At 38.1% G+C, this 144,179-nt stretch overlaps 1 protein-coding gene and 1 long non-coding RNA gene across 5 annotated transcripts; both read right to left on the bottom strand.

Moving 5' to 3' along the window:
- Positions 1-33,618: 33,618 nt before the first annotated feature.
- Positions 33,619-81,336, bottom strand: TES (testin LIM domain protein). 3 transcript variants are annotated; one of them, XM_073809858.1, is made up of 8 exons: positions 81,143-81,336; positions 71,089-71,199; positions 55,236-55,321; positions 43,797-44,049; positions 42,287-42,622; positions 41,100-41,315; positions 40,525-40,683; positions 33,619-34,877 (listed from the first exon to the last, which is right to left on the bottom strand). In XM_073809858.1, exons 3-8 carry the CDS (start codon positions 55,319-55,321, stop codon positions 34,689-34,691), a joined length of 1,239 nt encoding a protein of 412 aa, XP_073665959.1. In that variant the 5' UTR covers positions 71,089-71,199; positions 81,143-81,336; the 3' UTR covers positions 33,619-34,688. The 3 variants fall into 3 exon arrangements, with proteins under 3 accessions (XP_073665959.1, XP_004328163.1, XP_019780634.1); XM_004328115.3 differs by lacking the exon at positions 71,089-71,199 and having other exon boundaries at positions 81,143-81,335; XM_019925075.3 differs by lacking the exons at positions 71,089-71,199; positions 81,143-81,336 and adding an exon at positions 80,591-80,741.
- Positions 81,337-95,584: 14,248 nt separating this feature from the next.
- On the bottom strand, positions 95,585-103,010 carry LOC141279564 (uncharacterized). 2 transcript variants are annotated; one of them, XR_012334043.1, is made up of 3 exons: positions 102,945-103,010; positions 97,056-102,483; positions 95,585-96,605 (listed from the first exon to the last, which is right to left on the bottom strand). It is a non-coding gene; the product is annotated as an uncharacterized lncRNA (long non-coding RNA). The 2 variants fall into 2 exon arrangements; XR_012334042.1 differs by lacking the exon at positions 102,945-103,010 and adding an exon at positions 102,600-102,765.
- Between the last annotated feature and the right edge of the window lie 41,169 nt (positions 103,011-144,179).

Here is a 144,179-nt window from a genome sequence, read left to right as displayed (position 1 = left end):
AAGCTTTAACCAAATTGGGTCACCTACTCTTTTTTCCTTTTTACAAATGTAAATGAGTCTTAAAAGATTTTATCTAAAATCAGTTGACAAGGCAAAGTGTGAGAAGAACATATTTTCTGAGTAGGCATTTAGAAAAACAGAGGTTGTACACAATAGAGAAAAAGAATAATGTCATATAATTTAGAAATCCTTACTTTTCCTAAATGCCTAAGGCAGCAATAGCTTAACAAGTAAAAAAATGTATGAAGAGTTGGTGGGCTGTTATCAAATCAGTGATTTAATCTAGCTCAAACAAAGCTTTAACATGGTGATTCTAAGATGCTGAAAAATAGCAAAGAAAGTTTAAAACATCATTAATATTCCTCATGCATCAAAACTTACTTTGCATTTTTCAGTGAAAATGTATGTATAAACACATTTTCTTTATCCACTTCTCTGTCAATGAACATTTTGTTTGTTTTTGTCTTTTGCTAACTTTATTTGGGTAACTCTTTATTGTTTTATGTTTTTCTATTGAGGTATATTTGAGTTATAATATTATATTAGTTTCAGATGTATACCAAAGTGATTCAAAATTTTTATACAGTATACTTCATTTAAAGTAATTATAAGATATTTGCTGTATTCCCTGTACCATACAATATATCCTTGTAGCTTATTTATTTTGTACATAGTAGTTTGTATCTCTTACTCCTCTACCCCTGTCTTGCCCCTCCCTCCCCACTTCCCTATCCCCACTGGTAACCATTAGTTTGTTCTTTATGTGAGTCTGTTTCTGTTTTGTTATATTCACTCATTTATTTTATTTTTTAGATTCCACATATAAGTGATAACATACAATATTTGTCTTATTCTGTCTGACTTACTTCACTAAGCATAATACCCTCCAGGTCCATCCATGTTTATACAAATGGCAGAATTTCATTCTTTTTTATGGCTGAGTAGTATTCCAGTGTGTGTGTGTGTGTGTGTGTGTGTGTGTGTGTGTGTGTGTGTGTGTGTGTGTGTGTGTATACCACATCTTCTTTATCCATTCATCTATTGATTGACACTTAGGTTGCTTCCATATCTTGGCTACTATATATAATGCTGCTATGAACATTGTGGTGCATGTATATTTTCAAATTAATGTTTTTGTTTTCTTCAGATATATACCTAGGAGTGGAATTCCTGGATCATATGGTAGCTCTATTTTTAGTTTTTTTGAGAAACCTCCATATTGTTTTCTACAGTGGCTGCACTAACTTACATTCCCACCAACAGTGTACAAGGATTCTCTTTTCTGCATATCCTTGCCAACATTTGTTATTTGTGGTCCTTTTGGTAATAGTCATTCTGACGTGTGAGGTAATATCTCCTTGTGGTTTTGATTTGCATTTCTCTGATGATTAGCAATGTTGAACATTTTTCATGTGCCTGTTGGCCATCTGTATATCTTCCTTGGAAGATGTCTATTCAGGTCTTTTGCCCATATTTTTTATCAGGTAATTTGTTTTTTTGATATTGAGTTGTATGAGCTGTTTATATATTTTGGCTATTAACCCCTGGTCATATCATTTGCAAATAGTTTCTCCCATTCAGTAGGCTGTCTAAAAGCTTTTAAGTTTAATTAGGTCCCATTTGTTTATTTTTGCTTTTGTTTCCTTTGCCTTAGGAGACAGATCCAAAAAAATATTACTGCGATTTATGTCAGAGTATTCTGCCTGTTTCTTCTGGGAGGTTTATGGTTTCAGGTCTCACATTTAGGTCTTTAATCCATTTTGAGTCAACTTTTGTAAATTTCATCTTTTTTTTTAAAATATGCATATAGCTGTCCAGTTTTCCCAGCACCACTTATTGAAGAGACTGTCTTTTTCTCATTGTATATTCTTGCCTTCTTTAATTGACCATAAGTGTGTGGGTTTATTCTCTTCCATTGATTCTATTCTGTTCCATTGATCTATGTGTCTGTTTTTGTGCCAGTACCATACTATTTTGATGACTGTAGCTTTGTAGTATAGTCTGAAGTCAGGGAGCATGATACCTCCAGCTCTGTTCTTCTTTCTCAAAATTGTTTTGGCTATTTGGGGTCTTCTGAGTTTCCATATAAATTTAAAATTACTTTTTCTAGTTCTGTGAAAAATGTCTTTGGTATTTTGATAGGGATTGCCTTGAATCTGCAGATTACCTTGGGTAGTATTGTTATTTTAAGAGTATTAATTATTCTAATCCAGGAACACGGTATATCTTTCCATCTGTTTGTTTTGTCTTCAGTTTCTTTTATCAGTGTCTTATAGTTTTCTGAGTACAGATCTTTTACCTCCATAGTTAGATTTATTCCTAGGTATTTTATTCTTTTTGATGTGATTGTAAATGGAATTGTTTCCTTAATTTTTCTTCCTGATAGCTCATTGTTACAGTATAGGAATGCAACAGATTTCTGTATATTAATTTTGTATCCTGAAACTTTGCTGAATTCATTGATGGGCTCTAGTAGTTTTTTGGTGGCATCTTAACTGAGTAAGCAAATTGTTAACTACAACACTACTGTACAATAAATAAAATGGAAAAGGCCATATATATACAGCTTGAAATCTAAATTCTGGCACAGTGGAAAAATTTTAGGTAACCACAGTGCCCACAGGGATTAAAATAATTAGAGAAATAATGATAGATATAGAGGGTGAACAAATAAAATTCAATATAAGAATTCTAGGTGTCCCTAAAATAGAAATGCCAACAAAAGACATAAAAAGTTATTTAAAATACATAATAGAGGAAATTTCCTCTGAAATGAAGCATAAAGTCTGCAGATCATGAAAAAATAATAAAGAACAATCAATATTTAGATAAATGGTATTGAAATAATTGAACTTTAAGAAAGAAGAAGATAAGTCTTCACACACTTAGAAAACAAAGGAAGTTACTCATGAGAGCAGGAATTAAGACAGCTTTTGTCTTGTCTCTAGTAGTATTCAACGTCAGGAGACAGAGGAATAATGTCTGCAGAATTTTGAAGTCAGAGATTTTAACCAGAAATATTATACCATGCCAAAATATTCATTTATAAAAGTCACAAGCAAATTTTCAAACATAGGAGAATGCAGGGAATATAGAATCTATGTGTTCTTCTGGAAAACCCTATTTGATAGCAACATTTTTTCAGCCTTATTAAGGTGTAATTGATAAATTAAATAATAAGATATTTAAATAGTATGTCATGATAATTTAATATACAGATATATTGTGAAAGGATTCCTCCCATCTAGTTAATTAACACATCCATAACTTCACATATTTATCTTTGTGGGTGGGGGTGGTGGTGAGGACATTTTAGTTCTACTTTCTTAGCAAATTTCAATTATACAATACATTATTATCAACTGTAGTTACTAGTTATACATTAGATGTTCAGACCTTATTCACCGATATCAACCTTTAATGAAGTTGAAAGTTATTTCTTTCGAAACAATGTAATCTGTTTCTCGAAAGAAAGCTCACAAAGAAGTCTTCTTCAAATCCAGATACCAGGTATCTGTAATTGCAGCATCAATGAAATTGGAATAGCTGGATTCTGTTCTTAGTACCACTATTGATGAGTTGTGTTATCCTGGAAGGTTGTTCAGCTTCTATGTGACTCAAGGGGGGTGGCATGAGTTAGCTGATTTCTACAGATATCTTTAAAACCTAAATTTCTGTGAAATAACTAGAAAGCTTGTTGTTTCATACATTGTAGCAAAAGATTTGCTAATGTAGCAGTCTAAAAACTGGTTGTACTAATTTTGAGGGGTTTTCAACATTATTTGTGGAATCAAGTTTTGAAAAACCATCGAGATTTAAGGTGCTGGGGGCATTCATTACAAGACAGAAGGTACTATACCTTAATTTTAATTTGGATAGCTCTTACTTTCTAAATTTATAAAATACTCATACTGAAGAAACAAAACAAAACAAAAAAACAACTAAAATAACAACAACCTGGAAAATACAAAGCAGTTATTTGGGAGAATGGTTCTCAGACAATTTTATCTGTAACTTTTCTTAAGTATTTGTGTAATTATTTCCCTTTTCCCTACATTTTTGTTTGCCTTTTTTATTCACCTCCCTCCAAGATCACAGCTGGGACTACTCTTATATAAAGAAAGAGAAGGCACAGTTCATGCTTCCATTACCATCTTGACTTTATAGATCTCAACAGAAATGGAGATGGGAGGCCGAAGAGGCCAAGGAGGCTGGTCTGCCCCTCCACCTGACCTCAACGCTGCCACCACCAGCCACACCTTGGAGGTCAGCCCCATGGGTCTCCATCACCCACTCAGAACTAGGCTCTAATCCCCTTATATATCAGAACTCCAGTTGGAGGGACTCGGAATCAGCCTAACTGCAGATCCACAATTAGAGATCTCTTAACTGGGAGGGAAGCGAGAACAAAATCAGTGTCTCCATTCTTCACATGTATTTTACAGGCATCTTATTTACTATAGTGACCATACTCAGTACTGAGATTTTCACCACTTTAAATAACTAACCACTTCTCACCACCTAAAATTAAGCTAACAAAGTGAAAGAAAACAAATCCAACATTTGGTAAATACCTTTTTGAATACCTATTATGTAGCAAATATTTTCAAATATACCTTATTTTGCTTTCTGAATAATTTGTCTCCTTGTTTATAGTTGGAGAAATTGAGACTAAGGAAGGTTTGATGACTTGCCTGAGGACACTCAGCTTGTAAATGAGAGAGCCATAATTTGAACCCCAAACCTCCTCATTTCAATTTCATCTGTTTTCAACTCTATGGAAGCTGCCCTGGAAGGGACCATCAAATGCATGTCTCTCAGCCCTGTCTGCTGAAGAAGCATTGTCACCTGGGAAACTTAGCACATATATCAACACCTTGGCCTCATCACAGAGAACCTAATTTAATTGGTTGGGGCAGTAGGAGACAGACAAAGGTATTCTTAACCTCCCCCCCACACTGCCAAGTGTAATATGTAGCCAGAGTGATCTACTGTTTCTTATATTTACCAAGTTCAGTTGCTTTCAAAAGAAGTAAGTCTTGAATTGTTGGGGGAGGGGTATATAGTTAGATCAGTAGTATGGTAAGCACTGCTATTTCCTAGCCTGGCATGATTTACTCAAGGCCACTACTTGTTAAAACTCTGACATTTCTTTTATAGCTTGCCCAGCATACATTCCTGTATTGCTGTTTTGGAGCTCCCACACAACTCATTAATTGCTGGAATAATGCCCCAGAAACAAACTTGAACACATTATATTAATCATTTCATTTTAATTATTCAGAAATACTTTACTCTCAATTTTTAAGGAACAGAAAATAAAACTGACCATCTAAATCCCAATCCAGCACCAGGGTTCAGCTTTCTACAGCAAACGTGATTAGGCAAATCTCCACAGGTTAGGATCACCAGAGAGTTGGCCAAAGTGAGAAAAAAAATCCCCAGCAATAAGGACGGGGCTGGGGGCATGGGCCCTGTGTTGTAAGGACTATCATCATTATACAAGGAGAGCCTTGGAAGAGGAGTTCACCCAGGCTTCCGGATGCTCCAGAATCAAGAACGAGCCGGAACAAAGCCACACTCTATGAGTCATATTGATTCAGACTTTTGAGCCAATCAGAAAGCTGTGCCTAGAGTGTGTATAGTATTAGATGAGAGAAAGTCTCATGGATCATCTAATAAAAATCTGCCATTTTACTGATGAGGATAATGAAGATCAGACATAAAAAGTGACTCGCACGAGGTGCAAACTAGATAGAATCCAGGATTCTGGTCTCCAAATCTGTTCAACTGTCACCAGCCCATGCCATGCCAACCCCTAGCCTTCTGTATGCACACAAACACGTCTTCCGTTTGCTCCTAGTATTCAAGTTTTCTTTTTTCCGCCTTTTTAAATAGGTTTCTTCATCTCTTGATTCCTTAGGTATGGAATCCTAAGTCCCACACACTGAGGAGTCAGCTACATTGAATAAAAATATGGCCATGGACTGATTGGCCAAATCTACTCTTACCCGAGCTCCCACGGTGAATGACCTTGCTGGGTTTTACTCCCACTATTTTTCCAGGGAGATCAGCATCACCTCAGCTACTTCAAAGCAGATCTAACATTCCAGCCAAGGGAACGACTGTTTCTTCTGGGCGTGTTTCTGTGTGCACGGCTTGTTCTTTTCAGCAACCTCCCTATGACTTTCTGGAGTATGAAGAAAGCTTTCTTCTGAAGAAACCACTGGCCTACATATTTCTATTAAAAAAAAGAGGGGTGCGGGGAATGCTGTAACAAGCAATATAAAGTCTCAGACAGTTTCCTAGTTATCTTTCTGCCTGAACTTTATCTGCCTGTCTGAAAAGGGTGGTGTAATTTTGTGAGCCAGCTAAATAAATTGAAGAAATTAACAAATAAGTATATAAAGGAATAGGCATTAAACTATAAACCCAATGCTTTAGTAATGAGCTCTTTCTGTCATATAATTTTCTTCAAAAATATTTTTTCCTAACCACTTGTACTTCTGCATTTCTAGCACTCCGGCCTCCTCTTCAGCCTAGTCACTCCCTGTTCTTTCTCTCCTTTCCCTCCTCCCTCTCCCCATTGCCCACACTTCCTTCTTTAACCATTCAAATGAAAGAGCAGTTTTAATTATTGAATCATACTGATGTTGGGTTGCTATCAGTTAACAAAGCCATAAGCAACTTTTAGGTCTAAATTTTATTTTGACTTTTTGCTCAAATTTCCTCGTGGTGGTAGAGGATTTTTATAATATTAAGAATAAATGTAGAAAAAGAATGGGTATGTGTGTATATATGTGTGTGTGAGAGAAAGAGAGAGACAGACAGAGGCAGAGAGATGGAGACAGGGGCAGAAACAGAGGTTTCAGATGAATGTTATTTTATATTATTTGGCCGTATTAAAAACAGAATAAAACTCAAAGGACATAAGCAATATCAAAGCTGTGTAATACTTTAAGTGAGGTGTGACGAAAATAGCAAAATATAATGAAAATGAATTTTAAAATCATATAATTACTCTATATCACAGTGATTCTTTTGTTTGTACTAACTTTCTAGTTACATTTTAATGTGAATGATTTACTCCCACCCCATACTCAGTTTCTGTTACATAAAATCTTGTTTCCAATGTGCTAGTAAGAGAGGTAGAAGAGTCAGGCTGGTCTCAAAGTGACATGTGCCATTCCACTCCTACCCATCTGTTATAACTGGTCATGTGGCCCCACTGGAACTCTAAGAGAGGCTGGGGGATGGAGGGCGTGTCCACAGCCCCTGCCACCCTTGGGGTAGTTGAAAACACATGGGTCTTGAAGTACAGAAAAAATCTGGGTTCCAATCTACCTCAAACTCAAAAGAGGAGATAGCACACTTCATCTTTGATCAAAAAGCATGCTCTACTTCCCCATATTTCCAATCACATTTACAGTCATGCTACTACACCTAGCCTTTAAATAGACACTTGTTACTGAAGAACAGAAAAGCCCTTGGTTTATTGTTTTTATTTTCATTGAGAGCAATGGCATTATATTCTAATAAGTGATATTCCAAGAAAATAAATAAATAGAAGGAAGGCTCAGAAAGAAAAGTAGGGGAAAAATTTATTTTACAATTTTTTCTCCTCTGTTTAAATTCTTTTTTTAACATCTTTGTTGGAGTATAATTGCTTTTACAATGGTCTGTGGGTTTCTGCTTTATAACAAAGTGAATCAGCTATACATATACATATAACCCCATATCCCCTCCTATTTGCATCTCCCTCTCACCCTCCCTATCCCACCCCTCTAGGTGGTCACAAAGCACTGAGCTGATCTCCCTGTGCTATGCGCCTGCTTCATACTAGCTGTCTGTTTTACATTTGGTAGTATATATAAGTCCATGCCACTCTCTCACTTCGTCTCAGCTTACCCTTCCCCTCCCGGTGTCCTGAAGTCCATTCTCTACGTCTGTGTCTTTATTCCTGTCCTGCCCCTAGGATCCTCAGAACCATTTTTTTCTTTTTTACATTCCATATCTGTGTGTTAGCATACGGTATTTGTTTTTCTCTTTCTGACTTACTCCACTCTGTATGACAGACTCTAGGTCCATCCACCTCATGACAAATAACTCAATTTCGTTTCTTTCTATGGCTGAATAATATTCCATTGTATATATGTGCCACATCTTCTTTATCCATTCATCTGTCGATGGACACTTAGGTTGCTTCCCTGTCCTGGCTATTGTAAATAGAGCTGCAATGAACATTGTGGTACATGACTCTTTTTGAATTATGGTTTCTCAGAGAATATGCCCATTAGTGGGATTGCTGGGTCGTATGGTTGTTCTATTTTTAGTTTTTTAAGGAACCTCCATACTATTATCCATAGTGGCTGTATCAATTTACATTCCCACCAACAGTGCAAGAGGGTTCCCTTTCTCCACACCCTCTCCAGCATTTATTGTTTGTAGACTTTTTGATGATGTCCATTCTGACTGTTGTGAGGTGATACCTCATTGTAGTTTTGACTTGAACTTCTCTAATGATTAGTGATGTTGAACATTCTTTCATGTGTTTGTTGGCAATCTGTATATTTTCTTTGGAGAAATATCTATTTAGGTCTTCTGCCCATTTTTGGATTTTTTTTTTTTTTTTTTTTGGCAGTACGTGGGCCTCTCATTGTTGTGGCCTCTCCCGTTGCAGAGTATAGGCTCCGGATGCGCAGGCTCAGTGGCCATGGCTCACGGGCCCAGCCGCTCCGTGGCATATGGGATCTTCCCAGACCAGGGAACAAACCCGTGTCCCCTGCATTGGCAGGCGGACTCTCAACCACTGTGCCACCAGGGAAGCCCTGGTTGTTTGGGGTTTTTTTGATATTGAGCTGCATGAGCTGCTTGTAAACTTTGGAGATTAATCCTTTTTCAGTTGCTTCATTTGCAAATATTTTCTCCCATTCGGAGGGTTGTCTTTTTGTCTTCTTTATGGTATCTTTGCTGTGGAAAAGCATTTAAGTTTGATTAGGTGCCATTTGTTTATTTTTGGTTTTATTTTCATTTCTCTAGGAGCTGCGTCAAAAAGGATCTTGCTGTGATTTATGTCATAGCGTGTTCTACCTTTGTGTTCCTCTAAGAGTTTGATAGTGTCTGGCCTTACATGTAGGTCTTTAATCCATTTTGAGTTTATTTTTGTGTAGGGTGTTAGGGAGTGCTCTAATTTCATTCTTTTACATATACCTGCCCAGTTTTCCCAGCACCACTTATTGAAGATGCTATCTTTTCTCCACTGTATATTCTTGCCCCCTTTATCAAAGATAAGGTGACCCTATGTGTGTGGGTTTATCTCTGGGCTTTCTATCCTGTTCCATTGATCTATATTTCTGTTTTTGTGCCAGTACCATACCGTGTTGATGACTGTAGCTTTGTAGTATAGTCTGAAGTCAGGGAACCTGATTCCTCCAGCTCCGTTTTTCTTTCTCAAGATTGCTTTGGCTTATTCGGGGTCTTTTGTGTTTCCATACAAATTGTGAAATTTTTTCTTCTACTTCTGTGAAAAATGTCATTGGTAGTTTGATAGGGATTGCATTGAATTTTTGGGTAGTAGAGTCATTTTCACAATGTTTTGGATAGTAGAGTCATTTTCACAATGTTTGGGTAGTAGATTGCTTTGGGTAGTAGAGTCATTTTCACAATGTTTATTCTTCCAATCTAAGAACATGGTATATCTCTCCATCTGTTTATATCATCTTTAATTTCTTTCATCAGTGTCTTATACTTTTCTGCATATAGGTCTTTTGTCTCCATAGGTAGGTTTATTCCTACGTATTTTAATATTTTGTTGCAGTGGTAAATGGGAGTGTGTCCTTAATTTCTCTTTCAGATTTTTCATCATTAGTGTATAGGAATGCAAGAGATTTCTGTGCATTAATTTTTGTATCCTGCTACATTACCAAATTCATTGATTAGCTCTAGTGGTGTTCTGGTAGTCTTTAGGATTCTCTGTGTATAGTATCATGTCGTCTGCAAACAGTGACAGCTTTACTTCTTTTCCAATTTGGATTCCTTTTATTTCTTTTTCTTCTCTGATTGCTGTGGCTAAAAGTTCCAAAACTATGTTGAATGATAGTGGTGAGAGTGGGCAACCTTGATTTGCTCCTGATCTTAGTGGGAATGGTTTGTTTTTCACCATTGCGAACGATGTTGCTGTGGGTTTGTCATATATGGCCTTTATTATGTTGAGGTAAGTTCCCTCTATGCCTACTTTCTGGAGGGTTTTTATCATAAATGGGTGTTGAATTTTGTCCAAAGCTTTTTCTGCATGTATTGAGATGATCATATGGTTTTTCTCCTTCAATTTGTTAATATGGTGTATCACATTGATTGATTTGCATATATTGAAGAATCCTTACATTCCTGGGATAAACCCCACTTGGTCATGGTGTATGATCCTGTTAATGTGCTGTTGCATTCTCTTTGCTAGTATTCTGTTGAGGATTTTTGCATCTATGTTCATCAGTGATATTGGACTGTAATTTTTTCTGTGTGTGTGACATCTTTGTCTGGTTTTGGTATCAGGATGATGGTGGCCTCGTAGAATGAGTTTGGGAGTGTTCCTCCCTCTGCTATATTTTGGAAGAGTTTGAGAAGGATAGGTGTTAGCTCTTCTCTAAATGTTTGATAGAATTCGCCTGTGAAGCCATCTGGTCCTGGGCTTCTGTTTGTTGTAAGATTTTTTAATCACAGTTTCAATTTCAGTTCTTGTGATTGGCCTGTTTATATTTTCTATTTGTTCCTGGTTCAGTCTCAGCAGGTTGTGCTTTTCTAAGAATTTGTCCATTTCTTCCAGGTTGTCCATTTTATTGGCATACAGTTGCTTGTAGTAATCTCTCATGATCCTTTGCATTTCTGCAGTGTCAGTTGTTACTTCTCCTTTTTCATTTCTAATTCTATTGATTTGAGTCTTCTCCCTTTTTTTCTCGTTGAGTCTGGCTAATGGTTTATCAGTTTTGTTTATCTTCTCAAAGAACCAGCTTTTACTTTTATTGATCTTTGCTATCGTTTCCTTCATTTGTTTTTCATTTATTTCTGATCTGATCTTTATGATTTCTTTCCTTCTGCTAACTTTGGGGTTTTTTTGTTCTTCTTTCTCTAATTGCTTTAGGTGTAAGTTTAGGTTGTTTATTTGAGGTGATTCTTGTTTCTTGAGGTAGGATTGTATTGCTATAACCTTCCCTCTTAGAACTGCTTTTGCTGCATCCCATAGGTTTTGGGTCGTTGTGTTTTCATTGTCATTTGTTTCTAGGTACTTCTTGATCTCCTCTTTGATTTCATCAATGATCTCTTGGTTATTAAGTAGTGTATTGTTTAGCCTCCATTTGTTTGTATTTTTTACAAATTTTTTCCCATAATTGATATCTAGTCTCATAGCGTTGTGCTCTGAAAAGATACTTGATATGTTTTCAATTTTCTTAAATTTACCAAGACTTGATTTGTGACCTAAGATATGATCTATCCTGGAGAATGTTCCATGAGCACTTGAGAAGAAAGTGCAGTCTGTTGTTTTTGGATGGAATGTGCTATAAATATCACTTAAGTCCATATTGTTTAATACATTATTTAAAGCTTGTTTCCTTATTTCTTTTCATTTTGGTAGATCTGTCCATTGTTGAAATTCCCCTACTATGACTGTGATACTGTCGATTTCCCCTTTTATGGTTGTTAGCATTTGCCTTACATATTTAGGTGCTCCTATGTTGACTGCATAAATATTTACAATTGTTATATCTTCTTGGATTGATCACTTGATCATTACAGAGTGCTCTTCTTTGTCTCTTGTAATAGTCTTTATTTTAAACTCTGTTTTGTTTGATATGAGAATTGCTACTGCAGCTTTCTTTTGATTTCCATTTTCATGGAATATCTTTTTCCATCCCCTCACTTTCAGTCTGTATGTGTCCCTAGTTCTGAAGTGGGTCTCTTGTAGACAGCATATATTTAGGTCTTGTTTGTGTACCCATTCAACCAGGCTGTGTGCTTTGGTTGAAGCATTTAATCCATTTACTTTAAAGGTAATTATTGATATGAATATTCTTATTACCATTTCCTTAATTGTTTTGGGTTTGTTATTGTAGGTCTTTTCCTTCTCTTGTGTTTCCTGCCTAGAGAAGTTCCTTTAGCATTTGTTGTAAAACTGGTTTGGTGGTGCTGAATTCTCTTAGCTTTTTCTTGTCTGTAAAGGTTTTCATTTCTCTGTCAAATTTGAATGAGACCCTTGCTGGGTACAGTAATTTTGGTTGTAGGTTTTTCCCTTTCATCACTTTAAATATGTCCTTCCACTCCCTTCTGTCTTGCAGAGTTTCTGCTGAAAGGCCAGCTCTTAACTTTATGGGGATTCCCTTGTTTCTGATTTGTTGCTTGCCCCTTGCTGCTTTCAATATTTTTTCTTTGTATTTAATTTTTGATAGTTTGATTAATATATGTCTTTGTGTGTTTCTCCTTGTATTTTTCCTGTATGGGACTCTCTGCACTTCTTGGACTTGATTGACTATTTCCTTTCCCATATTAGGGAAGTTTTCAACTATAATCTCTTCAAATATTTTCTCAGTCCCCTTCTTTTTCTCTTCTTCTTCTGGGACCCCTAAATTCGAATATTGGTGTGTTTAATGTTGTCCCAAAGGTCTCTGAGACTGTCCTCAATTCTTTTCATTCTTTTTTCTTTATTCTGCTCTGTGGTATTTATTTCCACAATTTTATATTCCAGGTCACTTATCCATTCTTCTGCCTCACTTATTCTACTAATGATTCCTTCTAGAGAATTTTTAATTTCATTTATTGTGTTGTTCAGCCTTGTTTGTTTGCTCTTAGTTCTTCTAGGTCCTTGTTAAATGTTTCTTGTATTTTCTCCATTGTATTTCCAAGGTTTTGGATCATCTTTACTATCATTACTCTGAATTCTTTTTCAGGTAACCTGCCTATTTCCTCTTCCTTTGTTTGGTCTGCGTTTTTACCTTGCTCCTTTATCTGCTGTGTGTTTCTTTGTCTCCTAATTTTGCTTAACTTTCTGTATTTGGGGTTTCCTTTTCACAGGCTGCAGGTTCATAGTTCCTGTTGTTTTTCGTTTCTGCCCCCAGTGGGTAAAGTTGGTTCAGTGGCTTTTGTAGGCTTCCTGTTGCAGGGGACTGGTGCCTGTGTTCTGATGGATGAGGTTGGATCTCATCTTTCTGCTGGGCAGGACTGCATCCGGTGGTGTCTTTTGGGGTGTCTGTGACATTATTATTTTAGGCAGCCTCTGTGCTAATGGGTGGTGTTGTGTTCCCGTCTTGCTAGTTGTTTGGCATAGGGTGTCCAACACTGGAGTTTGCTGGTCCTTGAGTGGAGCTGGGTCTTAGCGTTGAGATGGAGATCTCTGGGAGTGCTCTTCCCAGTTGATATTACAAGGGGCTGGAAGGTCTCTGGTGGACCAAAGTCCTGAACTTGGCTCTCGCACCTCAGAGGCTCAGGCTTGACTCCTGGCCAGAGCACCAAGACCCTGTCAGCCCCAAAGCTCAGAAGAAAAGGGAGAAAAGAAAAAGAAAGAAAGAAAAAATGCAGTAAAGTTTTTAAGGTAAAAAATGTCATTAAAATGAAAAAGTAATTAAAATAAAAAGAAGATAGCAACCAAACCAATAAACAAATCACCAGTGATAACAAGCACTAAAAACTATACTAAAGAAAAAACGGGCTTCCCTGGTGGCGCAGTAGTGGAGAGTCTGCCTGCCGATGCAGGCGACACGGGTTCGTGCCCCAGTCTGGGAAGATCCCACGTGCTGTGGAGCATCTGGGCCCGTGAGCCATGGCCGCTGGGCCTGCGTGTCCGGAGCCTGTGTTCCGCAACGGGAGAGGCCACAACAGTGAGAGGCCCGCGTACTGCAAAAAAAAACAAAAAAAAAAAAACGGACAGACAGAACCCTAAGACAAATGGTAAAAGCAAACCTATATAGACAAAATCACAGAAAGAAGCATACACATACACACTCACAAAAAGAGAAAAAGGAAAAAAAAAATATATGTGTATATATATATATAAAAAGGAAGAGAGCAACCAAATCAATAAACAAATCTACCAATGATAATACACTCTAAATACTAAACTAAGGTAAACATAAAACTAGAAACAAATTAGACAGAGAAAGCAAACCCCAAGTCTACAGTTGCTCCCAAAGTCCACCACCTTAGTTTTGGGATGATTTGTTGTCTATTCAGTTATTCTGCAGATGCAGGGTACATCAAGTTGATTGTGGAGATTTAATCCGCTTCTCCTGAGGCTGCAGGGAGAGATTCTCCTTTGTCTTCTTTGTTCGCACAGCTCCTGGGGGTCAGCTTTGGATTTGGCCCCGTCTCTGCGTGTAGGTCTCCCTCTGGCTTCTGTTCTTCACCCAGACAGAAGGGGGTCAAAGGAGCAGATGATTCGGGGGCTCTGGCTCAGGCCAGTGTGAGAGAGGGGTACAGAATGCAGAGAGAACCTGTGGCAGCAGAGACTGGCGTGATGTTGCAACAGCCTGAGGCATGCCCTGTGTTCTCCCGGGGAAGTTGTCCCTCGACCACGGAACCCTGGTAGTGGGGGGCTGCGCAGGCTCCCAGGAGGGGAGGTGTGGATAGTGACCTGTGCTTGCACACAGGCTTCTTGGTGGCAGCAGCAGCAGCCTTAGCATTTCATTCCTGTCTCTGGTGTCCACACTGATAGCCATGGCTTGTGCCCATCTCTGAATCTCATTTAGGCCGTGCTCTGAATCCCCTCTCCTTGCGCCCCCCCGAAACAGTGTTCTCTTGACTCTTTGGCAGGTCCAGACTTTTTCCCTTACTCCCTCCCGGCTAGCTGTGGCACACTAGCCCCCTTCAGTCTGTGTTCACGCAGCCAACCCCAGTCCTCTCCCTGGGATCTGACCTCCGAAGCCCGAGCCTCAGCTCCCAGCCCCCACCTGTCCCAGTGGGTGAGCAGACTAGCCTCTCAGGCTGGTGAGTGCTGGTCAGCACTGATCCTCTGTGCAGGATTCTCTCTGCTTTGCCCTCTGCACCCCTGTTGCTGCGCTCTGCTCCATGGCTCCGAAGCTTCCCCACCACCCACTCCCCATCTCCGCCAGTAAAGGGGCCTCCTGGTGTGTGGAAACTTTTCCTCCTTCACAGCTCCCTCCCGGATGTGCAGGTCCCGTCCCTATTTTTTCTCTGTTTTTTCTTTTTTCTTTTGCCCTACCCAGGTACATGGGGAGTTTCTTGCCTTTTGGGGAGTCTGAGGTCTTCTGCCAGCATTCAGTAGGTGTTCTGTAGGAGTTGTTCCACATGTAGATGTATTTTTGACGTATTTATGGGGAGGAAGGTGATCTCCACGTCTTAGTCCTCTGCCATCTTGAAGGTCCTCCCTGACACATTACTTTTTGAGAGGTAACAAATGCTTTGAGTAATTTTCTTCAACTCACTTCAGGTCACAATGTGCTCTCCAGTTCCTTTGCATAGACCTTCTGTCTGCCCTCCTTAAGTAATACTTTTCCTGCCTCTTCTAATGGCCTTTGTGCTGGCTTTCCTGAACATAGCATTGGGATAAAGATATTTTTCCAAGATGGGAAATTTATTGAATTTATATAAATTGATGAGTACAGTTTATTGAAGAAGTTATTTTAAAAACTTTTTTGGCTGCATTTGGTCTTTGTTGCTGTATGCAGGCTTTCTGTAGTTGCAGTGGACGGGGGCTACTCTTCGCTGCAGTGCACGGGCTTCTCATTGCGGTGGCTTCTCTTGTTGCAGAGCATGGGCTCTAGGCATAGGGGCTTCAGTATTTGCAGCACGCAGGCTTAGTAGTTGCGGCACGCGGGCCCTAGAGTGTGCGGGCTTCAGTAGTTGTGGTGCACAAGCTTAGTTGCTCCGTGGCATGTGGGATCTTCCTGTACCAGGGATCCAACCCATGTCCCCTGCATTGGCAGGCAGATTCTTAACCACTGTGCCACCAGGGAAGTCCCTGAAGAATTTTATTTAAAAAAAATACCAAAATAGACTGCTCAATAATTTAAAATTAGTTATTGATTAGTTTTTGGAGTTCTTGAATTGCAGTGATAGGCTTATAGAATTACAGTTCTTGGGGCAGATGGGTAAAGAGGAAAGTTGGTTTCTCTTCTTTTAGATCAGAGCATGGTAATGTTAACAAACACAAGCAGAGCATGAGCAGTTGCCATAGTTACTTCTAGAAGCATCCATAGGTCATGGTAGAAGTGACAGCGGTCACAACAGCAGGACAGAGGGCATTTGTTTCTGGAATTGCCATCATATAAATAGTGTTGGTGGAGTCCTCTTGTCCCAGCATTTTTTTTTTTTTGAGTATTTGTTGTCTTTAATATGGTTTCTTTATTTTTTTTAATTGGGGTATAGTTACTTTACAATGTTGTACTAGCTCCTGCTGCACAGTGAAGTGAACAAGCCATATGTATACACATACCCCCTCCTTTTTGGACTTCCTTTCCATTTAGGTCACCACAGAGCACTGAGTAGAGTTCCCTGTGCTATACAGCAGGTCCTCATTAGTTATCTATTTTATACCTAGTAATGTATATATGTCAGTCCCAATCTCCCAATTCATCCCACCCTTCCCCTTTCCCCCGCTGGTGTCCACACGTTTGTTCTCTACATCTATGTCTCTATTTCTGCTTTGCAAATAGGTTCATCTGTACCATTTTTCTAGATTCCACATACATGTGTTAATATATTATATTTGTTTTTCTCTTTCTGGCTTACTTCACACTGTATGACAGTCTCTGTAGCTTCTTGATGAGATACTAGGGATTGGCCCCTGGAGGAAGCTGGAACTTCTATTCATCTAGGCAGGTGGGATTAATTTTACTTTGGCTAATTGATATGGCACATACTGTGACCAAAGCTCTAAGTACTGTCATTGCTCCATTTATAGATGGGAAAACAAGGCACAAAGAGATTCAACATCTTGTTCAAGGTCACAGTTAATAAGGGGCAAAGACAGAATTAAACCCAGGCAGTCTGGCTAGACATTGTTTGACATGCTTTAAACAGCATTTAGTTCCAGTAAAGAGAGTGGAAGGATTACTCTGCTGTTATTCAAATAATTGATCCAAAAGATGGAAGGAAATCATGCATGAGCTATTTATATGTTAGGGTGAGTTGGTGTCCCAGCATGACAGGAGGGTATCTATGGCATTTTGCAACAGGCAAGAGTCATCAAAAATATTTTGCATTTAGTCTTGGAAAAGTTGAAACTGCCTTACGTACACAAAATTGAGATAATATTTATTTCGGCAAAATATTTTGAGCCTGTTCATTTTTATACGCTGAGGTTTGGAAAAGCTGACATTTTTTTAGTCTGGCCAGTTGAATCTACTTTAGTGTTAGTGTTCTCCATTTTCTAATGAAATTAGAGGTTTAGGTTAAACGGAAGTCTTTATTAAAATAAATGTTTTCACTGTAATGTTGTTTAACTTAACGAAACCAATATTCAAGTTGCTCCTGAAATGCAAGCTCTGTAGATCATGAAGTTTAGGAAGGTTAAAAACACCACTGGTATTTTTGAGTCAACTCAACTCAATCTCAACTAATATGTTATTATTTTCAATCAACTTTTGGAGCACATGTACAGAATCTTAATCGCTGTTAATGTCTAGGAAGCCAGGTTATGGCTGTTGATCCCTAATATTCATTGAGAATCAATTATTTAATATAATATACCTGAATTTTCTTCTAAACTTAATTGTAACTAAGTCATTTATGTCAGTATCCTTTTTGGGAGTGTCTAGCTCATCCAAAAGGTGGTAAAATTTCATATGTCATATTCAGAGATTAAAAATTAAGCCCAAGTTAAAGTTGTAAATTTGCTCTGGCTCAACTAAAGTTGTTTGAATGAAAAGGGAAACTGTCATTTAATTAAAAATACCAGCAGGTGGAGACTATCATATGTAAAGGTGTCCTCAAAATCTTTGGCTCCAGTGTCCTCTCTTTCCAGAACTTCAGGTGCATCTTACCAGCTGTGTTCCCCTGGACATGATACTGGCATTTTAATGAAACATGCCCCAAACAAAACTCCACCTTCTTCTCTCAAACCTGCTCCTCCCTAGTCTGTATGCTCAATCCATCACTGAAGCTAGAAACTGCAAAACCATCATTAACTTGTATTTTGTACCTATTGGCTTTGCAAGTGAAATGGCTGAGTTTTTTTTTAACATTTTAGTTTGAAATAGTTTCCAAAGTTGCCAAAAATATCCAAAAGTTTCCAAATGCCCTTCAACTAGATTGGTCACCAATTTTTAACATTTTCTCATATTTTCTTTCTTTCTTCCTCTTTCTCTTTCTTTCTTTCCTTCTTTCTTTTTCTTTTTTTCTTTCTTTTTCTTTACTTCTTTCTTTCTTTCCTTCTTTCTTTTTCTTTCTTTCTCTTTCTTTCCTTCCTTCCTTCCTTCCTTCTTTCTTTCTTTCTTTCTTTCTTTCTTTCTTTCTTTCTTTCTTTCTTTCTTTCTTTCTTTCTTTCTTTCTTTCTTTCTTTCCTCCCTCTCCCTCTCTCTCTCTCTCCATATACCTATATGCATACATATAGTCATATAAATTTTTCTATTCTGTTTGAGAGTAAGTTACAGACCTCATGCACCTTTCCCCCTAAATATTCATTGTTATTTTCTAAGTATAAGAACATTCTCCTACATAATCACAGTAAAATTTTTAGAATAAAAAATTAATATTGGGGCTTCCCTGGTGGCACAGTGGTTGGGAGTTTGCCTGCCGATGCAGGGGACACAGGTTCGTGCCCCGGTCCAGGGGTATCCCATGTGCCGTGGAGCGGCTGGGCTCGTGGGCCATCGCCGCTGAGCCTGCGTGCCTGGAGCCTGTGCTTCACAGCGGAGAGGCCACAACAGTGAGAGGCCCGCGTACCGCCAAAAAAAAAAAATATATATATATATAGATATAGATATAGATACAATGCTATTATCTAATCCATAAGACCTACTCAAATTATTCCAATTGTCTCTTTTTTGTTGTTGTTGTTTTGTTTGTTTGTTTTGTTTTTTTGTTTTGAGTCCCCTCGCATTGGCAGGCGGACTCTCAACCACTGCGCCACCAGGGAAGCCCTCAATTGTCTCTTTAATGTCTTTTTTATCATATTTTTAGCTGGTCCAGGATGGAATTAAGAATCACACTCACACTTAGTTTTCATATCTCTTTAGTCTCTCTTGATCTGATGTGGTTCTTCAGCTTTTCTTTGTCTTTTGTGACATAGATATTTTTGGAGAATACATTCTGTTGATTTTACATCTATCAATTTGGGTTTATCTGATATTTTTAAGATTAGTTTCAGATTATATATTGTTTGGAATATAATGTAGGTGATAGTGTGTCTTTCTCAGTGTATCACATCAGGAAGCACATGGTGTCAATCTGTCTCATTATGGATGACGTTACCTTGGATTACTTGGTTAAGTTATTATTTACTTTTTCCTTCTCATTCACTTCTTTACTCTCCATGTCCAACTAGCCTTTTGGAGCTGTCAATTCTGAAAATTTCCCAAATTCAGACTTTTTCCTCCATTTTCATGGCCTTTGCTTAGATTGTTTTCTTAGCTTCCCCATTCATCTTCCAACTCTGACTCACTTCCAACCCCCCTTCCCTAATCTTGCCAAAGTTGCATTTCTGAAATACAGATTTGGCCACAAATCTCCCTGACCTTTAACAATTAAGACTTTTAATTCCACTCAACTCCTTATAGTAGCATTTCCAAATTACCTTATGTGGAACACTATTTCTTTGAAATAACCTGTGCAAAACAGGGTTCTTTGGTCAAATAAGTGTGGGAAATTCAGTCTTTATTACCTTGTCTTGTATAGCCATGTGGATTAGTGTACTGAGGACTCTGAGAACTTCTGCAGAAAAGAAATCCAGCATTCCTCAAACTTACTTGAATAAGAATCCTTTTGTTTACCTCAGTTCACTATAAATAACCCAAGAAACAAGTGGTCTATGAAATTAAGAGTTCATAAAACACCTTTTGGAAAATATTGCTGTGTAGTCCATTCTCCTTAGCAAGCTTTACAGTGAAACTCACCTTGCATCTCTGCTTGGCCAGCCCAAAATCTATCACTCTCTCCACCAATATTCCCTTTCTTTTATTAATCAAAAGCTACCGCTACCTCATTTCACTCCATACTCACATGTCTTGTTACTGCACAAACAGTGTCTTCTTTTTATAAAAATTTTTATTGGGGTATAGTTGATTTACAGTGTTGTGTTAATTTCAGGTATACAGCAAAGTGAATCTGTTATATATATATATCTCCACTCTTTTTAAAATTCTTTTCCCATGTAGGCCATTACAGAGTATTGAGTAGAATTCCCTGTGCTATACAGTAGGTCCTTATTAGTTATCTATCTTACATATAGTAGTGTGTATATGTCAATCCCAATCTCCCAATTTATCCCTACCCCATCTTATCCCCTGATAACCATAAGTTTGTTTTCTACATCTGTAACTCTGTTTCTGTTTGTGGATAAGTTAATTTGTACCCTTTTTTTAGATTCCACATATAAGTGATATCATGATATTTGTCTTTCTCTGTCTGACTTACTTCACTCAGTATGACAATCTCTAGGTCCATCCATCTTGCTGCAAATGCCATTGTCTGAAATGCCCTTTACTGCTCCATGTCTCTTCTGAAAACAAAACAAAAAAACGAACAGAAAGACCACATTCCTGTGTGTTCCTTTTCTTGCTTACAGAGAACACTTCAGTGGCCAGATGTGTGTTTCCTTGCTCTCACACTGCACTACTTTACTTCTGGTATTTCTGATCACCAAATGTGTGGTAGTTTTCCCACACCAGACAATTCTGTGACACCAGTTGGGTACCCTACAATTTACCTCAATTCTGACACTATCTACCTGGAGATTGCAGATCCCACAAGTTAAGCGCCCAGTCCCACAAGACTGCTTCTCCACGTCCCCCACTTCAGATGCCAGTCACACATCTGGGTTGCTACCTGTGTTCTGACCACTGGCTGTAAACTGGGGGGTCTCTACAACCTACTCCTCAGGTCAATTAATTTGCTAGAGAGGCTCATGGAACTCAGGAACATAGTTTACTTATGAGATTACTGGTTTATTATAAAAGTCTATAACTCAGGAATGACCAGCTGGAAGAGATGAATGGGGCAAGGTATGTGAGGAGGGGCACAGAGCTTCCATGTTCTCTCTGGGCACAGCACCCTCCCTGTATCTCCAAGTGTTCAGCAACCTGGAAGCTCTTAGAACCCCATCCTTCTGAGTTTTTATGGAAGCCTCATTACCTAGGCATGATTGATTAAATCATCGGCCATTGGTGACTGATCTCAATCTCCAACCCCTCTGTCCTCCCCAGAGGTCAGGCAGTGGGGCTGAAAGTTCCAACCCTCTAATCACGTGGTTGGTTCCCCTGGCAGACTAAAGTGTGGTTGAAAAAGGCTTGTTATGAATAACTAAAGACATTTTTACCTCTATTATCACTTAGGGAATTTCAAGGATTTTGGGAGCCCTGTGCCAGGAACTGGACAAAGACCAAGTACATATTTCTTACTATAAATCACATTATCAAAACCTCCCACCCGTTCTCCTGGGTCACTTACACTCCTGTTCACGACCCAGTTCAACTATTGCCTTTCTCCCGAAGTCTGCCCTGGTCTTCTTCCCTCTGCTCCCTTCATGTTCCACTCTGTTGAGGGCTTTTTTTTTTTTTTTTTTAGAAACTGAAAAAGAATTTATTTATATCTCTGTGTAAGTGACTCAGGTGGATGTACAGCAAGAAACACAGCATTGAAAATCAGCTATACCCCATTATAAAAATAAATTTAGAAAAAAAGAGCAAAGACTGAGAGAGAAATTCTTTTTTTTTTTTTTTTATAGCAGTTTCTTATTAGTCCTCAATTGTTGAGGGCTTAACATGCTCATGCTAATTACTTGTTGGCATGTCTGCCTCTCTCCCCAAATGGTGAGCTTCCTGAGCTTATGGGCTCCTTGTACACCTTGTAAACATCACAAAATTTGGTAAGCCCTGAGTGATTGATTGTTGAATAAATGAGCGAACACAGGCTTGATATTTTCTACATACTGATGAGACTGCTGACATCAGCCATATCCAGTGATTGTATTAGATGATTGACACTGAAGGGACTTCTGTATCAAGCCAAAATTATGAGTATCCAAAATAGATTACTTATTATTATTATTCATTCCTCTTTTCTTACATCACTTACCTTTACTTGGAAATATATGTTACAAGGTATATAAGCAAAATAACTTGACTTATTTCTTTGAATATTAATCAAAGTCAGCAGGTATCAGACTTATTTCCATTTATAAGATTTGTGAATTAAGAAGGTATAATCATTTTATTGCCTAGTAACCAGAGAAAACTTTATGACATATGTGCATTTTACATTTCTGAAACATGATTTATTCTCTGTAGTTTGGGAGAATATGTGAGTTTGATACATTTAGCTTTTAGGGCAAATTCTAAGCTTATAGCCACACATTTCCCAGTTTTTCTGTTCATTCAAAATGCCTTTATCAGTCTTTTTTTTTTCATTCAAGATATTTGCGTACTTAGTGCAATCTAAGAAGAAAATAAAAGATTTGGTTAGTACAGTGTATCTAGTTTCTTTGAAATGAAATTTAGAACTGGATAGCTAGTTGCAATTCATTTTGCCAGGTAAGTGCATGTTGCTGATAAGTAAACCCCTTTTCTTTAACATAACGTAAACAGGTGATGACAGGTGATGGGAAAGTGTTCTCACATTTATTCTGACTTTTATAAACACACCTATCTTATAATATTCTTAGCCTTCGTCTTGCAGTTATAGATGTGATCCATCAGACTTTACATTTGTTCAATAGAATTGATGAAAACTGTTGTCTATGGCAACTGTGTATTCTTAACCACACGCCTTTCCAGTTCAGCCCACCAAAGGATGTAATAAAAGTATATTAACTGAACAGGAAAGTTGGGTCATCTAAAAGCGTCGAGAAATGGACTCCTTCCTAATCAGAGACCTCAGAGCCTGAAAGTGCGCAACTTAGTTCCTGTCCCTTTGGAGACAATGTTAATGGGAATAAACTTTTCCACAGCAGTAGAGACACAGTGTTTTTTCCACATCGCACTCCAATTTTTTGAGAATGTGCTTGAAGTCAGATGTTGAACTAAACTCTAGATTTCTGTCTTCTATTTCAAATACATTCCACACAGATTATGGCACAAGTGAGGGGTATACCACTCAGCCTCCCCACGCACTATGATTCATAAGGAAACCCCTTTTACTGGCTGCCAACAAATCAAGAGCTTGGGAGAGCAGGGTTTGAGAGCGGGCGGATTCAGAGTGAGCTTGGGCTGGGCAGGAACACAGTGTGCATTCCAAGTTGGCAAAAGTGTGCAGTTTACAATTACAAGGCAAGGAGGAGCTGCTGTTGCTGAAGAACAGTCAAAGAGGCTAATAAATACTTAGTAAATGAAGCCAAAAATTGAACAGTTCTCTCTGTTTCTCTCTCTCTCTCTTTCTCCCTCTCTCTCTCTCTCTCATTTCTCCAGTGTGTTTTCAAAACTGAGACATTAATTGTAAAATTTCCAAAGTCCCTTATTAATTGTTAATGGGCAAACCACTGTGTTATACTTAGTAATCTCTGCAGCTACACACTGATCCATCCTTAAAATTACAGCTAAACTTACAATGCTGAGCTATGTGGTGGTTTGAATCAGCATTACCATACAAGGCAGCTTTGAATTCCTCATGGTAATCTTTTGTTACTCTTTTTAAGTTTCCCTAGCAGTGCCAGATGTCTTGAACTTTGTGGAATGAATATAAACTTTATAAACATAAACGTTTGATTCCACTTTGAAATCTGTTAAATAATGCCAAAATTATATTAATAATGTACATTTCAAAATCAAAGGCCTAGATTACTTTGTTTACTTTAACCTTAGAAAACATTTGTTGTTATCTTTGGACGACTGATAATTGGGCATCGCAACAGCTGCTTTCAGGAAGAAGATTATACAACCCAGAAGCGATACTTGGGCTGCAAAGCTGGCCTGTGTTTCTGGGTTGTTTGCAAATGTCTCAAATATTTAGAAAGTTGTCCCTTTAAAGTCTCCAAAACATTTGTTAGAAACAGTTCATAATGTAAGTATGTTTCCCTTGGCACCTCAGCAGGGCAGTTCTTGTTTTCTGCTCAAAATATGAGGGATTTGGTTGAGAAACAGAAAGGGTTTTGTCTTTAGAAGGCTGACATGGGGCTGCTGCTGGCTGCATGGCCCAGAATCAATGTGATGTGGAGCAACTTCTTAAGGAGAGAAGACCTTTCTTTAAAGGATGCGCTAATAAAGCTTTTAGAAGATGCAGAGGTGCATGGGAGAAATTCCTGTACAGGGCAAACAAGCCAAAGAAAACTATTTTTATGTGGTCCTGACATAGTTTATATGAAAGGGAAGAGACATGTACTCACTATGGCAGTATAGTGAGGTGAGTAAGAATTCAGACTTTGGGGCCAGATTGCCAGAGTTCGAATTTCAGTTCTTCCCCTTCCTAACTCTGTGACTTGTGCCAAATTACATAATTGCACTGTCCTCAGTTTCCTTATCTGTCAAATGATATAGTAAAAAATACCTACCTGAAAGGTTTGTTGTAAGGATTGAGTGTATATGTATAAAACACTTAGAACAGTGACTAGCTTTGCTGTTCAAAAGAATGTTAAGGTGGGGCTTCCCTGGTGGCACAGTGGTTGAGAGTCTGCCTGCCGATGCAGGGGACACGGGTTTGTGCCCCGGTCCAGGAAGATCCCACGTGCTGTGGAGCGGCTGGGCCCGTGAGCCATGGCCACTGAGCCTGTGCGTCCGGAGGCTGTGCTCCGCAATGGGGGAGGCCACAACAGTGAGAGGCCCGTGTACCGCAAAAAAAAAAAAAAAAAAAAAAAAAAAAAAGAATGTTAAGGCAATTTTAAAAAGGAGAAAGTGACTATGAATGAAATTTGTTTTAAAACAAAATGTTCCAGCCCAAATTTGCTCTCATTTAATAATGCTTGCCCCAACACACACAAATAAGAAATGTCATTTTAAAGCTTTAAACTCTTCCTTTGGTAAAATCCTTATTAAGTTCTCCGAACAAGGCTCTGTGATTATCCCGCAATGAGTTTTTTGCTGGAGATAAGTAATGGAAATTCCTATGTTCATTTTATAAGTGAAGAAGCAAGAATTATTCTCAGTCTTCGATGGGAATACTGAACTCTCCCTCTAAGATAAAACACTTTATGTCAGCAGCTCCGCCTGTAGTGCTTTCTCTGCTTTATGCTGCCATCAGTAGGAATGGGCAGAGAAGAATCCTTAACAAATATTAAATGGTGATGATGATGATTTCACAATAATTCCCTACAGTTACTTCAAAGATTTTGCAAAACTGCAAAGGGATTTCCTGATATTGGAAAATGCTGGGTGCAGTGCCATTTGGTGGAAAATAGAGTGAGGCATGGAAAATCGATTCAGAATGAAAGTCTTGTATGTTGCTATGGTCCTATGTTGTCCTCTAGCTTCTCTTCCCCGCACCTCCCCCTGCTCCATTTCAAGTCTATTAGCAGAACTTCGTTTGGAACAAGAAAAAAAAGAGAAAATGTGTGTGGAAATAAAATAATGTACTGTATGCCTTTGTTAAGCAGGACTGTCAAAATTCACATACTCCCTTACATATGCTTCAATACTTTGAAGGTATTATATAAACTGCAATTAAAGGGAAGTAATGCATCTTAAATTTGAGAAAGAAATTATAAGAAATCGAGTAAATCACTGATTGTGATAGTATTATTTGTTGATAAACTGTAAGTTTTGATAAACTCCTGAGCTAATTTCCAGATTTTATCTCTACTCTTCTATCACAATGGATTGCTATTTGTTTAAGTGTCTGTCTCCTTTATGCGATTGTGGACTTCTTGAGGGCAAGGCCTATATTGTATATAGTTTTATACCTACAGTACTTGGGAACTTGTGGGTTATTAATAAATTCCCCCTCAGTCTTCCCTAAATAAGTGACTTTTATTTCATAGGATTTGGAGAATAAACAAGGCCCTGTATTCTGTATTCTAAGTTCTTTCCCTGAATCTTCAGCAGCATTGAAGGTGTTTCTCACCTTGGCAACTGGAGTGCTGAGGATTTCATTTGTCCAGTAGGAATCAAGACCTGAAGACTCCTCATAGGGATATAGGCCTTCCACTTGCTCCAGGACCATGATCCTAACCCATGGAATGTACTGTCTTGAAATACTGATCACCAGGTTTTCTGAATCCAGATTATTATAACTGTTTCTGATGTTTATAAACTCTGCAGATGGAGTTTATGGATTTACATTTATTGACTGTATGTCTGCAGAAATCCTTAAGCAAAGGGAGAGGAAAGGTAGATAAAAGGATGAAAGTTAATATCCCAAGTAGTACATTTATATAAGTAACATTTTGTAGTATCTGGAGCAAATTTACATGTTTTGTAGAAATGCTTCTTTATGTATAATGTTATGTATTATGTATAATAATGCAGAAAGGAGAATTCTTGCAAAACATGCATATAATAATTCTGTTCAATAAGTGTTACAGATATCATGGCTGCATAGCAAATTACCCCAAAATTTTGTGACGTCAAACAGCCGTTCATTGTGCTCATGGGTTCTATGGTTCCAGAATTTGGTCAGGACACATGGGTTTAACTTTTCTCTGCTGATGTCAGGGTTTCAGCTGGAAGACTCAAGCTGGGGACTGGAATTATTTGAAGAATCATTCACTCATGTTTCTGGTAGTTGATGTTGGCATTGGGCTGGGAGCCTTAGTTCCTCTCCACATGGGCCTCTCCACATGGACTGGGTGGGCTATTTTTGGTTTCCTCACACTATGGTGACTAGGCATAACCCTTGAGACAGAGAGCCTGGAGAGGTCATATCACTTGTTATGACCTAGCCTAGGAAGGCACGCATGCCACATTTTCTTCATCTACGTAGTCACAAGGTCCTGCTCAGGTTCAAGGGGAGGGAGGATAGACTCCAGATGGTGAGTGGCAAGGTTCTGGAAGAGCATATGGGACCAGAATTATTACCACAGCTATTTTTCAAAATGCAGTCTGCCACATAGGGATTGATATTCTCATTTTATAGAGGAGAAACTGAGACAAAGTTTAAGTGGTTGTTCAGAACTTGCAATGCCTATTGTGGAAGTACCAAAACTGTTTGTATAATTTTTATTTTTTCAAGAGAAAATATACTAAACTTGTCATAATTTTACCCTGGAAAAAATAGAGTAACATGGAAATCATTTCAAAAGTATCTTTGACATATAGTCATATTTCATAAGGAAACTCGGGCTCCTTTTTGAAAGTTAATATGAGATGCTAATGTAACTTTTATCCATTGACTTCTTTTTTTTTTTTTTTTTTGTGGTACGTGGGCGTCTCACTGTTGTGGCCTCTCCTGTTGCGGAGCACAGGACGTGCAGGCTCAGTGGCCATGGCTTACGGGCCCAGCTCTGCGGCATGTGGGATCTTCCCAAACCGGGGCATGAACCCACGTCGCCTGCATCAGCAGGCAGACTCTCAACCACTGTGCCACCAGGGAAGCCCCTCCATTGACTTCTTTATCTACATGTGCAGCCACAGGTTTTCCTTGAGCATCAGATTTCAGGTTCTAAACTGTACCCTTCCACCTGCCTCAAGTTCAACATGTTCCAAAGCTAGCCCATCATTTTTTTCTCAACCTAGCTCCTCCACAAGTGGATTTCCCATCTCTGTGGTTGTTACCATCATCCTTCCAGTTGGCGGGGCTGGGGCTTCGGAGCTGTCCTTGACTCCTCCCTGTCCTTCTATCCCACTGTGATAGGTCTTTTAGACTCTGTATTTGCAGTGTTTCTTCTATTTATCCATCCACTCACCTAAGAAAACAGTGAAAATAACTTCTGCTATCAGAGAAGACATTTCAATATCACAGTCACTCTGGGATCATTTCCATTGTCTTCTCTTGGGGACAGGTCTTCATTATTTTATTTTATTTTTAAAGATTTAATTTTATTTATTTTGGGCTGCATTGTGTCTTCGTTGCTGCATGCGGGCTTTCTCTAGTTGCGGTGAGCGGGGGCTACTCTTCATTGCAGTGCATGGGCTTCTCATCGCGGTGGCTTCTCTTGTGGAGCATAGGCTCTAGGCACACGGGCTTCAGTAGTTGTAGCACACGGGCTCAGTAGTTGTGGTGTGCGGGCTCTAGAGCATAGGCTCAGTTGTTGTGGCTCATGGGCTTTGTTGCTCTGTGCCGTGTGGGATCTTCCCAGACCGGGGAATGAACCCATGTCCCCTGCATTGGCAGGCGGATTCTTAACCACTGCGCCATCAGGGAAGTCCCCTTCATTACTTTAATTTCTGTTTACTTATCTATCTCTTCCATGAGACTATGGAGAATTGAGAGCAGAAGTCTTGCCTTGTTCACCCCCAGTTCCCCAGCATCCCAATATAACACATGACCTAGTCAAGGGATGTTTGTAAAATGAGTAAAAAGTCTGCTTTATTTATCTGTATTAGTTAGGAAAGGTTAACTCCTATGACAAACAAACCTAATCTCAGTGGCTTAAAACAGTAAAAGCTTGTTTCTTGCTCACATATGTTCCAGTATGCATGTCCAAGGGCCTTCTTTGTTTCTTGGCTCCACCATCTTCTAGGGGATCTTGAGTTTTAATGGCCAAGCCTAGAAGGGGACTGCTTTACTTTTGTTCATGTTCTATTGGACAAAACTGCATACTAAAGCTTGTGAGCCACTGAGTTAGAATGAGGGTGAGAGGGTGAGACTATCAACAGGAGGGCTTGAAAGGAACTTACAATATCCCTGATGAGAAACAATGAGGTTATCCACTAAAGTGTTGGTTATGGTCTTGGAGAGACAGGCACAGACAGACTGAAATGTGTTTCAGATGGCCAGATAAGTCAGCATGGTAGGGGCACCAAGGAACAAGTTATAGGTTGAGAGAGAGAGAGAAATCAAGAGAGTGTGAGGGAGCTTGACAGGGGAAGTAACAATGTCCTGCAGCTTGAAAATGGATTGGGTAGAGTGAGCTGGTGGGGGGAGCAAGCCAAGCAAAATCTAGTAATGTCACCCCAAGGACTTCACAGTGTCTCTGACTCCATGTCATCTCTCGCCACGTAAGTGGCATCCTGCCTAAGAAAGGTGCCCCCAAATGATGCCCCTGGCTCATCTCACAGGCCAACAGAAACCCCAAGCTTCAGAACTAAACAGCTGCCTGGGCATCTCATACCTTCCAGCTAAAGACTCTGAACTCTAAACCATCATTCACCTTACTGGTTTTTGTCATTCGCCTACTCAACGGCCATTTCTTCTCTTCCTCTATCAGAACATTAATTTTCTTCTGGGTGGCCATATGCCCAGCTCTCATGGTATGAATTATGACTGGATAACTCAACCATAGCTACTATTTTCCTTTTCTTCAGATGGGGACGAGCATGTGAACTAGTTTTAGCCAATGAAATGGAGAAGTTATGTAGGTCTGCTGGTGCCTCCTGGGAAAGATTTATCTCCTTGTTAAGAAAGTAAAACCTTTTGCCGTTGCTCTGCTTTGTATCTTGGATGCTGTTATGTGAGGGAGTGGTGCTTGAATGAAAGGACAAACCTGAGAATGGAATGCAACACATAGAGGATAGCAGAGCACAGAGATTAAAAAGAGCTTGTTCTGAGCCAAATTTGGGCTAGCCTATGTCTTTAAGCTACTCTTAACTGTGTTACTTACAACCAAAAGCATTCCTAATTGATTACTTCTCCTCCTCTAGCAAACTAGCCTTGGTATGCCCCTCAGTCCCGTTTGCCCCAGGTATCTAGATTTTTTTTGGCCTCGTTTGGAAACCTGATATCCATTCTACTTTGCAAATCCCCTAATTTGGCTCTATCCCTTCCTATACTCCCTAAATTTACCTCTATGCTCAACTTCTGTGAACTGCAAACTCCCTTGTACTCTCAACAGCTTCATCTTGCTCCAACTGACTCCTGGTTTTCCTTCCAGACCTTTCAAGTAGAGGCCAGTTACTTTTCCTCCCATATGGGCATTCCACAATGCCAGTGGGGTAGGTATCGTCCTCGTTCTCCATTGTTATTTCCACTAATTCCTTTTTGTTTCCTCACAATCACAGCTCTTTGAGGCATATCTAGTATGTGGCCACAGACTTTACCACCCATTTCTACCCTTAGATGCCATCTTCTATCAAATTCCAGGACACTCCTTCATGGGTTTTTTGTTTTTTGTTTTAAATGACTTTAGCCTCTGGCTCACTCTTCTCTCCACTGATTTCCCTGTTTTTATTCTTGGTGACTTCAATATATTCATAGATGTCCAACCCACACTTGGGCCTATTATTTCCTAGACTCCTCAAATCCAACAATCTTGTCCTCTGTCCTACTCAGTGTAACTGTGAGGAGGAGAGGATCAGTGGGACTTAGCCAGAAGGTCTCTAGACTCCTGACCCCAGCCCGCCTTTGAACTATACCATGTTGCCTTCACAGTTAGTCACTACTTATGGGGACATCAACTCGAATGTCTCTGCATTCAATAATGGCTGGCTCTAGTAAAGGTACCCCAGGGTATAGGTTGGTTTTGCTATTTGTCTGAAGGTCGAGATATCCTGGGGGGAAGTATCATTGAAGAAAAATCAATAGCATCCTTCAAAAATGTCAGCATAAAATGCCATTGAAAACAATATAAAAGGTTAATGATACCTTGCTTTGAGGGTTTCAAAATACATTATCAGATTAAATAGAAGCTACAATGACATGTTGTCCCCGTGAAGAGACAAAATAATTAGCTAAAGCTATTTAAACATGTAGTAAATATATGAAAAAAAATCTATTAATCAAGCCAGAATGTGTTTCAGGTTGTTTGATCAAAACACACCCATGTACCCCTTTCATATATGTGAATATTCAGTACAGTCGTCAGAGTTGTCATTGAACACTTCAATCGGGAGACGTCAGGGAGGGGCAGGGCATATCTAGTAAGAATTTGTGGTAAAGTGCTATTTTATGGAGACATTGATGGAGTCATAAGTTTTCCAAGGAATTAAGTGAATAGCCAGAAGACAAGTTCAGATATGCCAGGGCATCTTGAGACAGAGGCTTAATGCTGATCTTGGGCTGTGGTGTCTCTTTGGTAACCATGGTGAAGCTGGATGAGCTTAAACACTGCATGTTGAAAATTCCTTAAGAATGAGTCAATAATGAATTTCTTGCCTTTGGTGAAATTGGGCTGAAATACTTCAAAGTCAGATTTGGAAACCTGTGCTTGAAGACTTCAGAGTCACAGAAGTTTCAGATAGAGTTCATTAAAGGAAAAACAACCCTCATCCCCTCATTTCCAAAAAAATTTTTAAAAAATAAAAAAAGATACCATACCAAAAAGTATGATGACTAGAGTCTCTTTGAGTAACTTGTATTTCTTAAAGGGATTGGATAACCAAATCCACTGATTTCTCAAAATTACAACTGTATTCAAAGGTTAAGAGCAAAATCCTTCTGCTTAGAGATGAATAGGCTATGTGCAGATTCTGTGAATGAGTTCATGATTAGTCATTCTAACATGTCTGATTCTTCCAATAAGGATGATAAATGTATTACTTCAATATACTTTAGCAACTGATGTGTCAAAATCTTCTTTTGAACTTCCTGAGTCTCAGGAAAGAAATATCTCCCTTCTCTTTCCTCATCCAACATTGTTATTCTCAAGTACCCACGGCTGAACAGGGGAATAAGAGAATCAGAAGTCATCATTATACCTTTTAATATCCAAGATGTTGGCTTCTGCAGAAGGGAAAAAGGCATTTCTTTTCTTACTGTCTGTGGTGCCTTTATCGTGGTTCATATTCTGGTATTCTTTTCCTCCCTGTCTAGTCCCTTTCAGGGTAAGGGTCTCTCAACTGCTAACTACATAGACATGTTAGTCAAATGCCTGCTATATTGAGTACAAAAAATGGATAAGCTATATGTATCTGAAAAATAGAACGTAAATGAGATTTGGATGATAGAAATTTCTATTTATTGACCCCATAAGAAATAAGTAGACCAAAAGTTTATTCTTCATTATCTATTTTTGAAGAAAAAAATGCACACATTCAGATAGAAATATTTATTACTTTCCTATCTTTTCCCCATTGCAAAGGAAGGATTTAACTCTGGCGCCAGTACCAAGTAAGCCATTATCTAGAATTGAGGTCAATGCAGAATATAAAATGATGGTGGAACGTGAGGCGGTGAACATATCCTAAGGGCTAGAGGAAAAATAAAAATTATAGAATCTAGTAACCATCTTACACTCTTGTTAAGTGCTTATAGGACAAAGTATTTGAAAAACCCCTTTAAAAAAAAATCTGATTAACAATTAAAAATGGTGCACATTCTCTTGCATTACATTTCATTACAGTTCATTCTGTTGTATTAGAAAGCCAAACTAAAACTTAGTCAGGGTAATGAGTCAAAACAAGTGGTTCTGTATTTCTCAGGCAAAGTAGTTTATTCTTTTAGGAAATGCCTAATAGACACGCAATCAGTGTCTCAGGTAGTAAGTGATGGATTTAGTCAAATTTCTTGAGCCTCTACATCTCCAAAACAGCCTGATTCAATCTCAGCCGCAGGAGAGTGCAGGCTGCGCAGGCAGACATGTGGAGTAGGCCTGTTAGCATGCAAAGAAATTTTTTCAATTTATTCCCACTTAGCCATGTGTGGGAAAATTAAGTTGTTCAACTTCATGGAAAAGATGGAAATATATCTGTTGCCATTTGAGATAAGGGTAAAAGAGAGAAAGCATAAAGTGATATTTATAGACAATGATGGATATCTGTGATATCTGTGATTGTATGCAGGATTAGAGTACTTCTTAGATAAGGTGATGTGTTCAAGACACTCTTTTCATGGCTGGGGAAGGCATAGTGCAGAGGGAATAAGTGCAGATATCTGTATGTTAGTGAGTGTGGGGTAGGGTGGGCCGGGGGAGCTGGCTGTGGAATTTAGGAGAAGCGCTATTAGCCAAACAGACATGAGCTGAAAAAAATAAAAATCAAATTATTCTGGGTATGTATCAGAGAAAAGTGCTACTCCTGCTATGACAAATGCTTCAGACTAAGAAGAAAAGAAATCTCATGACCTGCTAATATTAGGAAGAATGAAGTTAAAACTATTCCACATTTGCTTCCCTTTTCACAATAGGCTGCCATGAAAAAATTCTTAGAAAACCAGAGTTGCAATTTGAGTATAAGAGTAATACTTGTTAGACTTACCTCAAGAAAATACAGCTTTCCCAAACTTCAATTAAAATGACATTTTTTTTCCTGAAAGAAAAAACTCGTGCATGACTTGAAAACCAACAATTTAAATGCTTTCATTTATTATAAAGTTTCATAAAATTTATCCCTTCACCATAATGAAAAGCCTAGTTTCTGTCCTGTTTTGTCAGAAGTAGCCTTTATGTGGGGGATTATTTTTTTATGCTTGGAAACACCGCCCCCTGCTGTAACAAATGCTTAATTGCAGAAGGATTTTTTTGCTCTGAAATGAAAAGGATATGAAGAATAAAGATACAAGTACTAAAGTGAAAGAGACTTTATTTTGAATAATAATATACATATCATTCATTCCATTTAATTTTCATAGTGCATAGCTATGTATGGAAGTAGATAAGGCAGAATTAACATTAGAAATATCTAAGGATGGAAGTATACAGGCAAAGAAGGCATTTGATATATACCCATGAAAAGGCATCATAGGACAGTATCCATTAGAAAAGAAAGAAAACCATGCAAAAAGTCTATCCAAACCACAGCAGGCAAGTGCAAACAATACAAGTTATAGTTTCTTGGATACAAAAAGTATGCATGTTCTTTGGATTGAAAGCATAATATAAAGGAGTGGCTTGGCTTTTACGTCCAAGCCAAAAATCATCTATAGAATTAAAAAGTGTGGATGCCACATGTGACAATAAAATATTCAAGGCCACAGATGGAGGTCATCAGCTTACAAAGAGAATACTGAGAGGCAGAGCAAATAAAAAAAATAGAGATATGCGATAAAGCCACCTCTGCCTAAGTTAGGAAATAGCAAATGCATAGGCATTAAAATGATAACGGCTCTTCATACTATGCTGCATTTCTATTTTCTCTGTCAAAAGAATTCATTGTGTATCGCTACAAAATTCAGTGAATATGATGAGGCAATAAACGTAGAACCTTGGCATTAGGGCAAGTTTAATTTCCTTTTCATTTTATACAAGAAGTGAAAAAGAATATAGAACATGAAATGCTCATCTTTCCATTCAAATACTAACTTTTAAATGTTTCATATATGCTGTGTTTGGCACAAAAGGGGCAGGAATATGAAGAATGATTAAACCCAAGCTTCCAACTCAAAAGATTTTACATCTGGAAAGCCAAGAAAAGGTAAAACTCTTTACCATTTTTAAAATCAAATGCTTAAAGCAGGTTTTAAAAATTGATATGAAAAATTTGATAAGGAAAAACATCAAAGAAAGATACTGAACAAAATCTCCTGGTTTCCTTTATAGTTTCTTTTCTTCCTTTTGTTTTTCTAAATTGCATTTTACAGTAGAAATGCAGACCACTCTGGTTAGCTATGGCTCAATATTGCTTGGTACCCTCCTCTTAAGACATCATCTTCTTACACTCCACTGAACAGAAAACCATCCCTTCTACTGGCATGAACTTCTGCCCAATGAGACACTTGCTGCAGCAGGAGCACAGAAAGCACTCTGTGGACGCGTGCCAGCTGAAGTTGTTATAGGTCACCCGCTGCACTTCAGGATCAATGGCATTGTGGCATCCTTGACATACCTGTTAAGTCAATTATACAAAGAAGAGAAGAAGATGAGAGATCGAACTGTGATGGTAACATTTTCATGTTAGAACAAACTCAGCGCATTGCTTCAGATGGCAGATTAAACTGAGAATGACAACCTCAGAGATACACAACTGAGAATGACCTTCTTCTCGTTCACCTTCATAGCCAACAATTGTTAATGGGGGTCTATATGTGGAACACTGTGAGAAATAACAGTTGAAGTCCAAACAGGACTCAGTGCTTGTAAGATATCCCCACGGCAAAAAGTCTTGACAGCAAGTTCCAAAGCAGTGTGTTTGGTTCTAGTGTATTCTATTAGATTGTACATTAGCAATTATAAAAAAAAGTTTTATGATTTTTCCTATACTACCAAATGCTGACAAGGATGTGGAACAATAAGAACTCTCATTCATTGCTGGTGGAAATGCAAAATGGTTCAGCTAATTTGGATGACAGTTTGGCAGTTTCTTAAAATTAAACTTACTCTTATCATACAATCCAACAATCATGCTCCTTGGTATTTACCCAAATGAGTTGAAAACTTACGTCCACACGAAAAACTGCACCTGGATGCTTTATTTGTAATTGCCACAACTTGGAAGATGTCCATCAGTGGGTAAATGGATAAATAAACTATGGTACATTCATACGATTCAGAGCTAAAAAGAAATGAACTGTCAAGCCTTGGAGGAACCTTAAATGCACATTACTAAGTTAAAGAAGCCAATCTGGGAAGGCTACATACTGTATGATTCCAACTATATGACACTCTAGCAAAGGCAAAACTATGGAGAAAATAAAAAGATCAGTGGTTGCCAGGGGTAGGGAGTAGGGGACAGGGAGGTAGGAGAGATGAACAGGCAAAGCACAGAGGGCTTATAGGCCAGTGAAAATATTCTGTATGATACTGCAATGATGGATATATGTCATCTGTCCATTCTATACATTTGTCCAAACCCATGGAATACACATCAACAGTGAACCCTAAGGTAAACTGTGGACTTTGGGTGATTATGATTTATGTCCATGTAGATTCACCCTTGTTAAAAAACGTACCACTCTGGTGAGTGATGTGGATAATGCTCAAGGCGATGCATGTGAGGGGAGTAGGGGGGATATGGGAAATCTCTGTATCTCCTTCACAATTTTGTTGTAAACCTAAAACTGCTCTAAAATATAGGCTTAAAAAAAAGAGATTTTTCGTCACTCACTAAAGCTTTGAAGTGGTAATTTTACCAGTCTTACCTATGACAAATGAGATTATTAATACCACTAATTTCTACACAGTAGTAGATGAAAATCATGTTCAAAGTAATTAAGGACTCAGTCAAAAAATACTGACAGTGTTTGAGAATAATTAGTTTGCACTAAAAATATAACTTGTAGTTAACTGGCTTCTGTCATGTCATAATTTATGTATAATCTAATATCATGGAACATTAACACTTACATTCCATATACCATTCAGTGTACATGTATGTTATGTACAAATAAACATGACATACACACATCCACAAACACACATAATTTTCTTCTTTAGTTGGACATGTATAGAAAGAAAATGAATGAGTAACTGGCAATATTACAGCAGAAAACAAAACTACCCAGTTGAGAGCTCCAAAACACTAGATAGTTCATATGCCTTCTTGTTTATATATATTATAAATCAATGTGTCTAAAGTTTTTGTTTTAAATATTTTATAACAAATGAAGAAACCCACAAGATTGTCCAGCATTACATCAAAGTGACTAATCTTCCACACCCTTGGTCTCTTAATGTGATTGTCAGGAATTCCTGAGAGATGCGGGTGGGTGGGTTGAGGAAGGTCATTTAGCCTAAGCCTTCTTACTTGAAAAGACCTGAAAGTGTGGCTGCCACTCAGTGGGTGAACTGGCTTAGGGTGTGAAGTGAGGCCTTGTTATAAATATTCACTTCAGACCCGCAATATACTTTCCATATTTTTTAGAACTACAAGACTTCTAATTACAGAGATTGTAGCTCCTTAATTCACAGGTTATTTCAACCCAATCTTCCCTGAGAAGCAAGGGAGATACTCTCTTTGCATTATCAATCCACTATTCCTGAATACAACAAAAATGAGTGTTTTGATTACAAACATACTCCTAATTTGTAGCTGCACCATCAAGCAATTGCTTTTGTGTATATTCATTTTTTATAGCTTTGTAATTTATTTAGAATGTTGCCCTTTGTTGTTTTCTATATTTCATATTATTTTTTCAATATTTTAAAACTTGTTTGTGTACAATAGAAGCATTTCACACTCAAGTTTTTATTCCCTTGATCTTAGACCATGATCTACCTTCTTTATCTCAGCCCTCTCATGTTTGTAGATCTTTTTATAATTTTTCAAAACTCACATTTTCATTTGTAATTAAAAAAAAGTGATAACTACTGTTCAACTGCACATAAAACTAAGGAAATTGTTTTGGTAAAAAAAAAATAATTAGCACACTGAATGGTATAGGAATTTAGGGTTTGTTGTGGTCTTCATGAAATTTAGTTTTATTAATAATTTGATTGCCGTTCATCCCAAAGTCTGACATGATCCCAGGTAAAAACTACCAATCCCTCATTCTTCATAGATCTGAAAGCTGCCCAGGTCCCAACCAAAGGTCTGGAGACTCCAGGACCAGTCAGGGAGATGATGTACTTCACCACTTTCTGCTTGGCATTAGATTTTTCCTGCATTCTTTTTTTTTTTTTTTTTTTTTTTGCGGTACGTGGGCCTCTTAACTGTTGTGCCCTCTCCCGTTGCGGAGCACAGGCTCCAGACGCGCAGGCTCAGTGGCCATGGTTCGTGGGCCTAGCCGCTCCGCAGCATGTGGGATCTTCCCGGACCGGGGCACAAACCCGTGTCCCCTGCATCGGCAGGCGGACTCTCAACCACTGCGCCACCACGGAAGCCCTTTCCTGGATTCTTAATTAAACCACTAATAATTCAATAAGTTCTTATTTCCTTCAATCCCTCCTACTTTTTATTTATTTGTATACACAATATAAAATTAATAATGACACTTGTAATGTGCTCTCTAGCAGGAGGATCCTGTGAAATCTCAGAGATGTGAATTCTGGGGGTGGCCATTTGAGACTAGAATTCCAGAGACTATGAAGAGACAAACTAAGTTATTTCTCATTTTCCTCCTTCCACGTTAATTTTTTCCTCAGAAAAGCCCTGTTTTGAATTGGGTTCTTGGCTTCAGGTCTAAAAATAATTTGTATACTCACTCCTTTTTTTTTTTCTTTTTAAGATTAAAAGATCTAAGCAGATCAATTCCCTGAACTAGATAATCTTCCAATTTTTATATCATTTAGCATGTTGCATGGGTACCTCTCTTTGCTATCAGCTAAGGTTTATTCAGGTGATGGATAGATATGTTCATTTTAATATTAAGCAAATGGCAATAGTGTATCTTACTGAGAAAGTAAACCTTCTAAAAGAAATCATGCCATATTATAAAGCTAAATAATTTAGAGATTCTCATTCTCTTTTTAATCATATCTGTGGTTATTCCTCTCCAATGATTATTGCAATGCAATGGAAAGAAGCTTGTAACAATAAAGGAGCTTCATCTGTTTACAGCTTTGTTCTATAAATATCTGAGTACCTACTGTGTTGTTCTAGTGTTGGAAATAGAACAGGAAAAAAGCAGACAAAATCCCTGCCCTCATGGAGTTTACATTCTATTCCTTGAAACCAAGGTAACATACCTGTAATGTGTAAAATGCACATTATGATAATCTTCTTCTGTAGAGAAATTGTTGCAACAACATTTAGAGAAGCGTTTTTTTTTTAGCTAAATGACGTATCAGGCCATATGATGATTCAACATCTTATCCTCAGGTATAAGGAAGGTCCATGTTGACCCCCAAAGCAAATGAGAAATGTTAAAACACAAGTCAGTCACTCAAACATTTCCTAAGTACGAACACTGAGGGTGTGAAAATAAAGAGGCAAGCTCTATCCTCCAGCTGTTTACAGTCTGGTGGAAGAGACAGATGAATGATATTAACAATTACACACACGTGGGCAAGCATACACAGAGTCCTGTGGGAAGAGAGGCATCCAGCCTAGCCAGAGAGAAAGGGGTGGAGCTTGGGGTAGGGAATCAGGAAAGGTGTTCTGGAAAAAAGTTAAGCCTAAACTGCGTCTGGAGGAATGTGCAGGCACAGTCAAGTAAAACAGGGAGGGAATTCCCTGGCGGTCTAGTGATTAGGACCCAGCGCTTTCACTGCCGCCGGGGATCTGGGTTTGATTCCTGGTTGGGGAACTAAGATCCGACAAGCTGTGTGGCGTGGCCAAAAAAAAAAATTATAAATAAATAAGTTAAAAAAACAACAGGGACTAGGAGGACATATCAGACAAAGGAATTAGTGTGAGCAGAAGACAAAGCACAGTGTATAAACTATGAAATGCAGGTAACTTGGGAAATGTATGATTTGGGTTAGATAACTAGTAGAAATGGCTGGACAGATAAGAAGGGGCTGGATCTATTAAGCAAAGGCTTAATGATCAGATTTTCATTTTAGAAAGATTATCTTCCATCTTTATGGAAGGTGGCTTTGAACAAGAAGAATGGAAGTGGGGAGGCCAAATTTGAGGTCACTACAATAATCCAAACAACAAAAAAATAAAGATCTGAAGTAGAGTAGTTGTAACTGTGAGAGTCTGAGATATATCGATGAGGCAGAGTTGATAGAAGATGACAGCTGATAGATTATATCTGGGGGCAGTGGGTAAAGGTTGAAAACTGGCACTGACACCAAAACTTCTTACCGTATTTTTATTGTATCATACTCCGAGAACTATACATAATAAATATGTCATTTTATTCCTTAGCTAGGAGTCTCCTCTACTTGATAGCTCAGGGAGATCTTTAACTAGTACTTATTTATCTGCATATAAAGTAAACATCTATCCTTTTAATACCCCCTGGGTTATAAGCTTTACCACATATGGCCAACTCTTTCTTTATCTACTCTTTATTTAATTTATCTATCTCTGGGCAATCATTCAACAGAAGCTCTGTGTAAGCAGGGTGTGTGTGTGTGTGTGTGTGTGTGTGTGTATATATATATATATATATATATATATATATATATGTACTTTCACATTAAATATTTGAATGTTTGGCTCATGCAAATAAATATAAATATGCAAGTCAAATTTTGTTATATATATAAATTCAATGAGAGTTTAAGAAATAGGCACTGTACAATCTACAGGTAGCAAAAACAAAGCCACAGTGGGTGATCTGGTAACAAGAACAGAAATATAAACATTAAAATAGAACTAAAGCAATATGAAAAGCCCCTAAATACCTTAATTTAAGTGAAATCTGATCTGTATGATGAGAATCAATCAATCTCACTCCCATTAAGGAACTTTTTTTTGGCGGGGATTTGATTATCAAGTAGCAGTTTATAGTGTAAACTGCACAGGTAGAATCTTGAGGTGGTTCATCCTAGTCAGTGCATGTATTGTTTTGAATTACCTGGATTTTAACACCCTACGGTAGGAATCACGTGTTTCCTACTTAAGAGTAGTGCTTTCTGTTTCTCCTTTGTAGGAGGCTTAAATAAGGCAGGTCAAGGCTACCACATCCCAAGATGTCTCTTACCACAGCATGGTTCTTCACATAGCAGGGCTTGCACACGGGCTTGTCATTGACCATCACGTATATTTCCCCAGCTAGGATGTTGTCACAGTCAAAGCAGCAGAAGTGTTTCAGATGCCAGTTCTGGTTTTCTGCCTGGGTATACTCATTGCTGAATATTAGCTGGGAAGAGGATAAAAATAAGATCAATCATGTTTTTTCCTTTTTACTACAAATAACCAAGCTAGGTTCTTTAGATCAATAAGGGATTTAGATCCACAAGGAATATCAGTCAACTTTTTGGGGTGTGAAGTCTGAAAACAACCGAAAGCTTGAACTTGGGTGATTATTTAGTTTAGTTCAAATCAATCTTTTACGTTTCTGGACAGTATTTCATTAGGTAACTCAGTTAACATGGACACTCAGAATGACTGAAATTAAAAGTTTTTTTCATTCAACTTCTTTGGATATAAATAAAGCAACTAATGCTTGGTTAATTCATCTTACCTTCTCGCTAAGGGTGGCCTGGTTACCATGGTGGAGAAACCATAGATGGGTGCAAAAAGGAGCCTGCATTTAGGTGGCCCCAGAGAACATACCTCATCACAGCCAGCACACCGGGGTTTCTCACTGTCACAGTAATGTCTGCCACAGTACAGCTTGCCATTCTTCCAGAAATAAATCATGTCAACCAGGAGTTCATGGCACGTACTGCAGACGAAACAAGCTGGGTGCCACAGTTTATCGTAGCCGGCCCTTTCAGCATAGATGGCTGGGTCTCCTTCCTTCATACTCAGTTTGCAGCAGTAGCAGGACTGAAAGCGAAACCAGCCAAAACAATCTAGTCATCCTAAGACTGGCATTTCTCATCAACAGTTTTAGTAGGAATTCAGAGAAACCACTTTCAAGAGAAATAATTTCTACTGAAATCAGTAATTTGTCCATGTAGGCAATATGGTGTTAGTATTTGTGAAAAGGAATCTCTAGGCTTTCTCCAGCTTCCCCAAACCTAATTCTTGCACCCTATGTGTAACAGAGCACTGTTTTCTGAATTAAAGCTGCTTATGGAAAAAGGCTAATAGTAATTTTCACTTCAATTTTAGTAGTTCTCTCAAAAATGACTACTTTAGAAATTATTGTACTTTCTTCTTCTTTTTTTTAACACAGGACTAAGCCTTGTTGGTTGATGTGCTAACGGGATCTGTGAGAAACACATTACAGTAAGTTTAGTTCTTATTTTTTGTTCATCTGTGTCACAATTTGCTTTTACTTTCAAGGCATTAAAAAAAAGACTTCAATATCCCTCTCTAGAGAGACTTTTTAAACGTATGATTGACCATATATCCACATAAATTTAAGTTTGAATTTTAGGCATGTTCTCACAAGCAAAACTGAATTAACCTAAGCATGTATTATTCTTATTTATGGGAAGAGATAGACAATTAACATCAAAATTATGTTTAGAAACAGACTCTAGATTGTATGTTGTATTCCAGCACGACACCAATGCTAACTGCTATGTATACATAAAACTCACAATTATCTTCGGCAACAGATAATCAGAAAACCTGGCTTTAGACCAAGGCTTCAAACATGGTAGATAATTCTCTAAAATAAGCCTAAACTGAATTATAATTCAATTTATTTCCCTCATCTACTCCCTTTTGGAAACAGAGTAACTGTATTCCTCCCCGTCGGCCCCGCCCCCCCCACCAGCCATTCAAAGAAATGGAATGAACCTGTAAAATATACCAATTGGCCCAACATGGTGACTGTTATCACTTACATACTGAGTTCTTTTGTGTTCGGCTGATTTGTCCTCCATGGCCCCTACCGCTGTCGTGGTGCTTCTATCCCCTCCAGGAATGTATGTTTTATTGGGCCCTTGAGCGTTCATGTCACAGGGTAGTTTGACATCTCCTACTCCCAGAGCCTCGCTCTTATATTTCTTCACAAACTGCTCCATCTCCTTCACCTCTTTGGGAGACAACTCATGGCACTTTGAAGGGTCCTGGTCATGAGCAGGGAGTTGCTTTGCCAACTGCTTCTTCCGGTACTGCGCCCCCTCTGAGCCTGCCACTGGCTGCTTCTCTTTGGGCAGCATCTGCATGTACTGCCTGGCCTAGACCACAAGGAGACCGGTGTTAACTGGGAGATGCCTTGGCCATCATATAAATGATATTTTACAACACTCATTAGAATCAAAATACTGAAGAAAGAAGTCAGTTTTATCCATTACTAACAATTGATCTTCATAATATTAATATCTTGAGATGTTAAGACGTTAAAAATGGTACAATAAATAGATTGAGGTCAGTAAAAATGAACACATTTTTCTTCATGAAATTAAAGCTTTTCTCTTTTCCAGTTTCTTTTAATGTTTACATGTGCTAAAATCACTTTGCTGTACACCTGAAACTAACACAACATTGTAAATCAACTATACTCCAATAAAAATTTTAAAAAACAAACCAAAAGGGCTTCCCTGGTGGCGCAGTGGTTGAGAGTCCGCCTGCCAATGCAGGGCACTCGGGTTCGTGCCCCAGTCCAGGAAGATCCCACATGCCGCGGAGCGGCTGGACCCGTGAGCCATGGCCGCTGAGCCTGCGCGTCCGGAGCCTGTGCTCCGCAACGGGAGAGGCCACAACAGTGAGAGGCCCGCGTACCACAAAAAAAACCCCAAAAAAACCAAAAAAACACAACTGTATAGTTGCAAGAGAATACAGTTTTTTAGGCAGCATGTTTAGAATGGTCTAAGGATCATCAGTATTTTCATCACTATAAGAAAATGATATCACAAGATTCACTCTTATGATTTAACTAACCTTCTTAAAAGATTTCCAAATGTCTCCTCTAGTTGTTGTATTAGTGGAAGTACCTTGACACAAAATTGCATTTTTTTGCCTTACATAGTAAAAGAAATATAGTGTTGAACATCTTTTGAATTATAAAAAATGAAAGAAAATTCTATTCTTTATTCTTAACTATCTTAAGAGAAATCTTCTCAAGAGTAACATAGAAGTTACTAGATTTATACAAAACATCTGTTTTTCATTTAATTATTGAAAATGTCAGACCATTTCTTTGAATAAGTTAACACAGATTATCTAGGTAGTCAAAAATTCTATGAGGTATCTAATCTTACTTTCAAAAGACCAATAGGAGTTGTAAGTCAAAGTAATGGGGACCCCAGAAAAATAATAGACCTGAGGTCGATTAGGGTCACTAAAGGAATTGCCCTAAATAAGTAGCCCATGAACTTTAATACCAGGACTTCCCATCCCCTTATTATTTACCAATGCCTGATTCTGGACAGGAGGAGCCCATTCATAGGTAACTGTGTTGATGGAGACATTCTTCTTGGCAGCAACTGGATTGGTCAGTATCATAACATTGCGTTTATACATGGGAATTCCATCTGATTTTAGCTTTGCAATCAGGGTGGTATACTTGGTGTCTTCAAAAAGTTTCCCCACTTTTCGATCCTCTTCATTGCTCAAGAGGACATCATGCTCTTCTTGGCCACACTTGCAGTTACGACATATTTTTCTATAATTTTGGAGATAAGTAGGCAATGATTAATTAGATCTAATCAGTCATACATATATAGTTCAAAATATAATTTTACAAATATTCCACATAATGGTATGCAAAGTCAAGTCTTGGGGAGGGTGAGGAGATTACAAGTAGCCATCCATAAATTTAAACAAGGAAACATATAAATGCATCTTCGCTTTATAAGACTTTGAAAAAAGTTAGGTTTTGATTAAAAAGTGCATGCTCAAGGGGGCATGTCTGAGGATAACCCCATCTGGTATTCCTCATTCTCTCAACCAGATATATAAATAAAACAAAATCACCAAAAAACTATCAGAGTAAGCAGTTTCATATTTTACTGCATGATAACAGCCATTGCCCATGGGTTTTTGTTTTTGTTTTTGTCCCTAAGTGAGAGAGAAGGAGGTTGATATATCCTTTTCTGATCAAGGATGGTAATCCAAGATTTAGGTTTAGCTTTTATCATTTCCTTTCTGTCCCCTTTCCAATTTCCTTTCCTCTCTTTTCTCATGTTCTATTTCCTTTCTCCTTTCTCTTTCCTTCCCTTTCCTTCCCCCTTCTTTTATTTCTTCAAACACGTAGTGATCACCTATCATGCGCTCCCTCATGTATAAGAAGACAGATAAAGTCTCTGGCCTTCTTATAGTTGAAGGACACCAACTCCCTTCCCCAGACTGGTCTGGCATGTAATCTTTCATTCATGCAATGTATATGAGTGTCCATGTGCCAAGCAATGAACTTGATAGTAGGACATAATAGTGAAAAAATTAGGCCCAGTCTCTGACATTCTAGAACTTGCCACCTGGTGGGGAGACAGATATTAAACAAATACACACACATACACACACACACACACACACACACACACACACACACACACACACACACACACACACACACACACACACACACCCTATAATTGCATTTGTGATAAGAAAGAAAAGTACAGGATACTTTGAGAGGGTATAATTTTTTTATTTTTTTAATTTTAATTTATTTATTTATTTTTTTGCGGTACGCGGGCCTCTCACTGTTGTGGCCTCTCCCGTTGAGGAGCACAGGCTCTGGACATGCAGGCTCAGCAGCCATGGCTCACAGGCCCAGCCGCTCCGCGGCATGTGGGATCTTCCCATGCAGGGCATGAGCCCGTGTGCCCTGCATCGGCAGGCGGACTCAACCACTGAGCCACCAGAGAAGCCCGAGAGGGTATAATTTTGACTTAGAACTGGTAAGGAGAGGACTTCATAAGAACGTTACTCCATAAGAAAGTGACATTTACGTTGAGATCTGAAGGATGTGTAAAACAGGTGTGAATTGTGTATGTGTGTGTATTTGAGAAGAGGTAATGAAAGGAGAAGAAAAGCCTCCAGACATTCTGGGTAGAAAGAGTATTTGTGGTGGTCCTGAATTAGGAAAGAGATTGTGCCCTTAGGTCCCATGATCAGATAAGTCTGGTATGACTATAGTGAGGTAAGTAAATGGGGTGGTGACAAGGTTGGAGAGGTAGGCAAGCCTGAGATCATGCAGGGGCTTGTAGGGCACATTAAGAAATTTGGCTTTCATTATAAGAGCAATCAGGAAGCACAGAAGGCTTTTAAGTAATGGAATAACATGATTAGATCATTTTCAAAAATTGTAATACTTGTCACATGGAGAATGAATTAGGGGTAGACATAATTGATAGGGAGACCAGTTAACATGTCAATGGTGCATCCAATTTGCAATGGCAAGGTTCTAAATAACAGAGATTCTACTGCTTCTTCGCAAGTGGAATTTACAACTTGGATGGTTATTGTTTTGGCCTGGGTAAGATGTGTAATAGCTTGGACTAGATTATTTGATGTTGGAGATAAAAAGAAAGGAACAAATTTAAGATATCCTTGAATGTGAAACCGACTAAACTTTGTGCATATAGTGATGGTGAAGGGAAGGTCCAGTCTGTTAAAAAATGAACCCAGGTTTCCAGGATGAGTAAGTTGGTGAAAGGAATTAATTTCTTAGATCGTAAAAGCAAAAGAACAGATCTGAGGTATGGGGCAAAAGGTTGGTGAAAGTTATCCAAAACTGAAATAATAAGTTTGAAATGCCTATGAGACAGGGTAAAGATATCAAGTAGATTATAGGATATATAGATCTAGTGTTAAAAACTGTAGCCTGATAGAAAATATAAGTTCGGAAGTCAGGGAGTTAATTGAACAGGTCACTTTCACTTCCTGGGGGAAGAGCAGAGGAAGAAGATGAGGACTCAGGAAGGAGTCTGGTAAAGGAGCAGAAGCTGGAAAAGGTGACAGAGGAAAACAGAGGAGTAGAGAGACTTTGTGGGGTTAAAAACATATACTGGTACTAAAATACAGGGCAATGATAGCATATAAGTTAGAGGGAGGAATCTGAGTTTTAAAAAAACATTCTAATATCCTTATATTGTTCAGGAAGATACTGAAGATATAGATTAACATTAGAGGTTAAACATGTATGTTAAAATATCTAGATAACTAAAGAAAGAAATGTAATTTCTAAACTAAAAGAAAAAGGAATGAAAGTATAACGATGTAATTAGTCAAATAAGAGAGGAGAAAAAAATAAACGGAGGCAATTAGGACATGCAGAAAGCAAAAATTAGATGGTTGATATAACCCAAGTATATCAACAGTCACAATAAATGGACCCATTTCTCCAGCTGAAAGATGAAGGCTTTCAGAAGGATAATACAACAAAATTAAGCAATATGCTGTCTGTAAGAAATGCTTAAAGTTTAAACACACAGAAGGATGAAAGTATAAAGATGCAAAAAGATTAACCAGGTAAATGCCAACAAAATGTAAGTTAGATACCTATACGAATATCATACAATTAATGCTTTTTCCTTTAATGACTAATAAAGAGAGTCACTTCATTGTAACAAACATTTAAAAACACTTCTATGATATAACAATTCTGAACTTAATACAACCTAATAACCTAACTTCAACATATATAAGCAAAAGTAACAGAACTATAAGAAATAAATGAACAAACCCATCATTATGGTGAGACTAAAAAAATTAGAAATGAATATTTGAATAACACAATTATCAAGCTTGATCTAACAGACACATAAAAATATCATATCCAGTGATTGGAGAACATATATTCTTTTAATAAGTATTTGAAACACTTTGAAAATCTAAAAGTCTACTATGCCATAGAGCAAGGCTCAAGAAATGCCCAAGGACACATCATCAACCACATTATCTGAACAGAATGCAATTATGTTAGAAATCATCAGCAAAAATGTAACTACAAAGTACTTTTTTTAAAAAGCCTCTTAAAAAATTCAATGTTGAAAGAAAAAATCACAATAGAAATTAAAACCAAAATCATTTTAGGAAAAAAGAAAGCAAAAATATTACTTCCTGAAACTTGTAGAACACAACTAAAGGGATGCTGAGGAGGAAATTTATAGTTAAGGTATGCTCAAATTAGAAAGAAGAATAAAAATTAATAAGCTAAGTGTTTAATTCAGGAAGTTAGGAAAAATTCAGACTAAACCTAAAGTAAAAAAGAAGGAAAATAAAGATAACAGCGGAAACTGATAAGGTAAATGTTTGCTTCCCGTCAGATATAGGAAAAGGATTCAATACATTTCAACATTTCTTCTGATTACATTTTAAAGTAATTTTAGCTGTAGAAGGGAATTAGGATTTTAGAAAGGGTTTCTGGAAAAAAAACCCACAAGACTCAGCATCCATCACACTTAGTGCATTCATTTTAGGATCTGAAGCAAGAAAGCAACCTTGCCATCGTGACTTCATTCATTTTGTCCTGTGGTTACTAACCAGAGCAGTAAGAAAGTTCGAAGAAATACAAGTCATAAGGATTCATCAGAAAGGAAGAAACTAAACTGTTGTTAACCACACATGCTATGACTGATCATATAAAAATGTATCACCATCATTAAGAGTTTAATAAGTCTTATGGATTTAAAATTAATATAAATCATTGGATTTCTCTACATCAGAAAATTAGCAAAAAACAAAACAACTAAAAAACTCTTTGCCAAATAACACATTATTATATAATTATTGATTTTTGTGTCCTGTTTTCTTAAGGTGAGGTATGCAAACTGAAAACATTAGATCTGATTTATACAGTCCCAGAAAGAGAGAGAAAGAAAGAGACAGAATGTCAGAGATATGAAGGTAGAGAGGCTAAATACTTCCCGTGTGCACACACTGGTCAGAATTCTTTATTTGGTAAGAATTCGCTGAAGAGTTTGCATATTCCAGTTCAGCTATAAAAGACTCTTACATCTGGTTATCTCATACTTCCATCTAGTGGAAAGGAGCATACTATTCTACTACAGTATGTTCTTCATTCTTGTTCTTCAGTTAACAAAAACAATATAATTATACATAAAACTATCACATTGCTTTTGGATCAAGTTTTAAATCACACCTTCCTGAGGGTAAAGAGGTGGGTTGGGAATTTAGTTCTTAATATAGATAAATAGATCCTTATATGGCTGTGAACTATGGCATGCATCCTAATATTAGCAAAGTGGTTCACTAAAGAAGGAAGTAATAATTTTACAAGGATGTGATGAATACTGGAGTTCCTTTGGAAATGTTTATTATCCAGTTCTACACCAGTACAACATGTATGCTATGAAATGAGGGGAGTTAGATTCTAGAATCTGAAAGACAAATAGTAAAAGAGTAAGTGAAATAAAGCCTGCGGGCTTTCTAAAGCATGAACTATACTACGACAAGCTGTAGCATGGTTAAATAAATTATATTTACTGTGAAAATGTTATATAAAAGAGGTATATTAACCAGTGATATAATAGCCATCTCTATATTTTTTCTTATTTTTCATCTTGGCTATTCTTGGAATATTTACATTCTGAGAAAATCTATATTCCCTGTCCACCCCTTCACCCACCTGAAATACCTTTATTAAAGCAAGAAAAATCAGGTTAAAACACTACACCAATAGCAGCAGTGATGAGGGAAAAAGAAGTAGCTAAAGAAGTCAGACTATGCCTGATTATCAGTTTTCTAAGTGGGGAAAACCTATGATTGACTCATGATAGTTTTGAAAATCCCAATATATTATTAGCCTCATCTGCATCCTTACGCCAGCATGGTAACCTGCAGTAACAGAGCACTTGGCAGGAATGTGACTCAAGAAGGGTAGGATGGTTCTTTTAGTCAGAGTTGTCATCACTGAAGGAGCTGGAATGACCACATCCCTTCCAGACTCCTAATACCAGAGCTCCATTTCTACAATAAAAAGGGACAGCTACAAACCACTAGGCAAGAAATAAACCCATAAAATCTGGGCCAGGTGCCAAGGGCTAGCCATGTGGAAACGTGTGCCATCTACTACTTATCTAGGTTTAAAAAAATGTTTTAAATCCTTTTCTTGGGATTTTAGTCTATAGTGTTTTATATTTGAATCTCCCATATTTAAGTTAAAATTATTTTATTTTTAGAAATATCATTTAAGAACTTTCAAAGTCATCTGGAAACTAGCCAATACATTTATTAAAAGGAGAATTTTGTTAAGGAATTAGGGAAGAAAGAGATACCATTATCTTTGTATCTAAGAGAAGGCGTGAGGATGAGTGGGACATTTATAATATATTTAATTTCAGTCTAAAATAACCCAGATTCCATCCCTTTTAAGAAAACAAGGAACTTTAAAAAATTGGTTTTATGCCAACCGGAAACAAAACAAAAACAGGGCTTAGGTGAGCTCAGTATCCATGTGCTAGGGGCTATGTTTGTAAGGTTTGTAGAGTATCTTTCCTCAGATGATTCACACATAACTTCTGATGATATATGTAGACTTAAATAGTTTATTTTTATTAAATTTATTTGAGCTATTCCAATTCAATAGCAGTTTGGGGGAGTATATAACTCAGTTCCCATACTTAGCACAGTTGTCTTACCTCTACATCTTCTAAACTGCCCTAAAGCAATTCTCCCCAAGCTCTCCATGGGATGTTAATTAAAGTTGTGTGAAGGGAAAAAAGGGTGGGGGGGATTCTGAGTTAAGTTAGTTTAAAACAGTCTTTTTTATGACTTTCTAAAAAAGATGTGAGGGTAGACTGGTAGACTGGGAAGCTCTAAGATGTGGGAGGAGGAGGGTTATTTGTACTAAAAAGTTTTTGTACAAAAATGTTTAATGCTGTTAACACATACACATGCAAAGATTAATATGCATGACAAATCAGAACTGTGTTCTCAAAATTTTACATTACAACTTCAGAGTTCTTGAGTTAAGTCCATGAGAGAGTACCAAAATTTACCAAAAGCATTGCCTCAGAAAAGTAGATAGATTTACAATTTCAGGCTGAAAGCAGTCAAGAAACTATCCCTCATCTCCTCAATAGAGAAATTATTTTTGTAGTACTATTTGTAAAAATTATTATTTTTCCAAGGCAAGTAGTAGCAACTGGAGTGCTTTGACATGCTGCCAGCAGTCACAGTGATTTAAAGGAATGGTCATGGCACTGCTATAAACCAATAATTTAAAAGAGTTGGAAGCTGCCCTTTTACAACAGGGATATACATATATGGACTTAAGCGTGGGCCTCTGTTATAGAATTCAGCACAAGCATTAATCCATTTATGGTGGGGAATTTTCAGTTTTCAGCCAGCTCTAACCCAATCAGAAATTCTCCGGAGAGATGTATGCTATATTCAAGTAACACTTTTCTTGTAAAATGTAACTCTTTTATTGGAAGGATTTATCAAGGATAAGACAAACAATTATATTACTTATATGATAAAGAACCTGTGGTTCCAATGATATGAAATAATTGGCTATAAACTCTTTGATATCTTAGGTTTCTGCCTTGCATTTCATAAATATTTGTTATCTCTAAATATTACTTAAAAGTGTGCCCAGAAGATAGTAGCTCTTATGTGATAAGTATCAGGTCTCCTCAACCTTTTATTTTTCTCTGGTCTTGTAATTACTGGTGCACTGAAAAAAAAGGAGAGCTCACAGTTAAAATATTATTGTCCACCAAAATATGCCGCAAAAGTGCCACACGTAGGGTGGATAGTCTGGTGCAGTCCACAGTTCACTGGGCAGGAGAGTGTAAAGATGGTTCTGAGTTTCTGTTCTATCCTGTAGAAAGGCGGTGATAAGGAAGGTTTTGGCAAGTTTTGGGTCCAAATTCCAGCTCTGCCATCGATAAGCCTTGCTTAGTAAGTTATTTAACTTTCTTAGTCTTTGACTTCTTGTATATAAAACAGGAATACTACCAGTTATCTCAAAAGGTATTATGAGGATTAGGTACAATCAGGTAAATAAAGCGATAAGCAGAATTTTAAGTCGTCCCATGACCTTCACCCCTGGTGTTATTCCTATTATTATGTTACTTTATATGGCAAAGGGGAGATTATCCAGGTGTGCCTAATCTAATCACAAGAGCCCTTAAAAAATATTGTTTTCTCTGGCTGGGCGCATGAGAGGAATTCAGAGAGATCGAAGGTGCAGAAAGGATTCTAAGCAATGTTGGTGGCTTAGAAGATGGAGGTTGCCAAGTACTAAGGAATGTGAGTGGCTTCTAGAAGCTGAGAGCAGCCACTGGATGACAGCCAGCAAGGAAACAGGGACCTCAGGCCTACAACCACAAGGAAATGAATTCTACCAACCTGAGGAATGAGCCTGGAGGCAGATTCTGACCCCAGAGTTTCCAGATTAGAGCTCAACCTACCCAACCCTCTGATTTCAGCCTTTTGGGACCCTAAGCAGAGACTCCAGCTAAGCTGCCTAGACTTCTGATCTAAAGCATAAATGGATATTGAGTTAATTAACAGGTGTTATTTTAGCCTGCTAAATTTGTAGCAATTTGTTATGCAGCAACAGAAAACTATTATGAGTGCTTATTGGTGTGTGACACAGAAGATGTTCATGTATTATATTTCTTATAATAACTAAAAGGCTCAAACAAGTCATTTTTAACTCCCTTGGGTTTTAGTTCTTTGATCTGTAAAATGAGGTTTGGCTAGCTAAGTTACTAGTCCCACTCTAAACTTCCATACATCTAACAGTTCATTTTCAGCTTTTTACAACTTTCGAGACACACCTTGAATAGACAGTCATGCCTGTTGGATCTCTTCCACTCACTCTCTAGATCCATTCTGCACAGTACCCTGTGTTGTGCCCTAGGAGGCTGACCCCTAAGGACTGAAGCAGTGTGTTACCCTGTCCCCAGCAATGGAAAGCACCAGCAGGAAGTCTAAGTGATGAAGAAAATGAGGTCTGAGTATTTATTTCCTGGCTTCCTACAAGTGTACAAGGTGCTAAGGGGGGAAATGATTTACTTTACTTGGGAGTGTGTGGAAGCAGGGACAGAGGGTGCTATGGACTGAACTGTGTCCCTCCCCAAATTCCTATGTTGAAGCTGTAACCCCCAATGTGACTGTATTGGGAGACAGAGCTTTTAGGAAGTAAAGTTAAATGAGATCATAAGGGTGGGGTCCTAATCTGATACAATTGGTGGCCATATAACAAGAGGAAGAGAGAGATCTTTCTCTCTCTCTATGTACACACACAGAGAAAAGGACATGTGAGGACACAGTCACAAGGTGGTCATCTACAAACCAGGAAGTGGTTCTGGTGAGGATGCTTTGATCAACCATGCTGATGCTTTGATATTGGACTTCTAGCCTCCAGAACTGTAAGACAATAAACTCCTGCTGTTTAAGCCACCAGTCTATGGTATTTTGCTATAGAAGCCTGAGCTGACTAATACAGGGAGCAAAGAACTTCTCAGAGATAGTGCTTGGGCTAAGACTTGAAGAGAACAGGAAGGACTTTTTGTTTCCAGGTGGTGAGATGTAGGGTCTTTCCAGGCAAAGGGAACATGAGGCAAGGCACAGAAATTTCAGGAAACAGCATGTGTCTAAGTAGTTGAAGCACAGATGCCTGAAATGGGAGGGGAGGCTGGAACAGTAGCAGAGGCCAGATATTGAGGTTTAACATCAAAGGCCAAAGACTTCGCTTAAAGGATCAACTCCAGTGGGAAAACACTGAAGGTTCTTAAGCTATTGGGAAGTACATAATAGTATCCATTTTCAAAAGGCCATTCTTGTGGCTGCATAGAAGGCCAGACTAATAACAGTGAAGAATAATTAGGCTCTGATTTTCACAATGTGCTCCATGAGGCCCTAAGGGTCTCAGAAGTCCAGGGTCACCGTGAAGATGGAGGAGGAAGCTAAGTGGACAGGATCCTGAGACCCCATGTCCACTTCAGTCCCAGCCCTGAAGTTCTGTGGCCCTGGACCAGACCTGGAATCTTTGTTACACTCAGGACAACCAGCCTTAGAAAGTCTGTAAAAGGTCTTCAAAGACTGTACTGAAAATGGCTCATCTGGAGGTAAAGGCACTTACCCTCAAGCCTTCCAGTTGTGGTGAAAAGGTCAAGGAATTATCAAAAATTCTGAGAAATGTGTCTGGAATGCCAGGAATAAGACAGCACTACTAAGTAACACCATTTGGACAGACTATATAAACCCAAGTTAGATTAGAGGCCATGACAAAGCCCTAGTCTTTTATGGCTCTTAGCAGATTCTCAGACAATACCCAGGTAAGGAGATGAGATTGTGTGGAAAAATTAAAATAAATAAGTGATTTTCATGCCATAGATATCTGTTCTTATCTGACATTTTTATCTGAAAATATCAGATGATAGTTATCTACAATACAAAAATAACACAGAGCAAATAAGAACTACTATAAACTAACCTGCTTTAGAGAAAAGACGCCATCACTTAGGAATGAGCTTTAAAAATCTCATCAGCAGTTTTTGGCAAATGTATAGTCAAACTAAAAAGAGTATATTTTAAGACTGTGAAGCAAGCACTGTGCCCAGCAGAGGGCAGTGCAGCTCTCCACAAAACTCAGTACAAATGAGAGTCGCGCTCACATTAGGAGCTGAAATATTCTAATCCATGAAAACTATTTTGTGTCTAGTGACTTTACCTTTCTAAAACGTGACAGACATATTGACCAACTGCTATGTCGCTTGAAGAGGCAGCACAGGAACAGCTATTAAAGTCCTGTAAATTTGAAATTCCCTGGAACATATTAGCTCCTTCCAGATAAAGAACTGTATCATCATTTGGGGAGGGCTAAGGTTTTCCTTTGCCTTCACTATTTAAAACAACTGTCTTTGTTTCCTAAAACTTACTAAATAAATGAGCTTTTAAAAGAGGCTAATATCCCAAATTTTATTTTACATTCTCCTTTAACTTGCACTGTATACAACCTCAATAGCTGAGGACATTTTTTATTCTAGAGCATTTCCTATGGAAATACGCAGTACAAAAGTGGCTCTCAAGTAAGATTCATTCCAACAGGCAGCTTCCATCCTAATAATGTACGGTTGATCGTTTTAATATTTTTCTTCTAGCAATATTGTGCTAATTCTAACTTTGAACAGACTTATAAACTACTATTACGGTCTTGACAGCCGCTGATGAACATTTATGTTCTTCAAAAGAACAGGTTTAAAATACCAATTTTAGGTTTATATGATGTATGATAATTTTTTTTAAAAACATGCAAATAAGAGCTATACAAAATACACATTTTTGATCCACTAACATTCATCCTCCACATATAGGCACTTGATTCAAACAAAAACAATGGCGATGAATTATTTTTTTAAACTCAAGTGTTTCAAAGTTTTTCAGTAGTAAATTTACAGCTGAAAATTTTGGAAAGACCTAGATTCAAGTCAATTTCCTGAGAACTAGGACATGACTGCTCAATTCATCATATTTATTGTTTATCGCAAATGTACAGGTGAGATGTGCAGTTATACGTTTTTAACAAAAGAATAACTAATAAATAGTCCTTCAAGATTACCACAAAATAGTCCTTCAAGATTACCACAAACTTATTTGCCACTCAGAAAAGAGACGTATTCAGTATTTCAGTCTCATAGGGAAACTGAAGAACAGCAAATAAATCAAACAATTCTAAATATAGTTACTATGGCCCAATTAGCTCGAATAATGATGGGAAGTCAGAATAGCTTTACTTCTTAGAAAAGAATATAACAGAGCCACAACTTAGCAACCATGCTGGGTAGCCTGTAAGCGATCTCTGCTGTCTGAGGAAGCAGTGACAAAAAGCAGGAATTACTATTGTGGTTGTGGTTTTCAAAACATTACCTCCAGAAGTGCAGTTCGAACCCCTCACATTTTCCTTTGCATTTTAAACAGGGGGCTCCAAATCCTTGCTCATGTCCTAAGCCCATCTGTTAAAGAGAAAACAACGTGAACCTGTTATTACATTTTTTAAAAAAAAATCTTAAAAAAATCAATAAATTATACCTTTAATTCCATTTACCACTCCTGTTGATATAACTTGCAAATAAATCTTTTATGAGTGTCACATTGTTTAGTCAGTGATGACACCCAGGTACACTAAATGGCGATTCCAAGTACACACACAACATACTTTGTATTCTTATTGCTTTTTTTCATGAATAGAAAAGCATTAGAATACAACTACATAGAAGACTACAAATATTGCAAGTGACAAAAAGTCATGAATTCATCTCTTTGGCCACTTCATGCCCTGTATACAATAGATACAGGGAGCAGTCAGAGGAGCCAGAGCTCGGAAAGCAAGCCTAGCCCCAAATGACATATTTTTTGGCAAACATGGAATATGCAAATGATTTAGGGAAATACAATTTAATATTATTTTATTTTTTGATAAATATAATAATAATAGCAACAACAAACATATTGAATGCCAGGAATAGAGATAAAGTACTTATCTCATTGAAATCTTACAGAACCTCATAAAATGCTTATAAAGTAGGCAATATTGTTCTCCACCTTAGAGATGACAACTGAAATTCAGAGAGGCTGTAGAGCTTGCTTAAGATCAAAATGTTAATAAATGGTAGAGAAGAGATCTGACTCCAGGTCTACCTGACTCCAAGGTCTGTGCTCTTATGCCTGAGGTAGGGGTGGAGGGGTTGTACTACTGTCCTCATTATAGCAGACTATTTCCCTTTCCCGTATTGAACAATAACCCTCTGGAACTCCTGAGACATGACTTAATAAGCAGAAGAGGGGGGTGCAGATGAGGGAAGGACACAAGAAGGCAATGGAACCTCTTTTACCCAACTATTGATACTAGAGTAAAAAAGATTGACTGGCTTTGCTTCAGCACATTGGCAAATCACCAGTGCCTCAATTATTCTGTAGCTTAAATGTCACATCAGTGACTGCTGACAAATTTGTTACTGCCTAGTGTCTGGAGTAAGAGTTCAAGCCAGATGAGAGATTTTTTTCAGTGGCTCCCTGTTGTAGCTTGACCAAGTTGTGTTTCTCCTGTGCAGTCAAAACCACATTGTAACTTGTTCCTTGAAAGATCAGCTTGACCATGCCCTGAAATTTAAATGAAGCCCTTCCATTTTTCCCTGAAGAAAATGACCACATCCTCTTATGATAACTAACGGCATATTCAAAACCAGCTGGTCCACCCAGCTGCTTAGGAGAACCTACAATATTTTAAAGGTATACCCTCTCAAGAATACTTTCTAAAGGGGATAAAAATCTGTCCAGCATTAACTAAACTTTGTCACCTTTGCCATGTCTCCATTACCAATTTTCAAAGATTTAAAATTCTCTAAATTGTATACTTTAAAACTAGACACTTTTTTTTGAAAGAATCAAATTATTTCCTTGTCACTGATCATTATAGTTCACAGTACGGAAATAAAGTGGGTTACGCAAAAGACAGAGAGAATCTAGCTATTTTAGTTTTCTGGTCTTTTGCAAGGAACATAATTAAAGAGTTTTCTCCATTACGATATCCACAGTAAAATGAACAGCAAATCTAAAAAGAGGTCTATTCTTTTTCAAGCCCTTTCCAGTTTTCCATTACAGGAGAGGTAACAATCCTGAATCCTCCTGGTATATGGATTTGCCTCATACTGTGTTTCATGCATCTCCTGCTAAACTCTGATCCCAAATGAAAATTAAGATTACATTATTAAGGCTTAATCACATAGCTTAGCTTAAATCAGCTGCTTCAAACTCTCTTGTATATAATTCATAGTAAGAAATACATCTTATCCCATGAAAGAAAACATGCAGACATACACAAACTTATATGTAAGTGTGTATAAAATCCTGAAACAAAGATTTACTGGCTTATATAATAATGGAGAACTAAGTATGCTTCTGCCTCTAAGTTAAATGGCCACCTAAACAAATTCTTGCCTGCCTTCCAATCTAAATCATCTGGTCTGAGCAACACTGGCCTTAATAAAATACCAGAAACATACTGGACCAATACCATCTCATTCTGTATTTCTGAATGAAACTTGGAAGCTCAGCTAATGTAACTAGAACCTCAATTAGTCACCAGAGATTTTACACTAAGGCCTCAGTGTAGCTCATTGCTGATTTACAAAGTCAGCCTTGGAAAGGGGCAAGTTGTTTCTTTCCTACCTGCTTTTCAATCTTCTTAAAATGGTTATCAGTTTATTTATTAGAATTATTAGAACTGGTGGTGTCTCATGAACATCTACTCTTTTAAAGTGCCCCACATATTCTTAGTGCGGGACAGGCCTAGGCATCCCCCTGGTGTAAGAGATCAGGAAACTAAAATTCAGAGGAGAGTTGATTTGCTCCTGGTCATACAGCTAGTCGACAGCAAGCTAACCTAAAACCCAGTCTGACTTGTGCTGCACTGTGCTAGTGCTTCTGGGGCAGACTCTATAGGGTGTCCAGTGGGACCCCTTCCGTTTTCTAAAAAGATTCCCTGCCTCATTTCTGCTTCAAGGAAAAGAACTACAGGCCCCAAGCCTCCTGCAACATGTCTCAGTGGAGATGAGTTTGAGGCCTCTATAAAGAGAAGCCTTGAATCAGGCAGGGAGGTTGGGAAAGCTCTTTTGAACAAGTGATAGCTGAACTGAGCTGGAAAGGATGAGCAACATCTAACTCAGTAAAGAGGAGGAGGAAGTACATTCAAGGCAGAGGGGACACCATATTTGAAGCCTGTGACAGAAGAGGGATGGTTAAAGCTGAGGACATCTTAGAGTACTTGAGAGGTGATACAGCCAGTCTTGCAGCAGGCCAGGTGGGGTTCTCTCTCTTTTTTTCCTTTTCCTGAGGAAGAAATATATCTCCTGAACAATTTGGTACGGTGTCTTAGGCCACCAGATTTAACAGAGAAGACATTCCCAGAGAAAGGATGATACTCTAAGGAGGAAGCTTTAGAGAAAAGCCATGCAGGCAATGGGGGTGGGGTGGAGAATGGGGGGAGGGGGGCAAGAGCCCCTCTTAAGTTCTGCTGGCCAAACCTCAGGGTTAGGGAGACCCACGGAAATAAAGTGCGTTATGCAAAAGACAAAAGAATCTAGCTATTTTAGTTTTCAGGAGACCCGACTCTGAGAAAAGCAGTAATTTGAGAAAACGGCTCTGCAGTCTGCCCTGGAAAGCTCAGAAAGCACTGCTCCAATGTTCTTCCACCCCTGCCGGCCGGCCTGCCTGGAAGGTCACCTTAATTCCATACAGGCTGTTTCCTGCAATTTGGGTTTGTGACCACCTTAAGAACATGTCCCTTCCCACCTTCCCAAACACACACACTTTCCTCTTCCCCCAGGGCCCAGACATAAGGAGTGAGGGGACTCTCAAAAATCACAAAGAGACAACAAGTAAATGAAAGAGAGTGGAATGAGGTCATGGCAATATGATACACTCTCTCCTGCTATAACCCAAAGGAAGCAGTTCTAATTAAAAAACAACACTCAAACCAAAAAAGCACCTAGTTTTCAAAACCACTGTTAGCAGCTAAAGTGATTAGAGAGTTTCAGACTGGCAATGAATTTACTCTCTTTAAGGGAATTTCATTAAATTTCCCCTGTAAATGAAGCTATAAAAAGTCAACCTCCTTGACACCCAGCATTGAAGATCTCTAACTTATGCCACTTACTGGGTGGATACGTCTTCCATAATCTTACCCTTTTTATCAACCTCAGTTAGGATACAAAAGCACAAAGCCACTCAGACAACAAAGATCTGTGGGTCACACTCCAGCATTTTCCCTGTTTTGTCGATGTGCCTAGTTCCAGGCTAAGTTATAATCCAGAGTGCAGTGTGTTCTCTAATCCTGTTCAATCCAATTTAGATGATAAAATTGCACCCCCAGCAGACATATCCCTACTGGTGTGAGGCAACTTTCTTCTGCTTTTGTTCCCACGCCAATTTAGGCATCCAGGAATCTGCTACTCTCCCTTTAACAAGTCAAACATATATCAAATGAAGTAAAATGTACGGATTTTACTCTGTAGTAAAATGAGTTTCAGAGCCAGAGCTGCCCTAGGCACAGTTTCTCAAGACCTATTCCGAGACCTTTTGGGCAGAGGTCACAGGAGCTGGGATTCCCCAACTCTTCTTAGTCTCAGTTTGAGGGTCTGGAACCCCATCTGTCCTAAGGGCTCAGCCAATTTCTCTTCCTCCTTACTCTGTTCAGGATTCCCTTAAGTCCAGGATCCAGAATTCTTCTCACTATACCTTGTCCCTCCCCCTACCCGCAGCACAGACTGCATTCTTTGGTCAAGGTCCTTCTCCTTTCCTCAAGGGCCATGGCTGTTACTCTTAGACATCCGGATCTTACCGGTTAGTTTCTGCCCAGGTTTCTGGGCTGGAGAATTCTTGGTGAGGGATGAGAACAGGGAAGGTGTTATTTAATGATACCCATGGTGTGTGGGAGGGGGTGGTAGAGAGGAAGGGAAGTCCAGAAAGTATTAGCCTCAGCTAAGATAGCCTAGCTGCTTAGAACGTGAAGTTCAGATCCTTGGAGTAATATAAACACCAATATATGTGTGCTCATATGTCGTATGTCACGAGAATTAGCTACACCAGGTATTAAGGAAATGATCAAGAATTACATGGCTAAACAGTGAAAATGTAGAAAGAGCACTGGAAGAGAGTCAGGAAAACTGTGATCTGGCCCCAAGGTATTATATCACTGCCAAGTCCAGTGATTTTAGAAGTCATTTTTCTTCTTTAGGCTTCATCTAGGTAATGAAGGAATTGAACTAGATCAATTCCAAGACACCTTTTAATTCTAAAATTATGACTGAAAATCATGTTTCAGATTAACTTCATCTTAGTTGTTATTCAGCATGGTCATCTGCTCAACATTTAAACACTAAATAGAAAATAATTATTTGAGAAAGCTAATATATTATTGGCTCTTACAGGTCAGAATCATTTGGAATTCAGCTTGGAATAGTAGTTTATAAAGTACACATAGGAAACAAAAAATTTACGTTCTGAGGGATAAGACACAGTTCTGTTGCACATAATTATTTCAACAGCAAATGTGATACAGTATTCCCTGCAGAGTCAATGCTTGGTGCCTGAAAACACATGCTTTTTCATAAGCACACAAGTCCCAAAGCTGTCTTCTTCATATAATTTTAGTAACGCATTCTGGTCAGCATCAATACAAGGTTATGACAGATTAATTTTTCTTCTTCGGTGTCCAAGAAAACAGGTTCTTTGGATTGACTATATTTGGAAAAACTACAGTCACGCTTTAGGAATACCTATCAAGGTCCTTTGAAAAAATAAAAATGACGTATAATATTTATTCTGAAACACTAGTCATAGACAAATAAGACTTTTAAAATATCCTTAATTATAGGATCCAGATACTGAGCTTATAGCACTATGATCTGTGCCTCCAAACATCCATCATCTCCTGCTTATTTTAGAGTAAGAAACGGGAATGGGTTCAATTTCTCCATATTCATAATTTCAGGCAACCAGATAGGTTGGCAACATTTCAAGTGACCCTTATGACCCAGGAAAGGGTACTGCATGTCAGATACTTTAAAGAAAGAGGAAAGAAGAGTAGAGAACATCTGGTATTTCAAACACAGTCTGAGTTGATTTGGATACAATTTGGGTCTGGAAGATATTATTCAGTATTCATGGTGAGATCATCTGATTCATGCTGTTTTCATAACCAAATTTCCCTCTGGAGCAAAAAATCATATGTGGTTACTAAACAAGCAAGTGTTACTAAGACTTCTTTAATCATCTTGGAATGAAGCTGACCAAGGTAGATTATATGAAATACACATATATTCTCTCTCTCTGTATATGTGTATCTGTATTCATCTACCTATACATATATATGTATACATACATGCATTCATATTACACTCTTAGGTATTTTAGATCTTGTTCACACGAATGAATATTCTGGACAAAGGAACTGCATTTCTATGTAAATAATTCCTCTCAGCACGTGGCTCTTTTAGAAACCTGGTATAATCTGTGAAGTTCCCCCCACCCAAACCCAAATCGATATGTTTTCATTAATCTCTCTGACAGATTTTAAACAGTTTTAGATTTTTAGCTCAATGCCTGTTTCACATTATCTACTAAGATTTTCAGTAACCACCCCCCATAGAAAAAAAAAAAAAAAAGGTTAGGTTGCATAGAAAACCAGACTTAAAAGTAAAAAGAGAGGCATCCTTTAACTTCTATAGTTTGCCAAGTGTTTTAGGTGAGAACACTTTATAGGTGAGAATAATTTATTGTGATTAAGAGCCACGATTAATCATTCCTACTAAAATTGCTGTTATCTTTTCCTTTAATCATAAGAACGAAAACTTCCCATCTCTCACTTACTCAAGTCTGAAATACATGAGAACAAGAATGAAGAAAAAGTCATTACTTAGTCAGTCACTTAGTCACGAGGCCTTCTTTATCCTCGTCTAAGCCATGCTTTTTAGGTCCCTGTCTTTTCTGGTCTCTTCTCTAAAACCTACAGTTTCCTCCTTCATCTCCACTCCACAGTTCGTGTTCAAACTTCTATCACATCAACCTGGGAACATACTCTCCAAACTAATCACTCCTTTCATATAATGTCATAGTGCTGCTCCCAAAGTTATTTTAATAAAACCCAAAGATGATCATAACATTCCCCTTGTTAGATGTTTTTAATGAGTGCAGTGAATTTCACATGTCTTAGCCTGGCAGAGAGAAAAAAGCCTTTTCAACCTGGCACCACCCTTGCTCCTACAGCTCCCTTCCTCACACCCCTCCCCTCCAGCCATGCTCTGCTTCTAGACGAGCTTTCTCCTTGCCTGGATCTCATTCCTCTTCTCCATCTGGTAAAATGCTACTCTCTATACACCCAGTTCAAACAGCAGTTACTTGGTGATACCTTCCTTGAACTATCCTCAGCAAAGTTCTTCTGAATTCCTATTGGTCTTGGTTCAAATTCTATTATTTAGTCCCTTTTTTCTATACTATGACATCCATTTACCCCACTAGACTGTGAGTTTCTTGTTCATATTTGAATTCCTGACGCCTGCTACACAGCCTGAGATTTATAGAAATGCCAAAAAGTGTTATCTATTTATTTAATACTTGTTTTAATTATCAAATGATTTATGACATAGCACCTTTACCCCAAGGAATTCCCATTGCTTTTCACAAGAAAATTAAAAAATAAAAAAATTTTTTAAAAAACGGCTCTAGGGCTTCCCTGGTGGCGCAGTGGTTGAAAGTCCGCCTGCCGATGCAGGGGACAGGGGTTCGTGCCCTGGTCCGGGAAGATCCCACATGCCGTAGAGCGGCTGGGCCTGTGAGCCATGGCAGCTGAGCCTGCGCGTCCAGAGCCTGTGCTCTGCAACGGGAGAGGCCACAACAGTGAGAGACCCACGTATCGCAAAATAAATAAATAAAATAAAATAAAATAAAATGGCTCTGGCAGGGGTGATGGTGATAATAAAAGCAATGTCAAATATTTATTGAGCAATTATATTATCAGGCATGGTTATGAGATTTTTACATGGATCATCTCATTTTATACTCATAACAATTCTATGAAAACTATTCATTATTATCTGCATTTTCATCCAGATGAAGAAACTAAAGCAGAAAATTGTTAACGGACCCAATGTCAGTTGCATTGCCGAATGCCTGTTCTTAACCTCCAGTGCCTAAACATAGGTCATGAACATGGAAAGACCCTGGGTTAGATAAATATTTAGTAACTAAATTTTTTAAATAGAAAGAAATATAATTTTAACTTGAGATCAAAATATTATAGCCAAGAATAAAATAATCAATGAAGGGTCTTTAGTTTTCAAGACCACTTATTCAGAAGTAAGTGGGAATAAAACTCTTCATAGCAGATTCTAGGATTCATTTCCACATCCCTTCAGCTTTTCAGCACATGAAGTACAAAGCCAGAGCCCTACATGATGAATTTGTATCATAAAATCCACTGTGAGACAAATGGACTGACACCTTTTTGTTCACACATAGTAGTAAATCATCACTAACAAATCATTGTGGTAGGAAAGAAAAGGAAACAAGTGATCTTTCAGTCTAAGTAGTTTATAATAAGTTCTATTCTGGAGGTACTGGGTCAATCTTCCTGGAACTTTAACAAATTAAATAGATAACTCCCACCCAGTCTTCCCCTACATTTCTTAGGTCAGTACCAGTATTAGGTAAGTGATACAAGGACTGTAACCAAGGCAACCTGTCTACTTCGATCTGGGATGTAATCAAATTGCAGCAGATTACCTAAGACATCCATACAACTTCAATAAATATGGTAACGTTTTTGATGAAGATCAGAGGTAGATCCCGCTGCTTTTTTCTAGGAAACAATAATGAATTTTAGTTTTGGTAGGTTACCTTGAAGCGATTCTAATTATTCTTTTTCTTAATGAGCACTGGTAGTTGTGAAGGTGGAAGTGGTAGTAAAAATACCTCAACCACCATTTGTTAAGATGTTAATACCTACCAGGCACAATACATACATCACTTTATGAAACTCTCAAGACGACCTGTGGGAAAGTGTTATCACTCCTATTTCACAAATAAAGACACTGAGACTTGGAGAGATTAAGAAATTTGTCTAAGATTGCCCAGCTATCTTGTTGGCAATATGCCAAGTGCAGAGCTGAGATTTGAATCTTGGCATTTCTAACTCTAAATCCTGAGCTCTTGACTATAAAGTCACCACTTTTTTTCTCCAAAATGAGACTCTGAAGATAAGTAATAATTTAAATGAGTAATATGCCTCATCTGTAACTTCTGTAGAACAATAGATTTTGATCTGAAAGACTGCTTATTTGTCACCAGCCAGGAGCGCTCCTTCCTAGACAAACCTGAGACTGATTATAAGAAACCTGTGTCAGCTGCACTAACACTGAATGCCCTGAGGTGATTAATCACGCACACAAGAGGGCCCTCAAAAGAATGGGTCAGGAGTCAAGGAAAATATCCAGGGTCCCGATGCAAAATAGGTCTCTTCCAATGTTATAGCAAGAGAAAAAACGTTTTAAAAGAAACAACAAAATACAAACGAACAAATTGAATCTCACAGTTGAAAGATCTTTATTCAAAACATGGAGACATCACTAGTACTCAAAATTACTTACTACATTATAGAAACGAATCCGTACATTTATGCAGTGTCCAGGCGTTACATAATGAGGCAAAAACTGCAATAATTCTTTTCATTTTTTTTTCAAATCATTAAATTCCTAGATTTATAATGGAAAACCTCTGTATTAATTGCAAATTACCCTAAAACTTAGGGGCTGAAAATAACAAATATTTGTCATCTCATAGCTTTCTGTGGGTCAGGCAGGTGGGAGTGCCTTACCTAGGTGGGCAGGCTCAGAGCCTCTTGCAAGGTTGCAATCAGGGGTCAGCTAGGGCTGCAGTCATCTCAAGGCTCGACTGGAAGGAGATCCACTTTTAAGCTCTCTCACATTGGCACCTGTGACATGGCAGCTGGTTTTCCCAGGGGCAAGTGATCCCACAGAGAGTGAGAGTACCCAAGACAGAAGCTGCAGTCTTTAATCTTGAAAGGGATATACATCACATCTGCCATGTTATATTCCTTGGCAGCAACTGACCAGGTCCAGCCCACACTCAAGGGAAGGGGAATATACAGGAGTATGAATTCTAGGAGGTGGGGATCAATGGGGGCCACCTTAGAGACTGTCTACCACGGCCTCTATTCTGTTTTGATTTTAAATACTAAGCGATTTGTGATGACAGACTTTACAAAGGGAGAGGATATAGGGTGTGCTTATCTACAACCCCTGACTTTATTTTTTTCCATTTCAAATATTTAAATGTGTCTTCACCCCAACGGGCATAGTAAAACAAAACTTTGCTCATTCCTTTATAAATGCTCTTATTCACCTCAATTTAACTGTTCACTCAGTCAAGATCAGGGAACAGTCTTCCAGGAGACAGGGTAGAATATGATTTTTAGTCTCTAAGTCTTATTCTCTAACCATCTCAATGTATATACATACACACTTGTGTGCACACATACTTGTGTTTTAGAACACAGCCACAAACCAGAATACAAAATATCAGGTTTGACTAGCAAGAAATTTCTAGAAATATATTTAAGAGAAAATTTTCACAATTTTTATATGTCATAGTCCTCCTTAATGAATAGAGAATAAAACTGGAAAAAGATTGATATAAACCTTATTCTATTACATAACTCTTCTGGTGATGGAAAGTAAAGGAAAAAATATATAGCACTTCTTTGTGATATCAGAATGTAAATTACTTGATTCAAATTAGGTAGTATTTATAGTCACCAGTCCATAACCAACTTGTCAGTACTGTATACTTTTTCGAAACCTAATGTATCCTCACCGTATTATTAGGGACAAAATAATTTAGATTTTTTTTAAGAGACTGCACTTATTTTAGGTAGCAAATTATAAAAAGAAATGTATTGTGTCTGTTCAGTTTATGCTGGCTCCTTATAAACGTTTTTCAAACTTACTATCAAATTATTTTTAAACTCTTACCTAAAGGCAGTCACTTGAGATGTTCACCAATAGAATACCTCTTCTGCGAATTCTACTCAAAAAGGGCCTCCTCCTTACTCTGTTACTTTGAGAAAGACAATGCAGGCTATAAAAATGTCACAGGCTACAATTGCTGATGAAATGGCTTCTTAATTAGGATAGGCTGAGCTCTGGCTCAGTGGAAAGACTCCGTAATGCGTTTGCTTTTATACACAGGTCTCAGAGACTCCCAATTATTAGCTATAAAAGGGATTTTAAAAACTTGATTCCAAAAGCCATCTGTAGGAGTCTCTTAAAAGAATTTAGATCATGACAAACAGTTCTAATTTGGTCTTGTCACTACCTCCACAGCTGGCTCTAAAGAGTGGATTCCACAGATAGTGCTGTGTATTGAGAAGCCTTTAATAAGACTGCATATCCCAAAACTTGAATATTACCATCATTGTTTACCAGGCCTAAGGACTACAGAATTATTTCTTTAGGAGTAACCTGTTATAGGAGTGGGGTGAGGATAACTATACAATTAAATGATTATTGCCACTAATTGCCTATCTAATCAGAGCACACGCAGGAAAAGAGGACAGTACAGGCATGTTTTCAGAGCCAGAATGAAGGGAAAGGCCTGTGGCACTGGCTGAGAGAGCTGTTAGAGAAGGATGCCCAGGGAATCATGATCATCCAAAGGACCTGGAGAGAAAAGCCCAACGGAGAGAAGGCTTTCACAGAAAATTGGGGGTAAAAGGCACAAAAAGACAATCTTCTCATTTTCCACTTTTGCCCAGGATTGGCATTCAGGTGTATTTAGAGCAAAAACAAAGTCTTATAGCACAGATAGGGGTCTTGGAAACTGGGAAAGGAAGGGAGAGATACAGAAACCCTACTGCCAGATGCCTTATGCTTATTTACTTATTGTTCAGCCTTTTCACACCATCCCTTACTCTGGAAAAAATGAATTATGTTTATATGATGTGTTGTGTAAACATAAGTGCCTTAACTAATTTTTGATCCATCTTCTGATTTTTGATCTATTAGAGAAATGGTTTAGAGTCACATGCTTTTTGTTCTATATTTAAACTATAGCCCAAGGACTTTGTCACTACAAAAGGTACACAGACATCATCTTAGATTTGTCTAGGGTTCAGGGGAAATAGACAACTTTCAAAATCAAAATTAGATTTGACTAGGTTAGAAAGGGGGCCCATTCTCAAGTGACCAATGATGTCAGGGAAGCTACAGTGTCCTGATTCTTTACTCTTTCTTATGTACAGAGGGCTATGAGGGTAATTCTGAATGAGAAAAGCCTTCTCTAAGACCTTTTCCATAGCTTTCACTGTGGGAGGCTGAGAAGACTTACATCCTAGCAATAGAGGGGGTATAAGTTACGATCTGTTGCCTAACAAACCACCCTTAAACATCGTGGCTTAAAATAACAATCATTTATTCTGTAGTTTCCGGTCATGATATTCTGCTCATGCTTCTGCAGTTTAACACCTTGGACTGGGTTCAGCTGGATAGTTCTTCTGGTCTGAGCTGGGCTCACTACATACGTAGTCACCTTTCAGGTGAGCTAGGGACAGCTAATATAGGGGAACCTCAGCTGAGATGTTTCATCTTTTCTATGTCATCTTTCATCCTCCAGTGGGCTGGACTAGGCTAGTTCACATGATAGTAGCAGGGTTCCAATAAAGTAGTTAGAAGCAAACAAGCCCTCGTGAGGGCCAAGCCTGCAGCACACACAACATCAGTTCTACCACTGTCTACCAGCAGCCCAGATTCAAAGGGTAGGAAAATAGACTCCATTTCTTAATGGAAGGTGCTGCAAAGAATTGCAGCCATTTTTGCAATTTACCCCAAAAACTCTGAGGAAGATTCTATTCAGGAAAACATACCTATTTCCTATACTGGACCAAAGTACCTGGTAATGTTAAATCAAGTGCCCCTGCTAGGGAACCTAATTAATATAGCTTTGAAATCTTTCCCATAATGACTAGCACATGGCATGTACTCAAACAAGTACTAGAAACACTTATAAATTTTTATCATAAAAAATTAAAATCAAAATAATTTGCAAATTATAAAAAGGAAAAAATGAAATCTAGTAATTTAATAAATTCCAGTTATTGAATTTTAAATATTTCTTTGTGTCCAACAAAGCATCAAGTATCAATAATTTTCTGAAAGCGTGTTGTCATAAAATTCTTGATGATAGATTCAGGTGCTTGTTAAATGGTTTGAAGATCTATGCAGGATTTTCTTCCCTCTAAATTGGATTTCTTGATAACGATTATGATACATCTATTTATTGTATGTGCAGGCACCATACTTTGTGCTTTAAAATGTTCATGTCAATTATTCTTATACCCCTGTGAGACAGATGGCTGCAATACATTTTCAGATAAAGATCCTGAGGATTAGAGGGTTAAATAATTTTGCCAAATTCACATAGCCAGTAAGTGCCAAGGCTAAGACTGAACCCAGAATTCTAAAGCTGATAACCTTCCTGCAATTCTGGTTCTCCAAACATTTACTTATTGATACTAAGGTCTCGATAACTAAACAAAACCGATCAGAGAACATTAATAATAACACTGATCAAGTACTCTCTATATGTCAGGCACTGTTCTAAGTGTTTACAAGCATTACTTTATTTAATCTCACAATAACCCAATAAGGAGGTATTATCGATGTTTTACCGATAAGTCCCCTAAAGCCAAGGAGGCTAAGAAACTTGTCCAAATTTCTAGAGGAGTGTCAAACTGGGATTCAAACCTATGAAAGTTCTGTTCTTCTCCCTCTAAACTCCCTGTGTTCCAGAGGAGTGGGCAACAGTGGTCCACTGGATGATTCCATCCTCTGGCTTGATTTCATCTGGTCCATGAGAAAAGTGCCAACAAATAACATCTCAATTGTTTTCACCTGTGACATCTTAAAAGAAATATGGATATTAAGCCACTCAAATCTGTCTTGCCTCCCTCTACCATTAATTTCTGCCTATTTCTCTTGGGATAATTTTCTATTCTGCTACCACTGGCAGAGTCTAACACATGGCATCATTTGAATATCTGTAGAATCTATTTCCAATTTGTTGTAGTATTTCAAAGGTCAGATTTTTTAACTCCTCTTAAAAACCTTTGGCAACTTGACATTTTCCAAAGAAATGAGTTCTACATTTCTTCACATGGAGATCATATGACCTAGCTGGGATGAATTTGGAGAAGTCTGTTAGTCTCAAAACTAACAGAAGACTGACTAAATGAAAAAAAGAACCCTCTAAAAATCAAGTAAAGGATACCCCAAGGTCAATTTTCCTTTATAATTTTTCAGAAGGGTCAAAAACTACCCTGCTTTGAAATACCAGCTGTCTATGAAACTGTGCAGAGTATCTTCTCAGAATGGACTCCTGATACATGAGAGAACTTCAGAAAAGTATACTTACACCCCCAAATTTAAAAAAAAAAATCCCACTGTAGAATATGTGATAGGCTGAAGTAATGATCCCAATTCTTCATTCCCAAGTAGTTATTAAACATCCATACCCTTGCCTCATAGTCATTAAACTGGACTTTTCCTCCCCTTGAGTTTGAACTTGGACATGTGACTGCTGTGACACAAGCAGAGGCTTAAAATGTGCTCCTGCAGTTGGACATGCCCGCTATTGCTCCAAACTTTTGCTTAAGATATCCAATGATCTAAGGAAGATGAAAGATACGGGGAGCCAACGTAGTCCCAACCCACAGCTTGGAACCAAGCCCAGACTATATCAGCTAGACGCCAGTGAAATTTCCTCCTCTACCTCAAGAGATGACAAAGTGTATTAAATAAGAATCAAGATTAGGATAAAGATATAGATCCTCAGCAGTAGGTTAGGTTCCTGTACAAGCTCAGTGGCACACTTCCTAAATTCAAACCTGAAATCTAGGAAAGTCACAAATCACTACAGATCATGTACCTTGGCTTTGTTTTAGAAGCGTCAACACTGAAACTGTTATGGTGTGAATACCAAGGGTTTACCGACTTTTTGCAGCCTTGTTTCTTTGGTTCATTTATTTATTCTTCCTGGAATTCCTTCTTTGCCTACTGAAACCTTATTTATCCTACAGAAGTTAGTTTGAATGTTGTTTCCTCCATAATGTTGTTCCCAATCTACCCAATTAAATTACTTCTGCTTCTGAAACTTCATAATACAGTAGCCACCCCATATCCACATTTTTGCTTTCTATGGTTTCAGTTATACACGGTCAACCATGATACAAAAATATTAAATGGAGGGCTTCCCTGGTGGCACAGTGGTTGGGGGTCCGCCTGCCGGTGTGGGGGGCGCGGGTTCGTGCCCCGGTCCAGGAGGATCCCGCGTGCCGTGGAGCGGCTGGGCCCGTGGGCCGTGGCCGCTGGGCCTGCGTGTCCGGAGCCTGTGCTCCACGGGGCGGGGAGACACCGGCGGTGAGAGGCCCGCGTACCGCAAAAAAAAAAAAAAATATATATATATATATATATATATATATAAAATGGAAAATTTCAGAATTAAACAATTCCTAAGTTTTAAATTGCATTCTGAGTAGCGTGATGAAATCTCCAGCCTTTGCTCAGTCCTGCCTTGGATACGAATCATCCCTTTGTCCAGTTTATCCAGCTAGGTAGTCACTTAGTAGCCAACTTGGTTATCAGACTGACTGTTGCAGTACATTGCAGTGCTTGTGTTCAAGTAACCCTTATTTTTACTTAAACACATTATTGACTGGAGACGTATTAATTCGTCTTTTGTTACCGGAACGTTATTGACCGAAGACGTATCAATACGTTTTTAGACAGTGGTACAATTAACATAACATGAGAAGTTGTTAGAGCTTAAAATTGATCAAGGGTTCATTATACAACTTATGATTGTCATTATCATTCACATTTTGCTCCGTTAGGTTTTTGTTCCAATCTTGTGTATATTATAAACGTAAAACTTTCAAAAATGATGCATTGCGAAATGTTGAGTGAAGAATTTTTCGGTGAATTTTATGCAGATACTTTCTCTGACTGTCTGAGCGACATATATACTAGTGTCTCAGAAAATGATAGTTCTTCAGAATATAGTTCTGATTCAGATGATGTGAATATTAGACCAACAAAAAGACAAAAAAACCTTAGTGATCTATTCTGATACGGAAAGTGAAAATGAAACTCACAGTGCTAGAGAATGCTCCTTTGCTTCTACAGAAGAGTGGATTGAAGACAGCACTTCATGAAAACTGGAAGAATTTACAGCTGTGTCACGTGTAACTATAGACTGTAATAACCTGCAAAGTGTTAGTGAAATAACAGAATTAATTTTTGGCCAGCCAAAATAAAAATCGCTGGCCAAGTGCAGAAGCAGCGATGCTAGCAATTCGGATCTGCCAAACAGGAGCCTTAAAGTGCTTCCTTTAGGTGAAAAGGTGAAAGTTCTCCACTTAACAAACAAACAAACAAAAATTGTATGCTGATGCTGCTAAGATCTATGGTAAGAAGGAATCTTCTATCCATGAAATTGTGAAGAAGGAAAAAGAAATTCATGTTAGTGTTGCTGTCGCACCTCAAACTGCAGAAGTTATGGCCACACAGTGCATGCTAATTGCTTATTTAAGATGGAAAAGACATTAAATTTGTGGGTGGGACACACAAACAGAAAACATGTTCCAGTTGGTAGTAACATGTGGCACCAGAAAGCAATAGAGCCCACATGAAGACTTCAGCAAGGGATCCCCTAAAATGTGTTAACAGCATTTACTGCAAGTAAGGGATGGTTATAAAGATTCAGGAATAGGTTTGGAAAGAAAAATATAAAAATTACTGGAGAGGCTGCGTCTGCCAATAAAGAAGCCACTGCTGAATTTGTGGCAGCGTTGAAGAAGTTAATTAAGGAGAGAGGCCACATCCACAAAACTTCTATTACTACAGCATATGGCTATAATTTTTCTATTTTATCATTATTGTTGTTCATCTCTTACTGTTGCCTAATTTATAAATTAAACTTTATCAAAGGTATGTATGTATAGGAAAAAGCAGTATATATAGGGTTTGGTACTATCTGGGGTTTCAGGAATCCACTGCAGGTCTTGGAACATATTCCCCGCAGATAAGGGGGGGGGGGATACTGTAGTTGTCTATTCCTATTATTGCACTGCTACAAAGTGTGGCTGTCTGCAAACTGTTGGTTACCAGTCTGTGATCAGACATAGAAAGAAACTGAGAGAAAGCAATTAGGAATTGTTAAGCAATTTGACAGTAGTTTTATGTCTGATATACTTATTTTTTTAAAAATTGGCCTCGTATTTGTCTTTTTTTCCTTTTAGTAATTCATTTTTTTTGTTTTAAAAGTATCGGCCCATGACAGATTCAGAGTTTTGAAAAAATGGTTCTTCAACATAGATATTTTGAGCAACACTGTATTACAGCATACAGCACTTATTTCATTCTATCTAGCACTGTAGTTAACGTACATGTCTTGCCCACTAGCTAGCTTGCCTACCTTCCTTCTTTTATCCACCAAAGCTGACATCACAGTATTTTGGGGGATACAAGCTCCACAGGTAATATTGATAGAAAAGGAGTTGAGATTCTGTAGTCTTACATTTAAACTAAACTTTTAATATTCTCTATGAAAAACAGAGGGTGACTTTGTTTTGTTTAACCCCCGATTATTTTTATTGTAGCCAGTACCCCATGAAGGAAATACATTCTTTACCTTTACTTTGTGACTCATTCTATCAAGACTTCTATGATGTTACACTTACAGAAATAAAAATCCACCTAACATTTGCATAATCATTTTGCAATGAAACATGATATCATTTCATCTTCAAACAAAGCACAGGCAAGTTCATGGTGGCGGCAGACTTATTAATGGACTCAGCACCAAGGCATTGGTGCTAGGCTTTCAGCCTCCTTTTTGCTAGGCTCACTGTTCAGATAAGAACCTTTATAACCAACAGACAACCTGAAACCCCTTTTTAAAATCTGTATGGTGGTCAGAATGTCACCGTAATAAACACAGGCTGAATCACTTGTGATTTGAGGATGATCCAGCCTCATTCAGAGATTAATTATATTTATATACTGGGAGCCTGGCTGTCATTTGGCAGATAAACTCTCAGCAATGCTCAATGCCTGGCTTCTCCTACAGTTCCCCGCCTCAAGCCGTGCTCAAACCCAAGCAGTCCTGCTTTCTTGGCAGACTAGCCAAGGGTAAGAGAAATTGGCAATCCTGAGCTATGCTCTTCTCCTTTGTTGAATATGACCGAAATAAAAGTAACGATACCTAGAATCAACCAGTTTTTATAGCTAAATACTCATTGTGATAGAAACATGAAACACTTTCATAGCACTGTTCCCAAATTATACCAAGTTTCTTTTCGTTCTTTCCTCTATCACCTTCTGTTCTTTCTTAATGTTCTTGTCACTAGCAATGAACAGTGATTAAAGTGGTTGAGAAGAAAGAAAGAAAAGTAATTAAAAAGTCATTTTAGGGTCACAGCATGAACTTTCATTAGAAAATTACAGTCAGGCATATTATTATCTAATTTCCTATTATTCAAGTAGGGAGTTAGGTAGATCAGGTACTTAGAAAAATAAGTGAAACCAAATATGACTTGAGCTCTTTTATAGGAAAATCAAAGATTGGAGCTAGACAGCTGAAAAGCATAACCTCTAAATTTAATCCTCTAATAACAGTGCTTAAGGCAAGTTTTAATATATGGATTTTACTCAAAGACTAGGGGTGAATTTATCAATTATCAAACTATTTTTCCTTAAGATCTTGAAAATTTATGAGGTTTTAAAACCCATTTTGATTTTGGTTAGTCTTTTCTCTATTTTCCTCTCCTTGAAAAAGTTGATTTCATAATTCATAATTTATATAATGCTCCCTGAACATCACCACTTTGTAAAAAGCAAAATAATTTCCTAAATGTACTATATATTAATGATCTAATAAACAGATTTTTAAAAGTCATTCTTTCAGGTACCATGACAGTAGTTACCAAACAAAAATTAGTAATGACTGTAAACAGTAAACGCAATACAGGAATGACTCTTGCAGAGCATTTGTAATCAGGCAAAAGACAGTTTGTGTATTTTATAGGTGTAAGATTGTAAATATTTTAGCTTTATCTAATTATGAGCTTTTTTATATTCTAATACATAAAAGCTACCTTCTCATCTCTTTTTCATTTGCCATTACTTAAGATAAATAATAACCCCTAATTACAAAGTTTGCAAAACCGGGAACCAATACCAAGAATCACCACTAAATTAGGATATTCTGGGACTTCCCTCGTGGCGCAGTGGTTAAGAATCTGCCTGCCAATGCAGGGGACATGGGTTCAAGCCTTGGTCCAGGAAGATCCCACATGCCACAGCCTGTGCGCCACAACTACTGAGCCTGTGCTCTAGAGCCCACACACCACAACTACTGAAGCCAGCACACCTAGAGCCCGTGCTCAGCAACAAGAGAAGGCACCACAATGAGAAGCCCACACACCACAACGAAGAGTAGCCCCTGCTCGCTGCATCTAGAGAAAGCCCGCATGCAGCAATGAAGACCCAACACAGCCAAAAATAAAAAAGTAAATTTATTAAAAAAAAAAAAAAAAAGGACATTCTGTGTTGGAAATCTAATGTACTCCTGACCTGTAAAGAGTTCACTAAGGGGTATAATCCCATTTGCGCTTACTTTCTATCATTTATTTTGTCATTTACTTTCATTTACTTTTTTTTGCTCTATCATTCCTCTCAACAGTGTAAGTTCTATAATACAAGGTACCTTGCCTTTTTGTTCACACTATACCCCCAGAGTTTAGAACAGTGCTTTGCACATAAACTACTCACATAGTTTTTAAATGACTCATCTTATTTGGGGAGAGATAACTTTTAAAGACAATAAAAGCTCCATTATTTTTCACTTTCCTGTAATTAAGTACCAAGGAAAGTGATACATCATGCCTAGGCTTATTTGACTCATGCTAACAGAGCAGTTTATATGCCTTTGAAGCTTTATACTACAGATTTAAATTAATTAAACTTAATGTCTTCAAATCCCCACAAATATTTAAAAGGCAAACTAATTAAGTAAAAACAAGTTGAAAAACAGCTAAGATCTATGAAAAAAAATTATTTCATTTTTCTCATGGACTTCACAGGAGTACATACATGCCATTTCATTAAAATCACATATATTTATATATTCTTGGCTTGTATGATTTTTAAGCACTGTGGAACACTATTATACTTGGTAAACTATAATGTTTTCCATAGTCAAAAAGAGTAACAGCGTTTTAAGAAATCTTAGAAATCACTTCGTTCCCCTATTGATTTTTTTTTTTTTTTTTTTTGCGGTACGCGGGCCTCTCACTATCGTGGCCTCTCCCGTTGCGGAGCACAGGCTCCAGACGCGCAGGCTCAGTGGCCATGGCTCACGGGCCCAGCCGCTTCGCGGCATGTGGGATCTGCCCGGACCGGGGCATGAACCCGTGCTCCCTGCATCGGCAGGCGGACTCTCAACCACTGCTCCACCAGGGAAGCCCCCCTATTGATTTTTATAGATATGAAAACTGAAATCCAAAGTAGCCAAGATCACAAAAACTAGAGTGGACCCAGATCTACTAACTCTCAGCCCAGAGTGAATTTAATGATATCATACTGATAAACAGGAGTGAGAAAGCTGATATAGTACAGAAGATCTTTCTGTATACTACTACAGCTCTTTACCTATACTGGCACTTACTGACCTTTTCTAATTTCTGAACACATTGTAGTGATCTGGTTTGTAAAAAACATATTCAGATTAGCATGGGGCAAACTACTTCTGGTTCTCAGAAAAAGAACATAGGAAGTAGTACTCTTTTACCAATTTATCATTCTCTTTCTACTAAATAGGCCCCTCAGAGTAACCCTGATGGTCCATGATGTTAATTTCGTGCTCACAATGCTGGTATCATCCTAGAGCTCAGTGAGAGCCTCACAAAACAGTTCAACATTTTGGTGTTTCCTACTGCTTCTCGGTAGCTCTTTAATGAACAGTTCTCTTCCTAGCATTGAACTTTTTTTGTTTTTAACTGCTCTATTCTAAGCTGCCTGGTCTGCCATTCCAGTGGCACTTTGAGCACTTTGCTGCTAGGAGAAAGAGAGGTTTAGCCTACCATGCTATGTGTAAGGCTTTCTATCAAGTCTGGGCTTCAGCAGGTAGAACAGATTCTTGAACAGGCCAACCATGAGTGCCTCTATACAATTCCAGATGTCACTGGTTGAAATCCCAAAGCAGAGAGCCAAAAGCAGGGTCGCTATTGTTCAGAACCATATTAAGTAGCTAGGAGGCAGCATTATCATTGCTCCCAACAAAAGCTGGGAAGTTGGAAGAATCCAGAAGATACGTTCCAGAATATTATTGGAGCTTATGGAATTTCTTTGACTGTAAAAGTCTCGCAGAAGTTCCTTTTCATGATATTTTTACTTATTTAGACTTGTTTCCGTGCAAAGAAGGTCAAAGGCAACTTACACTAAAGGGCATACATATAACCATGGATAAAGTATAAATAAAATGTAGAAAACCAGTAGGGTGGTAATTTTATTGGAATAGAAACCATTTCTTCCAATATAATTCCTTTAAACAAACCAATAAAAAATGTTGAAACAGACCTCAGGTTATTTCTCTTTTTATATTAGGGTACTTCATTCAAACATACATGTAGTGATCAAGGCAAAGGATATCAGAGGACTCAGGCCAGGTGGCATGATGGGAGTTGCATGGATTCTGAAAACTATGGTTCAAGATCACAGTTAGGTTCTGCCAGTTTCAGATTAATGTATCTAAGCCTTAGTTTCTTTATCCTTAAAGTGAGGCTAAGATCTACTTCATAAATTGCTTTGAACAGCAAACAAAATAACTATACAAGTATAAATAGGATATGAATTTCACTCTCAAGAAGCTTGCAATCTAGGTAAGAAGAAGACTATAATCTAGAGGGAGAAAGTGATGAATGTCCTAAGAGTTATGATGCCATACTTTGGGAATACAGAAGAAAGAGATTTTCCATCCAGATAGGAACAAGAAGAAAGATCACCTGGAGGGTGATGTGTGGTGTGGGTAGGGTAAGGAGTGTGTCTTTAAAGATGAGTAATATTTAGTATTGAAGGTGAGCAAGCAAAGTCAAGGAGAGAGATGATGGTACACAGCTAACAGCCAGCAGAGACATAAATCACTAATTCTACTTCATAGGATAAAGTTAAGGAACAAAATCAATAGATAACCTACTACAGTTCTATTCAAACCAATATTCAGACCAAGTTAGAGAAAGTGACTTTTCATATCCAATTAATGTAATGACTGATACTATGGGTTGGAAGAGATAAAAGCCCCACTGAGGACCACTTTATTCTATACTTGTTCTGAGAGAGTAACTGCCTCTAAGGTAAAGCCCTGGAAGTACGCTGCCCTCCCATTACCCCAAGCCTTGCCAATGATTCTCGCAGAAAGAATGGCTTCAAGCAGAGAATTCAACTGTAGATTTCTGCCTCCAGGTCACCATTTACTTGCCTTTTCCATTCAATCAGGGGCCACCTTAGAGAAAAGGCTCATTCTAATTTCTAATGGAAACAATCTTTGTGGTTCAGTACTCTTTCCAAGCGCAATCACTTGGTTTCATTTTGTTTTTTTGGCAAATGACAGAAGCTTTCAAAACATGTTTGGATGCTGAGAAAGGGGGTTTTTAGTGACTTGTAATCTTTAAAGTACATCTCATCTTTTTAAAATTAAATTAAAGAAACAAAGAAAAGAGTCCTAAGAAAAAAAATGCAAGACATCAGGAAGGATCAAAAGATGGAGGTTAGAATGGAGACAAACAATGAATAAGGTGTAAAATTTAAAGCTCTGCAGCAATTCCAGGCAGCATAAGGGAAATTACTAGAGTTCTCTTTCTCTCTGGTATGTTTTTAAAGGGAAAAAAAGTGATTCTCATGGAAGAGTAACACAGAAAGGAAAGAAGAAAACATCTGGCTGTGGGCCATGATCTACCAGTCACCACCAAAATGAGACTCTCTTTCTGCTTCTCAAAGTCCATTGCTTTTTCCAAGCAAACATAGGGTCTACTTACACGAAGTCAATTATAATGAAGAGATCTAGACAAATAACTCAGACGACAGGGCCAATACGTAAAAGTCAAATTCTACTCTAAAATATTATTGAAACAAAAACTCTGTATAACCAAACTAGCTCTCACATCCTAGCAACAGCTCACTTACCTCAAACAAAACAAAATATAGTAAAATCTAATTATAAAAATTCCTTGCCTTTGTGACTGTGTGTTTTAACTGGTAATGAATCCAAATTTATGCCAATGATATGGACACCCAAGTTCTCATTTTATAAACAAAGAATCTTATAATAGTATCATCCACCTAGGTGGTTGTGAAATAAAGACAACCCTTTTTAATTCTTTTTACACAAAATGTTAATGAGAAAGGAAAGTAACATTTATCATCTGCCTGGAGAAAATTTCTTATGAAAACAACAGTACAAGGGTTTTAGCAGGAAAAAATGCCATGTATCTTAAACCAGAAGTCAAATTTAGTTTTACTTAAATGGTTGTGTCTTTGTTCCAACTTCCAACCACACTTTTTAAAAGGTACATTCAAACTATTAGTTTTCTTGTATACCCAAGTCAAAAAGAAGGGACACCTGAAAACTATCTAGGTACCAAAATAGGGTAAGAAGGCTCTGATCATAGATCAGAGATGATCTTGTAATGTTTCCTTCTTCTGGTGTCTTAGAAAGCAATTTCTAAAGGGAATGCAAGTTTCTTTTTGAGATTATGAAATGTGTTCCTGGTACCTCTAAATTCTTTGTGCTGGGAAACATTTTGTTGAATTCACAGAACATTAAGTCTGTCAAGGGTCCTGCACAGACACAGAGGGTATGGTTGGCAGTCAAATTGGACAACTTTGGGATCTTTTAGTACTTTGCAATTTACTAGTTAAGGACTCTGTCCTGAGAATCACCAGTGATGACAAAGTAGTGAAACAAGGATTTGTTACAGTCATGGTATTGTCTGTAAAAGCTTTAAACTTATGGAATCCTTTTTCTTGAGGGTGGGGGAAGGGGAGAAGGAGGATTAGAGAGGAGGATAAGATTCTTGGTTGAAAAGATAACCTTTTAAAGTAAAGGGGAGATGGAGGAGAAAAATTACACCATATATCAAGAGCATTACTTATTATAATCCACATTCTAAAACTAAGTAAATTGTTTATAAATAATGTCTGGATTTTTCCCTTCCTAGCACATGTAATTCTTAACTCTGTACTTTCTCCCTCAGAATTACTTGTTCTTTGTCTCAAATAATTTCAAAATCACTTTTGGATGTTGATTTTTTTTTTCTTATAAGTAGATGTTATTTTTCAGAGCAGTTTTAGGTTCTCAGCAAAATTTAGCAGAAGGGACAGCATTCCCATATATCTCCCTACTCCCTTTCGAAGCTTCCTCCAGTGTCAATATCCCACATCCGAGTGGTACATTTGTTACAAATGATGAACCTACACTGGCACATCATCATCCCCCAACGTCCATAGTTTATTTTAGGGTCCACTCTTGGTGTTGTTCATTCTGTGGGTTTTGAAAAATATATAATGACATGTAACCACCATTATAGTAGCATACAGAGTAGTTTCACTGCCCTAAAAAAATCCTCTGTGCTTCACGCATTCATTCCTCCCCTCCCAAAGGATGTTGACATTTAAAAAGTAATTTTTGAAGCAATATATGTTTAAGCATAGACAAGACCTCCCAAATTTTTGACAAGTACTAAATTACCCATTCTTTCCCACTTGAAAAACAAAATAAGAAGTGTTCATCAACAGAAGACTAATTAGCGGCAAACAAAATGCTTTCCTAGTAGCAAGCAAAATTAACAAAAAAATTTAGTGTCATCTAAAAGCAAAGAAAATAAGAAACCAAACTGGAAGATAACAGAATGCAATCAGGACTGTCAGAATTTACACTATGTTTTCCCGTCCTTGGATTCCGTTTTGAGTGCCGGTTCTAGCCATAAGGGGCAAACTTTTTTTCCCACCGCAGGTTTTCATTTTTCAACAGCCTCCTGACCTACTATTTTGCACTTGCATACATTTTCAAAAATCCAGTTCTGGGCATGAAACAGAATTAATGCTCAGGTCAGGAACTTTGTCTTTAGAAGATGAAATAATGGCAATGTTGGCAACCCACAGTGGGCAAGAGAAGAAAATTAGGTTCTATTTTTTCCCCTTTTTCTCTCTGCAAAACTTCCTTCCTTATTTGATAAGAAGCAGCTAGCTTAAATTTACCGCAAAGTAAATATGAGCAATTCCCTGGAATGAGACCTTTCACACCGAACGTTACACTGGAATGTGACATCAGCATTCCTTTTCAGACACAGTGTGGTCCCCCACCCCTTTCTGCCAAGAAACGTAAGGCTCCCCAAATCAGGGAGCGGCTCAGGTAGGGCCGTGGGTACTGACGCCCGGAGGGCAGCCAGGCAGGAAACGTCTCCTGGAGCTAAACCACTGGTGACAATCGTCCTTTGGGGATGGCTGCCAAACAGGGAGAACATTTTCTTTGGAAGAGGGAGGCAGTGCTTTGGAAGTCAAGTAATGAATGACCAAAAAAAATATAAAAAACATCATCACCTTTCACGTTATCACCAGCCGCGGGTGCGAAGGAAGCGCATTCAATCAACGCTCACTCTAGAGAGCCTCGGACAGCCGAGCTGGGCGGGGAGGAGGTCTGAGCTGTCAAAGTCACATCAGTGACCCCAAACCACAAAGGCTTAATAAAGTTGAACTTCCTGAGGCAGGAAGAAGTAGTGTCACAGCCTCGCCTTAACGCGCCCTAACCTCATCCTTTTCTTTTAGGGAGGCACAAGCGCAGCTGAAACATCTTAAGGAAAGTTTCTAACACTTCCAACCGTTGGACGTGGTTAGACGGGGAGAAATGTCCCGTGCCACCCTCGCGCGCGCGCGCGCGCGCGCACGACTCTCCGTCGCTCCCAGGTTTCAGGAGTTTGCGAGGCCGCCGGGGATCCCCTCTACCGGGAGGGTCGGGCACCTGGGCTCCGGGTTCCGGAGACCCAGAGCTGGCTCGGGCCCGGTGGCCCGTGCGCCCCACCCGCCAATGGCAGCCAGAGGGCGGCGCCCCGCGCAGGTGAAGCGGCCGCTGCCCCGCTGCCCGCGCCGCCCTACCTTCTTTACTTTGGCCTCCAAGTCCATATCTGTGTGTCAGAGGGGTTTCTCCTGCTGTCCGGGATCTAACACCCAGGCTCGCCTGGCCTCCGGCACCGCTGCAGGTACTAGGGGAGAACTGCTGGGTCTCCGCCGCCGCTGCCGCAGCCACTCGCCCGGCGCCGTCAAACTTCCGCCGCCCAGTCCGCTACAGACGGCCTGAGGCGGGGACCGGGAACAAAGAGGCCCAGGCAGCCAATGGCAGCCTGGCCCCGCCGGGCAGCCGCCAATCACCGAGCGCCGCACGCACCTTCGCGGCCGGAGCGCGGCGAAGGCAAGGTGAGGGGCGGGGCCCCGTCCGGGGCGGCGCCCTGCAGAGCGCAATTCAGTATCCCTGACCTGGTGTCTGAGGCTGCCCTGGCCTTCAGCCGGCCTGCTGGTAAAGAATTGGAACCCAGCCTACCTCCAACTGAAGAAGAGCCCTTCCATTCAGTAAGCTTGTACCTGTTTTTGCTTGGGACCTTGGATATGTGTCCAGCGGAGTAGTATACCACTACTGGCTTCTTGGTTTCTTTTCCTAGCAAAGAAATCGTGGAGGTTGTTAGGGATCCTTGTGATGGGTGTTGCACCCTAATTTCACTATTAAGTTGTGGAGATGGCCTTTTCTTAAATGCTTTTCTCCAAGTCCCAAGCACTGACTGGGAATCTCCTCTCACAGCCTTAATGTCAATGAAGATGGTTATGTGTTTTCTGAGCACTTGTTAGTTCAAAGATGAGGATGATGTGAACCACTTCAGAGACAGCTTATGTCATTCCTTTGGAAGTAGAGGTTTGCCCTTTGTCCTTGTTGTGTGAAATGGTGTGAGGGTGCTCATGTGCGTCATGTTTTGATGAAGCAGTTTCATAGACATAACAAGCAACACTGAAGCACTAGAGCTGGATACAAATCATGGCCTCATTCAGGAGCAGTTGCAATGAATATACCATTAGCTTGGTGGATCTGAAAGGGATCCTAAGGATTATTGAGTCTAGCTTTCTCATTTTGCAGGGAACTGAGGACCCCAGAGGTATAGGGACCTGCCCAATTTCATAGTCTCCTGGGGGCAGAGCTAGTGCTCATGAGTCTTTAAGCAGTGTCTCCAGCATGTTTGGGACAGCAAACACAGAATTTTGACTAATTAAAAGAAAAGAATCCTTTTTTTTTTCCCCCCAGTTCACGGTAATGACAGAAAATTATAATGGTCAGGTAGCAGGTGACCTCTTAATCTGGCATCTAAATTTAAAAAGGAAAAAGTCCCAAATCATGTAGATATATAGGTCCAGATTTCTCTCCCCCTTACCTCTGGAAATTTGGTAACTGAAAACACCCCAAATTCATTTTAGCTAACACTTTTAACCTTTTGCTTACTTGGCTGTTTATTAATGTTGTTCAACATGAAACCAAGCAAGACCCTGCAGGACCTTCCCAGGGACAGACCCCTGGTGTCCTCTGCTCCTTGTCTGTAGAAGAGCTTTAGCCACCTAGGCCTTTCCCAAGTTCCAAAGAGCAGATTTAAACAGAGAACTGAGAAAATGCAGAAACAAAGGAAAACAGTCAAGCAAGGCTAAATAATAATAGTTTAACCATAAAATAAAGTCAAGGACCTTTAGTTCCTCCTTAAGGGCTATAGATAATATCCTGAACCATATCCTTGAGTTGATTTTGCAGAAAGCAGACCCTCCCCCCCAAGATGAAAACTGCTGACCACCAGAGTGTAGACCCCAGTCCAGTTGGAATGAATGAATCTTCAGGGATTCCTGAAACAGCACCCTGTTAATTCACCATTGACCAATCAGAGAATTGTGCACAAGCTGGTCAGGCACCCTGCAGCCCACACCCCTGATGTTGCCTTTAAAAACCCTTCTGTAAAAGCCATTGGGGAGTTCCAGTCTTTTGAGCATTAGCTTCCTGTTCTCCTTGCTTGGTGCCTTGCGATAAACACTATACTTTACTTCACCACCATCTCATGTCAGTAGATTAGCTTTACTGTGCATTGGATGAGCAGACCCAAGTTCAGTTCAGTAACAGAACATTGATTTATAATGTGATGTTTTCCTTATCCTATTAATAAACTAAAAATGGAATGACCAAAATGGTCATGAATTTTTCTTCTCACTCAGTTTAAGCAAAACTTTCCCATCCCATTTTCCCAAGTCATCCTACAATGTTTGGGCCCCTGCAAAGTTTACCCAGTGTAAGCTCCAATGAGCCTGAGGTTTAGTTATGACAAGGCAACTTGATCTCTTTCAGAGAGCTTAAAATGTCTAGTGAAACAGTTTAAATAAGGCATCAAACAAATGTTGTAACATAAATTTTGGGCTTATTTGGTGAGATTTCAGAGACAACACTAAGAAAGATATCTGGAAACATTTTATTACCATCATATTTTGCCCTTCTCTCTCTCTTCCCTCTCAACCCTCCCAGCATCACTTTGTGTATCATTGGCAAGGTGAAATGCAGTGATTTCTACCTGGAATCATTACTATGCCAATTATGTAGAAGGTAACTTTGAGGTAGATAAATATTAAGTTAGGAGGATTAGATTTCAATTTCTTATTTAGCTATTCAAGTGTTAAGCTAAAGAGATATTGAGGAGTTAGAACTGGCATTGTTTGGTGACAAGATGTAGTTGATAACAGAAAAATGAGTAGAAGATGACACATGTTTCTGGCTTGATCATTTATATAGCTGGTTCAGGAAAAGGGAAAATACATGATAGGCAGTGTTTTTTTAGTTGTGTTTTCTTGGGGGTGAGGTGGGGACAAAGGGTACAGTTTTGTTTTTTAACATCTTTATTGGAGTATAATTGCTTTACAGTGTTGTGTTAGTTTCTGCTGTATAACAAAGTGAATCAGCTATATGCATACGTATATCCCCATATCCCTTCCCTGTTGCGTCTCCCTCCCACCCTCCTTATCCCACCCTTCTAGGAGGTCGCAAAGCACGGAGCTGATCTCCCTAAGGGTACAGTTTTTAATATATTGGGTTTGAGGTTGGGGTATTGAAGTAAGGTATCCAAATATAAATCTTAGAGATGAGACTTGGACTGCTATGGTAATTTAGGAGTCAACATCTTACATAGACAAATAATTGAAAGCCATGGATGGAGTAAGATCAGCATGGGATATTGCAAAATAAAAGAATATCAAAGACTACAATTGAGCAAAGCTGAGCAAGAAAAGCACAGGGCTTCCCTGGTGGCGCAGTGGTTGAGAGTCCGTCTGCCGATGCAGGGGACACGGGTTCGTGCCCCAGTCTGGGAGGATCCCACATGCTGCGGAGCAGCTGGGCCCGTGAGCCATGGCCGCTGAGCCTGCGCCTCTGGAGCCTGTGCTCTGCAACGGGAGAGGCCACAACAGTGAGAGGCCCGTTTACCGCAAAAAAAAAAAAAAAAAAAAAAAAAGCACAGAAAGGAGTTGAGGGTTAGTCAGATGGTAAGAAAAAAAAATTAGAGTCCCAACAACTAAGAGAAGAAATTCAAGAAGGAATTCATCAACAATGTCAAATTGTGGAGAAGTGTCAAATTCTCATTGGGTTTAACAAAAAGGAAGTCATTGGTAAACTTGGGAAGTGATAGCTATATCCCATGTGAAATAGGCTGTGGGCCAAACTGAGGCAGCAACAATTATGGAGAGTTAGAAGGAGTAACCAATGATTTTAAGGCAGTAGAAAATTGGAATTGACTGGTTGAAATGAAGGGAGGGAGGATGAGCATAGAGTGACTCTTAGGAATCTATTTTGGTAACTGGTATGATGGCTGTAAATCACTCAAGATAGGAAACAGGAGGAGGAAGTTTGATTGAGAAAGATGAGGGGTTTCATTTGTATGTAATGATTTTGCAAGGCCAATTGGATCTGAGTTTGGCAGTCAAAAGAAACATCTGGGCTGGAGATACAGATGACTGATTATACATATGCAGGCACACACATCTACATATACACATGTGCATATAAACACACACACATGGTCAACATACTGTAAACACGAGGAAAAGGAAACACCAATTGGAACGTTTTCTATACCAGGTAAGGTAAATTTTCAAGGTAAAGATGACTGTACCTGTCTCCTCAATTATTAATGTGGTCCAAGGTGGCCTCTTTAGTGAATATTAATCATTTATTAACACCTGTTAGAGGAACTCCTGTGCTACTGACATAGCTATTATTGCTCATTAGCAGCTTGTATAGGATTACACATTGTTCTATAGGGATATACCAACATTTCTCAGAGCAAACTATTACCTGTAAAAATTTTTTTAATTGACTAGGCATTGGGGATTGGCTAAGCAAATAATGGATGATTCACATGATAGGTTTATGTTAAATTGTTTTGTAACAGTAAACAATTATAATGTTATAGGAACAAAATAGAATTTATATAGATTGTGCTCACAACTATGCAAAAACATCATGCACAGGAAAGAAACATGAGGAAAATTCACTAAAATGTCAGCAGTGGTTTGTCTGTGATTGGTGGGTCCATAGGGATTCCTTCCTTCCTTTAAAAAATATTCCATGATGATCATGGCATATTTCTTAATGGAAAAACCTTATTTAAAAATATAATATAGTGAGTCCCCTACATACGAATGAGTTCCATTCCCAGAGCGCATTTGTAAGTCCAACAAAGTTAGCCTAGGTACCCAACTAACACAATCAGCTGTATAGTACTGTACTGTAATAGGTTTATAAAACTTTTCACACAAATAATACATAAAAAACAAATACAAAAAATAAAGAAAACATTTTTAATCTTACAGTACAGTACCTTGAAAAGTGCAGTAGTATAGTACAACAGCTGGCATACAGAGTCTGGCATCAAGTGACAGGCAGGAAGAGTTACTGACTGGAGGAGGGAGACTAGGTGGCGGATAGTAGAGCTGAAGGGTCATCAGCAATAGGAGACGGAGGGCAAGCTGCAATTTCACTCACCTGACATTGATGGCACAGGTTCTGGTTCCTTGCTGTATTCAGTTCTACCCTCTTGAAAAAATGATCCAGTGTTTCTGGATAGTAGCTCTTTTCTTCTCGTCATAGATGATACGGTAGCCCTGGATTGCATACTGAACGGCTGCTGCAACCTTCGTGTACAATTCTACATTCGGTTCCTGTGCCTCAGAAGCTAACAGTGCCTCCTCAAATAAAGTAAATCCCCTTGCTATTTCCTGCATCGTGAATCTCTTAGTTCTTCAGTTACTTCTTCTTCCTCTTGTCTCTCTTCGTCCTTTCTATGGACCTCCAATTCCATCAGGTCTTCATTAGTAAGCTCCTTGTATTGCACAGCAAGGACGCATCTTTGAAATTTCCCAACTTGAAGGTTCCTATGTAGGGGACTTACTGTATTCAAAGCATTCTAGGAAGATAGGGCAATGGCAGCATAATTTTTCAATCTGCCTGAAAATCTACATTTAAAAAAAAAACTGGTTAGCAAAACTGAAAGCTGTGGACAACCTTTACAATAAAACTGGGTGACAAGGTATGTCCATAAATCCCCAAACACAAGAGGTAAGGACAAACCACCAAGAGCCACAAGACATGCATGTATAAAAAATTCTGTCGGGGAGGGAGGGAAGCAATAAGTTGGTGTCGGATGGACAGGAAAATTCAAGATGTTCTCCTCCAGTTACTCATTTTAAAACATTGCAGGCCAATTTTCTAACAGCAACTGAAACAGTGAAAAGTGACTGAAGAGGCTGAAGCAATCTCACCCTATGATATCTGAAAACTAACCCACCAGGACTCCTTTCTAGGAGAGGATCCCACAACAAGAAACTTTGTCGAAGGAAATCAAAATCAAGTAGGATGGGGCAGAAGAGACAGTGTAAAGTGAAAGGCTAGAGAAGTTCTCTCCATTAGAGTAGCCAGTAATCACATGTAGTTGTTTAAAATTTAATTAGATTAACTAAAATTAATTAAAATTTAAAATTTAGACATATTTCAAGTGCTCAGCAGCCAGAAAGGGGAACAGAGTCAGGAAATCCTAAAAGTCCTGCTGTATTTTTAAACACTCCATAAAAACAAGGGAAGATGGAGCTCTCTCAAGTTGGACACGGTTTTCTGAACGCTGCGTCATTGTAAAAGTTTAGGAAAATTAATATCACATAAAAATAGGTAACAGTAAATGTTATATTAAGGTCAAATCCAATACAAGGTTATAAGAAAAGAGAGAAAACAGCAGAATAACTTCCCTACAGATAAAGAAAGAACATCAGAAAGATGTGTCCACAAAACAGAACAAAACTATAAGCTATTACTTTAAAACAAGTTAAAGACATTACAAAGTTAATGCATGTCATGAAAGAACCACACAAATCAGAGTTAGAAAAACTCAGAAGTGAGGTGATAGAACTCAGGAAAGAATTAGAAATGAAGAAAATAATATTACATAGATGAAAACTAAAGTAAAAAGAATACCAGGCCAAAAAACTGATAATGCCTACAAACAATGGATAGTAAAAATTCTTTTTTCTAACAAAATAAAAAAATAATGAAGACAGAAATATAAAGTTTTCTAAAGAATGTAACAAATATTGAAAATAAGATAAAGAGATCAAACATATGGATGATAGGAGTCTCTGAAGAAGCAAACCAAACCAAAGGAACAAACACTAAAAAACTGTGATTCAGGAAAATTTTCCTGAATTAAAAAAAAATGATATGAAACTAGACATTGAAAGATCATACTGCATACTTGAGAATATATTGACTCAAAATAACCAGCACAAGACATATTCTAGTGAAGCTACTGGACTTTGAACAATAGGAAAAAAATCCTTTGGGTATCCAGCTTTAGGAAGGGGTGTGACTTACAAGGGGAAGACAATTATATTAACATCACACTTTTTCTACAGCAATGCTCTAAATCAGAAGAAAGTAGAGTAACATATTTAAGCTATTCAAGAAAGATAGTGTAAACCAAGGATTTTGTATGAAGTGACTTTCAAGTATAAAGGGCACAAACTTTTATAAACATAGAACTTAGGAAATACAATTCACATGAGCCCTTCCTGAGGAATCTTCACGTGGCTGTTTTCTCTGTGTCTGAGTCTAAATCTCTCCTGTCTCTCATGAAGACACCAGTCATTTGATTTAGGGCCAACCCTAACCTGGTGTGACTTCATCTTAACTAATTACATCTATAAAAACGCTATTTCCAAATAAAGTTGTATTCTGAGGTTCTGGGTGGATATGAATTTTGGGGGGACACAGTATGACCCATTACAGTGGGGGAACAAAAGTAACATACCCACAATAAAACTGCTACTTGGAAAAAGCAGAAGCAATCAGTGGCCATTGTTCCACAGCAAACACTATATCTTGCAGAATTGAGAATATAAGAACTAAATTTACTGTCAGTGGGGCTAGTTCCTTTGTCTTCCACTATAGATGCACTGGATTATTACTTCTGGAAAACTCTTCCTTATCCAGTGTTCCCTAAGGTGAATTTCTAGAAAGGCATTGATTGAGGTTTTCCTTCTGGAGAGCTGTGCTAGCATACACACCTTTTTGGAGGACTGAGGTATTTGGGGTAACATAACACCTTTTGCCAGGCTTGAGACTTAAGGTAACTATATGCCTGTCATTTTTATTTCAGGGGAACTTTAATTCGGCATTTCTCAAGCATGAGACCAATGACATTTTGAGCCAGATAATTATTGATATTTGTTGCAGGGGGCTGTCCTGTGTATTGTAGACTGTTTAATAGCATTCCTGGCTTTAACCCACTAGATGCCAGTAGCATCCCTCCCCAGTTGTGACAACCAAAAATATCTCCAGACATTGCCAGATGTCTTCTGTGGAGCAAAATCATCCTCGGTTGAGAACCACTCAGCTTTAAATGATTCCAGAAATCTATTATCTATTGTTGTGTAACAAACCACCCTAAAACTTAATGGCTTTACACAATAAGAACAACAAATTTATTTTGCTCACAAATCAGCAGTTTGAGCAGGAAAGGCCAGAATCCCTTGTCTCTGCTGCATGGATTATCAGCTGAGATGGCTGAACTGGAGTACTGCAAAATGGTTTTACATGACTGGCATGTTGGTGCTGGACCTCAGTGATGTTTGTAGGGGGGCGCCTCAGATCCTCTCCAGCTAGGGCCTCTGTGAGCTGATTGGACTTCTTTACAACTTGGTGGCTGAGTTTCAAAAGCAAGTGTTCTAAGAGAGTTAGGTGGAATTTATGGCATTTTTATGATCTGGCTATGGAAGTCACATAGTGCCACTTATATAGTGCTCTGTTGTTTGAGATAATCATAAAGATCTGCTCAAGTTTTAGTGGAGGAGACATAGACCCCCACCTTGATGGGAGGGGTATCCAAATCACAATTTAAGAAGAGTATAGAGGATGGGAGATATTGTTGCAATCTTCTTTGGAAAATATCATCTTCTACCTTCTGCCCTATTGTCAAAAAAACTCACATCCCTTCCACATGCCAAATATAATTATTTCATTCTCCAAGATCTTCAGGTCTTCTCAGTACAAAGTCATCTAAATCAAGTCTAGATGTGGATGATACTCAGGTGTGGTTAATTGGTTACAGCTCTTTGAATACCATTCCTCTTGATCTGAAAAACTCTGAACTAAAGAAACAAGATATCTGTACCTCACACACACTTAATATATAGTGGGCCAGTCCTAGAATACCTGCTGTAAACCATCCCTTTCAAAAATGGGTAAAACAGGAGGCATATAACAATTACTGTTCCATAGCAGTTCTGAAATCCAGCCAGGACCATGTTGTGACTTTCTTGATTAGGACTCATTTCTACTCCCTGGCAATTGTTCTTCATGGATCTTGGCTCCACTCTTTGGAATCTTGGCTCTGCTCTCTGAGGCATTCTTCCTTTTCCATCAAAAGTACTCCATGTTTGCTTTTGAGTCATTGTCTCAATCTGCCTCCTGAATGCAAAAGTTAGGAATCCAAAACCCTTTGCATTTTGTACTGACTCTCTCCCTTTCAGTCCAAGCTGGTATAATTATTTGAAAAATCATGTGTGTTTTCTTATGTGTCAATGTATAATCTATTTTATTAAGCCAAAGTCGTATCCACAAACCTCTCTGATACTATCCTTTCTTTATCTTGTCCTACCAGTGTGAAATTTCCATGAGATATCACATTTAGTATTCTTAGAAACTCTCTGTTTTAAATGCAGAAGATTTCTGAGGCACACCCTTAAGATCCTTAGGGGGCCTTCCATCTGTCTAAAAGTTTATATATGAGTCACTCTGTTAAACCTTTCTGATGTCTTAACAAAGGCTGTTACACACCAGCCTGGATTTGATCTTTTCCCAGAAGTCATTTCTCAATTCTTAATTTAAAAATTATTTGACATATGGAAATGTTGGGTACGGGAAACAGTTTTACTTTTGAACGCAGACAGTACCAGTCCCTTTTTGTTTAACAGTGCATTTCAGTCTTTAGTTCATCTCTCTTCTCACATTTTATCATAGATGGTAAAAAGAAGCCAGATGGCACTTTCAATATTCTTCGGTCATCAAGTTCTAGGTATTTTCTGTTTTCTACATTATTGCAGACAACAGTCTTGGCAAACTTTCTGCCACTACATAACAACTGCTTTCTTTCTTCCAGCTTCTAGTAACACTTTCATACTTTCCTTTAAGCCCTCACTGACAGCTTCCTTTAGCTTCAGATAACTGTTGCCTAGAAGCCCATTAGACTTTCAGATAGTATCCTTAAGGCCCCTTAAGTTTCTTCTCACTTCTTCCCAAACCCAGTGCCACCTGTTTTATATTTTTTGGGGGGGCTGGGGTGGGGCAGGACCCTACTTCCAGTGCTCAAAAGCTGTTGTTGTATTTATTGCTTTGTAACAAAGCATCCCAAAGTTAGCTGCATAAAACAGCAATTTTAGTAGGGTTAAAAATTATGTGGGCCAAGAATTTGGAGAGAGCATAGTGGGAAAGTATTGTTCCATGATGTTTGGGACTTTAGCTGGAAGTCTTAAAGGCTAAGGATGACAAAATGGTTGGGGAACAAAATTCTCTGGAGATGTCTTCACATGTCTGATTAATGATCGATATTGACCAGTACTATCAGCAAGAACATCTAAATATGACCTCTCTATGTGTTTTTTCTGCATAGGCTAGTTTGAACTTCCTCACAGCATGGTAGCTGAATTCCAAGATCCCAGACAGCAAGGTGGAAGTGCATGGCATCTTTCTGAACTAGCCTTGTGCTCAGTAGAGGGTTAACTCAGCAGATCTGGGTTGTTCAAACCCTGCACATTCCACATATAAGATTGGCTTTAATTGTCACCTAGGAGATAACCTCTAAACCTTTGGAATATCCTTCCTGAGAACAAAGTCTTTGTATATCTGGAGACTTAGGCTATACTAGATGGTTTATATTAAAAACGTGACTCATGGTAAGGGCCTTGGACTGTGCTGTATCAATTTGACCTCTTGAGGGACTGTAGACTGAGTAACTAAGATCCATGCCTATGTGAATGACTACTAATAGTAACGGTGGACACTAAGGCTCAGGAGAGCTTCCTTGGTTGGCAATACTTCATGAATATTGTCACACATCATTACTGGGAGAATTCAGTGCTGTCCTTATAACTCCACTGGGAGAAGACAACTAGAATCTCATGTCTCTCCTGGATTCTGCCCTATGTGCCTTTTTCCTTTGCTGAAATTAATCTGCATCTTTTCATTGTAATAAAACATAACCATGAGTATAACAGCTTTTCTGAGTTCTGTGAGTCTTTCTACTGAATCATTGAATCTGAGAGTGGTCTTGGGGACCACAGACATAGGAAAAGGCTTGTTTCTGTTACATCATGTTTGACACTTTTGCTGGAAGACTTGAAAGCTGAGGTTGTCTCAATGGTTAGGGTTAGAATTATCGGATGGTGTTTCATGTGTCTAGCTGATGATGGCTGGTGATTAGGACTATCAACAAGAACATCTATAAATGGTCTCTCCATGTGTTCTTTCAGCATGAGCTAGTTTGAACTTCTTCACATATGGTAGCTGAGTTCCAGATTAAACATCAGAGAGCAAGGTGGAAGTGATTGACCTTTTTCTGAACTAGCCTCATAAGTCTCATGGCATCGCTTTCACTAAATTCTGTTGGTCAAAGTAGTCACAACGGTCCACTCAGGATCACGGGGTCATAGACTTTACTGTGCAATAGGAAGGATGTCAATATCACATAGTAAGAATATAGCATGGAAGATATTTTTGTGGCCATCTTTGGAAAATACAGTCTGCCACTCTTGTCAAGTAAAATCTTTGTATCTCTAGCCTATAGCCATAGATTTGATCTCTTAGCAGCAAGTTTGGGTTTCTATCTACCCCCTCTAACCTCAATTTAATTGCCTGCTCTAGGCCACTGTCCTCAAACAGAGATAATAGAAAGCTTCACCTTGCCACAGGGCTAATCCCAGGTTACTGTGGCTTGAAATGAGGGTTTTGGAGAGTACTGTAGTAGGGAGTACACAGGAGATAATTTGGTGAATCATGGGAGATTAAATGTTCCCCATTTCCTTCCTATGATTCCTTCTGAAAGCACCACTCTAAGCCAACACACTACATTTAGTATGGGACAAAGTGTTCAGTCTTTGTAATGAGCAGAACACCTGATTTTTTGACCTTCTGCTATTTTGGATTTCTGGCAACAGGTGGAAAGTGCTTCTCTTAAAAACACTGTTGATTGATCCCAAGGGATCCTTTCTTCTTTCTGATGAGCCAGCCTGGATCCTAGCTTATCTCTGTCTTGTAACTTATGAAGACTTCAAGATGTCACCCATACCCTCCAATACCCTGACATTTGCTATGGAATTCTTTTAAGTGACAGCCTTGATGTGTATGGCCTGTGTCCTAACAGAAAACTGGAAAGAAATTTGACCAACTTTCTTAATATCATTTTCAAAGAATTGTATCTCATTGTCACCTCCCTCCACCAACAGAATCACATATTAAAGCCTTTCCTTTGCAATACCCCATTTTCAGATAGTAATTTCTCAATGTCTTGCCATTATCTAGTTGCATAGGACAGAAACATAATTTGAAATAGTTTAAGCCAATTAGGTTTATTGACTTCATTATAATTCTCACTCTCTCTCTCTCTCTCTTTCTCTCTCCCCCCCCGCCCCTTGCAGTATTTCAGGTTCATTCTCTCAGACAAGCTTCTCCATGTCATGGGTGACAAGGCTACGGATAGTTCAAGCTCACATCTTTCATAACCAAATAAAATAAGGCTCTTCTTTACAAGTTCAATTTTGAAAAATTCTGGGAATGATCTATGATCAGTCAAGCTTTCTTTTCTTATTATACTAAGGAGTCACAAGGTGTTATCATTTATTTAAGTCCCTTATAATCTTAAGGAAGATACTGGCACAAAATACTCATTTTTCTATTCTAGGAAAAAAAACATTTTTCTTCTGTTATTTTGGTTGAGAAAACTCCATACAATTGCACCAAAATTTAGTAATATTTATTTTTACCCTAAACCTAGAGCACTGAATAATCCCTCTTGAATTGCTGGATGAATTTAGAAATGATGTAAAAAGCAGAAATTATCTGTTTCTCCCACAAGTCATTGTTAAATGTTAATAATAATGCTAAGTATATGCTCACTACTTTCCTAGGCAAACAAGGAAAATGTGATATAAAAGGGTTGTAAAATAAAAGGATGAGACATTATAGCATTGGAGTTTATTGAGGTAATTGGCAAGGAATCCCTGTGTGTCTTGTAATGGAGAATTTCACATCATTTTTAGAATAAATATTTTCTTGTGGGCAAATGCAGTGAGTGCTGAATGGTATTTGTGGAATTATTGTCTAAGGCAGCATGCTCCCTGGGTAGAATAATACCTTTTAGGAATAAGCAATGTGGGCTTCTTTAGTTTTGCTCAGTAATTAAAACAGCTGTGGAAAAGAACCATGAGCACTGCCATAGACTAAATGTTTGAGTCCCCCCAAAATTCATGCTGAAACCTAACCCCGATGTGGTAGTATTAAGAGGTGGGCCTTTGGGAAGTGATTAGGTCATGAGGGCAAAACTCTCATGAACGGGATTAATGCTCTTATAAAAGAGACCCCAAGGAATTCCCTTGCCCCTTCAACAATGTGAAGACACAGGGAGAAGCAGGCTTTCACCTAATCTGCTAGTGCCTTGAACTCAGAATTCCCAGTCTCCAGAGCTATGAGAAATAAATATTTGTTGTTTACGCCACCCAGTCTATGGTATTTTCATTATACCAGCCCAAAAGGACTAAGACAAGTAACATGCAAAATTAAACAAATATTATTGTCTTACATTCTTTTAACTATTTTAGCAGTTTATATTCTAAACAATGTAATTATGGTTTTTCTAGTACAGTGTTTTAGTACAGAAAAAGACAAGTTGGCTTGTACATAAGACACAGTACTATGTGCAATTCCTATACAGCTCAAAGCTCACAGATATTTTAATTCTACATTAATTATAACACAATACCTTGCCTTAAAGGAGTATTATTACTTAATAGTAAAATCATAATTTTACTTTATAGGAAAATATTCTTCTATCTAATATATTGTCATTTAATAAATTTTCTTACCTTAAAAGTTTACACAGATCTCATTTTTTTTTAAACTGATTTTCCTTGCATATACCATTTCCTGAGAGCTCAATATGATATGGCTAATGGAAATGTTGTACTTTTAAGACTGCCTCTTAACCATAGTATAAATATGAGTCTCTGGTAAGCCTAAGTGTGAACACAAGCTACTAATTTATTTTTCATAAGTTGAATCAGTCCTAAAAAGGGATGACAACAGCCTATTGGTGAATATTTTAGTGTCATGCTTGCAGTAATAGCTGGATAAGGAGGAAAATCAATTATAGTTCTGAAAGAGATGTAGATTTTGTTCACTTAAAACTCAGGCTTTTAATCCCTGGACAAAAACCTAGCCTGGAATGCATTCTAAAAGGCTTTTCTTCTACCATAAGAGGATGTAGTAACTCCTAGAAGCCTATCATTTAAACAAAAGGATTAGTCAAAATAATGATGTGAGAGGTATGCCAAATAAGGCCAGCATGTTCTTTTTGAATACGTGAAAAGGAAATTGCTCAATAAAATTTCCATCGTATCTCATCTGTTTTTGATAGGTCATAGAAGCTGTATCAGTATTCATATGCGCACAAGACATTCCAAGAGTATCAAAGGTGAATGAATTAATTGACTGGTATGCTTCTCCTTAAGACTCAAGTTCTCTGTAACCTTAAAAAATAAACACCTATACATATTCAAAATAGGTATACAGTTAATTTTGTCCTGGTGCTTTTGCTTTTGGTGAATAAAAGGAAAGAATGTTACGTTTCACTGCCTACAGCAGGCTACTAATTCCATTCAATTTAATTCAACTCATTTCAATTTATTTACTTTTTTTTTTTACATCTTTATTGGAGTATAATTGCTTTACAGTGGTGTGTTAGTTTCTGCTTTATAACAAAGTGAAGCAGTTATACATATACATATGTTCCCATATCTCTTCCTTCTTGCGTCTCCCTCACTCCCACCCTCCCTATCCCACCCCTCTAGGTGGTCACAAAGCACTGAGCTGATCTCCCTGTGCTATGCGGCTGCTTCCCACTAGCTACCTATTTTACGTTTGGTAGTGTATATATGTCCATGCCACTCTCTCGCTTTGTCACAGCTTACCCTTCCCCCTCCCCATATCCTCAAGTCCATTCTCTAGTAGGTCTGTGTCTTTATTCCTGTCTTACCCCTAGGTTCTTCATGACTTTTTTTTTTCTTAAATTCCATATATATGTGTTAGCATACGGTATTTGTTTTTCTCTTTCTGACTTACTTCACTCTGTATGACAGACTCTAGGTCCATCCACCTCATTAAAATAGCTCAATTTTGTTTCTTTTTATGGCTGCGTAATATTCCATTGTATATATGTGCCACATCTTCTTTATCCATTCATCTGATGATGGACACTTAGGTTGTTCCCATCTCCGGGCTATTGTAAATAGAGCTGCAATGAACATTTTGGTACATGACTCTTTTTGAATTATGGTTTTCTCAGGGTATATGCCCAGTAGTGGGATTGCTGGATCACATGGTAGTTCTATTTGTAGTTTTTTAAGGAACCTCCATACTGTTCTCCATAGTGGCTGTAGCAATTCACATTCCCACCAGCAGTGCAAGAGTGTTCCCTTTTCTCCACACCCTCTCCAGCATTTATTGTTTCTAGATGTTTTGGTGATGGCCATTCTGACTGGTGTGAGATGATATCTCTTTGTAGTTTTGATTTGAATTTCTCTAATGATTAATGATGTTGAGCATTCTTTCATGTGTTTGTTGGCAGTCTGTATATCTTCTTTGGAGAAATGTCTATATTTACTACTGAGAGCACATTCCTCTCCTAGTCGATATGGTATATAGCCCAAAGATGTAAGACTATCCTCTTTTTCTCAAGTCCTAGAGTGAAAGGAGTGAATGCATAGTAAGAAATAGTTAAATATCAGTTCATTTATTCAATTAATGCAAGTTATAAGTGATAGAAAGTGCTACAGACTTTAGAAATAAGATGTTATAAGCACATTTACAAAGCTCTGCTTATAACTGCAAACTTCTGGAGATAACCAACATGTTCATTATCATTGGAGAAGATAAGTTGTTTATATTCACACAGTGGAATTCAACATTTAGAATGAATGAACTGTGGCTACATGCATCAACACTAGTGAATCTTATACATAATATTGGGGTCGAGCAACCAGGCAGCTCCATTTAGGAAAAGATGCAGTTAGAGTGAGTCCTTGTACTACGCACTGATATAAACTCAAAGATTTAAATGAAATTATGTAAATACTGGAAGAAGACATAGGAGAAGTCTTGATAAAATTAAATTAGGAAAGTACTTTGTACCTTTGATTAAAAATCCAGGGCTTCCCTGGTGGCGCAGTGGTTGAGAGTCCGCCTGCCGATGCAGGGGACACGGGTTCGTGCCCCGGTCCGGGAAGATCTCACATGCCGCGGAGCGGCTGGGCCCGTGAGCCATGGCCGCTGAGCCTGTGCGTCCGGAGCTTGTGTTCCACAACGGGAGAGGCCACGACAGTGAGAGGCCCGCATACCGTAAAAATAAAAAAATAAAAAATATCCAGAGCTATGTTAAAACTGTCAAAACTAGTTACATTTAAAAAAATTTCTTGGTGACAAAACTACAATACCCAAGGTGAAAACACAAATGACAAATCAGAGAAAAATCGCTACTCATGTAAGTCTAAGAATTAATATGCTAGGAATTAATTTGAAAAAGTATCAATAATTTAAGGGAAAAATGTGCAAAAGACATGAAAAGCTATCTCACAGAAAAGACAGACAAATGGCTTTAAACATAAGAAAAACATACGCAACTTTAATTATAATACAATAGCTGCATTTTACACCTATTAAATTAGCAAAAATCTAAGTTTAATGAGATAGTGGGAAACAGGCACTTATATATCATTGGATAAGCATAAAATAGCACACCCTTTCTGAAGGGCAATTTGGTAATGCCTGTCAAAATTATAAATGTATTTCCCCTTCGACCCAGGAGTCCTACTCACAGGAATTTATCCTACAGAAATATATGCACACAGAAAAAACATGGCATATGTTATTATCTGCAACATTGTACTAGTAAAAGATTAGAGAATATCCAAGTGTCCATTAGTAGAGGACTAGCTATAAAACTATGGTAGATGGACACCATGGAATGTTATGAAGTTATAAAAAAGAATAAGAAAGTGCTCCAAGATTTATATGGAAAGATTTATATGTGATGTCAGGTCCTTTATAAATTAAAAAGGTTGGGGGGGGGCGAGTAAGAATACGATTGTGTTTGCTTTTATTGGAAAGATTCAAAAGAAGCTGATAGGAGTGATTACCTATGGGGACAACGTAGAGGGGGACATAGGTTGGCTGCAGCAGGGGAGGAAGTCAGGCTTTCAGTATTTTGTATTGTATTGTTTTGCTTTTTGAACCACGTATGTAAAACCTACTCAAGTTAACTGACAGACCCATGATGATAAGAAGGAACAAGGTACAGAAGAATAAATACATTATGATTGCTTTTATGTGAAGTTAAAAAAAGACAAAATGTAGCAGTTTATTATTTCAGGAAATATACATGAATGATAAATTCTGTGAAACAAGCCAGGAAGTAATAAACGTAGAATTCAAAATAGTGTTTACCAGGTTTGGGGAGGGGGGGATAGAGGTATAGAACAAGGAGAATACAGTTTTAGAAGGGAAAAAGGAAGGAAGGAAAGAAGGAAGGAAGGGAGGGAGGGAGGGAAGGAAATATAGAAAAGAAAAAGAAATAAGAGATCAGTGAGGACTATAGGAGTTTAGAAGAAGAGGAGACTTAAACTGGTTCTTGAAGAGCGTGAATTCCAATAAATGTAATTTACATTAATGTATTATTATGGTTTACAAAACTTTGCATACACATGATGTCATATTGAGTCTCATACTGAGGCAGAGAGGCGAGAGCAGGCATTCAATAACATAGCCAAGGCACAGAGGATGTGAAGGCATAAAACCTTGAGGAATTAACCTAGCTGGGCAGTTGGACTGGCAGTAATGAGTAATAGTCTAATAGATTCACAAGGTTTGATTATAATGGGATTGAGAGCTTATCTCAGAAGCCATTAAATGTATGTTTGTTTGCAGACAAAGACAAATCCAAGAAATTTTTCAGAGTTGAACACAGCAGCATTTCTTAGGCCTTACTTAACACTGCCTCTAGCCTTAAGGCTTATCACCAATAATCATCTACAGGAGTAACATCTCCCAATCCAGCTGTCCAGCCAGGTAGATCCATTGATTATTTAGGAGTGTGTTGTTTAACTTCTGTATGTTTGTGAATTTCTCAAATTTCCTTCTGTTATTGTGATTTTCTAACTTTGTTTCATTGGAGTTGGAGAGCACACTTTGTATGATTTCAATTCTTTTAAACCTGAGACCTAACATATGATCTCTCCTGGAGAAGGTCCCATGTACATTTGAGAAGAATATATATTCTGATGTTGAGGGAGTGTTTTATAGATGTTCTGTGTCTGTTACTATGTTTATAATTTAATCAAGTTTCTATATCCATGTTGATCTGTCTAGTTGTTATGTCCATTATTGAAAATGGGATATTGAAGTGTCCAACAATTATTGTTGAATTATCTATTTCTCCCTTCAGTTCTGTCAGTTTTTCTTCATGTATTTTGAAGCTCTGTTGTTAGGTGTATACATATTATTGCTGTTTTATCTTCTTAATGAATTGACCCTTTCATCATTATGAAATGCCCTTTTTGTCTCTAGTAACAATTTTTATCTTAAAATCCATTTTGTCTGATAACAGTACAACCACTCCAGCTCTCTTTAGTTACTATTAGCATTTGTCTTCTGGGACAAAGTAGTGTATAGGAAAGAGGAGGAAACTAATGTTTATAAAGCTTCTAAAACTTCCTGAACTATGCAGGAAAATTCCCGTATAAGCAATATTCTTTAACTGAGGATGATAATGCTTGCCAGGAATGAATACTTTCTGGCTTACCTCAGTGTTGTTATTATATAATAAAGGCCTAAGTTTTGATAGAGAAGGTATAGAGTTTTTGAAAAACCAGGAAAATCTCATTCTATGACATGAAAATTAGTAAAAATCATTCAATTGCATAACTACTTAAATACTGATGGGCCATGATTGTGTTTATAGTTCAATACAATAGACCAGGTATAACCTTTAGGAACATATTATTTGAAATATGACTGATGTAGAAAACACATACACACTTTCACTCACATCCCTCAATAAATAATTGATTTAGGTATGTATACAGATGGTCCCCTACTTACAATGGTTTAACTTATGATTTTCAACTTTATGATGGTGCAAAAGCGATATGCATTTCAAACCATACTTTGAATCTTGAATTTTGATCTTTTCTCTGGCTAGTGATATGCATTAGATCTTCTCTTGAGATTCTGGGCAGTGGTGAGCCGCAACTTCCAGCCAGTCATGTGATCACAAGGGTAAACAACTGATAAACTTACAACCATTCTGTACCTGTACAACAATTCTGGTTTTTTACTTTCAATACAGTATTCAAAAAACTACGTGAGATATTCAGCACTTTATTATAAAATAAGCTTTGATGACTTTCCCAACTGCAGGTTAATGTAAATGTTCTAGGCAGGTTTAAGGTAGGCTAAGCTATGATGTTCAGAAGGTCAGGTTCATTAAGTGTATTTTTGACTTGATATTTTCAGCCTACAATGGATTTATTGGGTGGTAACCCCATTGTAAGTTGAGGAAGATCTGTGTTAGTTTTCTATTGCTGCTGTAACAAATTGCCACAAATTTAGTGGCTTAAAAAATACAAATGTATCATGTTACAATTCTGTAGGTCAGAAGTCCTACAGGGGTCTCACTGGACTAAAATCTAAGCTGTCAGCTGGGTGCATTCCTTTTTGGAAAGTCTAGGGGAGAATTTATTTCTTTGCCTTTTTCAGTTCCTAGAGGCTTCCTGAATTCCTTGGCTCATGGATCCCTTACTCCATCTCCTGACCCTGCTTAGGAGAGCAACTTAGCATCTCTCTGACCCTGGTCTCATCACATCACTTTCTCAGACTACATGTGGGAAAGGTTCTTTGCTCTACTGGGAAAGGTGATTAGACTGGATTCATCTCGATATTCCAGGATAATTTCCCTATCTCAAGGTCCTTAACCTTAATCACATCTGAAACTTCTCTCTTTTTTTTTTCATGTAATGTAACATATTCATAGGTTCTGAGGATTATGGCATGAATATCTTTGGGGACCTTATTGTGCCTATCACAGTAGGGAAAATTAATGAATTCTAAAACCATTAAATAAATGGTTGATGGGGAATACAGATTATATGCAGGTCCCAAAAGAAAATAATTTAACTTTAAAACCGAGAGATTAGCTCGTCTCCCCTTTAACTCAGTAATCCCATTTACTGTCACTAATAGTGGGACATCAGACATGATGTGCCTTTCTATGTGATGCACAATGTTGTCCACAGTATCACCTAGGAAGAATTCTTGTTAAGAGTATAAACCTGAACATAATTCAGGAGGTCCAGTTTTAACCTCCAGTATATAGGAAATACAGGAGATAGAGTGTTAATTTAAAGGATACCGCAAGGAAATGAACAAAGCAAGGATATGTAATATTCTACAAGACAACTTGTCTCAAGTCTGTATTGTAGAGGAAAAAGGAAGAGTGAGTTGTAATTGTTTTAGATTAAGGGAGACAACAACTAAAGACAATGCATGGTTCTTGCTTAGCTCTTGGTTTGAAAATAAAAACAGTTATAAAATATGCTTTGGAAATAAGTAGCAGTATTAAAATACAGACTGGGAAATAGATGACATTAGGAAGTTTTCTAAATTTATTAGATGTGATGACAGTACTGTCAACAGGTAGGAGAATGCTCTTATTTTCTATAAATGCATGCTAAAGCAGTTAGGTTGAAGCATCCGAATATTTATAATTTATTTTATAATGGTTCAAGAAGAAAACATATATAGAAGAAAGAAATACGGCAAAGTGTTAACGATATAGGGAGTCTCTGGGTGATATTTTGGTATTTCTACTTTTCTATATTATTAAATATTTTCATGTTAGTAAAACTTTAAATATCTAATATAAAAGTACATATACACATAACTTAATTGCATTATAACCTGTTGGAGATAATGAGGTTGTCATTACAGAAATAATGTCATCTGCAGGAATAATTAGAAAAAGGAAAAAGTTTAAGAAATAAATGTTCGTCAGCTTTGTCTAGTCTCATCTTTTCTCATTGTTCTAGGGGGACAGACTATTTTTCCTCTCATCTTTTTTTTAGAAGAGAGAGAGAGAGTTTCTAGAGTCAGTATAACATGATGAATTTTTTAGAACATTCAGTTGTTTTTTTCAGTATGCTTAGAGGGCTCACCAAACCTTATACAATCTATATGTTGGGCTCCAGTGTGTCCTAGGCAGATAACCAGCCCCAATTCTTGAAATGGGAAGAGGATGTATCATTCATTTATCATGTGATAAAGCTGCCAGTTCAAGAGACTACAGGGAGGTCAGTAAACCACAGACCACTGACTCACTTGAAGGACGCATCTGAACTTACCTCAGTCGAGGGTCAGGCATCCAATAAACTTCTACTGCCGTGAGGTACATGGTCTTCTTGATGAGTGAATGACACTGCTGGAAAAGCCCTTGTAATGATGTAGTGACAGCTAAAAGATACTTGTTGAGGGCTTGCCAGACAGATATTGCAGGAGTTGTTGGAGACCCCTGGTGGCAACATAAAGGAAAAACAGATAACCACAAAATTCCAGACTTTTTAGTTTGCAAATCAGAGTAAATGGAAACTGAAACCAACTTCTCTAAGTCTCATTTACTTCTCTGACCTTTCCATTTCATTTTTCTTTCTCCCATTCTTTAAAAACTTTGTCATTCTTTAAAGGTTTTTTCATGACATTCTTCTCATTTATATGTTCTTTAATGATCACATCCATTCACCAAATCATAATTTTAGCATGGTTTTCTTTATTGAGCTTGTGCTCGTACTTCTCACTCCCTGCTAGATATTTCCATTTAGATAGCTCTTAAACTCAGCATGCCAAAAGAAAGGTCCTTGGGCAAACTTGCTAATCCTTTATTTCCTATCTCAGGAAATGCTGTCATAATACAGCCAAGCCAGAGGGCTTATACTTCAATAAAGCATAAAGCTACAAAGAGTCTGGCACACTTACCATGTACCAAGCACAGGGATAGTTGCTGGGATGAAGAAAATTAAGACATATCTTAAAGTGGAGTAAAGAAAACAGCCCCTTTAATGTGACAGAGGAATGTGTATCCTGCTTTGGGAGTTCTGAGGAAGGAAACCTAACCCAGCCTGAGATGGAAAGATTCAAGATGAAGGATTCCTAGAAGAAATTACGAGCAAGCTATACACTGTACACAGTAAGAATTTGTATTATGGGCTGAACTGTGTCTCCCCCCACACACACACTCCACAGTTGAAGTCCTAACCTCCAGTACTTCAGAATGTGATGGTATTTGGAGATAGAGACTTTAAAGAGGTAATTAATTTAAAATGAGGTTATTAGGGTAAGCTCTAATCCAATATGACTTCTGTCCTTGTAAGAAGAGGAAATTTGGACAAGATGGAAGACAATATGAAGACATGGGGGAGAAGACAGCCATCTACAAACCACTGACCTTGTCAACACTTTGATCTCGGATTTCCAGCCTCCAGGAAGTAAATTTGTGTTGTTTAATCCATGTAGTCAGTGGTATTTTGTTTTGATAGCTCTAGCAAACTGACATATTCTGACTTCTTTTTCAAAATAAAGGCAAGACTTTTCTAAGCAGAGGGAAGAGAATATGCAAAACAAGTAACCATGAACGATAATATCTTACTTGTGAAACTAGAGTAGTTCAGTATGACCAGATTACTGGGTATGCAATGGTGACCAGTTGTGGGGAATTGGGGGGGATGAGGCTAGAAAGAGAGGGGGAGGCCAGATTATGGGAGGCCTCATGTGCCAAATTAAAACAGTGGAAATTGAGGGTGAAGATGCTATGGAATTAAAGAAGGTAGTATTAAAGAACATCTCATATTATAGTTAGTTCCCTCTAATTAAAGTTTATTACTGGTGTGCAACTCTTAGGGCTTTGTCTAATCCAGTTTTCCATGTTAATACTATTATTTCATGATGGCAGTTGCCAGGTGTTCACTAGATAAAGGACTGCTTTTAAAGAACTACATTAATCCTTATGTCTCACAAGATCTTTATCCCCTGCTGAGCGATCTAAATATTTTTTTTACTGAATTTTATGTCAATATTCTTTCCTTCACTTTTTATTCCCGCTTCAAAAATTTCTTCTTTCCAGTGTTTATATTTTAACAATATCTGGAATTGTTACAGCAAGGCTGTCAGGCTGATGCTTATATAAACTGTATCTAGCTAGAATATCATTACCTTTAAAAGTCAGTATTTTTATTTCTCAAGTCTTAGTATTTATTTTGCTTCTTTTTAATTATGATTAATTTTCCTAATATCTCAGGTATGGATAATTTAGCTTTGTTGCCCTTTCTGCAATCTCTCTACTATCTTTCAATGCTTGGATAGGACAGAATTGTTATGCCTAATAAAAAAAGGTATAAGCTCTCTGAAGGCAGTGGTCCTGACCCACCTGTTTATCAGTATGTTCCCAGTGCCTGATATAGTGCCTGACATATGATTGATAATAAATATATTTTATTTTATTTTTATTTTTTAAAAATTTTTATTGGAGTATAGTTGATTTACAATGTTGTGTTACTTTCTGCTGTGCAACAAAGTGAATCAGTTATACATATATCCACTCTTTTTTAGATTCTTTTCCCATATAGGTCATTACAGAGTACTGAGTAGAGTTCCCTGTGCTATACAGTAGGTCCTTATTAGTTATCTATTTTATATATAGTAGTGTGTATATGTCAATCCCAGTCTCCCATTTATCCATCCCCCCCACTTCCCCCTGGCAACCATAAGATTGTTTTCTACATCTGTAACTCTATTTGTGTTTTGCAAATAAGTTCATTTGTACCATTTTTGTTAGATTCCACATATAAGGGATAATTGATAATAAATATATTTTAAAGGAAAAATACTGTTTGCTCACAGCCATCTATCAACAAATCCTTATAAGACAGTTGTTCTTAAATTAGAGAAGTACTTCAGAATCCCCTGGATTTTCAGTATACATATGTGCTAGTCCCTCCCTATACCAAATACGAATTTGGGAGGAGGGGATAGAGGGTTCTAGGCATAAGTACTGTACAGTGAAAAATCTTCCAACATTATTTTGATATTTATTACTAACTGATAAGGGCAGAAATTGTTACTACTTTCATCTCAGTTAAATTCCTCCTGACCTGGGTACAAGGATGAGGAAATAGTGAGTGAGTGAAATGTTTTGGAGGAGGGGATTTTACCTAGAGCTTCTCAACACACTCGTTAGCTGCTTGTACTATTCATAAGGCTGGTCTCCATTGAGATCAATATCCTGTGTAGTCTCATCTTAAACAAATGGTGGCTCTGGAAAGATGGGTAGTCCAATAGACTTAGAATCAGGGTTTTATGGCTAGCTTTTGCACTTATTAGGTTTGAGATCTCAAGCAAAGTGGTTAGCTCTCTGAGATTCAGTTAACCTCATCTGTAGAAAGGGTGTAATAAGGTCTACAGTTGACCTGTGAACAACGTGGGTGTTAGGGCCGCCAACCCTCCAAGGAGTCCCCAGGACCCATATAATTTTAGTCAGCCCTCCATATCCGAGGTTCCTCTTTATCCTCTGTTCTGCATCTGTGGATTCAACCAATTGCTGATTGTGTAGTACTGTAGTATTTACTGTATATAAAGTCATGAATATTTGACTATCAAGCTATAAACACTGATATGCTCCACATTTTTGTTTTAAGATTTACTTTGAATTTTTTGTTTATTTTAAAATTAATAGGACTACTTTACTCAAATACTGGTAAATGGGAAAAAATAAATACAATCCCCCGTATCCCTACCATCGTAGCACAATAACTGTTTGTCATTTAGAGTACGTTTTCTTATGCATTTTCCCCCTACGGTTACAAACATGAAGGTAGGTAAGCTTGGTCAGAGGTTGGAGTCAGGGCACCCATAGGAATTCCTTTCTTTGTGACATTTAAGGGAAGCTGTTAGAATTTAAATTCGTAATTTCTTTCTGAGATTGCTCTGATCTGCCAGTGAACCAGCCATTCATGTTTGGCTGATGTGCTGTGAATTCTTACGAAGGTTCATGAAGGGAATGGTCTCTCAGGATCCAGTGCAGAAACCATGTCAGCCTGTTGGGACACCTACTCCAGGATCCCAGATGGCACTGGGCAGTGCCAGAGAGTGTCCACAGGGTAGCTGGCAGTGGAATTTCCGAGGGCCTTAGAGAAATGTGCAGAGGAGACAGCGCCACTGTCAGCTATTGAAGACACATGGAGTATACTCTTTGGACAGATATTTGTGTAAAAAATCAGAGAGAAAAAAGTGAGATATAAAGGGTAAATCCAGCAGACCCAGTATATGGTAGAAGTTCTATAAAAAAGAAGAGGTATGGCAGGAAGAAAATTACCAAAGACATAAAGGAAACATCTCAAATTAGAAGAAGACAAAAGTATGGAGATAGAAAGAGCATATAGAGTTCAAAACAGAGTATAAGAAAAAAATGACTCATACCTACACATATTTCCATGGAATTTAGTTAATCCCAGGAAATAAATTCCAATATCAATAGCTTTCTTAAAATATAGGTAACACCTGAGCAATTCAAATCATAAAAAATAATTTATCTGAGTTTCAATAATAGATAAAAACAAAATTAAGGGATGTTTTACTATATCTTGAAATCTTATTTTGTGTGCTAAAAAACTATTTATGCTTGCCTCTCTATAATATAATAGATGAACCTCTGTCTCTTTGTCTGCCTCTCCTAAAACCAGTGGTAAGGGATGTGAGAGGTAGGGTGCTTTTAATTTTCTATAATTGAAACAAAATATAGACCCTCACCATCAAAATAGAAAGTAAAGAGGACTTCATTGAAAACAAACAAACAAACCCTTTTGACTAATATTTCTCTCTTAGAGCTCTAGATCTTTCTTCACACTCTCCTACAAAAAAAGAACTAGTTAATTAAGAGCCCAATAAAGAGAAGGGAGTCCCCCTGCTAGTTGGCCAAGAAGTTCCCTAAAATATTTTTATATCTTTCTTGGTTTTTATTCCCCTTCCTAGTGGCTAGTCCCATTTTTTCAAGTTCCAGTTAAGATAGTCTTCTATCAGTCATATTCTTCTGTTTCTCACAGCTCATCTCTCTCAGATACAAGATCAGAATGATATTTATGATACCCATGAGTCACACTCCTGATGCCTCAGAATAATTGCTGTAGGAATCCTTCCCTCACAGGCTTCCTGTGAGACTCAAGTCAGGTTAAGTATTTGATATCACCTTCAAAATGTACTTTTTTGTTATTTTTTAAATATGTGAGCAACTATGCCTTTATTTATAGAAATCTACACTGTACATATAAATCTACATTTATAAACACATCAGTGAAATACAAAGCTGGAGTTTTGACCACATAAAATGGATTATCTTCCAAACCACAAATTATCCTTGTATTGCAGCAGGTTTTTTTTTTTTTTTTGCGATACGCGGGCCTGTCACTGTTGTGGCCTCTCCCTTTGCGGAGCAACAGGCTCTGGACGCGCAGGCTCAGCGGCCATGGCTCACGGGCGCAGCCACTCAGCGGCATGTGGGATCTTTGCGGAACGGGGCACGAACCCGTGTCCCCTGCATCGGCAGGCGGACTCTCAATCACTGCGCCACCAGGGAAGCCCTGTAGCAGTTTTACATTTAATAGTAGTGTGTGGCATTTTTCTATTTAATCGAGAGGTGTACTGACTAGGCATATAATAGATTTTAACTGAGTTATTTTTATTCATGATATTTAAAAATGATAAGTACTTATAAAACACCCAAAGACATCTAAAATAAAATTCTAGTCATTTCTGTAAATCAAATTTGACCAAAAAAATTCTTTATATGTTGGCAGACAGGATATACTCTGGAAAGGTGAATTTATGAGTAGCCTCCTACCTATTTCAATTACCCTGTTGATGCAGACCACGACAAGAACTTCTAAATACACATTGAGTAGATTTGCATGCCCTTAAAAACAGATCTTTGAGATATCAGCAAAATGGCAGAGCAGGCAGCTCTAAGCTCCTGTCTCTCTACAGAAACACTGAAAAGAAACAAACATTGGCAGAATCAACTTTGTCAGACATCTGGAAAACAGTCAAAGGTTTACAGCAGCCAGGTGAATGCTGAATCAAAAACAAACAAGCAAACAAAAAGCAACTTAGCAATGACAGAAAAGCTCTGTGGCATTTTTTACTTCCCCTTGCCCCACCCCCTCCCCAGCTTGGTAGTGTTCTTGAAGGTGGTAGCCCACCTACCCAGTGTAAGACTCTGACCCCCAGTTCCATAGGGAGCAGAGCAGATCTAATTGGCAAAATATTATGTTTGTCTGTTCTAAGCTCTCTGGGGACTGCCTGAGACACTTATGCAAGGTCTCTGGTTTGCCTAACTTGGAACTCACTCAGGGTGGAAAAGTGGCCAGCATTGCTCAGAAACATTGTAAGGTGAGGAAAAACCCACAGCCAGCTAGGGTTAAAGATTACAGCTGAGACACAACAGACTGCCCAAAGGTTGGGAAGAAAAGCTGGGGAGAATTGTTTTGAGAAATAAACATGGAAAAGTATCCATGTATATTGGGGAATTTAGAAAACCACACATTTGCTCAAGGAAGGTCAGATGCTCAGAAAAGACCATAGAATGCCCTAAGATTTTACCTCTGGCTGACCTCTAGTCTCAGTGTAAGCAGAAAGTAAAGTTTAAGTCAGAGTTGTAAACATCCTGGCTAAGTGTTGAGGGAGTGACTCATCACAGAGCCAATCTATGAAAACTGGGAGAGGATTTTTTTTTTTTTAAGTTCCTAGTGTACAAGGAAATTGCTGTCAAAATACTAGCTGAACACAAGAAAAAGGAACAAAGACTTCAGTGGCAACACACAGAAATGGAATAGTTTATATTCATTTGGAATTGTAAGGGGCCCTGAATAGCCAAAACAATCTCAAAAAAGAGGGCAAAGTTAGGCAACTCACATTTCCCAATTTAAAAACTTACTATAAAGCTACCATAATCAAAACAATATGGTATTAGCATAAGGCTAGACATATAGAACAATGGAACAGAATTGAGTGTTTAGAAACTAAACCCATACATCTATGGCTAATAGATTTTCAACAGAGGTGCCAAGACCATTCAATGGGTGAAGACTTATCTCTTTAATATATGGTATGCAGAAAACTGCATATCCACATTCAAAACATGAAGTTGTAACCCTACCTCACACTATAAACACAAGTTAACTCAACATGGGTCAATGACCTAAATATATGAGTTAAAAAAATAAAACTATGAGAGGAAAACATAGGGGTAAGTCTTTTTGACTTTGGATTTGTCAATGGATTCTTAGGTATGACACCAAAAGAAAGACTGACAGAAGAAAAAAATAGATACATTGGAATTCATCTGAAACTTTTGTGTATCAAAGGATATTATCCAAAGAAGTGAAAAGATAATCTACAGAATGAGAGAAAATATTTGCAAATCATAATCTGACAAGGGACTAGTATCCAGAATATATAAAGAACTGTTACAACTCCACAATAAAAAGAAAAACAACCCAATTAAAAAATGAGCTATGGATATAAATAGACATTTCTTCAAAGAAGATATACAAATGGCCAAAAAAGCACATGAAGAATGTTCAACATCGTTAGTCATCAGGAGAATATAAACCAAAACCACAGTGAGGTACCACTATACATCTCTTGGGATGACTATAGTAATAATAATAAAACGGAAACTAAGTGTTGGCAAGGATGTGGAGGAATTGGAACCCTCTTACAGTGCTGATGGGAATGAGAAATGATTTGGCCATTGTGGAAAGCAGTTTAGAAGTTCTCAAAAAGTTAAACATAGAATTACCTTATGACCCTGCAATTAAACTCCTAGGTATACACCTGAAAAAATGGAAAACAGGCACTAAAATAAGTACTTGGACACATATGTTCATAGCAGCACTATTTGTAATAGTCAAAAAGTAGAAACAGTCCAAATGTTCAATCAACAGATAAATGGATAAACAAACTATGATTAAAAATGTACATTTCAGGGACTTCCCTGGCAGTTCAGTGGTTAAGACTGCACTTCCACCGCAGGGGGCGTGGGTTCAATCCCTGGTGGGGGAACTAAGATCCCACATGCTGTGCCACACAGCCAAAAAATTTAAAAAACCTGTCTTGTTGTCATTAACACACACACACATACACACATACACACACATATATATATTTCAGCCATAAAAAGAATGAAGTACTTATACATGGTACAGTGTGGATGAAGTGGATGAACCTTGAAAACAGTATTCTAAGTGAAAATCAGATATGAAAAGTCAAATATTGTATGATTCTATTTATATGAAATATCCAGAATGAATAAATCCATAGAGAATTCAGATGTCCAGGGGCTAGGGAGAGGTGGAAATGGGAAGAAATGGCTTAATGGATACAGGGTTTTACTTTGAAGTGATGGAAATGTTTTAGAACTAGACTGAAGAGGTGGTTGCATAACATTGTGAAAGTACTAGATATGTCACCAAATTATCACTTTAAAAATGCTGAATTTTATGTTACATGAATTTTATTTCAATAAGTTATTAAGAAAACAAATAAATCCAGGAAACACTTAAGACTGGCTTGAGGAAAATTTTCTTATCTCCAGAAGCTATATCTCAACAGACAATTTCGTAGGAACATCCAGTCTGTTCTTCCCTGATGTTTCATGATAATGAAACTTCTTTCTCCAGGAACAAATGCATCACCCGTTCTAATCATTTTACACCAAACATGGTCTCTAGCAGTGGCACAAGGAGTGTGAGGCAGGTTGTTACAAGGTGATTGTTGATCCAGTGTTGCCAGAGTGGGTTTATAAACATCAAAGATAAGAAAAGGGCCCAGAATGAAATGCTTCCAAAGAAGCTTCCCCCCAAACACAGTGAGCTAGAGTCAATCCCTTCCCATGACACCATGATTCTGTAACTGGTAAGTGACAACACGTGGTGGAGGCGGGTTTTGAGGGGTATATGAGTGAGCTTAGGAAGCCACAGGGGCACATCCTCCCTAAATGTGTGCTTCATAGAATATTTATAAAATAGAAATGGAAGGAACGAGTTTCTCTAAATCGACCACTTTATGGACCTTCTTGTGAACAGTGATGTAGGGCTGATTTATTCACGTGAAAAGTTACATAACTTTTGCCAGATTTCTAATTTTACACCACAGGTGAGTCCTGTGCTTAATGACAGGATCTCAGGATGTAGTAGACCCATTTCAGAAGTGTTTTCTAAGTCCACTACTGAATCTTCTCTGAAACTGCTTGCTCCACCGGGGCCTTCAACCCCTCCCTTGCTCCCAGAATAAAGAGAGAAGAGTAATACAAATGAGGGGATGCTGGTTACTAATTAGGTGCCAAAAGATTCTGACTGAAACTGACACAACAGGACAAGAAGTAGAGGCTTAAGTATATGTCTTAAAAAGCTTCCCAGGCTGTTTCGCGTGGCATATACTGAAAATGCTGTTTGTATGGCACTTGGAGGTAAATGGATGAGGCCCTTTGATCTGGAAGTGAGCATCCTGGGACATCTGGTAGTCCTAGGCCTGGAGACCCTGAGAGCCAAGGAGATAAAGTTATCTGTACATCTGTTATACGTACGTGGTACAACCACCATGCCTCAGCTCACCTATTTATAAGTTCTTATTAAAATTATGTGGAGAACTAAGGGGAGCCTTAAAAATAGTAGCATTAGAAGATATACAGATGGCCAATAAACACATGAAAGAATGCTCAACATCACTAATCATTAGAGAAATGCAAATCAAAACTACAATGAGGTATCACCTCACACCAGTCAGAATAGCCATCATCAAAAAATCTACAAACAATAAATGCTGGAGAGGGGTGGAGAAAAGGGAACCCTCTTGCACTGTTGGTGGGAATGTAAATTGGTACAGCCACTATGGAGAACAGTATGGAGGTTCCTTAAAAAACTACAAATAGAACTACCATACGACCCAGCAATCCCTCTACTGGGCATATACCCTGAGAAAACCGTAATTCAAAAAGAGTCATGTACCACAATGTTTACTGCAGCTCTATTTACAATAGCCAGGACATGGAAGCAACCTAAGTGTGCATCGACAGATGAATGGATAAAGAAGATGTGGCACATATATACAATGGAGTATTACTCAGCCATAGAAAGAAACGAAATTGAGTTATTTGTAGTGAGGTGGATGGACCTAGAGTCTGTCATAGAGAGTGAAGTAAGTCAGAAAGAGAAAAACAAATACCGTATGCTAACACATATATATGGAATCTAAAAAAAAAAGGTTATGAAGAACCTAGGGGCAGCACAGGAATAAAGATGCAGAAGTAGAGAATGGACTTGAGGACACGGGGAGGGGGAAGGGTAAGCTGAGATGAAGTGAGAGAGTGGCATGGACTTATATACACTACCAAGTGTGAAATAGATAGCTAGAGGGAAGCAGCTGCATAGTACAGGGAGATCAGCTTGGTGCTTTGTGACCACCTGGAGGGGTGGGATAAGGAGGGTGGGAGGGAGATGCAAGAGGGAGGAGATATGGGTACATATGTATATGTATAGCTGATTCCCTTTGTTATAAAGCAGAAACTAACACACCGTTGTAAAGCAATTATACTCCAATAAAGATGTTAAAAAAAAAATAGCATTAGAGGGCTTCCCTGGTGGCGCAGTGGTTGAGAGTCCACCTGCTGATGCAGGGGACACGGGTTCGTGCCCCGGTCTGGGAAGATCCCACATGCCGCGGAGCGGCTGGGCCCGTGGGCCATGGCTGCTGAGCCGGCGAGTCCAGAGCATGTGCTCCGCAAAGGGAGAGGCCACAACAGTGAGAGGCCCGCGTACCGCAAAGAAAAAAAAGAAAAAAAAGAATATTTATATGTATATATATATATATATAGCATTAGAAAACTTAGGATGATACCACTTTATACACATTAGAATGGGCAAAATGAGAAATACTGACAATATTAAATGTTGGTGAGGCTGTAGAATGACTGGAACCCTCACGTATTGCTCACTAGTGTGTAAAAGTACATAACTCTGGAAAACAGTTTGGCAGTTCCTTAAGGAATTAAGTCTTTCACTCTGTAGGTACTTTGAGTCCTTGTACTTGGTATATTTCTGACCCTATTTGGACCTTTTTCTGCTATACCCCAAGATATTAATGTAGGCAGGGGCAAGACCGGCATCCCATACCAGAACTTCAGGGATGGACGTGGGCCCTATAGAACAGCTGAATTTGGGGATGAAGGAAGTGGATATCTTTATTTTATTCAGGAAATCTTAGACAAGCAATTTTGACAACGTGTGTTATAATGATTCAAGCTTGAATTTCTAGTTAAGAAGTACCTTTTTAGAAAGAGGGTAATTTCACTCAGATGACACAGGACTGGTGATAGAGGAGATGAAGGTTGCAGCCTAATATTTTTGATGTTGCTGGTATTTATCGATTCCATGTTGAGTTCTTCCCACTGGAACCAACTTCATAAAAATAGAAAACTCCTAGAGTATTATTGGCACATATCATCGACAAATTCTTTGGATTGAATTGAAAAAGAAACTCTGAATTTTTTTAAATTTGAAAGGTAATTTTCTCTAACCATTAAGCCTTTAAATTCAATACACTGTTAATCTTGATGTTTATGGAGCCCCTTCTGCTGAGAGGTAACAATTGAATATGTTTATTTCTGTGTGCAGTCTAACCTGTCAAACCTGCTATGAAGGCACTTAAAGACAAAGGCTTTTGAAGTGTTTTGCTGCCACCTAATGGAATAAGTGGAATATTTTTCATTATTCTGCAATAGACAATTTCCCTTTTACCTCATTGAACGTTCATATAAACCTCTAATAATTATTTTAACAAATATACTTGAATTGCAAATAATTTTTTAAATTTATATTAATTTTAACATTATTGGTGTATGTGTGTATTCTGGTGGTGGTAATGCAGTGCGTATGGTAGAATGTGAAAATAAGTTTGATTAACCAGGTTTTAATCTAAGCATCATGACTCATTTTCTACAATTTTATTTGAATTAAATTTACCAAAGGCTTAAGGATCTGATAGATTGTTTATGAATACTGATCTTTTTTTTGCTCAATGAACTTTAAGCAATTCAGATAAACCTATGAGTGAAATGAAGAGTTAGTCATAATGTGAAAGACCCTGGGGGAATAAATAGGAAAAGCATATATATATATAAATATGTGAGAGGGAGAGGGAGAGATATCTGCCTGCTGAGCTTGAAAATATTCAGAGTTGTCTTTTTCTATTTATAATCTAATCTCACATTGTATTTATTTTTTAAAAAGGCAGGGATTGATTTTTGCCTCTTTTGCTCACTGATGAAGAATGCCTGGTATGTTCTAAGCATTGGATAAATAGTATTTATGTGAGTATGTAAACTCTAGAAAATAAAGGAAAGAAAGCAAAATCATCCATAATCCCTCTTGTAACATAAACCACATTAGTCTTCTGATGATACATAACTATGTAACTTGCAGTTCACTAGGCCCCTTCTGTCCCTTAAGTAACCTGAGGGTTGCTAGAGGATTTGACTGCAAAGTTTTTCATCTGCATGTCCTTCTGGAGTATTTTTCAAATCCCAGGGGTCCTCCTCCATTGCCAGTTTCCCTTTGGACTCTGGTATTTCTCTTCCCCCTTTGGGATTCTGAGGTATATTTACCCCAATATATTAACACTCTTTCCATTGGATCCATGGAACCTCTTGGCTGTCCTATTCCTTTATCTTCCACAAAACCATCACATACGGTTTTCTAAGAGTATGTGACTTCTTTAGGATAAAGGCAATTTTAGAAAGGAATTACAAGGTTGAAAGGACCAAGCTTAAAGTCTTAGTTAACTTGAAGTTTCTCTTGAATCCCACATGTTAAGGAACCTAAATACTTAGGGCTTCACGGGGATGGGACTTTATGGATGACTTCTGTTCCACTTTCTAAAGATTACCGGCCAGTTGTGTCTCCCTTCTAGCTTCACACGCTCCTTCTTTGACACTCTTCATTCATAACTCTACTATTTTCTCTTGGAAAAACCACCACTTTCCACAGGAATGGCCATCACTCCCTGGATTCACCTGGGTCTGATACTCTGGGCTTCAGTCTAATGGACATTGACATTCATCACTGCCCAGACTCTAGGGGGACTGGCTGCAGTCATAAGAGACAATGAATGCAGATCCTTCAATTAGAATTTCCTTTTTAACACTTTCACAGCAAGAACTGTGTTTGCTGGTCCCTTTATTAGATGACCTATTACCCAAAGTACCTTTCCTCAAAGTAATGACTAGGAATGATTATGGGAAGTTAAAATGTATGCTTTGCCATTCAGATGTGCAAGAAAAACCAAGTAACCTTTCTTTACTTTCTTTATTTTTATGTTGTCTTGCTTACAAACCCCCATCTTTGCTACTGGGAGACTTGGGGGATAGGCATAAATATAAATTAAACAGCTCATGCTCTTTTGTTTTAAAATAGTCTCTTTTGGTTAAATTCAGTGTCTCTTTTGTTAATCTCAGTCTTTTATATATTATCTTCTACTTTGTTTTACAAAACTCACATCAGAGCCAAGGAAGAATATTTGCTTTGTACTTTGTCTCAATCTGTGGCTCCCATGGACCTTGGGTTGGGTTCTTTGGGCATCAAATTACACTCTCATAACTTAAATCACATCAGTCTTTTGTTGACACATAACTATGTAACTTAGGGTTCACTAGAGCCTTCACTGGGCTCTCCACATCCACTACCTCTTCTTATGTGTCCTCAGGTGGTGTAACTTGTGTTCTCTTCTCTTGGCATTGATATGGTGTGAGATTAAACTTGTTCCCCTCCGCCATCTGACCAAATCCTGTCCTGACTCTGTCGGAGAGGAAGAAATTTTCCTCCACCCTTCTAAGTTCTTATGGTTGGTCTAAGAATTAAATAGACATGAGGCCGATTAACAGGAGCAAATCACACAAAAGTTTAATAACATGTATACATACAAGAGACCCAGAAAATCTAACCCACCAAAAATTCTCACCTTAAATACCACCTTCAGCTAAAGACAAAAGAGGATATTGAGGGAAGTGGTTTGGGACCTCAAAGGGGAAGAAGGCACTTGACATGGAGATGGAAAAACAAATGTTTGGTAAACAGATATTGCTAGGCCATGCAGAGACACAGAGAGAAATTTTAACAAACAGACTTTGCTAGTTTCCTCCCTGTCTACGCACCTAGTTCATACTATAGTTTTCTATGGTGACAGCTCCCTTCCTGGAGCAGGTCCCCGTCTACATTCCTTAGGCAGTTAGGGGGAAGGTCAGAGTTTCTTCCTGAGTCTTTTGGCCTTGATTGTTGTCATCACGAAATAATCCACATGCCAAAGAGACATTTTGGGGTGGCAAATTTTGCTACAACTCCTTCCCACTATATGTGTCCCTGAAGGTCCAGCTATGATTCCAGTTCAATCCCTTACATGGGTATTTAGCCTGAAAGCTGTGTGGTATAAGATAATTTCCTACTCATCCAGACCCCTCAGGTAAGCTCACTTCATCTACTTTCCACCCCACATGGGAACTTCTGGATCACTTCTCTGTTACTCAGGAGGCAAGGGGATGATGCAGGAATGCCCAGCCCCATGTACCTAGACCCTTTTCTCTGGCCCTGCTGATGTAGGGTTCCCCACGGTGTAAACTGGAGTATCAGCTCAGTTGCTCTCAGATTCATTCTCAACTTATTTGGAATTTCTATAAACCACTGGGTTGAGGCCCTTTTCAGGTACTTGCAGCTTCCTTACCCTGGACTTGTCTCATCTGACTTTCTCTGCTTACTCCCTGCATCTCTCATCCCATCTCCTATCCTCACCCCCAACATTCTCTTTCCCAATCGTTCATTTGAAACTGATAGGCGGACATGAGCTCCAGGATATTATGTGCTATCCTAATTCTTCTCTACTCATACCTTATAAAAAATTATATATTCAGACCTCTAAGCTTGATATGCAAAGGCAAACTTCAGATTTAGATTTTAGAACATTCTTTACTCTCTCAACAAAGCCTGACTTTCAAGAGTATTCTCTTGCTGTGGACTCAAAAATTGAAGCTTCGAGCTTCAAAGAGAAACAATGACCTCTTTGTTCCAGGCTTCTATCACTTTCTTTTTCTAGGACATTGAACTCTGTGCCTTAGCCTTAGTGGTAGAAGGAATGGCTTTTAAAAGAAGGAGAAAAATAGGATTAATACAAGGGAAAATACAATGTGAGGTTTTTCAAAATGCTTTTATTTTCAAAAATTTATTTATTTATTTCTTAGAACATACTGAGGAAGGAAATACTCCACGTGAGCAAGGCTCTGAGAAACCCTTGATATTATAGGTCCCTACTGCAGTGCTGAAGAGATGGGCAAAGTCACAGAAGAAGATCTGTTTGCAGTCGTTGCTGCTGCTGTTACATGGGGAATGGCAAGGCCTGGATTGCATTGTTTTGCTTTTGCATCACATTCAGATAGAAGATGTGGATGGGGGTTAAGGGGGAAGGATGTGTAGCTAATTCTTGCTTTTGTTAAAATCACAGAATAAATACAATTTTAAACTGGGATGTAAATAAAACTTAGTGATATATATTAACAATAATAATTCTTATTTGCATAGTACTTGACAAAATATTTTTGTTTCATTATATCATATAGAACCTTCCAAACCTTTCATTTAGGAGTTGTAAGTCCTACTTCAGAGATGAGAAACAGAATCCAGGGGATATTAAGTAACTTCTTTCACGTGTGTAGATAATCAATGCCAGCTAATGAATGGTGTTAATCCATATATAGTTGTTGATGTTGTTGTTGTTTAAATCATACCATAATACCTCTGCTGATAAAAGATATCATAATAATAATAGCCTTATCTCTTTTCTGCATAACAACCCTTCACCTGTTTGAAGGTCTTTATTATGTGTCTCTGTCAGATCTCTCTTAGTTTTCGTAACAAAAAAGGTAAAGAAAGCTGATAGGGAGGGAATAATCAAAGTGGGTGGAAGAGGAAGGAAGGAAAGAAGAATATGAGTATGTAGAATATGAGTATCAAAGGAAGAATATGAGTATGTAGAACCAGGAAGCTGAGTCCAGAGGTCCCACTCTGAAGGCATTTTAACTTCACTTAGAGTCTTCTCTCTTGATTTTTCCCTCCACTAAATCATGCCAAATAGAATCTTAGACTCATAGAATTGGGAGTAAAATTGCAAATGTTGAACTATTCAATGCTGGAATTCTATAATACGTAGTAGTGTGATAGTAAATGTTTAGCCACCAGGTCTTGGGGGAAAACAAAGACCCTTGTTTTCAGTGTTTGCTGATATTTTTGGTGTAAATACTACCCTGATGGCCAGTCTCAACCTACTGAAATGATGTCAGTGAACATGGAGTTTGGAAGAGTTGCTAGCAATTATCTCTTGTGAGCCGGTACAAGACAACTTTAACAAACCATTCGTAGGTTGATTGGAACCCTAAAATGCTAGCTAGCCTTAGCTTTGAATAGTACTGCGTCCAACATTACCATTCCACTGTTTGGTAGTTCCAATTATTATTGTTCTTTTCCTGATAATGCTTCTAAAATTACCTTTGGTCCACTTTGGCCTTAGTCTTCCCTGTTTATTACCGTCTTAAACCTTCCCTTCTCCAGGATGTGTATTTTTTGCTAATTAAATCATATATATATGTGATATTTTTCACATGCCAAACCATTCTGATAACCCTGCCTTGGTAATAATAACCCTGCCATTGTTAATGTTCCTTTACAAATTTGATGTTTATAACTGACCACATAACACAGCTCAGTAGGACTCTCATCCCCTTTTAGATAGATATTTCTAGCATAGATTAAGTCTATGTTGTTTTTCTTTTCTTTCTTTTTAACTAATTAATTAATTTTTTAGCACCCACATGACTTAATTGGTTACTTTTGAGCTTGTGACCAACTACCAAAAATCCCCTTGGTCTTTTTCATGAGAATGGCTATTTTTACATATCTTCCCAATCAACCAAACTAGAGAATGTTATCACAAAATGATCTACTTGCAGATCATCTAGTCCAAGTTCCTCACATTAGAGATGAGGGAACTAGAGATCACAGGGGTTAATTAATTGAAATAAGATTGCACGCCTTGTTGGTGACAAAGTCAAGTCTAGACCAGATCATATGGCTGCTATAATTTCCTTGTATTCTATTATTTCCTCTTACTCTTAGAACACCATCAGATAAGAAAAGCAAGTTCTGTTAACTCCATTTTAAACATGATAATATTTAGAGTCAGGAATACCAAGTAATTTGCTAAGGCTACATGGGCAATAAATGGCAGCTGATTTTTTGAGCCTGAGTATAAGGCTGTTATAGTTTATATTTTTGGTTATGGCCCCTTACATTCATTAGACTGTGAGATAATTTTTAATTTTGGCTATGTAATCCAGGGTTTTAACCATTCTTCCATCTTCCCATCTTTTATAAGTGTAATAAGCATAGGTCTCTGTCAGCCAGGGTCCCGACAGAAAACAGAAGCCGACTCAGATGGTTCAAAAGAGTTTAACAAAGGTATTGTATTAGTTTCCCAGGGCTACCATAACAAATTACCACAAACTCAGTGGCTTAAAGCAAATGTTAAGGAGGCCAAAAGTCCAAAATCAAGGTGTTGGCAGATTTGGTTCCTTCTAGAGCCTCTGAAGGGAAAAAACTGTCCATGCTTCTCTCCTAGCTTCTAGTGTCTGCCAGCAATCCTTGACATTCATTGGCTTCAAAAGGTATCTTCACATAGCCTCTTCTTTGTGTATCTTTTTGTGTCCTCTCCTCTTTATGTAAGGTCATTGGATTTAAGGCTCACCCTAAGTCCAGGATGATTTTATCTCAAGATCTTTAACTACATCTGCAAAAAGCCTGTGTCCAAATAAGGTCACATTCTGAGGTTCTGGGTAGACATGAATTTTTTTTTTTTTTTCCTTCGTTGCGGAGCACAGGCTCCAGACACGCAGACTCAGTGGCCATGGCTCACGGGCCCAGCCGCTCCACGGCATGTGAGATCTTCCTGGACCGAGGCACGAACCCATGTCCCCTGCATCGGCAGGCGGACCCTCAACCACTGCACCACCAGGGAAGCCCAGACATGAATTTTTGAGCAACACTATTCAACACACTACAGGTACCATGTATGAAATTGTGGGTGGAATAAGGAAACAGGCAAGATGTAAAAATGCTTACCAACCCTAAGCTTGAAGGGACAAGAAGATGTATTGTGCCCCAGGGTCCCACTGAGGTGGACCAGTGAAGGAGGGGCCTACGGCAGTAATTCTAGCTGTAGAGATATGAGTGCCCTGCCAGGACATTGGTTTCAGAACAGGTAGAGAAGAGGAAGGAAATATGCCAACCACTTTCTCTTCTCAGTTGCCACTCTTCTTCAGATGATTCCCGTTAGCCACATCCAACCAGAAGCCAGGTGTATAAGTTTCCTATTACTGCTGTAAAAATTACTACAAACTTCATGGCTTAAACCAATTCAAATTTATTATCTTATAATTCTGGAGGCCAGAAGTCATACAGAGGTCTCACTGGGTTAAAAGCAAGGTATCAGCAGGGCTTGTTCCATTCTGGAGGCTCTAGTGGAGGATCCATTTCCTTGCTTTTTCCAGCTTCTAGATGCCATCCACATTCTTTAGCTCATGGCTCCCTTCCTCTATCTTAAAGCCAGCAACGGCAGATTGAGTCCTCATATCGCATCACTCTGACCTCTTTTGCTATATAAGTCAACATATTCACAAGATCCAGGGATTAGGATGTGGACGTCTTTGGGAGGAGCCATTCTTCTGCCTGCAGTATCAGTTGACAGTCTTTAGGATTTAGCCTCCTGGGTAGGGTTGGATACAAGTCATGTGGCAATGAAGCTTATACAATTAGGAGGTACTCTACGAGAAAAATAATTCAAAATTATCTTAGGCACAATGCTTGGAAGGGGCAATACCTGAGGGGCCCTGAAGAGGAAGCTTCATTAGCTCAACAGTAAATCAGCCTCTGCTCCTGGGCACAGAACATGGCAAAGCAGGGCAGAGAATAACCTGGGGTGGGGCAAATGGGCAAGAGTCAGAAGAGCATGCCTTAAACATTCCTCCAAATAGCTGATTAAAAGTTTGACTTGTGTGGAATCTGCTGCATTCTACTAGTGCCTCTACTTCAGAGTGATATCAACCTTCTTCAGTCAGCCATAAGTCAGCTGATTTTTGATCATCTTGTTCATGAGGATAGCATAAGAGATGGCCAACAGCTTAGGAAACTGATTTATACCATGCCTTCATAGAAGCCATTTTTTACTCTTACTGCATTTAGGCAAATGTATAGTAATGGTATTGGGGTTGGTGTATTCATACTCAATACTATTCCTTAGCCTTTTAAGCCTTTTAAGGCAGTGTAGATTTCATGGGCAACTTTCCCTCCAGTCTTCCCCTCAAATGACCTGTAACAAGTTGTCCACTCAATCCACAAAAGGTTCAACAGAACCTTAGGTTTTATAATAAGCAGTTCAGTCTTATTGTGTCACCCATGGAAGTTCCATCTAGCCATAGTCTATTCAACTCTAAATTTGCTTCTCTCTTGTGACTATTTAGTGTATTTGATACAGAATTTTTCTTCTAGATCCCCTAAGTTCTAGGACTTTACAGTGCAGTCATATGAGAGTGAGTCAGCAGTTTAATTCCAATATCTGTCTCGCCACTGCCCAGGGACTTTCTAACAAGAACCAAGACAGTTATTAGTTTTATTTTCACCCAAGTAAAATAAAGAGGAACTACATTAACAAGAATAGAGAAGTGAAGAATACCAATTGCCCATGTCTTAATAGTAAAAAAATAAAATAAAAATAAAAAAGGAGAAAGGGAGTAAATTCCACTGTAGATTTTACTTTATGAAAATAGAGTGACTTCCTGAAGAAAGTGTGGTTTTCAGGGTATTTTCTTGTTTTATTTATTTCCACAAGTAAGATGAATTCTCTGATTGCCATAATTGAACCAAACTTCCAAATGGGAATTGCACTGAAAATAGAAAAAGGAAGAGAACTAATTGCACTTATAGACGGTAGAGGTTAGTGCATATAACCTAATGATGGACATTCTGGATAATGCTCTTCTTTCAATTTAGGTCCATTGAATGAACAAGTCACAAATAACCATAATGAAGTTAGGTGTTGGTTCAGTCTCTTATATCTATCAGCCAAGGTCTTTATTTGATATTAATATCTTAAAAAGAGAAATTTCTAACTCTGTAGTGAACATTTCTTAGATTTTTTTCTCCAGATACTTAAACAAAATATGAAAGGAAATAGCAATGGAGTAAAAATCAAAGGAAATTCAGGGAAAGGAAACTTTTAAAATGAAAGTGATGGTTATTTCAAGTGCTGGCACTTTCCAGAAGCTCATTGTCTGACTTAAATAGTCCATGGAGCACAACTTAATCTTTGATTCAACAGCAGTGCCAACACAAAATGCTACTTTAACATGTCCTATGCAAATGTGACATAAATACTGAAAGACCTCAAATGACCTTCTGGCTCGGTCCCTTACTACCTGTGTGATCTTGGGTAAGATACTTAAATTTTTTAACCATCTATTTCTAAGATTTAAAACGGGGATCATGTTATTTTCCTTAAGGTGCTGTAAGAATTACAGGTAATATGTGTAAAATGCCTATCGCCACTGTAGGCAATTATGGTACAGTATTACTCATATTACAAATTGCATAGAAGTTTTTAATTAGTTTATGTGACTCTTTTTTTGTATATTTAATTTTAAATAAGATTCAAGATTTTAAAATAATCTCTAGCTGGGGACTTATATGCATCTGTTTGTTAATGGGAGAGATAATTTTGGGTGAAATAGATAGCATACATCTTTCTCAATCTTTCTCAGTCAAAGGGGCTTTCCTTTAAGGATATGGTCTGCAGATGTTTATTAAAATGCATCTCTTCTTTAGTAGAAGAAATAGAGAGCTCAATTATAGCTAAGTTTTACATGGTATATTCTATAATTCTTAGTCTTCAGACTCCTGGGCCACAAATAATTGTTACACTACTTTATGGAAGAACAAAACTATTTTCAGCAATATTTTGTGTAATTACAAAGGATATAAATACTTAAGGAAAACAAGTACATGAACATGGAATTTTTATAGTGAATGATAGCAAGGAAAGTCACTCTCTGATTTTCCAGATATTTCCGAATAAGTTAAAAGCTTTCATAGAACTGTATTTTAGTTTCTTCATCTATAAAATGGGAGAAAACCCCATAAATCTCTTCCTCTCAAATCTCACATTTGTAACACTTTGTCAAGTTCCCTATGGCAGAGTCTCCTAGATGTCACCAAGATGCATTCTCCCCTTCTTTATTAAAAGAAACTCTGAGTTTCAGCAGGGGGCGTGGCTGCTTGGCTAGGCATTATGTTTCCCAGTTTCCCTCACAGACTTATTTCTGACCAAAGGGATGGGAGAGAAAGTGATGTGTGCCAATAGAAGATGAAGGAAATGGGACAGGAACATTGGCCCAGAGATGGAAACCCCCTGTTGAGAGTGGCAGATCACTTATACCAGTCCTGAGACGTTTTATCTCTGTACAATTATATGAACACAAAATAAACTACCTTGTTTAAGGTACTGTATTTTAGGTGCCTATTGAAGCTTAGCCTATGCCCTCCTAATTCGACTCACCAGAGGAAGATAGCACTGTCCCAGAGAAAAAGTAGGCAGTTTCTAGATAAACATTGTAGTGGGGTCTTTACCACACTGAGTGTACACTCCTGACTGTCGGTAGTGGCAGTCAGAAAAGTCAGAGTTTTTCTTTTATAATTAATTAATTAATTAGTGGCTGTGTTGGGTCTTTGTTGCCGCAGGCGGGCTTTCTCTAGTTGCGGCGCGCGGGGGGCTATTTTTCCTTGCAGTGCGCGGGCTTCTCATTGTGGTGGCTTCTCTGGTTGCTGAGCATAGGCTCTAGGTGTGGGCTTCAGTAGTTGTGGCACATGGACTCAGTAGTTGTGGCTCATGGGCTCTAGAGCACAGGCTCAGTAGTTGTGGCACACGGGCTCAGTTGCTCCACAGCATGTGGGATCTTCCCAGACCAGGGCTCGAACCTGTGTCCCCTGCATTGGCAGGCGGATTCTTTTTTTTTGCGGTACACAGGCCTCTCACTGTTGTGGCCTCTCCCGTTGCGGAGCACAGGCTCCGGACGCGCAGGCTCAGCAGCCATGGCTCACGGGCCTAGCAGCTCCGCGGCATGTGGGATCTTCCCGGACCGGGGCACAAACCCATGTCCCCTTCATCAGCAGGTGGACTCTCAACCACTGCGCCACCAGGGAAGCCCCAGAAATGTCAGAGTTCTTTAAAATTTCTCGAGATTCTAACTGAGCAGTGATCCATAGTTCTGAGCTATGAAAACATTAGTACTCTCAGAAGTTCTCAGTAGTTATTGGAGCTGGCTCCTGGCTGCATTGACTTCAAGATGTAGACTCACATCAGCCTTAACTCTTCTTCTTTGCTTCCGGACTGCCCTGTGGCTTCTTTGGCATGCACAACCCACATTATGCCTCTCTACCTTCTTCCTGTTTCCCTGGGGCCTGACCCCCAACCAACCTGAGCAACTGACTTTGGAACTGTCCTTTGGAACTGCCAGGGAATATAGGTCCCTGTTTGGCTTCTCTGGCAGTAAATGCTGGGCTATAGCTTAAGGGTATCACTTTTTTTTTTTTTTTTTTTTTTGCGGTACGCGGGCCTCTCACTGTTGTGGCCTCTCCCGTTGCAGAGCACAGGCTCCGGACGCGCAGGCTCAGCAGCCGTGGCTCACGGGTCCAGCTGCTCCGCGGCATGTGGGATGCTCCCGGACCGGGGCACGAACCCGTGTCCCCTGCATCGGCAGGCGGACTCTCAACCACTGCGCCACCAGGGAAACCCTAAGGGGGTCACTTTTCGATTGGCTCACATTTCTCTGAAGTTTAGGAAAATGCCTTCTATAGAGAGTTTGAGATTTGTAAACCCAGACACTGGTAATAATTTTGCTGGTTGTATGTAACAAAGGGAAATGTTCTTGCAATAATAGAAACCAGTAACTATTGAATATTTTGCAAAATGATGTGCCACAGTAATTCCATGATATCTCATGGTTTGTTTTACCCCCTGTTAGTTATAAGTGTCATAGAAAATTCGATTGATTTAGAGGTTCATCTTAGACTTCTAGACTGATGTGTCTGTTGTCCTTCATAAGCCTACATTGCCTCTTGCTAGCTGTTCTTTCTAAATAACTTGTCTGATGTCTCCAGTAATAATAGGTCCACAGGTCATTTTTTTTTTTTTAAGCCTTATGTGTTGCCTCCATGTTCTTCTGTCTGTCTGGATTGTCTTGATTCCTAATCTTCCCATTGAAGGTCACTTTTTGAAAATAACCAACCTTTAGCAAATACAATCTCTCCTTCTCCTCCTCTACTTCTTCTCTTTCTTCTTTTACACAGACTCTGTTCCTGTGCATCTCTCTCTTTTTTAAAAAATTTTTATTGGAGTGTAGTTGATTTACAATGTTGTGTTAGTTTCAGGTGTACAACAAAGTGAATCAGTTATACATATACATATATCCACTCTTTTTTTAGATTCTTTTCCTATATAGGCCATTACAGACTATTGAGTAGAGTTCCCTATGTTAAAAAGTAGGTCGATATTAGTTATCTATTTTATATATTGTAGTGTGTATATGTCAATCCTAATCTCCCAATTTACACCCCCCACCCCCCGCTTAACCCCTGGTAACCATAAGTTTGTTTTCTGTATCTGTAACTCTGTTTCCATTTAGTAGGTAAGTTCATTTGTCCCCTCTTTTTAGATTCCACATATAAACATTATCATATGATATTTATCTTTCTCTGACTGACTTACTTCACCCAGTATGACAATCTCTAGTTCCATCCATGTCACTGTAAATGGCATTATTTCATTCTTTTTTTACGGCTGAGTAATATTCCATTGTATATATGTATCACATCTTCTTTATCCATTCCTCTGTTGATGGACATTTAGGTTGCTTCCATGTCTTAGCTATTGTAAATCGTGCTGCTGTGAACATTGGGGTGCATGTATCTTTTCGAATTACGGTTTTCTCCAGATATATGCCTAGGAGTGGGATTGCTAGATCATATGGTAGCTCTATTTTTAGTTTTTTAAGGAACCTCCATACTGTTCTCCATAGTGGCTGCACCAATTTACATTCCCACCAACAGTGTAGGAGGGTGCCCTTTTCTCCACACCCTCTCCAGCATTTACTGTTTGTAGATTTTTTAATGATGGTGTGAGGTGATACCTCATTGTAGTTTTGATTTGCATTTCTCTAATAATTTGTGATGTTGAGCATCTTTTTTTTAGCCATCTGTATGTCTTTGGAGAAATGTCTATTTAGATCTTCCACCCATTTTTTGATTGGATTATTTGTTTTTTTGATATTGAGCTGCATGAGCTGTTTGTATATTTTGGAGATTAATCCCTTGTCAATTGCTTTGTTTGCAAATATGTTCTCGCATTCTGAGGGTTGTCTTTTCGTTTTGTTTATGGTTTCCTTTGCTGTGCAAAAGCTTTTTAGTTTAATTAGGCCCCATTTGTTTATTTTTGTTTTTATTTTCATTACTCTAGGAGGTGGACTGAAAAAGATCTTGCTGTGATTTATGTCAAAGAATGTTCTGCCTATGTTTTCCTCTAAGAGTTTTATAGTATCTGGCCTTACATTTAGGTCTTTAATCCATTTTGAGTTTATTTTTGTGTATGGTGTTAGGGAGTGTTCCAATTTCATTAGTTTCTATGTAGCTGTCCAGTTTTCCCAGCACCACTTATTGAAGAGATTGTCTTTTCTCCACTGTATATTCTTGCCTCCTTTGTCATAGATTAGGTGATCATAGGTGTGTGGGTTTATCTCTGGACTTTCTATCCTGTTCCGTTGATCTATATTTCTGTTTTTGTGCCAGTACCATACTGTTTTGATACAGAAATCTCTTGTGCGTCTCTTAAAGCAAAGCCCTTCTTTCTTCCTTCACCATGTCAAGAGGCTATTCCTGACACACATATAACCCTGCATATCAACACATTCCTTGGCTCTCTCGTTTGACTAGCTCTGAGAATGGCTTCAGAAAGGAAATCTGATCCATGTATATATTATATAATCTATAAATATATTTATATGATTTATATTAATATATGAATTTATATTAATATATAAATTATATATATATGTATCAAACTACTTGGAGCCAGTTGTCTCACCTGGACTATTTCAATAACCATCCAACTTATCTTCCTGCTTCCATAGTTGGCCTCCTACAATCCATTCTCCACGAAGCAGCCTTGATGATCCTTTGAAAATGTAAGCCAAATCATGTTCTACTCTGCTTAAAACTTTCCAGTGCTATCTCATTCAGAAAATTTTCATTGCCTTCATCACTGCTTACAAGAGACTTGGTTCCTCCTCCATGTCTTTGATCGCATCCTTTGTATTCATCCTCTTCTCAAGGTGCCTCAATCTAAATGGCTTTCATGCTGTTCTTCAAATACACTAAGAACATTCCTGCCTCAGGGCCCTTGCATGTGCTGCACCCACTGCCTGGAAAACTGTTCCCTCCAGTATCCACATGGTTCACAGACCTTCATTGAATTCTCTGTCAAGTGTCAGCTTAACAAGGAGGTTTTTCCTGAACATTTATCAAAATCACCCTTGCCTCCTTCTTTTCCCACATACAGCCTCTGCTTGTCACTGTCTGTTTTCCTCCATCGCAGCAGAAAATTTGCCTAATTTGCTTAATTATCCACTCCTCCAATGCATAGAACAATACCTGACATGGTAAATAATTAATAAGTATTTAACACATTAAAATAATTAAACACTTGGCTAGTGAAAAGTATTACCTGAAAGAGATGTTCTCAATTAGTCTATAAATCAGCATTAGACATTGATTAAAGGCTTAAATAATTGTTGGAGTAGAATTTGCCTTTAATTACTAATATTTATTTAGTATCCATTGTGATATAAAATATTTTACTTGGTGATAGGGCATTTAGAGAAGAATAGAATATATTTCTATCCTTTAGTAAGGGCAACACATACAACTTGTATATTATTTTATTTGTTACTCAACTTTGTTATATAAACACAGAAGCTATTATTGTACCCATTTTACAAATGGGAAACTTAAGTTTAGAGAGCTTAAATGACTTGTCCAAAGTAATGCAACAAGTTAGTGAGAGGTTCAAGCTTTGCTACTAATTAGTTTGCATTACTTTGGACAACTATCCAAATCTCCAGGCGTTGTCCTCTTTCCATATGATTAGTCTGCACATTCATTGTAGAGGCAAGATAGCTCACAGGAGGGAGTGGAGGCTTGTTCTTATAGACACAAGTATTTAAAGGTACACTACTTTTGAAAATAGAGTAATTATAATTTCATCCCCTGAGCCAGTTAAAATTGGTTAGGTTAGGGCTTCCCTGGTGGTGCAGTGGTTGAGAGTCCGCCTGCCGATGCAGGGGACAGGGGTTCGTGCCCCGGTCCAGGAGGATCCCACATGCCACGGAGCGGCTGGGCCCGTGAGCCATGGCCGCTGAGCCTGCGCGTCCGGAGTCTGTGCTCTGCAACGGGAGAGGCCACAACAGTGAGAGACCCGAGTGCCACAAAAAAAAAAAAAAAAAAAAAAATTGGTTAGGTTAGACACATAGTTAATAAAATAGTTTATTTTTCATTTGTGTTACAAGCCCAATGTAGGTGATAGGAGGGTTTTGTCTACCAGAGTCAAACCCAGGGGCCCTGGGTTGATGGAAGCTCTTTGGACACTTGCTTCCATGATCACCAAGGCAGCCAGAAAGGAGGGCTGTAGAGCCAAGCACCAGCAAGAAATGTTTCAAACCCTCTTATTTCACTGGCCAAAAGTTAGTTCCATGGTCACTCCTAACTTCAAGTGAGTCAGAAGTATAGGAGAATGGAATATGAATGAAAATGGTGAACATTAAATGATTACCACACCCACCCATTGACAAATACTCATACAGATACACAGATGTATGTATGTTATTTTTCTTTTCTTTCTTTTTTTTTTCTGGAAACATAACTCACTTGTTCTTCCAAATCTTTGACTGAAGCAAACCCAGTGTTTCCTATGTGAGTTTATTTGTTAACTTTTCCAGAAGACAACTTGTAAAATCCAGAGAAACTACAGCCAGACAATGATGACAGAGGAACAATTTATCTTTTCCTAGGAGCCTTCACCTAACAGTGGCAATATTGTCCTCTTTTTACACATTGAAATTTCTGCTTACTTCTCAGTTTTTATATTAATCACTTCTAACTTTTATTTGTATATAGAGCATTGTTGACAAAATAATAAAATATTTGATAGGGGGAAAAAAGAATTGGGTTGTTCTTTGTAATTACAAATTATTAAAATCATGGTTAGTTAAATATTACTCATTCTCTTCAAAACTATAGTCAGGAATATGAGAAATGAATGTAATGCCAAAAAGAGGAACTAAATCATGCTTTATATAGCTTGGCCTCCCTTAGAAGTAGAACAGGTAGAGAAGTAGGAGTCAACAGTACAGTACATAGAAAGCAAATGGAGAGACTGACTCTTACAGATTATGTTCCTGAGACATTACAAAGGTAATTTTTTCCTCCAAATTATTTAATTAGAACTATAAAATTACATATATCTAGGGGTTTAAAAGCACAAAACTATAAATTTCAACTTAATTTGAAATGTTTACATATTAAAAACATTTAGATCTTAACTTACATTTTGCTCTATAAATTAGAAATAGATAAAATTTTAGTGCTATTTTTAAAATTATTGGTAACATTTGATTATAATGCTTCAGTGATGAATTTAATAGAAGAAAAAGGAAATGATGAGTTGAGTAACTGATATGTGAGATTTCTAAATAGTTTTCTCTTTTGGCTGTGCAAAAATGGTTTCAAATTTTGCTAAAGTTTATAGAGAATTGGCATGAGTATGTTTATCTCATTTTATGCAATATATATGTTTACAAAGAACTGGTTGATATAATTATTATCTGTAATGTAAGGAATATAATCTATCATCTCTCAATCATCTATCTAATTTAAAGAAAGAGCACCAGACAAGAAAGTTATTCTATAGGGTATATTTTTGATAAAGAAGTATGCATTATAAATCTGAAACTTTGAAAATTATATATCCTTAAAGTGAGGCATAAATAGATTTGAATTTCATAATTTAATGGGTGATATTTATTTCTCATTATTCACTGCAGTAAATACACTTGTAACTTAGTGTTCATTTCATTTAACACATTGAATCCTAGTTCAGATAGCCCTTAAATGGAGAGAAATGAGTTATTTAAAAATAAAAGCAGTTAAAATAAATTCTGTGGATTAGATATATGAATGACATGAAATACAGATTGTTCATATTCGTATTTATAATGATAAATTTTATAATAAATAAATTAGCACATTTTATAATCTTTTAAGATAAAAAATTAAAGAATATTTGATTATATCTTTTTGTCACTTCATATTTTTAATATAAGCAAACATCAAAAATAGAAGCAAGGGCTTCCCTGGTGGCGCAGTGGTTGAGAGTCCGCCTGCCGATGCAGGGGACACGGGTTCGTGCCCCGGTCTGGGAGGATCCCACGTGCCGCGGAGCGGCTGGGCCCGTGAGCCATGGCCGCTGAACCTGCGCGTCCGGAGCCTGTGCTCCGCAACGGGAGAGGCCACAACAGTGAGAGGCCCACATACAGCAAAAAAAAAAAAAAAAAAAAAAAAAATAGAAGCAAGTACAGTTAAGCAAAGGCCCTCTTCAAATAATAATGTTAATGAAGAATTGTGAAATACTATAAGACCAAATTTACATTGTTATAATATGACATAAGTACTATGTTTTTACAGTTGTATGAGATCATACATAAAAGAAAGGAAAAACAACTGTTTATCCATTATTGTTTAAGCAAGGCCAACACAGGACTTCATAAAATATTTTTATAGCTCAGAACTTCATTCTCAGCTCCACACTTACCATCTCATTTTTTGTTTTCCCTCTGTTTCCTGGTTTCTCTTCCCCCCCCGCAACACTGTCCATTCCCTACTAAATGTATTTTGTCATCACATATTATTTGTAATAACTAATCCATTTCACTTATAGCATATGTTTTCCTTACTATGTTATTTCACATGCACTGACTATAGTATGCATACTGTCAAGTAAAATTCAATTTGTAATGTTATTTTACTTGCTCATATATTCTGAACTAAACATCTAGGATCTTCTCTACTATCATAAAGGAAGTTAATGAGAGAAAAAGGAAGAAAATGGGAAAAGCAAGCCAAGGAAGAAAAAAGAAGAGAATGGAGAGAGAAAAGACAGGGGAAGGAGGGAGAGAGTGAGAGAGAAAGAAAGGTTTCTTAAGAAATATAAGCAGCACTAAGCTAGTTCTTTTCATGTGCTTGTGAATCTTCTGCATGTGAAAGGAAGGTGTTCTGAGATAGGACATTTTAGGGAATATGATAAAAGAAGGACACAATTTAAAAACAGAACATGAGAAAGTATAGGAAAGATCATCTGAGACATGTTAGAGGCCTAATATATGATATCAAAACTCTTGCTATGATTGGAAGTCCCCAAATTACTTTCTAAGTGACCAATTTTAATTGCAGATACTTCAGAATAAAGTTTAGTACACACAAAAGCAGAGATGAAGAGAGAGTGCCAATAAGTCCAACTTAAGCTAAGTCTTCCATATGGTCTAAAATGTGTATGTGTAGCAGAATTACTTGGTCATAGGATGTGAATATGACAAAATATTTTAATGACCTTTTAGTCCAAAAACTTCATTTTGGAGATGAGGAGATGGAGGCCTAAATATCTTTCCCAGCTACAAACAAGGAGCCAATAGGAGACCTGCCTAGATTTCATAGCCTGTATTCTTTTCCCATTAAATTAAGGCCTATTAACATTACTATGGAAAATGTCAGATTTGTGGGCTACACTCAGGAACTGTAAAAGTAAGCCCTTGAGAAACCAAGCAGAAATTCTAGAGACTCACAAGAGAGAGCTACAAAATACATGTGACCCATTTATTTGTGGCCAAACTGTTTGAGAGACTCAAGGCTGAGGATGGGTGCAGTTATGGGGAAGCCCACATGAAATAAAATATTTCTCTAGTTTTTAATATCTTGTTTTCCCATGTTTCAAATGTATTTTGCTAGTTGGGCGTTGATTGTAATCTTAGAAGTAGGACTGAACATAACAACTCTTTGCGTTAGCCCTCTGAGGTAGACTCTGGCAGGCTTGTTGTAGGTTCAATGGCACAGTAAGAAGTACAACATGGAACTATGTCAAGTGTATATCAGGGAAGTGCCTTTTGTAGAATAGTCCTTCTTTGATATCTTAAATAATGTGATATTTGATCATCTGATGTCCCTTCACCTGGCTAACTTCTATTCATACTCTAGTTCTTAGTTTAAATATTAATTCTTAAAGGAAACTGCCTCTGATTCCCCAGTATAGATTAGATCTCCCATTACATATATTCAGTGGGCTATGTACTTGGCATTTATCAATATGATACGTGTATCAGTCAGGAAAACAGAAATCATACTAGATCTTTCAAGGAAAGTGAATTTAATAGAACAAATTAGTTATACAATTGGCAAAATAGTTGATTTCATACTCTGGGTTCTTTCCGTACTGGACTGGGGTCAATTAACAATGATATGGAAGATGTCAGATTTGTGGGCTATACTTTGGAACTGTAAAAACAAGGTGAGGTAACCCAGATTGGGAGTGTGTTTATGACTTCTTAGGGTGCCTATCAGAGTGCTAGAATTGCCAAAGGGGACAATTTAGCATGGGCTACTATAGCTGAGTTAGGGAAATCAGAGCTAAGGATGGGACCCCAGAAGGGTCACAGCCATTTTCATGGACACCACCACAGGCAAAGAGAGAGGAATAAATGCCCAATAGAGAGGAAGACCCATGACTTTTCCCCTCCTGTCACCTTCCAATATTGTATCAATTCCTCTCATCAGCCAAACTTAACTGGAAGTCAGTTAGCAAGGAAATATGGGAAATATACTTTCTGGGAGTCTCTGGCCCCCTGTAGATACGGCACAGAACATGGAAGAAAGTGATTGACCTCAGACAAATAATTAATGTTAGTATACTAAAAAGTATATGTTAATTAATGCTATTATGAGGGTAATGCCAATCTTTCCAGGCAGTCTCTAATTTCCATGGATCAAGAATGTATCTGCCTTATTCACTAATATATTCCTAACACATTTCATAGTGCCTGACCCATAAGAGATTTTGAATAAATAAAAAAAATATATGGATGAATATTATTATTGCCACTATACTTTCAAGAGTCATGATCTCCACTGAGAGTCATGTGCTCCTTCCAGTGCCAGTGTGAATAAGAGCTCTGTGATATACCAAGAGATAGTAAAGTCTCCATCTGAAGAAAGTGGGGGATAGAGATGAGAGCAAGGAAGGAAAGGAAGGGCTTTAATAAGTGACAGAGTTTCATAGCTTATAAAGTTTTCTTCAGCCTGAGTCTTAACTGCATTATCCATCTCTCCCTCACACCTTGGAGGCCACTCTAGTACATGTATCAACTGGGAAGATTTTTGTCAAAAGTGGGAAGACAGGCATCATATGAAGAATGGCCACTGTAGCTCAATACTCTTAACTAAAGTTAAATGATGATATTCCTAATGTCTGTTGCCTGACAATGTTTAGTGAACACTGTGTTCTTTACCGTTATGCTAGGGCAGGATAACTCTTCTCTCCTTATGGTTTTATCTAATCCTCTGCTTCAAGGGATGGGCCACATGCAAAAGCTTTCAAAACCTAGGGACACTTTTTTGTTTCCCTTTTCCTTCTGTGACTCCAATTACATGTATATTAGCCTGCTTGAAGTTGTCTCATAGCTCACTGATAACCCCTTAATTTTTTCAGACTTCTTCTGTTAGTTTAATTTTGAATAGTTTCTACTATTATGTCTTTAAGTTCACTGATCTTTTCTTCGGTGGTATCGAATCTGCTTTTAATCCTATCCAGTGTTTCTTTGTGTTTTTTTTACTTCATTATAAATTTTATTTGGTTTGCTAACCAGTAACGGAAGAGAGAGCTTTTTTTTGTCCTTTGCCTAACTATTGCTAATCACTATGGGTAAAGTGAATGATCAGAGGTAGAATGCAAAACACAAAATAAGTAACTACAACTATAGCATCAAAGAAATAGAAAATAGCCAGATTAACAATCATCTTTGTTGCTTAATTTGCTCAAAGGATAAGGAATAGCAAGGCTATTTGTCCAGCCTGTTGGTGTTTCCTGGTTGCAATGTACTCCAGTTCCCAGGCTAAGATTTGTATTATCCAGAGTAAACTTTATTTTCGACATTATATTTTCCTTTTCTAGAATTTAGAGTTAGATCTTTTGTAGTATCTGTCATGTCTCTCCTTAAAAGGCTCATTCTTTCCTCTGCCTTCTTGAAAATATGGAGTATGGTTATAGTAGTTGTTTTAATGTGCTTTCTATTGTTGCTGTCATTTGTGTCATTCATTGGTCAGTTTTTACTGAATTAGTGTTTTCCATATTGTTCTTCATATTTTCCTACTTCTTTGTATGTCTGGTAATTTTTGATTGGATACCAAGCATTGTGAGTATTGGCACTTTTAGTACTTTTTTTTTTTTAATTTTATTTATTTATTTATGGCTGCTGGGTCTTCTTTTCTGTGCGTGGGCTTTCTCTAGTTGCGGCGAGCGGGGGCCACTCTTCATCATGGTGCGCGGGCCTCTCACTGTCACGGCCTCTCTTGTTGCGGAGCACAAGCTCCAGACGCGCAGGCTCAGTAGTTGTGGCTCATGGGCCTAGTTGCTCCGCGGCATGTGGGATCTTCCCAGACCAGGGCTTGAACCCATGTCCCCTGCATTGGCAGGCAGACTCTCAACCACTGCGCCACCAGGGAAGCCCAGCACTTTTAGTACTTTTTAGAAATATTTTTGAGCTTTGCTCTGGGATGAAGTTAATTTGCTTGGAAACATTTTGATTCTTTCACAAGTAGCTTTAATTTTTGCCAAATGGAATCGAAGCAGTCTTTAGTCTAAGGCTAATTTTCTGCCTTAGTAAGGCAGTACCTTTCTGAGTACTCTTCTTGAGGTACACCCTGTGTATTTTCTACCCCCTGGCTCTTGGGAACATAAACCATTCCCAGCTTTGTGTGATCTCTAGAAATTATTCCTACTACTTCTTTCCGGTAATTTGTTGCCCAGCCAAAAGGTAGTTTGCTTATGCACGTGTTCTGATCAGTACTCAGCTGAAGTCTGTAGGGGAACCCTCTGTGGATCTCAGGAGCTACCTCTCTTTGTAACTCTCTCTGTTGTGGTACTCTGCCCTGCAAATCCTAATTGCCTTTGCCTCCCCAGATTCTTGTCTTTGTCTCCTCAATTCAGAGAGAACTCTGGGCTCTGCTTGGATTCTCTCTCCCTGTGGTGTGGTTTGGAAACTCTCTCCAGGAAGTAAGCTGAAGCAATCATAGAGTTTAAGTAGTTTATTTTCCTTCTCTCAGGGACCACTGCTCTCTGCTGCCAGTTGTTCAATGTCTGAATATCATTGTTTCATATATTTTGTTAGACTTTTTAGTTGTTTAAGATACAAGCATAAATCTGGTCCTTGTTCCTCTTTCTTGACTAGCAATGGAAGTTCTTGACATTTTTCCCAAACTAAAGCTGATGAGCACATTGCTCTTAAATGCTACTTTTTAAATTCAAAGTTTAATCCAGGTATACTTACAGAGATCTGAGTATTACTCTGCACCGTCACTTCAAAAGGTTTTAATACTTTGATAAAATGACCAGAGAGATCTACATTTATGTTTAAATTATCCTATTTCCTACATTGGGAAATAATTAAAAATTTTTCCAGGAATTTAATCTTTGCTGAAGTCTAAGGTGCTTACTGAATTAGAATGGATATCTCAGTGAAAAAAATGTTAAAATCCAGTGAAACAAATCAATTCAGATTTTTTTATTATCTTATGAACCAATTAAATTGATGACTTTATGTTATCTTACACTACAGATGTTCATTCACTATTTCATCCATCAAAAATGCAAATCTTCCAATTATGAAAATTTGTATAATGATATAAAGAGTTAAGTACATTTGTCTTGCTGAATAAAAGAAAATTCCATTGTAACAAGTTTTCATTCTTGTTGAAAAAAAACAAACCCTGTTAAGATAAGGAGAAAAATTCAACTGGAGAGTAAAAATTTCAAAAGCTAATATCAAATGAAAATGTTCTGTGTTCAGATTAATGTTAGAAAAAATCTATTTTGAATTTAACTGAGATTAATCAATCAATCTTTCAAAAGAGATTCAGACTTTGTCACACATTTATTCATTTTCATGTGCTAATGATGGAGTATATGCTACACACAACTTGCTAAAAATCTACTGCTTTATTTTCAAAGGAAATCAATGAAAATATTGTAGTGTGAATAAAATTATGTTTAGAAGTTACAATTTTAAAACCTCAAATGTTGGTTTTATACTATTTATTATACTCCCTTAAAAGAGATGCATACCAAAATTAATGTTTATCAAATTAAACTTTGAGCCAAGACAAAACCATACATCACAAGGGCTTTATTTCTATATGAACAAATATAATTTGAGTTTGAATCAAACTCACATGTCTTCCAATCACCCTTACTCTACCTCTGAATGCTAATATAAGAACACAAAAACTCTTCTCACGAATTTTTAAATGTTAGTTTCACTTCCAGTTAACACACTAGTAAAATAGTATTCCCCTAACTATACACTCTGCAAGAAAGAAATGTGACAGCAATAAAAATGCAAACATATTCTTTAAACATGTAGATGCCAGGGTAGTTTTTGTTGTTGTTATTGTTATTGTTTTAATATCCTTAACCATTTGCATATCACCATGTGACTGTGGTGGTTTAGTTTTTGAGCAGGAGGGTGAGCTGTGGATTTTTTTTTTTCTTTAAGGCCATTTAATCATAGTTCTAGTGACTCCACAATAAAATTTAAAGACAAGGAAGCCCGTAATCATTGTATTCAATATTGTAATAGAGGTCCCAGAAGATATAATACAATTTATTCCCTGACTTCTAATTTAAAAACAGATTTAATTCTTCTTATTATAAAAATAATTCATGCATATCATTGAAAATCTTGAAAGTAGAAGTTGGTAATTGGGAAGTCATAATTCCACTGCCCAAAGAAGAGAGCTTTAACTGAAGTAAGGTCTTCTATTAACATTAAAAAAATTTAAGTAAGAGACAGAGATTAGTAGTAAACTGTAAAAGTAAACAAGGTATAACAAAAAGGAAATTTTAGATTGTGTGAAAAATGTTTCGGTCTTTTGGAATGTGAAATTATTTGGATTTTAAAAGTCAACAGAAACTAACATCTAAAGCCCAGAATTAATTTACTAGGTGGTGAATCCAGATAGGGAGGAGGAAGTTTTTTGGGTTAGTCTGATTTCCATCTGGTTGCACATTGGCTATTGTAAAGGAATTACAGTATGGATGCCCCATTACTTAGAGGCAATGCAAAATACTTGAGGAGTTAGTGGTGAACTGCTGAGTTCAGTACCTCTTAATGTCTTTTTTCCAGTTCTTTATTGTCCCAAGCCTGAAAAGTTGTATGAATTTTTGTTTTGTTTAGCTGGATGTAGAATGTGGGAATCGGGAGAATGAGAGAAAAGTGTGAATTTTTCTGCTGAAATTTGAAGATATCACCAAATATAACAGCAAATGTATTATTATTTAGAAATAACTCAAAAAGCCTCTGTTCATCACTGCAACTTGAGAAATGATGGTGCTTGAACTTGTATATACATACATACACCAGTCATACCCTCTCCTTACTTGTGTGTTATTCTTACACAATATAATAGTTAAACATTGATTATTTGTAATCCTCAAAATTAGATATTGTTATTGATTTATTTAGATGCTTATTTAGATTTGACTGCTTTTTTAACTACTTCTGTGCTCACCATTCATTTTAGCCCCTCAGACCTTCCTTCTCAGATCATTTTCTTCCTAATTCCTTTAGTGAGGGTATGTTGGTAAAAAACTCTTTCAATTTTTATTTATCTTAAAAATGTCTTTATTTCATCCTCATTCTGAAAATATTATTGAAAGCCTTTTTTTTGGGGGGGTCTTCTCTTCTCTCCTCCAACGCTCCCTCCTCCAGCTTTACTCTCAGTTGATGATCTTGCAAGATCTGATTCATGTGATGGAAGGAAAACCAAAAGAGGTACTGGCAAGTCAAATGTGTGGTGTGGCAAGTCAAGAAAATATATTAAAGAGTAGTGATTGTTTTTGTCAAATGCTACTGATAGTAGAGTATAATGGAAATTGGGAATTTAGTGCTGGATTTAGCCATGTAACCTTGAAGTAAGCACTTTGGTGGTGAGGCACAAACCTGATTGGATAGCTGGAAAAGATAATTGAGAGAAATGGAAATAGGCCTTGAATAGTAGTTATTTCAAGGACCCTTCCTGCAAAGGGAACAGGGAAATATTGTGGTAGCTAACCATGCAAATAAGGGTGAAAAAAACTTTTTAGAAATATTTGGAAGAAAGAAGAACATGCTATATGCTGATGTGAATGTCCAGTAGAAGAGAAACAAGTGATTGTGCAGAAGAGAGAGGGAAGAATTGCTGGAGGAGTCAGCAAAAGGATATGGGGTCTAGTACCCAGTGGGTCATGGTGAGTTCACCTGAAGTTTCAGCCAGGACTGTCCTACACTTTCACTGATATGTCTAAGTATGGATTTCTTTCCATTCATTCTCATTGGGACTTACTGAGGTTCTTAAATATGAGGATTTAGTATCTTTCATCATATCAGGAAAGATCTCAGCCATTATTGTTTCAAATATTTCTTCTGCATCTTTTCTCTCATTCATCTCTGGAACTCCAATTAGCAGACATGTTGGAATCTTTCTATTTCCATGTCTCTTAACTTTTATATTTTCCATTCTTTTGACTCTTTGTGCTCCATTTTGAATATTTTATCCATATATGTCTCAGAATTCACAAAATTTCTCTTCACTTTGTCTAATCTGTTGTTTAATCTAAACTTTGAGTTCTTAATTCTAGTTATTACATTTCTTCATTTCCAACAATTTAATTTTATTCTTTCCTCAAATCTCTCCAATCAGCTCCCATAATTTCTTCTTCCTCAGTTGTAGTTGATAATGGTCTCTTTTATTTATTTAACAGTAACAAGTAAACTCATTTTATAGGCTTCTTCTGATCATTATAAGATTAACCATCTTTGAGAGTCTTGTTTGGCAGTTTCTTGATTTATATCTTAACTCTCATTTATAGTTGTTTGATCCTTTAGTGTTTGGTGACTTTTCACTGTGAGTTAATCTTGAAGCATTAACTGTGAGACTTCTTTGAGGTGTGTTAAAGTGAGTTTGTCTATGTAAGACTTGTGTTTGCTTTTGTCAGGAACCTGTGTTTACTACCAACCCTGGATCACTTTAATCGACATTTCCAGACATGGGTATTTTGGACCATAGATAGAGCCTGAATTCTTGCTTTAGACACCTGAGACTGAGGCTTGTGGTTAGGAAGGGAAGACCATTAAATTTCACCACTCAGAGGTAAAGCTGCAGCATGCAAGTGTCTCCACAGGCTCTACAAGCAGAGCAGTTTCTTTCAGGCACTGACCATAATGTCCTTTCTTCAGGGGTTCTGGCTTTGGTGGATTTTCTTTGATCAACTTAGGTCCCGGACCTTTGTCTCTCTTGCCGCAACTGTGAGCCTTTTAAATTTTGACTGCTCGTTTGTCAGGGATGGCAAACAGTCCTGGGCAAACTCCTGCTCTGGGTTTTACATCTAGATTTGCAGGTTTTTGTGTTTCTGGTCGTTGAGGAATTTCTTGATTGTCTTCTCTTGCTCAGATAGGTATTAAAGTGATTTCTAAAAATGCTATTCAGCTGTATTAGGTATACTACACTGGTAGGTTTTTCCACTTAATTTCTTGTCCTTCATAGTTGCTACAAACAGAATTCAAATTTTTTCATTTCCTGTCAGTGTTTTACCTTTGTCTGTGATTTTAAATTTTCTTTCTCCATATCCTACTTTGAATTTGAAAATGTAAAGAAATTGATGATGACCAATTTTTATCATGTACCATACTTGAGTCTTAAAATATTACTATTTCAACTGTCACAGAAATTATGGTATTTCAATTTGTAAGCAACCTGAGAAGTTTTGCCTGCTCTAGAATTATCTTGTTTTAGTGGGTGTCATGGGTATTTCTGAGACAATGTTACTGAGGAATTCAGGTCCATTCGTGTGTGGACCTAAATGAATTCAAAATAACTTGATATCCTGCAAGTATTTCTGAAACTGAAACTACTTGAGACCTGATTGATTATAGCTCCTGCATCCCTTAACAAATCGAAACTTCATTTTTGACTTTGCAGTCTTGGTACTTGGTTGGAAATACTCTGCTTCTCAGAATTGCCTGTAATCCTTGAGCTTAGAGTGTTTGCTGGATGTGAGTCTAGCAATTATGATATTCTACATATATGCAGAAAAGGAAGTGGCCTCTGTGGTGTGATTTTTTTAGGTGCTGCCAGGCCCCTCCTGACTAAATGATTTCCTCCTATTTTTAACTGTGGTTCAGAGGTGACAGTTTTAGCCACTTTACATCATACAGCAAAAGCAGAAGTCACTATCTTCAGATAGTTTGGGGAAAGAGCAGGATTTCTAGATATCAGCCTGTTCTCTCCTTAGCATGGATTTGACTCTAAGATGAAGTAAATGCCACTTCCCAAGGTTGAGAGCCTAGGGGGAAGAGATTTAGGACGGGTGAATTTCTAGGGAAAGAAGAGGAATCAGTTTTATCTTGTTTGGACAATTTACTGTTGTGAAAGAATAAGCATACAGAATTTCCTGAGATCAGTGAAAAAGGGGGTAATTATTAGTAGTATACTGTTTTATTTGTATTTATTTTTACTTTTTTTGCCACAGTTGGCCAGGATTGCATTTTCCCCTAGCAATACAATTTGTATTAGTCAAAAAAGTTCTCCAGAAAAACAGCGTGTGTGTGTGTGTGTGTGTGTGTGTGTGTGTGTGTGTATCAATCTTGAGTCTTCATGAGTTGATGTTGAGTCTTGGAGTCTGAAATCTGCAGAGCCAACCAGCAGATGGGAAACTCAGGCAGGGTTCCTATGTTGCAATCTTGAGGCAGAATTGCTTCTTCTATGGGAAACCTGTCTTTTCCCTTAAGGCCTTCAACTGATTAGATGAGGTCCACCTACATTATGGAGGCACTCTGCTTTACTAAAGTTTACCAGTTTAAATACTAATCACATCTAAAAAAATACCTTCATAGCAGCATCTAGTTTGGTGTCTGACCAAACAACTGGGCACCACAGCCTAGCCAAGTTGGCATAAGAAATTAATCATCACATAATCCTATAAAATTTTAGTGGACTGCTTGCCAATTTCATTTAGCATGATTGCATTCACTATATCCTCATAACTTTTTTGTCATGCCAAATTTAGTAATACCCAGATGAGTGATATTGATGGAGTTTTTGTGCTAAGACACTCTACGCTTTCCGAGTACCTGAGTATCAGTGAATCAGGAACTAGTTAAAAAGGGCTTGCAGATACCCTTCCAGGCAGAGGAAGGGTATCTGCAAGCACTTCATCTCTAGTCTTCTCTGGGCCTCTTTCTCCCCATAATCCTGTACTAAACTTTATAATTAGAGGCATTGCGATACGTTTGTAGAAAGAGTAGAGACAGCACAGAGGATAGGTTTCCTCAGTTTTCTCACTCTTCCCAGATCCCATACCAATGGTCAGGATGTTGCAGTTCCATAATAGAACATCAGTAATATACACATCAAGGAGTGAGGTGCATAATTCAGTTTGGCAAGACATCTATTCATTTCTTGATTTAGGCTTCAGCAATTTCAGTTCATTAAACATATTTTCTCTATCTGCATCCAGATGGGAACTCTGGACTGTTTTCCTCTTTTATGTTGTACTTCATTGATTATCACAAAGAGTAGGTATCACATTTTAAAATTCTCACTCTAAACAAAGAATTCTCCTAAAACATTGTCATCTTTGGGGCAATATCATTCGAATTCCCAGACACTATAGGTAGGATTTTAACTAACTGCTTCAGCATCACGTAACATAGACAGTAGGATTTTCATACCGAAATAAAAATTTCACCCCACATATTCTCTACTCAGCTAGCTCTGCATTTTCTCTGAAGGTCTATTATGGCAACCTCTCTGTATTGATTAGGGGAGTCTTGTCTTCTGTAGCAAAAAGACCTCATGATATAGTGGTGCAAATGAGATAGAAGTTCACTCCTCTCTTGTGCTGGTCAGTCAGGCAGGTGGTGTGGGCACAGTGGCAGAACCTTTTCTCCTGAAGGTCAACCAGGTACATTGGTTGGTGCGTTGGCTTTGTCATCCCAATTGTGTTTCTGTTTCTGGTCCAAGACAATTGTTCCAGTGGTCACCATTTTCCAGTCAGTGAGAAAAAAGGAAAATTCAGGGTAGGCAGCTTGCCTAAAGGAGATAACCATAAAGTTGCATGCATCAATTTCACATACATACTATTAGACGGAACACAGTCATATGGTCACACCTAGCTGCAAAAGTAGTTGGGAAGTGGAAGCTTGAATACCGGGCTACAGTCAGTGGTCTGTGCTACACTTACACCTGGCATTAAATTGTTTATTATTGCTAGCTAAGAGTTTTTGTAAATTATAATAATAGAAACATGCTTGAGTTGGCTTAAACAAAAATGGAGAATGTATTATGAAGATACAGGGAACTCAAAAGAGTGAGAATTCAGCTGGACCTCAGGAAGAGACTGGAAAGAGGAACTGAAAATTGTCAGGACCCTCCCATGTCCGTATCTCTGCTTCTTTCTGCAGTTCTGATTCATTCTGTCTCCATAACCTGGCTTTTTGTGATTGTCAGGCCACATAAAGAAAAGAGCATCTACAGAGCCCCGGAGTTAACCTGCGACAATTCCAGCTGCATGCAGAACTCATTTGGCTTCTCTGAATCCCAATTCCAGGTTTCTAGGAGGGGGAATTTGGTCCAGCTAGGGTCAGGTATCTACCTCTGTCCACTTAATTTTGGCAAAGGGGTATCAAATAATGCAATTGTAGCTGGTAGAACCCAACAATGTGTGGGAATGCGTTCTGAAAAATAAGGTGGGGCTCCCTAAAATGTATCTACAATGCCAGCCTTATCAGTCTTCTTAGAAATCCAGCACTTCAAAGAGGACCCTTATCTTTTGTGCCCAGCTCTTCCAGTTTACTGATAAAGTGAGTGTTCCTAGGGACAAGCAGAATTCATAGCAAATCCTCATCAGTTGGGAGTTTTGAAGAAAATGAAGAATTCCTTCAGAAGATGTATATTTTTCTCACTGCATGGACAATCCTTGCATCACAGAAAATAGTGCTTGAGAAAAAAGAGCAGCTCTGACAGCTGTCAGCTGGTAGCTGGCCTGATCCTAACAGCTAAGGTATGGTGTTCTGCTTATCCTACACAGCACCAGGATCTGCTGAGGTTACTCTGAGATTATGATAGAATGAGACAAAAACCAAACCCTGTGCCAGCCACAAAAATGACCAAACGACTCCCTCTAATGGCTGACATGAGTGGCTGCATTTGTTTACCAATTACAGTTTTAGACAATCTGTGTTTTCCTTGATTCCTAGAAACTTACTGGTACCCAACCACTGAATTACCCCCAATTCCTGATAACATCCAATCTAAAGCCAAGGATGCTTCTTTGAACCTTTCTTAAAAATCACCTAATGCAAGCCCACCCCTCTAACCAGCTCCCTGTAACATCCTTGAACTGAGGTGCTCCCTAATTCCTCATGAAATGTGGTCTCCATGGCTGCAGCAAGTAATCGATGTAACTTTGTTTGACCTCAGCGGTACTTCCATAGTCCTTGGTTGGTGATGCTTCTCTAAGGCATCTGACTGAAAGAAAACCAACAAAATGAAACACTCTAAGCACACATGTACATACACACAGAGGCTCTTTTTGTCCCTTTGATCTTCTGTCCAGATG

The sequence above is a fragment of the Tursiops truncatus genome, chromosome 9 (assembly GCF_011762595.2).
Source record: "Tursiops truncatus isolate mTurTru1 chromosome 9, mTurTru1.mat.Y, whole genome shotgun sequence".
NCBI classification, from domain to species: domain Eukaryota; kingdom Metazoa; phylum Chordata; class Mammalia; order Artiodactyla; family Delphinidae; genus Tursiops; species Tursiops truncatus.
This window is presented reverse-complemented; position numbering and strand designations above follow the sequence as displayed.

Coding starts and splice junctions, on each gene's coding strand:
- TES (XM_004328115.3), bottom strand. CDS start 81,169: ATGGACTTGGAGGCCAAAGTAAAGAAG. Junction 41,316..42,286: donor AACACAAAAGAACTCAGTAT/GTAAGTGATAAC, acceptor TTTCGCTTTCAG/TCCTGCTACTGCTGCAAACT. Junction 40,684..41,099: donor GGTGTGCTGGCTGTGATGAG/GTATGTTCTCTG, acceptor TCCTCTTCCCAG/CTAATATTCAGCAATGAGTA.